This window comes from Thermobia domestica, chromosome 3, assembly GCF_964235325.1.
Source record: "Thermobia domestica chromosome 3, izTheDome1.hap1.1, whole genome shotgun sequence".
In the NCBI taxonomy this organism is placed as follows: domain Eukaryota; kingdom Metazoa; phylum Arthropoda; class Insecta; order Zygentoma; family Lepismatidae; genus Thermobia; species Thermobia domestica.
Window position 1 is genome coordinate 104,517,866 of NC_137456.1, and position 144,179 is coordinate 104,662,044.

The 144,179-nt window shown below is 36.3% G+C and overlaps 1 protein-coding gene across 1 annotated transcript; it reads left to right on the plus strand.

Annotated features, from left to right (window-relative positions):
- The first annotated feature begins 39,456 nt into the window (after window positions 1-39,456).
- On the plus strand, window positions 39,457-40,837 carry LOC145681476 (uncharacterized). The gene has a single exon (XM_081753122.1). The coding sequence runs from the start codon at window positions 39,559-39,561 to the stop codon at window positions 40,555-40,557; it is 999 nt and encodes a 332-aa protein (XP_081609248.1). The 5' UTR covers window positions 39,457-39,558; the 3' UTR covers window positions 40,558-40,837.
- Window positions 40,838-144,179: the final 103,342 nt, after the last annotated feature.

The following is a 144,179-nucleotide window of genomic DNA, read 5'->3' on the forward strand; positions in this document are numbered from 1 at the left end:
ATACAAGTATAGCGTATTTCGTACTTGATTGATGAAAGTCATTCGAATTTAACCAAAATCGGCATAGTGATAGTTCGTGACAAAAGTAATACTCATATGGAATATTATGATGTGTGGCCTTTGTTTTCCGAATTATTGGCCACCAAAATTGAGATGGTTCAGTGAATAGATATTTTATATATATATATATATATATATATATATATATATATATATATATATATATATATCTGAAACTCATTCGATTTTCCCCACACTTGGCACACTGGTCGACGTTGACGAGTTTAACACGCAAATTACATATTACGGTGTGCAGATACGATGGTCATTTAATAAATAATGCTTGCTATGACAACACTGCAGAGTGGATGGTGAAATCAAGGTAAACATTTCGTTAGTTGAAGCTGAGGTCTTGATGCAGCAGGAAGTGTGCTTGTGTACTCTCTAGTGAACACAGTGTGGCGGCAAGTGTCTCGGGTAACATGTCTATTGAAGATCAGAGATCGTACATAAAGATTGAAACAAAAATTAGCAGAAATTTACAATGCCTTACGTGAAGTTTGTAGTGAGACAATAGTGGTCCGTAGTACGTTTCTCGTTGGAGTATTCGTTTCCGTAGTGGTAGTATGAGAATAAAGACTAATGTAAGATCAGAAAGGCCGAAATCATCAGCCGATGAAAGAATTGTGCAGCTTGTGGCAGATTCACTTGAACAAGATCGCCGTGTGACATGTGAGGATCTTTCTGACATCACAGGCATTCCACTGTATACCAAATTCTAACAAGTGATTTACAGAAGAGAAAAAATTTCTGCCCCATGGGACCCCCACTTCTTGAGTGCTGAACAGAAGCAGACACGTCTGGACAATGCAACGGTACTGAAACAAAGATTCAACGTTGAAGGTGAGGATTTTCTGAGTCCCATTATTGCTATTGATGAAACATGGATCAGAGACTTTGATCCAGAGTTGAAATCACAATCCAAAGAGTTGAGAACTCCATCTTCTCCAAGACCAAAAAAGTGTCGCCTATCTCAATCAAAGATTGGGCAAATGATGATTTTTGTTTACGATCTCTAAGGAATTGCCATAACGGAAGAGAGATCCATGTGGAAAAATATCACAGCAGCGTATTATTGTGAATTTCTGCTGAAACTGCGCAGAAAACTGCACAAAACCCGACCACAGTTGCTCAGGGCCGGTCCACTGATTCTTCACAAAAACGCGCACCCGCACACTTTTAATGTTGTGTGTAAAAAGGTTCACAAATACAGTTTGAAAATGTTTTCTCATCCTCCTACACGATTCCATTAGACGTTGTTTCAACTGTTCCCAAAGTTGAAACAACGTATGCGTGAACGTCGGTTTCCATGTCTAGCCCTTAAGGGATCCGGGTTTTTGGGGTATTTTTTTTAGACTTTCAGTCAAGCAGCTACTGCATCGTCACTATTTATCCTAGGATCATGGTTCATACCTTCTCTTCAGAGTGGAGCTGGCTTTCAAGTGGTACCACTTGCATGCTCATACCATATACCAGGAGAGGGAAAAGTGATGTCAAAGGAAAAAATTCGGGGGGAGGTTCTTTACACAATTTGGGCCCCTCTGGAACAGCCCTGTGTGAACGTAGAGATCTCAAAAAATCTGATAAATAGTACTTGGTATACGGAATGTGTGTGCTAAATTTCAAGTTTCTATCTTGAATACTAAGGGCTGGAGAAATTTTAACAAGAATTCCCACAATGCCCCAAATTACTGCAAAACAGCATGATCTCAGGTTAAAAATTTCCTGAGACATCTCTATTTACCCTAGGACTATAATCCGCTAATCATTCTCTTCAGAATAGAACTGCCTTTCAAGCAGTACCATTCACATGTCTCCATCATGTATCTAAGGCAGGAAAATCCCGAAGAAAGGGATTTTTTGTCTAAATATCCCTTTTTTCAACTTTTAGCCCCTCTGGACCCCCCTGTTTTAACGCAGAAATCTGAAAAAATATGTTAAATACTACTCGGTGGACTGAATGTTTGTGCACAATTTCAATCTTCTAGATGCAAAAGTAAGCCCGCCAAAAAAAAGTATATACTGACAATGTTCCATATTCCCGTATATAGAAGGATATTTTGTAAAAATTCCCTGACACATCCCTAATTACCCTAGGATCATGGTTTGCACATCATTCTCTTCAGAGTAGAACTGCCTTTCAGACGGTATGACTCACATGTCTACATCATGTATTTAAGGAGGGGAAAATTCCGAAGAAAGGGAATTTTTTGGTATAAATATCCCTTTTTTCAACTTTTTGCCCCTCTGGATCCCCCCTGTTTTAGCGCAGAAATCTGAAAAAATCTGGTAAATATTACTCGGTGGACTGAATGTTTGTGCAAAATTTCAATCTTCTACGTGCAAAAATAAGCCCGCCAAAAATAATGAACATAGGCTTAATAAAAGAAAATATATATTTTAGAATTATGACGTCATCACCTCCTATGTCTCGACGCAGGAAGGTGTGAAACCATATGTAGGGTCTTCTACAATGCCTCTGGACTTGAAAAACAAAGAAAAAAACCCGGACGAAAAAGCTCAAATAGGAGAGTTATAACGCAATGTACCATGAAACACCCGTATGGTAAAATTGTACCATCGGATCCCCAAAGGGCTAGAGGAGCTTTCTGCAGCTGTTACCGAACCATTCGATAGCTTCACAAAGATGACGTTCTTGATGAAATATAGAAGCTACCCGAACGTTGGAATTCCTTCAGTGTCAAGCAGTGAAATTACATTGAAGGCCTGTAAAGAAATCTTCACTAAACAATAAACGTTTAAGCCGCAAAAAAATAGTGTGCATTATTTATGAAATGGCCCTGGTATTTTGGACCTTGAGTTAATGATCATGGACTTACAAGTTAGTGAAATAAAGAAATGTCAATAAAGCACAAGCGATTTAAGTCATCCGATTTTTGACCAAACTCGATGTAATAGATATCGAAATGCTTTGTATGTAAACGATGTATTTCGTAGAATGTGAAAACATTTAGTTTCGGAGTTATTGACCATCAAATTTGGAGTTTTGAGTTAGCGAAATAAAGGAATTTCACGAAAACGCGATTGCCGATTCTCATCCGATATTAGCCAAACTCATAAAGTTGTATAGTTTGTCCTGTTTAATAAGAACGTAAAATCCATTAAATGAATCAGGTTATGGAACACACACAATACACAGGGCCGATCAAAACGATGGAAATACATTTTGTATTGGAGTAAAACCAATTGATTGTAAATATTGTCCATCAAAATGCATCTCACATGTAGGAAATATGGAATAAAAGAATCTTATACTATGAAAATTTCTACATTGATCAATCTTATTGCATTGCATATGCTCAAATATTGCTTAAAATTTTCTTCTAACAATGGATGATTTTTTCTGGCTTGAGTTAAAGCAATTTATTACAAGAGCAACTCTCAAAGCAGCACAGACCAGTATGAATTTGGTAGGAGATAAAACTTTTAAGTTAGCGACAAAAAGTTATCTTTCCGATTGACGATTATTTAAATCATTTTTGGATCAAAAGATCCAATATATTTCAATCAAAAATTTTCTTATAGGCCTTACACCTGGAGAACTATGTATAGTGTAGCCAAAAGTAACAGTTAACAAACCCAAACTATTAGTTAACTCAGTATGATATGCTTATTCCATAGAAAATACGAAAACGTTCAAAAATTTTGTGACCCCTGATCCAAAAACTAATTATTAGCCAAGATCTTATTTTTTTTTAAATCTTTTTTTTTTTTGATCATTCCTAAAATTGACTGTTTATTGACTTAAATACAATTCAACCGATTTTTTGCCTAAGAACAAATTGTCCTTCTGTAATCAAGTATTATTAGTTCGAATCAGTTTTAACGATTTATTCCTTCTTTTCTTTATTTTAATCAGTGCAGGCAACAACCAGTTGCCCCCCTACAGCGTGACGGCACCAATGTATTTTACAATAGCTTAGGATGTATTTTACACCAACATATTTTACAATGATAAGCTGTAGGAGCGTAAAGTGAAATGGATGTCATGTTTTTCCTTTGTAGACTCTTATATTTTTTAAATATCTTAAATAATAATAAAATTTGACGAATGCATTCACTTAGAATTACAAATCTGTATTATAGTTTCGGCAATATGTAGCGTATCCATATAAATACTATCATTCTTTAAAGCGGTATTACGGCGCTTTGGATAACCGTATTTAAGTAAAATTAGTCATAGCTGAAAGAAAAACTTCCAAATAAAATTAGCCACATTTGAAAGAAAAACTCCTATATTTTTTGTTTGCCAACAATGGACAATAATGCCAATAATGGACGGGGGGTTCATTGTTGGATATTTAGCAGGTAGTTGAACGTTTCTAAATCTACCGTATCTAAGATCCTGCGGGTACGTTACTGAAGTTTCATTCGTACAAACTGCAATTAGTGCATAAGTTGAAACTTGACAACACTGTACAACGATTAGATTTCTGTGAACATTTTATGGTACTAAGGAGGATAATGAAGAACTCTCAGGAAAAATAATAATTTTCAGTGATGAGGCAACATTCCGCGTTAGTGGTAAAGTGAATAGGCATAATGTTAGGATTTGGGGGAGCAAGAATCCACATGCCATTTTGGAAATTGGAAATTACTTCCCTCAAGTGAATGACTTTCGTGCTCAAGTCTATGGCCTATTTTTCTTCCGAGAGGCCACTGCCACAAGTCCCATTGCCATCTTGATATGCTCATTAATTGGTTATTTCCACAATTGGAAGATAAAGAAGGCAATGACTATTTTTTAACAAGATGGAGCACCTCGTCACTGACATTTACATGTTCGGGAACATCTGAATGAGCAGTTTCAAGCAAGATGGATTGGACGTGCCGGAAATGGTGATAATGTCTTCTACAAGTGGCCTCCGAGGACGCCTGAGTTCCCGTATGTGACTTCTTTTTATGGGGTTACGTAAAGTTTTGTGTCTATGCACCTCCATTCCTTCAAAACATGCAAGAAGTGCAAGTTCGTATCAGTGTTGCCATGCAGTTGATTTTATCAGATATGCTGGAGCCTGTGTGGCGTGAATAAGAATAAATAATGATCTTGATGTCTGCATCGCTACTCGTGGGGCCCACATTCAATGTCTGAGGTATAGCAAAAAAAAAAAAAAAAAAAAAAAAAAAAAAAAAAATCTTTCAAATGTGACCGATTTCATTTAAATACGATTATCGAATGCGACGTAATATCACAATAAAGTATGATACTATTTTTATATACACGCTATATTATTGCCTTCATCAGACAGGTTATCTGATACATGAAAAATTGCTGATATTGCCACAAAGACTAGTAAAGAAATAAATGTTTCCTTCGGTCAGATTTTATTTTTATCGTAGTTCTAAAAGACAGAATGAGCAGTGTATGTAAAAGTCGTATAATGAAAGTATATTATAATGTTAAAGTGATCGCAAGGATTTATGAAGCTTGATCCAGATCTACCGATTTCACCACCTAATAGAACTCTTGGGTATTGTCTGGTCGTCAAATTCATGAAATTTCACCAATCTCGTCTCTCATGCATTACAAAGAACATCTCCAGAAAATACTGTATTGTCAGATCGCCGCTAAGTTTCGTTTTGATTATTTTTGTTGCTATTGTTGTTGCCGTTGTTTCATATTTTTGTTATCATTATTGTAACCCTTTAATACGAATAATTGTTTTATACCCAATCAAGGAGTCGCGGTCGGAAAGAGGAAATGCCGTCGTCGACGGTGGAAAGCCGCCGGAGGCAGCCGGCACCAGTCTGCGGCGGCACGACGATCTACTTGTTCAAAATTGCCGACCTTTTGCCGAGGCAGCAGACGATCGAAAATCGTAAAATAAAATGCCCTTTGCCGACCGTCAAAACAGTTGGAAAGGCATCTTTCCGACCCTCAGCCGACTCCTTATGCCGGCCTCTTTTCGACAGCTGCGCCAATGTATTTAATGCTCATTTCCGGCTGTTTGCCGACTGCTCGTCGCGGTCGAAAATCGCTCGGAAAGACGGTGTCCAGCGCCAGCAATCCGACTGCGGCATCTGGTCGGCATGGACAAATTGTCCGACTGTAGGCGGTAGGATCCTGATGGGTAGTTCAAGTTTTGGTTTCTCTCGCTTGTTGACCATGTCTTTAGTTTGGTAACATTATTGATGGGCTTCTGATGTATGACTTTTTTTCTCAAGCGTTCGCTCGAAAGGCACAAGCACGAATCGTACTGAAATCTTCCGAAGCAATATCACACATGAAGCGAAACAGTTTAGTACAATTAGCGTAAAGCTCAGCCTTCATGAGTCATTGCAGTTACATATTAATTTTGTCGGAAGTAGCTATTATGGCTCCAATTATGTTTTTTAAATCAACTTTCTACCCTAAATTGGAGTCATTTCATCTCGTCTAGCGACTTTTTGTGTAACGTTAACCTTTTGGCAACGTTGGCAGAACATCAGCAAAGAAAGCTTAAAATTGTAACCATCTCAGTCAAACTTGTTTTCTTATTACGATCAAACTGATAGGCTTTACGTGATCGTAATATTAGTAAGACTTACTTTGCACGATAACTCTTCAACGAAACGAGAAGTTTTAAATTCTGTTTTCTTTGCAAAGCATAGGTTGAGCGATTATCTCAGGCGAATCCGTTAATGAAGTCAATCAATTAACATTTTAACGGGTAACGGTGACTTTAACGTCCGTCCGTTACTCCACTAGATTACTCTTGAACAAAATAAAATGTTTGAATTATGTTCAATAGATAGCTAGAGCGAATATATCGGCCGAGTTCGTTAATGGATTCAATTTGTTAATATCTTTACCGATGGCTATTTATTTCCATTATTTCACACATATACGTTCGCTTTATCCTCTTTACTGTCTCTAGCAGTGTTTATTATGTATTTTTAAGACGTTATCGAAACATTCTCGGCCATGGTATCATGTCATATACAGATAATAAAGAAACATTTCTGTCCTACGTATAAAGTAGGTTACAGTTGTAAATCCAGTAGTTTTGGACTTAACGTACGAGTATATGTAATATCCTGCAACAAACGTATAACTAAAAACGTATGTTTTACAATACTTTCCGTATAAGTGTTCCATCTAGAAGTACTTTCCGTATGATTGTATATAGAAGGTAAGGATCTCAAATACAGATGGACGTATATAACATATAGTTGACGTATGTAACATAACGGCTACGCATGTAACATATGGAAGATTGTTAGATGTCAGACATCCTGCAGCGACATGAAGTTACATCTAAGCGGAAAAAGGCAGTATGAATGTAGCATATGGATAAAATGTGCTTTGTACAGATTTTCGTAGTAAAGATACGGATGCCATATATTTGAACAATATACGGCTGCACTCATAACAGATTTTTCTCAGTGTACTATAGAAAGAAATCAACATTTTTGACTCACAACAGTTTTAATAGTAAGAAATTTCGTAGTTGCTACTTTTGTCCATGCTGGGAATTTTTGTTTCCCGATTTGCTTATACACTCACATACACATACACACTGGGAAAGATAAGAGTAATTATCAAGTGAGTGTAAATTCTTTTTTTCAGGCTTTCCATTCTTTTCAAGCTCTCCCTTCTCCAACACACACACTTTTTGCCGTTTTTATAGTGCAAGAAGATTCTGTTGCAGCTCAACTTTTACGACAGCAATTAAAGAGATTGGTGCTTAAAGTTAAAATTACCCTAATCCCTCCTTCATGTCGTCTATCTCAACCCTCTTTCCTTAGCAAGGAAATGCACGAGAAGATCCAGAGATGGCAATGGAAAGACTCCCTCTTTTTTATATATGTACATGAAAGGATTATGCGTTTCACAGAATAAAAAAAATAAACCTAGTCATGTAAGTAAGAAAATTGTGCTGTGAAACTATTCTAGAGGCAAAGGCATTGTAAAGTGCTGTTTTTTGAGTGCATGTTTCTTTGGAAATGCAGTCTCAGTAAGATATATTTTTTAAAAAGTCACTTACAGCACGTGACATTTTCCTCAAAATATATGTAAACAAGTTAGAAAAATTTTCTTAGTATAATTTTCATAATAGTATAATAATAATGAACGATTGTTTGCGTGTTTACAGGAGCGGAGGGTTTTGAAAATCAGTGTGTGTGGGTGCGGTAATTCACAATCCACTGTCGGGGTTTTTGGGATATGTGATTCTTAAAGGCTTAACGGGAGGTGCGGGATCTGGCTCTGACAAGTTTGAATACTGGTTTTCCTGAAATGCATGTTTAAATATTTTTGAATGAAAATGAAGCACTTTTTTACACCGGAAATTATATTTGAATGAGAGTATGGTGGCGTAACCACATACCATATCTTTGGTTTAAAAAGTAATGTCTTACACCTCTCCTGCTCCTCTCCGCTCTATGAAAAAATCATACTTTACTATTACACTAGCCAACAAATTTCCCTTTTTTTCTGTAACTGAAGCAGCTAATCTTTATGTTTTCGGGTATGCTGATAACGAAAATGTTAATGAAAATGCAAGATTAGTTCTCGTTTTGAAGTTACGATAACTTTACGTTATTGCCTATATAAAATTATGGATGTATTTTCCTTATTATTATTACTCGGAGAAAGGTCACTGAAGGCGCAACCGCTTTGCCTGGCGTTTGTAGTTTTCTGCTTGGGATTCCCTGATTAGTGTCCAACAATAATCGGCTAACATTGAAGTACTCCACGTTCTCTGGTATCTCTTTCTATGTCCGAAATTTGCTGGCGGAAGCATTTCTCGTGCTCGTCGCTTATGGCACCATAGTTGTCAGGAAAGAAGTCCTTTTGGGAATCTAAGAAATGTAACTTTAAGAACATGTTGTATCTCAGTATATCGTAGTAGTGCAGAAGAGTTGCCACGAGATCCTTACAGTTTCCTGTCCTCTTATTTCCTAGAAAGTTTGTTGACACTTGGATAAAGGCAGGTGGGACATGAACAGGCAGTCCGTCTGCGTGAGGCACTGCTCGCATGGCCGACGGTATATTAGGATATGTCAAGAAAGATTTTTGTTCTTGGAAATACCATACGTTAATGGAGTTGTTGTACAAAAGTAACAATCATTCACATGGTTTGGTGATTCTCGTCATATCATGGGAATAGCAAAGCCCATTGAAGATCCTTTACGATACAACCACGAATAAAGACTCGAAACACAAAATTGCAACATACGTGAAAAGCCCAGCGATTGTCGTGGTCCCTGATTTCACAGCCGAAGTACGGTCTGTACGTTTCTAATATATGGCGTTATTAGGATCCTTTGCGATCTCAATGTAGCCTGTCAGCTCTGTAGCAAAAATTGTCAGCACTGTTTACATATTTGCGAGGCATAATGGATCACAGCAATTAGTAACCACTACACTTCAGTAACACCTTTTTCCAGAACACGAACAGAACACAATTTGTAACAGACTGAAACTACACTTAAAGGAAACATGCTCTGCTCCTCCCTTCTTCTTCCCCTTCCCTCCCCTAGTTGCTATGTGCCCGGGCTAAAAATAGCAACAAAATACACATAGCATAGCTATGGTTCTCTTGTAGGAAACTTAATCAGTCTGTCTACCATCAACGAGTTTTCGAAGCTTAATGGAAAGGGATTGACAATGAATACTAATAAAATATAATACTTATAATTAAATGCACCCTCCCTTTAACTTGGAAATGAGAGCTAACTTGAGATTTTCATTCTCGTTTTCGTCATCAGCGTGGTCGATATAGTTAACAAACATCTATTTCATTCCAGTTACATTTTCACTGTTGGCTAGTGTTATTTAAGAAATACTGCTAAAGGTTAGAATTTTCCTCCTTTTCTTTCTTTCTTTGTTTGTCTAGTCTCTTTTGCCATTTTCCTACTCTTTTGTGTGGACGCTGAGCACCCTGAAAAAACTTTTTAGTGGTATTTTCGAGCACTAGAGCACTTATGGAGTCGGTGGCCCTGTTTATTTGTCCATTATATAAATTCAAACCGTTGGCTTGTCATACTTCTAGGTAATTCTAGAGAAGAAGCTGTACTCTATAAGAGATCGTAAGTTATTTTAAATTTTTAAGCGTATCTTAAGGAGCTAGAAGGGGGTGTTAAGAGGGGAGAAGGTGATTTAAAATTTATTTTTACCAAAAGTAATGGTAAAAAATGAAACCACATATTTCTGGCACCACAACAATAAAAAAAGTTTATATGACCTATAGTTCGGAAGTGGACAGGGGCGGAGCTAGACATCTTCGAATGTGGGGAGAAAGGAACTTCGCACTTAGAGAAAGGAACTTGCCGACTTACAAAACCGTATTGAAGATGACTGTAAACAGTTACGAAACACACTGGGAGTGATGGAATCCATTCGAAACTCACGATTAGCACATTGCATAGACGTGGGAGTACAGCACTTTGAACATCTTCTGTATGTACGTTTATTGTTAGCACGTATGAGCTAGTAGTTTGTAATGCTACTCTGTGTAAGATACTGCGTTAGAAATGCAGTACGTCGTTGTGGATTTTGCCTGTTATTTCATTACAATACACGACTAGTTGCACTTGTTATTTCTACCCTCTATCTGCAAGTTTCTCTCTGGTATAACACTTTACATTGCCCTCTGACATTATGCAACCATGTTAAATGGTCTTTGTTTTGACTTCCATTGTACACTCATGTCCAAAATGATTGTCGCATATCTATAACTGTTTTCTTGTAAGAATATAATTTGATAATGATTTTGCAGGGTACTTTTAATACTGATGTTATGTGTATAATTGGGAAGTGTATATTTGTGGTAAATTTCATTATAAATACGAAAATTAGAATGAGTAAAACAAAATGTTGCTAAATGGACAAGAAAATTTTATTTTCGTTTTATTATTCTTATTTACTGCACTTTTGACATGAAATTTGCCACATACATGGCTTTGCCGATTATACACATACTAATATTATAAGAAATACCGGATGAATTCGTTATCAAATTATGTTCCTACAAAAACATATTTATAGACATGAGAAAAATAATTTTGGACATGAATGTACATTTGCGTGCAATCGTGCCATGGATAACAACTTTTTTATGTATGGTTGCCATCTTTATTACACCGTTTCAATATCCCTGCCGTACGGACATTCGGTGAATCCCTAAATGACGTACGGATAATCTGTTATGTAACATGCGTTTAATATGTCAAGTGAAGATGACTTTTATATATTTTTGAGCCACCTTCCTAGCTCTTATCAGTATTCCGCTGGCGGGTGTGAAGTTTATTTCCCCCCACTTTCGAAGCTGTCTAGTTCCGCTCCTGTCCACTTCCGGACTATAGGTCATATAAACTTTTTTTTTTTTTTTTTTTTTGGTGCCAGGAATCTGTGGTTTCATTTTTTACCATTACTTTTAGGACATCCTGTATATCATTGCCGTAACTAGAATGTTTTGCCTGGGGGGAGACATGGTCCCTTACTTTTGAGAATTCGAAGGATCTTTGAATGACCACAGACGGTATTCTAGGAAGGAAAGTGTTCCAGAGGAGCTTACATCCTTTAGTTATTATGGAATTATTAAAATAACATCAACGTTATTTGTCTCGTCATAATTGAAAAATGACGAAGCAGAAAAAGAGGCGAAACAAAATTTCATACTCAAATACAAGTACGACGAAGCATTACAAGATCTAAAGCACAGAAAAGATGCAGGTGTAGATGAGATATCAGCAAAAATCATAGAAAGTGCAGGATAGGAACTTCAAAATGAATTAATAACATTTATGAAGAAGAGTAAGTATTTGCAGACTTCCAGATGACCAAGATAACAGAAATAACAAGCAGTAGATACTGATAAATGTGAGAGTCAGAGAGCGATAAGGTTGACAAAATAATCTATAGACGGTTGGAATCCAAGATAGAAGAATTATAGCTGGTGACCAGTTTGGATTTAGATAGAAAATCGGAAAGAAAATCGAGAAGCAATACTTGCGTTAAGAAGGTTGTTAAAAGAAATAATTTTTGTGGGAAGAGCAACTTACACAGCATTTGTGAATCTGGATAAAACAATTGAAAATGTTAAATGGAACAAAAGTTCAAGATTCTGAGTGAAATAGAAACAAACTATAAGAAGATATTATCATTATAGTTTGTTTCTATTTCATTCATATATAAGGAAATATAATTTGTACAAAGGACTAAAGGCTATAATTGAGCTAGAAGGAGAGAGAGAGAAGGAGCAGAAATTCACAATAGGGTTAGACAAGGATTTTCATTATCACCATTTTTGTTTAATGTCTACATTTAAGAAGTAAAAAGAGAAATCAAGGAAATTCACAACCTATGAATAACCGTTCATGGGCAGAAAATACACTTGCGTAGATTTTCGGACAATATCGTAATGTTGGCAGATAGTAAGAAAAATTAGAGATAAGTTTAAACGGCATACAACAAGTACTTAGCAACAAATTCAGCATGAAGATGAACAAAAGCAAAACACATGTTATGAGATATGCTAGAAAACGAACAACAAGAAAGTGAAGATCAAAATAGGAGATCTCCTGGTGGAAGGAGGGCAGAAATTTTGTTACTTTGTATTGATTACTCTTAAAAGAGAAAAAGGGAGAATTGTTTAAACTGAGACCAAATCTGAGAAAGCTTGTAAATTTATTAACTTCGTTTCGTCAGTATAGAGTTTAGGCTTAGAGCGTTCATACAACTTCAAAACATAAATATATTGACACTTAAGTCCTTTATTGTGCGATTTTTCTATATTTCAGATTGTTTCAATTATCACAAAAGATCCAACCAAGACACTTGATTAAAAATTCTACCGACAAAAGAACATTTACGAGAGTCCAGATAATAATCTACGATATATCTTGTTTGCGCATAATCAATCCAGACAAGTAGAACCTTCTGTAACACTATAAGCCCAGTACAATTATTCTGTAGAACTTTACGGTTGTTCCTGTTTCCAACATATAGGGAGTAAAATAATGAGCTATAATTGGTGCAAACAAGATGTAAGATCCAGAATAGATCAGGCGAAGAAGTCATTTGAAGAAAGAAAAAAAAACAGAGGACTCTTATCGGAAGCATCTGTATAAAACTGAACTAATGGCTGAGGACAACATATGTTATGAGTATGTCATTGTGTGGACATGATACATGGATGAATAGGAAAAGAGGAAAAACGAAGAGTGGAAGTCTTAGAAATGTGATGCTGCAGAAGAATGTTGAAAATTGGATGGGGAGTCAAGATATAAAATGAGAGAGTATTGGAAATAGTAAAAGAAAAAAATAAGTATACTGAAGAATATTGGGAAAAGACGAGATAGATTATGAGACATAGATACATTCGAAAGATTATAAGACATTGATGAATCGCGCTTGTATCTATGGAGGGAATTGCAGAGGGAAAATTCCAAGAGAAGAGCCTCGATTGAAATATACGAACCAAATAATACAAGATGCTACAAAGAAATGAAAAGTGTGGCTCAGGACTGAGAAGGGTGTAAAATTGAGTCAAACCAATCGAGAGATTGCTGACCAGAGTGAAAGAGAGAGGGAGAGAGAATCAAAGGACTATTTTTTCCCGCAATAGGGAATATTACTAACTTTAATTGTATTTTTTTATAGGCAATTCTTCCTTTCTTTTGTTCGTGGTATTTTTTTTATTAGTAACCAACTTTCATTCAGTCTAGCTGTGTCTTCGAGATTTTCTGTGCTGCCTCCATATACGAGAAAGACATCAACATTCCAACCTTCCTTCCCGTGTGCGTTTCATACATGCAATATCCAATTTCACATATGAAAGCACCAAGAACATTGGAAGACTGAAAAACTAGAAAGAACCGGAAATGAATGACAATGGACGAGACATTCAACAATATTTAAATTAAAAAAGAGTGAAGTGGACCAAGTAATCAGTACCAGGATCGAAAAAAAAAGTTGTATGGAAGAAGATGCAACCATTTCTATATCCCTTTCACAAAGACAAACAATATTGTGTCCTCTACTCCATGTCTCTCCCACTCCTGAGAAGTTGGATCAATACAAAACTGCCCAACCCTTTAATTGCACTGTCAGTGCATAACATAGCATTCGAGAAACTTTGAATCCCCTTCACGTATCACAGATCACAAATGGAGCATTTTCCGGATGACAGAACGTGAAAATGGAAAAGCGATCCCCGGTCACTGTGAGATGCAAGTCGACACTTCCCAACCAAGAGCCTACAAGATTTTTCACCAATGTTTTATAGAATCTCATCTCACTCATCCTTTCCCCCTCCATTTCTCATGTCTAATACTATATCATGTGATTATTTGTTGATTTGAATTCCAGTTTGGAGTATGAAGTAGTTAAAGTTTGGTGGGGCATATACGTAACTTCTAAAAGCGTGATTCCGGAGTGACATCTTTGTTAACAATAAGACGTTTATAGGTCAGTATGTTCTTATACATAATAGTACGTCTAGTAACACGTAATGTAAATCCTACAGAAGAAATTAGAAGTAGAATGCGAATAGGAAAAACAACTTTTGAACATAAACTTTTGGAATACTTACAGCAATTATACGTATGAAAATAATAATTAAATTTGCGAAGTGTTTCTTTTGGAGTGTAGTTTTGCATGGTTATGAGTCGTGGATAATCAAAAATAAAAAGAAAAAATATCAAAAAATTAAAATTTGGTTATGGAAAAAGATCCTCAAAGTGCAATGGACTGAGAAAAAAAAAGTTGACATATTGAGGAAAGTAGAAGAAGGCAAATAAATAATAGGTGCAATATAAGAGAATGTCGATTTGGTTGGGACACATACTACGTACGAATTGTCTTTAGAAAATAATAATAGAAGGGAAAAGAGGAAGAGGAAGAAAGAAGATCGAAGTGCTCGATGTGGTAAGAAACGGAAGAACATTCAGGTAGATAAGTGAAGGAAGAGGTACGGGACAGAAAGAAACGGAGATCACCCAATTGCAATCTGTCGGAAGAGACAGATCCAAAAAACGAGATCTTCTTATGTTTCCTAGTATTACAGCAGTTGAAACCATAGGCTGGAAGAGTACAATCAAGACGCTGTGGGCGCTCGTGGTGTAAAAATTTGCCACGAGTGCACAAAATTCATTGCTGTGATGTCATATTGTGTCAGTTTTTGATAGTAGTGGAATTTTCTTTTTAGAAGCTCTATCAACTACTCCTAAGACAAAATATTTATTGCATTATTCCATCCACTCAGTCTCTCTCATACATTTTCAAATGCAACAAATAATGCACATCGAAGATGAAAATTCACTTTGTAAGAGATGAAATCTAAAGAAACCAAAACGTTTCCGCGAAGGGTGTTCCATGCATGGTGCTTACTGTGCAAAACCTGTTCATTTATACTCGAAAAGATACCATAACTTGGAGATAAGTAACATATTATATTTTAAGTCTTTGCCTTCTTACTATTAGGGGACACTTTAAAAATAAAATAAAATACACGCTCTAATGATACTCAATTTTCGTATTAAGTACTAGAGATAAATATTCATATATCTAGGTAAGGATCAATTTCTCCACCTTTCTTCGGTTATCCATAGTTTCTCCAAATGCAATGCTACGATCCAATAAAGAACACTGAGTTCCTCTGTAGCATCTTGTGCCGTTTCTGCGCATTTGTATCGGTGATCACTTAACTTCAAGTCGTCGTCACTAACAGCAGAACGACGTCCGTCATCTTATCTTCCAAAGATACGTCACCATAATAGAATATTCGGAGCTCTCTTTGCTTTGTATCTTCACACTTCATTACGGTTTCGAGGTGCTTCTTACGTAAAACTCGTGTTCTGGCATCCAATTCTTTCAAATTGGAAACAGACGAAAGTATATAGACATTCTGTAACCTGTATTCAGGAAGTGCAGAACATAAGTTTAAGAATAATATGTAACACAATAGTGTACAGACAGTATATTTTATGGACACAAGCATGCGTCTAAGTGAAAGTATCCGAAATCTTGCATAAATTTTTCAACAACATAATATACAGCAATACCCTATTAATTACGCAAACCTACAGAAAATCATAGGAAACCTCTTAAAAAATGGTTAATTATTGTGAGCTAAACGAGACATGTTGTACTTAACCACGAGCCACCATTGAAAGACACTAATAACAGATTGTTTTATACAAATAAGTTCGATGCGACTCTATAATGTAAGTAGATGCCACCTGCTTTTCCTACACCGTGTACAATCTATAAATTTGGTTTAATGACATATACTATAGACTTGATATCGATACAAAGCTGTCTATTGGCTATTTGGTTAGCATATGACCGCGTTCGTTTCCCAATGTTAGTTCATATGGCTCGAATTTCATGTTAAGCTGTAAGTCCAAATCTCACATAGGTGCTGAGAAGAACGTTAAACTCCAAACCAAGCAACTAATCGCTCTCAATACTTGAGTATTCTATGTAAATGAAATTTCAGGCTTATATAATAGTATACTGTATACCAGTGGCGAACAAGAAATTTTATTGAGTTTAAATGCCGAAAATAATACCAATAATATTTTAATAATATGTAATAATAATATAAATGCATTTAATAAAAATAGATCGTAACATGTATTAATTATTATGCCTATTATCATACATAATTTACCTCACGTCTCTATTTTTACTTAATCTTTAATATCAGGTTGTCTAATAAGTATCGAGCCATTTACACACGAGATGGCGTTAGTGTCTCAAATTTCAGAGTATATGAGTCACAGTGGGTGAGACTTAACGTCACTTGTCAGCTGACAGTTGAAGCTAATAGATGTGCAAAAATAATGAAATTTTTAATATCAAACGTAAGTTATTGCACTGTGAAGATGTGGGAATTTTTTCAGAGAAAGGAGCCATCGATTGCAACCAAATTTGGTACATCGATAGATCTTCACCAGATCTAATCGTATACAAACCCGTTTCTTTCGTTTTCTGGTTCAGGGGGCCCGGGAGGTCAAAAGTTGTGCACGTTTCTTTTCTGATTATTTCTAAGAACGCTTTGCGTGTATGCAACCAGCAATATTTCTTTGTTGTAAGGGGTTACATAAAAGCAGAGGATAAATACTAGAAAATAGAATGATTCTGGAAATATTCTTCGCGTTCTTCTTTTTTACCCAGGTTCTTAGTTCAGACTCGGCAACAGGTGCTTACAGCTACTAACAAATAAAGTTTGTTTTCATGTTATTTGAGACGAGACGAGGAAAACTAATCTTTTGAAGAAAGAATTTATCCAGACAGTTCATCGGAGAAAGCTATTGATTGTTTTCTACGACTTCTTAAAGCCATTCGATATTAGTACAGCGTTAACAATTAAATTTTAGACATATGCATTATCTGTGTTATAATAGACGACAGTTTTGCTCTTTGATATTTGTCATTTATCCAATGGACAATTACTTATCATTATTTGTAAAATATCAAAATGTGGCAACGCTGCATCGGATGTTGTGCGCTTGTGATATATTTTATATACCATTAGCGCATACTTTCACATCCTTGCGCGCCAGTGGATTGCACCAATCATTGTACCAATAAAGATTGGGGGAATTATTTCCGAGTCTATAGACAATTACAGTATTTCCCGGGTAATAAAACACTCCTTTGTCTAACTCGCGTTTTGTTCATTCTTTTTCTCTTCATCGTTATTGTTGTCCTTATGCAATAATAATAATAATAATAATAATAATAATAATAATAATAATAATAATAATAATAATAATAATAATAATAATAATAACTCATTCAGGGCAATACTGATACCACTCTAAAGAAATAGATTTCATGGCAGTTTGTTGATTCACTTTCGACCAAAATTCTTAGGTCAATATACACCCGTGTAACCACAGATTGAAAAGAAAGACTGCAAGATCTTGAAAACAAGAGGCGCAACAATATACATTCTTACTATATAAGTCGCGTCCTATTTTTAAGCGCTACTTTGAGGGCAAAAAGAGTGCATCATATACGTTGTAAAACATAGTAACAAATGCAAATGTGCTTCAATGTCCATTCCAACATCCAGAATGCATATCGAGAACTCAGATACACTTCTTAAATGAGCTATATGCAATAATAATAATAATAATAATAATAATAATAATAATAATAATAATAATAATAATAATAATAATAATAATAAACGAGAAATCAAGTAAAACTGAATTTTTCAGCTCTTGCAAGGTAAGCTATCCAACTCCTCGACGAGTATCGCATTGAAACTTGCACAAGTGGAAGGACATATTGAAAGATGGAAATATGGTTATTCTTACGATTCGCGACATTGTCGAACCCGAAGTAGAATGATCGTTCCCCCCATAACCCCTGAAAGTTATGTACTCTTGTCATACATGTCTTGGATGGGATATGAATCTGATACACTGTCGTTCCCCCATAGCTCCTGAAAGTTATGTACTCTGGTCATACATGCCTTGGATGGGATATGAATCTGATACACCGTCGTTCCCCCATAGCCCCTGAAAGTTATGTACTCTGGTCATACATGCTTTGGATGGGATATGAATCTGATACACTGAACCTGTTTTCTCACGAAAACAAATATTCCAAACTCAAGATGATAACAGTCGGTGGCTATTGGGATCTGTAGTACGTCATTGATGCGAATCGATGTCAAATGGAACACGATACACGATCGTAAATTCCAAACAAACACGTTTACACGATGGAGAAAAGGGACACGCTGAAACCACGTGGTGGAAATGAAAAAAATAAGGAAGGATGAAACAAGATGAAATGAGAAAAAGAAGGATTGGCGTTAAAAATAAACTATAGGAAGCTTTTGGTTACTCTTTCTTTGAGGAGATTTGTATTACTTGCAATACATGGTGACGAGGTGAGCGAGATATCCTGGTAGAATCAGGGAATTTGACATTTCTAGAAAAGTTACAGAATTCTCAGAATTTCTGCTACTAGTGAGGGAAATTTCAAGCTTCCGAAAGCATAGTGCCGTTGTGTAACAGCGTGGACATTTTTTATCATAATTTTTCGTCAACACATTCTTGCAGTATCAAACATGTTATTCCAAAAACAATTTTCTACTGCTTCTTTAACCTGTCATTTGGAACACACAGTAGTTGACGGAATAATAAAAACAAAAATTTATGATGAAAGAAAGTTCTGTTAACATTTAATTCAACAGTGAAAGAAAGGCACATATTATAAAATATTTTCCAAGACATTATTGAGTATGTACTTTTTATAATAGTGATTATGTACCTTTTAAAATTCTTGAGGTCATAATGAAAGGAAAATTGTTATATTTGAATGAACAAAGAAAGGAATGTAAGTATTTTAAAATCTTTTTCAATACTTTTAAAATTCTTTTATTACTCGAGATTTCTCCATAGTTTGTTATTAAAATACTTACGAAAATTTTCTCATTTTATTGTCCTATCAAACCAATATATGTTGATAGTAAAGTAGTTTAGATTGATCGAAGTCCTGGGCCTTCAGAATTTCATGTCACGAACCACCCCCGCCCTTTAAGAAATCCTGGCTAAACGAACCAATTTATGTTCCAGTAAAATAGTTTAGAATGATCGAGCCCCTTAGTCTAGGCGCATTTGTAAGTCCGTGGGATTTTGAATGAAGGGATGTTGCAGGTAGGTGGAATATCTTTATTAGGAGGTACCTAATCATGTGGTACCAGGTGGCAAGCCGAAAACCGTGGCAGGGGACCGGGAGGGGGAGAAACAAAATGGCCGCCAGTGACAGTGATCTCTCTGACTTTAAAGTGCTATAATTTCTACAACTTTTATATTAAAACCTTGAAAGTTGTGCAAATATGTAAATAACACATCAAACATTCCATTTTAGAACAATTTGGTGCAATAGCGACGCCATATTTTAAAAATGGCGCCCTTAAATCCCAAAATTCGGTATTATTTATTTCTTTTCTTTATATTCAAACGAAAATAACTCGCAAACTGCCACAGGTAGACGAAATCACCTTGAAACAAATGTTATGGGTCCGTGTAAGGGCTTTCCAACGAGGTATATACCATTACTGTATCTTTAAAACTAACGGAGCTAGACTAGTTTATGTTACAGTATGTGTATATCTTATAGCTTTTAATATAGGGCTAGTAAAATTAGGCGAAACCTGCATTTGTAAGTTCGTGAGTTTTGTGTGAAGGTTCTTTACGGGTTGAGGGAATGCCTTCACTAGAAGGTACCTAATCATGTGGTACCAGGTGGGAAGCTGAAAACCGAAGCAGGGAACCGGGAGGGGGCAACAATATGGCCGCCGGTGAAATTCGTCTCTCTGGTTTTAGAGTTCTATAACGTCTACAAATTATATATTAAAATTTTCGTGATTGGTCAAAAATGTAAATAAATTTTAAATTTTATTTTAGAACAATTTGGTGCCACAGCGACTCCATATTTTAAATATGACGTGCTCCAGTATCAAAATTAGATTATTATTATTTATCCATTTCTTTATATTCAAAGGTAAACATCTTGTAAACCGTCGCAGGTAGCGGGAATCGGCATGAAATAAACTTGTAGGCCAGATCGGTGGCTTTGAAATGAGAGATTGATGTCGTATCTTTAAAACTAACACAAAATAACTAGTTAATGTAATGGTAGGTGTCAGAATTTGTGGGTTTTAATAGCGAAAGCACAACACAAATATAAACTGTAAAGAAATGCAACATAATTAACCTTGGCTTTACGTACTTATATCTAATATCTTTAATATGATGCTCTCTGATACAATTAGTTTAGAAATATATCCTTGAATTACACAGTTTTGGATGTAAAAGAGTTACACCTACAGAAAATATTTATTCTTGTGAGATTTTTTTGTAACTAATAAGTATATACTATTGTTTATAATATAGATTGATTTGCTTCATTTAAATTAACCTTGGGGTTTGATTTACTTCATTTATCTATTATTTAGAGAACCCACTTTCTATCTGACCCAATCGGTACTATAAAAAAACACTCAGTTCGTTAGTGGGTTTTTACTACTTGGTTTCTCACCTTAGCATTCCTTGCACTGTATTTCTAAGGTTTCACCTCTAAGATGTCACACCTATGATTTCTCACCTGAGCATTCCTAACACAATATTTTAAATATTTCTACCCTATGATGTAATACTGATGTTTTTACACCTGAGCATTCCTTACATCATATTGTTAAGGTTTCTTCCCTAAGATGTCACACCTATGATTTCTCACTTGAGCATTCCTTGCACAATATTTTAAATATTTCTACCCTATGATGTAACACTGATATTTTTACACCTGAGCATTTCTTACATGATATTTTTAAGGTTTCTCCCCTAAGATGTCACACTTATGGTTTCTCACCTGAGCATTCCTTACACTATACTTTTAAGGTTTCTCTCGTATGATGTCACACCGATAGTTTTTCACCTGAGCATTCCTTATATACTATTTCTAATGTTTCTCCCTCACGATGTAACTCGTATGGTTTCTCACTAGTCATCGAGAGTCTCATCACTATCATCTTCTGAATCTTCCCATCGTAAGTCACGGTTTACACACTGATCTTCATCTCCTCCACAAAGACACAGTTCAGTACATCGCATGGTCCGAGATCGACATTTGCATGCCAAAGAACATTTACTTACTGTGCAACCGCAGCGAATCAACTGCAATACAGTCTCTGGAGCGCAAGGTAGTGTGCACATCACAGGAACAATATTATTTTCGTCACTGGTTACTTCTTCCCATCCTCAATCTAGTGTGCTTGGCAGATTTGGATGTGATTTTCCGGCACTTTTCCACAATAGTTCTTGGAAGTTCACCCTTTTAATGAAAGGTGTAAGAACCGCTCTGGTTGGAGGAAGACCTGAGCCTTGAATGTCCCTTTTCGTCAATAGCCACTATCGTAGTTTCCCAATATCTTGAATTTTAGTGTTCGGCACATAAACATTACAAATGAACTTCTCAATTAGCCTTTCATCATCGTCATTGAACTTACTAGAACCGAGGTTTCCAAGAGATGCAAGCATGTCAACTCCAGCGTTGTAAAATGCTTTCCAAAACATCTTCTTTGACTTCCTTGAAAATGCCCCAGTAATATCCCACCCTGAAATAGCATGGAATCCAAGTAAGGCTTCTACTCTAGAAGATCCAAGAGAGGTACGGATAGTATGAATATCTATCATTCTCTTATTAACTCTAACTCCAGTGACAAACTTCGTATTGGCAGGTAAGTGTCTAGACCACCACACACAAAGAACAAGTATATCAGTATCTTGGGACATTATGTGGATGGTCTGTGCCCCTTGAGACGCTGCATAAAGACTATGAAGTATTATTTTTGTATCTGCTTCTTCATGAATACCTTTAACTCATTGATGTCCTTCCATTCTGAAGATTTTGCTTCTGTCCTCCAGCTGGCAACTAAGCGTTTTCCCAACTTACTCGCATGAAGGAGAATTTTTTCTGAAAGATAAGCAGTAAATGCATCTTTGGTTTTTGGATGAGATAAAAGATTTTTCATAGTGAAATTTTTTATATTGGCAGAGTCAGATATCTTGTATTCGATTGTTGGGCTGTCTCTTGCTCTTTTCTTCCACATTGACATCTTTAATGACTTATTTCCATACGTATCAAAAACAAGGTGAGTTTCATCGTATTTCAACATTGTTGACTCTATTCTTTTGCAGAATTCTGTAGACAAATCGAGACATGTGTTAACATGCTCTGGCTTTTTCAACGCTTGGAGTTCCGCCATGCCATCAAGAACAGCAACAGAGTAAGACGTACTTGATTTATATGTGATTGACGCTTCAGTGCAAGTAATTACGGGTGGTGTTGTATCTCTTTCTTCCAGTTCTACTCTTTCGTCATCTTCACTGCTGACTTTTTCTCTCTCTCCAACTTTCTGAACTAATATTCCCATCTTCCTGAAGCAGCAAATCTTCTACAGGTTTCCCATTCCCTTCTGTAGCTTTACCTACATTCTCTAGAATTTTCATAAGAACACTCTTATTTTGGGGCAGAATCATGGATCCATCCAGGTGAAATAGTGAAAGTGGAACTGGTGAAAATTCGTACGTACTAAGAGCAGCCTCTAGATCAATGTCTGTTCGGGATCTTGAAGTAATAGCCATTCTTGTAATCAAGAAACGATCAGCTTTAAGCTGTAAGATAGTATCACACAACCTTGTCTCCACTGTTTTCCCTGCAGACTTACAAAGTTTTAAATTCGCTTTTCTTACGCTTTCCCAAAGATTTGTTCGTTGATGCTGGATGCGATCTCTTTGAAATTAATGAATAATTCAAGTCCTTTTTCAGTCATTGCACAACAATCATTTTCAATAGTTTTATTGAAAACTGCCTTTGTATGAACATTTATGAGTTCATTGCCATCGTACATCACTGGATTAGTGGAATTACACACTGCTATATAGACTTGTCTCAGATCATTCTGTTGTCTTTTCGATCTGGAAACTGAAAGCTGATGATGGTCTTTTTTATGGTCACTTTTCATCCCCAACATAGTTTTAGCTTCATCAGATACTCTAGCAAGTTCAGGGGCAATCAAGAAAAAACTTGTTAGTGCGTTTTTCTTCTGAGTTATATTTTTGATGCCTCCCAAAACTTTCATACTCCTGTTTTCATGTTCAAGTGCTTCGTCGGATCCCAAACCACAAAATGGTATGGCTGATTTACAAACTACCCAATTTCCTTTTAGGAACTCAGCCCATACATCTGGATGCATCAGTTTTACCTGCTTCATTTCAGCCAAGTACCAAGATACCATGTTTGAATAGTTGGTCAGGTCAAGAGCGAAGAAATACTTCACAAATTTTTCTAGTACCTTAAGATGAAGCAGCCAATGACCAGTTCTTACAGATCGTATGAAGAGAATCATAAGATTCACCATTTCTATGTACTGCCACATAACCTTGAATGTCGGACTTTCATGCGACTTAGCAACTGCAAACTCTCTTATTTTGGAAAGAATATGAAGATGAACCAATGCTTGTGCCGTATTTTCGTGACTTTTCCTCTAATTCGTTATTCGAAAGCTGCAAACCTATTATGATATTATTAATTTCCTGTTCAATCTCTGCTTTACTTTCTACATGCATTTCGAAAAACATATCAGAGAAGAATTTGAAAAGAATCGTTCTCAATGTTATGTGAGCATCCACAGCCCTCCTCACATATTTGCCAGCAATAATTTTAGAAAGTACGTTCTCATCGTAAAGTTCATTCAAAAATGTCTCAAGTCCAGTTCCATCCACAAAAGAACCGATACTTCGTAGCATAGCCATTAGTATATGAAGCTCGCCGGGTCGTAAGATCCATTTCTTCGATTCTTCTTTCTTCGCCATCGATAGTTTCAAAGTAGGTCTGTACAAACCAACATCAAGTGTAACAATTGTCTTTGAATTTGGACCCATAACTGACGTTGAAACATCTTCAAGTCTTTTCATAAACGTAAGCTGAGTTGAAGCATTGGTAGGACTGCTATCAATCAAAGGTAGTCGATAAACTCTCGCTTTGGGTATGGTCTTGTTAAGAATCGAATTGTAAGCCGACCATGTCGGCACCACAGGAGATTCAGAGTTTGTTGTAGTTCTTCCAGAAGATTTCTTATACTGTTCTTCTGAATCTTCAAAATCATCATCAGCGTGCGATCGGAGAAATTGCAAACTTGCCATCATCCAGACTGTCATCTCGTTCGTATCTTTAAATTAACTCAGAACTTTCTTCTGGAGACTTTGCTGAACTTACCAGAGAGGGATTTGACGGTCTTAATGATCCTGAGATGACGCAAGGTAGCATTTTAGACATTGATTCGGTTATCTTCTCGAGTGATCTAGTTGTAGGTTTTCCTGACAAAGTGATTTGAGAAGATACATCTTCCTCCTGTATCTCTTGATAAATAACCATAATAGTACCATGTAGAGTCCCTTTACCATATGGCAAGTATTCTTGGAAGTCAATATTATATGCCACGCAATACACAAACCTTCCTGGAACAAGTTCTGATGGTATATAATATCCACCTGAGGAATCCATACTCTTGATAATTTCATTTGCTATTTGACTCTCGATACGAAGAATTTTGTTATATTCGATAGACATACCCGCGTGACGGAAAAACTGTACAATAAATTTACTCCGTGTTGCTGAGTGCATAGTAAGCCCAACTGCCACTTGTAATGGTAGATCATGAGTGTGGCGTACAGAGAGAGAGAGAGAGCGAGAGAGCGGCGGCCATATTGTTTCCCCCTCCCGGTCCCCTGCCACGGTTTTCGGCTTGCCACCTGGTACCACATGATTAGGTACCTTCTAGTGAAGGCATTCCCTCAACCCGTAAAGAACCTTCACACAAAACTCACGAACTTACAAATGCAGGTTTCGCCTAATTTTACTAGCCCTATATTAAAAGCTATAAGGTATACACATACTGTAACATAAACTAGTCTATCTCTGTTAATTTTAAAGGTACAGAAATGGCATATACCTCGTTGGAAAGCCCTTACACGGACCCACAACATTTGTTTCAAGGTGATTTCGTCTATCTGTGGCAGTTTACGAGTTATTTCCGTTTGAATATAAAGAAAAGAAATAAATAATACCGAATTTTGGGATTTAAGGGCGCCATATTTAAAATATGGCGTTGCTATTGCACCAAATTGTGCTAAAATGGAATGTTTGATGTGTTATTTACATATTTGCACAACTTTCAAGGTTTTAATATAAAAGTTGTAGAAATTATAGCACTTTAAAGCCAGAGAGACCACTGTCACTGGCGGCCATTTTGTTTCTCCCCCTCCCGGTCCCCTGCCACGGTTTTCGGCTTGCCACCTGGTACCACATGATTAGGTACCTCCTAATAAAGATATTCCACCTACCCGCAACATCCCTTCATTCAAAATCCCACGGACTAGGAAATATTGACATATGCTCCTGGACTACCTGGTGTGATGACCACAATATTTCATATCATGGACCCCCCCCCCTTCACGAGATCCTGGCTACCTGCCTGGTTCCATTTGACATCGATTGGCATCAATGACGTATTACAGATCCAAATCAGCACCGACTGATATCGTCTTGATTTGCAATACTTGTCTTCGTGAGAAAACAGGTTCCAGTGTATCACATCCCGGCGTGTACGACCAGAGTACATAACTTTCAGGGGCTGTATTTCGGGTTCGACGACGTTGCGAATGGTAAGAGTAAGCATATTTCCATCTTTCAATATGTCCTTCCACTTGTGCAAGTTCAAATGCGATATTCGTCGAGGAGTTGGATAGCTTTCCTTGTTAGTAAATGAATATCGAGAGGAATTTTTGTTTCAATAGAGTCTGAATCACAGATGAATTGAGATAGAACCAAATATCTTTCTACAAGAGGAGACAAATTCCTTACTTTAAATTTTATTGTGTCTTCCTTCCCTACTAGGTGAAAAGGTCTGACTCATCCACTTATGAGAATTAGTTTTCTAAGTTTAATACAAAAGTAATCTCTAATTGTGGGTTTAACGAACATATTCGAACTATATTCACCAAATATCACACAGATTTGACACTTACATTTATTTTTTAAAATCTGAAAGTAACCGACGTGTAAACAAGTACAATGAGCATTGAAGCAGCTTGTAATTTTCCTAAAAGCATTTGACGGCATTTGAAACTCATAGTACTGTAGCTTTTTCTCCTATTGACTCTGTTTTCTGTTACCATCTGTGTACAAATAAACAAAATGTCCACGTAGGTCTCTTGGTACCATCCATGAAACAAGGTATTTTGGAGGTTACAGTATCGTTTTAAGTGCCATCACTCATCAGGTTGTAACGTCTTTGTGCTTTCAGTTCATGGATTACAGAAATTTGTTTCTTTGTTTCTTGAATAAAAATTGTTTATTAGTTTAACAATATTCAATGAAAATATATGCTGTTTTATATATTGACAAGAGAAGTGCTTTTTATGATTAAATTTTTTTTAAGGGTTAATGAATAAAAAACCCGGAATTTTGGAAATTGTAGAAATTATTCCTCCCGTTTCTGCTTTTACTCCTTTAGAAGAAAACGTTTTTAAAACTCTGCTACACGATAATTTTTATAGAAGAGTTCATACACTGAATTTTACATCTCCCGTTTAAGTGAATCCTCATATTCAGTCTTTTCTGAATAAAAACAGGACTTTTCAGTGTTTATTATAGAATGTATTCCCTTTAGCCCGTTCAGGAGTTGAATTATCGAAACCGTTGCAACGCGTATTTCCTTATTTATAATTAAGTGTTTGAATACTGAATATCACATCTCTAACTTAAAGCAAGCATCGGGGTTTCTACAGATAAAGAAACTAAATGTAAACATTATAAAAATTGCACTGTTTTCGCCGTCCAATAAGGAAATCTTTGAAAGCGATGAGACACGTGTTCAATTGTTTATTAAGATATGTTTATATGCAGTTTTATTTCCCGATATTCTATTCTAAAATGCAAAGCTCTCTTAGGATACATACTCGTATTTTTAGAAGTCATTTCTTATCCGTTGCTTTTGCGACAAAACAATTTTTTGTTCAAATTCTGTGTTTTCAGACCTAGTACTATAGTCTGTGCGTTAATAAGTGAGTCATTTTAAATCATAGGTTGTTCCGCACCATAGGCCGTTCCCCACCACGTTATTTCGCTTCCAAGAGAGATGGGTTAAAGAACAACGTCACACAACGTCATTTCACAAGTTGTTTCGGGCACTTCTTGTCTTGATAAATGCTGCAAGGTCAAACTATCCACTCTATAAACTGATTTGGACCCGAGGATATTATCTCGTAATCCATAAGCTAAAATTATCACAGAAAGGTATAGGATTTTCAAGATTTTCAGACACCCAAGCTACTGTTGCTCCCGTTTTGTATAGGATATTTAAGGACATGACACATTTGAAGATTTAAGGGTGAAATATATCAAAAGTACCTTGTGTCAATAAAGGAATATTTTGAATGTCAGAGAATAGCTTTCTTCATATTAGTGCTGATAGCTTCCACTATTGTTTTAACAATCTACCAAATTTTATTCTCGTATCTTGGAAGTAAAGTTTTTAGAAAAGTAGTAAATTTCACAAATTGTAAAAACATATATTCAACATTTTATATGTTGTGTTTCATTAAAAAAAAACTTCTTCCCAAGGTGAGATTGTAGAATTTCACTGATTCCCGACTATTTCCCTCCCCAGTCCTACCGCTTCCACTTCTGAAAAAAAAAGCCTGAACGAACGACTAATAATTTTTAAAATAGCATAAATATCCATGTCGGTAGCTTTTAATTCTACTGTTATGTCTCGGATGTGTAATGTTGACAGCAAGTAAAACTAAACCACAAACATACGTACATATAATAACTACTCTTTTTTAGGTTTGCTATTTTTTTCTAAAAAAATGTGACAAGTTATTACCTTCTCGTATGTTATGTGTTACAAACTTGACGCCTACCCCCTTGTCTCACAACCATGCCCTATTTTGGGGGGTTAGTAGTTCTCTCCAACCAAAACTCATCCTCTTTTTTTAATATATATGTATATATAACTCTCTTCTCACTCTGCTCCTCCCCCACCCCTTCTCACAGGTCAGGTACTCTGTCAACAACAATAAACAAGAACAAGAAAAAACATTGCAACTCTGACGCATTAGATATTCTCTCTCACTTTCTCTTGCCCTCCGCATGTGTGTGTGTGAGAGTGTGCGTGTTGTAACTTGTTCAGTTATATGAGTGGAACCAGTATCGTTAACCCTAACCGCTGTTTGTTGTTGTACGCTGTCTGAAAAGGTTTTTCGATCATATTATGACCAATATTCGTACATCACCATGTTCTACTTTCTGGTCCCTCCTTCTCCCTCCCAAACCACCCTTCGCACTTTCATATACATACATACATACTAACATATCATCATAGATACAAAAACATACATATATACATATATACTCAACTCTCACTCCTCTTTCCTGAATCTTTTTTTTTTTTTTTGTTACAGGACGGGGGTGTGGTAAAAAGGGGCCTCTCTTGTCATACGTGGTTTAATGCAGTTATTTATTAAGCAGGAATGAATGCAGTGTTTTATAATCCACTACATCATATCTCCATTATCCTACCTATTTGGGAGTATGTGATATTCGTGATGTTGTTTGTTAACTAGTGGCATACCCTAATGGAACGACATTGGTTTCGTTCACCGCGCGAAATATGACAAATGTGTGGACTCCTGAATCTTCTAGCTCTCATGTGAAACATCATATAATAATAATGTGTGTGTGTGTGTAAGTGAGAGAGAAAATGCATTTTTTCCCGTTAAAATATATGTATATATATCTTCTGGCACCTCAAACTCAATTCATTTACTCATATATTTTGCATGTATTTTATTGTAAAATAATCATACACATGGTGAGTGCTGAAAGGGGATTAAAAAGAATGATTTAAGTTATATGACTTTCTAACGAGGTTTGATAGTATTGCATTTAAATAAGGGATATATATAGAGAGACATACTCTACAAGATTAATTTGTCCCGAGGGAATAAATGGAAGTTTTATTCTTGCCAAGAAATTATTTTTTTTTAGAAGTATTAAACAAGATATCTCTATGAGCACGTTAAATGAAAAAAAAAATCGGAGTATAATTATTTCATTATTTACTCAGATTTTACTAAAGCGTTTGATATTCCTTTTTTTTACATCGTTTGGTAGTAGCAATTAATTACTACACTCGAAGGTTTGTTTGGGAAGCGGATTTGCATTAAACATTCAATATATTCAATATGGACAATATATTTTCTCTGCTTATGGAACGATATACGCTAGATTACATTTTTGTTTCTGTACAATTGATTGCTTATTCAATCCATTCTGCAAATTGCTGATGTATTTGTATTTAAGTTATAAAAAAACACATATTTAAGTTATAAAATAACACATTAAAGAGAACATTAGGAAGTTGAGAACAAATATTCAGAAAGGAATGACGATTATTAAGAAATATTGCATATAAGCAGCCCAATATAGGGATTTGCTCCATGGTTAGAAGTTTAGTACATTTACTGAAAATGAAATGAAATGAAATCTTTGAGTTTTACTTGCCATGGAGATGCCGGCTAGGCTAAAGGAGACGGTGATGATGAGAAATGAATGAAATGGTGGAACGAAGAAAGTGGGAGGAACTGAGATCGAACCAGGAACCCCAACCACCAGAGATGAACGCTCTACCACTGATAGTACCTTAACTGTATTTGGTTAAGTTTTACTCTTTCGTTCTTTCTAGGTTAGTATATAAGTTCTTAAAGTTTGTAATGCACCGCTGTTAGTAGCATTACATGTTTTATAGTTATTTCTTAATTTTTAGGTTCAAATGTTAATTTTATTCTTGGTCTGCATAAACCTGATCTGTGCCAGTTTAATATGATTTTTCACATTACGTAATATGTTTGTTTTTGTTAAATGCTTCCTGTTTAATCTAATTTCCCGTACTCTTGACAATTTAGTTTGGTACAATCTTTCAATTTGCTGTTGGCAAAATTTGCTCGAAGAGAAATGAGATAATATAACGAATCTAAAAAGGAAGAAGACGAATTTAAAATTTTGCATACTAAAATTAACTCTATGGTCTATGGAACCCAGAGGTTCAATGCCGTGTTCGCAAAAGCTCTCCATTGACTTCTGTCCTCATCTAACTCGATCAAGTTTCTAATTTGTAGAAGCACATAGAATTACACTGTTGTGTTATTTTGTTTATTTTCTATCTTATTTTTGAAAATGTACATTCAGTTTTTCTTTTAAATTTTTTGGAGGCCCCAAGAAAATTGGGCCCTAAGCTATAGCTTGTTTAGCTATACGTAAATCCAGCATTGCCTGCACTAGTTCGTATTACGAAACTAAGGTAAGCAGCATGCTATTTTGATTAGTCTTTATTAAATATTAAGTTATAGATATGTCATCCTTACCGAACTTTCCTTTGACTTATTATTTAGGTAAAAGTATTCACAGAACAATCTAAAACTTCATGCGAATTTATATATATATATATATATATATATATATATATATATATATATATATATATATATATATATATATATATATATATATATATATGTGTGTGTGTGTGTGTGTGTGTGTGTCACATAATTTGTGAGGTGATACTACATGTGAAAATAAACCGAAAAAGTCCTATGAACATGAGTCCGACTTCCGATCCGAACTGGAGCGGTTAAAGACTACACACATCCATAAATGATTATGAAGACAAATTTGAATATTACTTACCGATATGCTGTGCAGACGCTAATGGTGGTACAGATGACTAATCCATCCATCCTACAAGATGTGTTCAAAATGTCCCCCACCCATCTCCATGGACTTGTAAACGCGTTGGAGGGTGTGTTTTGTTGCAAATCGAACATCACCTCGACGGACTTTAACGTGGGCAACAGCATCGGTGATGCGAGTGACAAGTTCTTCACGTGTATCCATCTTCGTAGCTTACACATCTCCCTTTAACCAGCCCCATAAATAGAAGTCGAATGGGATTAGGTCGGGTGATCTAGAAGGGTCCGCCACAGCCAATCCACCATAGAGGAAATATATTATTCAGATGCTGGGATACTTGTTTTGTACAGTGAATCGGTGCTCAAATGAACAACACTCATTCACGACACACAAACGGCCTCACGACTGCTCACTGATCCAACCCATGATTACACACTGTATAGGCTTGCAGATGTTGCCTCGGTGCGAGGTCACAATGTTGTCATCTGTTGGAAAATACCCACACCTCTTGTAGGATGGATCAGTCATCTGTCCCACTACCATTATTCTGTTCACCACAGCGCCTACACAGCATTTCGGTAAGTAATATTCACACTTGTTTTCATAATAATTTACGGATGTATGTATTTCAATCCACTCCAGTTCCGTAACGATCGAAAATCGGACACATGTTCATAGAACTTTTTCGGTTTATTTTCACCTCACAAATTAAGTGACATTCCTCCTGAATCATCCTATATATGTAACTGATGTCTTATAAGGCTATTGTGCTACTGTTTTTCTATATCCAGACCTATTATGACTGCCAAGATATACATTTATTTCCACAGAAAATTACTATTACAAGACAAATGTAATGGTTATAAATAGAGTAGATACAGATGGTGATCAGAAAAATGGAAACACCTGTAGTTGGCAACACGTCAGATGTATGGGTTGGCAGTGGTGTCGTGGCGCCCGTAGCGCCGGACCACTGGTGGTGGTGTGTTAGGTCGGTCTCCATACTACGTCAGGCGCAGTGGAACAGCAGTGTCCAGTGGCTGCAGCAGACGGAGGTAGTGTAAAATGGGAGACCTCTCAGATTTTCAGAGGGCAAATTGTTGGTGCGCGGTTATGTGGAGTGAGTGTGACGGTAGTGGCTACTGTGTTAGGTGTGTCGCGTGGGACAGTGTCGAAGGTGATGACGGCCTACACAACACACGGGAAAACCACATCGGGGAAGCGGAACAGTGGGCGGAAGAAAATCATGAGTGACAGATCACGCCGGGTATTAAAGCGCATTGTCACGCAGAACCGTCGTGCCACTGCGGAGCAAGTGACGGAGGAACTCAATCAGAACCTCCCCCACCCTGTTTCCCCCAAACGCCCAAAGAAGCTTATCATCTGCAGTGTCTCTGCCCAACTGTGAAACATGGCGGCTGTGAGCTGTGATGCTGTGAGCCGCCATATCATGGTTTTCATTGGGTCCTGTGGGCACACTTAGCAGACGAATCACTGCCAACGATTATGTCGCAATTTTAGGAGACCACTTGCATCCTATGGTCCGGATGTTGTTCCCGGACAATGACGCCATCTTCCAGAATGATAATGCACCCATTCACACTGCTGGCGTTGTTGCAGCGTGGTTTGAGGAACATCGGGATGAAGTTCTACACCTTCCCTGGCCCGCCCAATCCCCAGATCTCAACATAATTGAACATCTGTGGTCCGTCTTGGAAACACGACTCCGGCGACGATTTCCATCTCCATCCTCTCTCACAGAACTGGCCGATGCCCTGCACGAGGAATTGTGTAAAATTCCACTTGCTACCATTCACGACCTCTATGCCTCCATCCCACGTCGCATCAAGGCTGTTCTGAAGGCGAAAGGTGGCCCAACACCATATTAATCTGGTAAGTTGCAATTTCGTTGAGGTGTTTCCATTTTTCTGATCACCATCTGTATATGTCTGGTCCGAAGAATCTATGAATGCTGTTAGCCTCACGCCAAAACTCCAAGCTGGATGACCACTTATTGTTGTCTGTCTGCGACTGCTTATTCAACATATTCGCAGATAATCTCTATATCTCTCTCGTCAATTTACAACGTAACTAAAGAAAGGCAATAAACTACAGAGACGTCTCTCTTTTGTTAACATCCTAGAAAATCCTTTCAAATATCTTGTTAGCAAGATTGGCCCCTTACAGAGATGAAGTTATTGGAGATTATCAGCAAGGATTTAAGAGAAATCGATCAGACATCTACCATTTGTCAAATACTCAAAAATAAATGGGAACACAATATGCTGGTATCAATTATTTATTCATTTCAAAAAGGTCTACAACTCGGTTAGGAGGGAAATGTACAATATTTTTTTACCAAATTTAGTATATTATTAGAAGATTAGAATCCCAAAGTAAAGTCCGCGTAGGAAAATAAGTCTACAAGCTTTGAGGTTGAAAATGACCTCAAACAAAGAGATTGTATTGTTCCCAATATTATTTAATTTTGTTATACAATACACTTTAAGGAAAATCAAAGATAGCAACGGTTATTTTCTGTTTGGCAATATTCTGTTTTGCAGAATGTCTATCAGTGTGCAACGTTGCCAAGTTTACCCATTCCTGTTTGGCGAGGGAAACAAAACACCAACATAAATCTAAAGAGATTCAGCTCACAATAGAGCCTTATCGCACAAGTGCAATCGCGATGTACTGGAACAACATCAAATTGCAAACACAGATACATAAATAACAAAAATCATTTACATGGAACAATAATGGTATGAGCCTTAATAAATTTATTATATAGATGCGACTCTTAACATCACCTTGTCTTCATTGGATTGTAATTAAACTATTAAAATGAATGCAATGAGACACTGTATTGAAGTACGGAATAAGACAAGCTTCACCACAACTAAACCCAGAGAGAGAGAGTAGATGGATAGGTGGATAGATAGATATATTTCTATTAGGAAACAACCATACAAAGTAGAGAAACGCGAAATTTTACTGTATACTCCAAGTAGTCAGTAGCGACCTTCACAGTATCTTAACACAAGGTGGTGTGACAAAATTACGTAGTACTGCAAATATCTTGGAAACGAGTTGTCCAAGATAGATGGCTGTCAAAAAGGATTGGAAAGACTTTAATCCAGCAACGGATCGACAATTGTTGATAATGGTGTTTCAAATATAAATAATGGTGTTTCACATAGGGTTATTTATATTTAACCTTTACCCTCACCATTTCACTCATATGATCTCAGTTCTCACTCTTGATATCTGAGTATCATTCTTAATATATCATGCGTGTATGTGTGTGAGTGTGTGTGTCTTGGTATAGCAAACGGTTCTGCGAACTCAAAATATTTTAACAACCGGTTCTAGGGAACCAGTGCGAAACGGATGAGTATCACCACTGACTAAACCTATTCTTAAGAACCCGAGTACCACGGTCTAAACGTCTCCATAATCTTCCCGCAAAGTTAAATTGCCTGCTTCCAGCAGCCCCATTCTCGGACTGTTCTTGCTTCCAAAGTAGGCCTAGAATGAATCTGTATATATAGAGATGATTTATGTCTACTTTCTTTTAAACTTAAAACGCTAAACCTCGGCATTGTTCGTGTTTTTTTTTTCTGTAATCAAATTTGTTTCTTATTGCCCTGAAACATTAATAAAAATGTAATTATTACAACGTAAGGATTCAAATAACAATCCATTAAGAAAGTAAACGTTCAAATATTGTCGTCTTTACGGATGGAAGGAGGCTTTTAGTTCGCCTACATATGTGTCCGCCTAACTAGTCTAGGAAAGCCTGTGCCTCCTTGGTCGGGTGTATCCTTTTTTATATATGGAAATGCATCAAGAATGTCTTCAAGAGGAACGTGTGGAAGTACATCTGATCTCATAACCTATTTCCTCACATCATCATCAGCCTTGTAAATTTAAGCCATCCCCGATATCTTGTACCTTTCTCCATATAGATTGGCTAAAATGAAATAAACAAATGCGTAATGTCATTCTCTGGAATGTTTCTCTTGTAGCGTTAATGTCAGTTTGTTCAAAGTCAGTCATAGATTCTTGCACACAAAACTGGAAACAATCATCTTCAGCTTTTCTCTTGATTTGCTGAAGCATGGGTGTGTACAATGACTGATTTTAGCTTTGCAATAAGCAGAAGAGGAATGGGAAAAGTGCCCAAAATACTTACCACAATGTATATAAGTACGAAAATAAACATGAACAAATTTTAGACGTTCCATCCATCACATACCACAGGAATTCCCTTTCACTTTACAGTGTGCTGATATACCAGCCATTTTTGACTTTCTCAATAATTTATGAAATAATTGGTTTGTTACTTACAATTTGTATATGTGATTACAATATTACGATGGAATCAATTTCTCAATATGTGATACAAATATCGGCGTATTTCTGGTGCAGTACAGGCTATCCACAACCTTATGTAAAATATAAAATTTCTCACTCTGTGAAACAGGAACACATGTATTGGATTATTTTCCAGTTCTTCGAAACATAGCAACGCTGAGCGTGGAAAATCAGTTTGAACTCCTTTCTGCAAAACAGAATTCTGCGAAACAGGAACATACAGATAGCAACCAGTGCCTAGAGCTGAATAACGCTTTCCAGGTTTATGACGATGGCTTAAATCTAATAAGGAATGATGTGAGGACAATAGAAAGAAATGTAGAGGTTTTATTAAACGCGTACAAGGACTTAGGTTTAAAAGTAAATGGTAGCAGAAAACAACTAAATAAATGGAAACTCGTTGTTACTGTAATACTGCAAATTAAGGATACACCAAAATATCTTAATAATACTTTTTGAGAAACTAGATGTCTAGGATCAACATTTACAAACCAAAACTATAACTACAAAGAAATTAAATGCCTACTGAAAGCAGAAAACCTGTGTTATTATTTGGTATAAATACTTGTCTTCATTTAACTCTCAAAGAATTCGAAGTTTAAAATGTATAGAACGATAATTATGCCTGTTACACTATGTGGATGCGGAACTTGGTCGCTTACTTTGAGGGAAGAATGCAGACTGAAAGTGAGAACAAAACCTTGGCGCAATATATTTGGACCCAAGAAGAACTGAGATGGGGAAGAGCAGAAACTTTATAACGAAGAATTGCATAATTTATACGTTTTACCTAAGATTTTTAAGATCGTTAAGTCTAGGAGAATCAGACGAATAGATTACCTTTATGAAGCTAGAATGAAAAAAAGGAACCCTTTCAAAATTTTAACTGGAAACTTAATTTAAAATAGAAACATCAGAAAGATCTAGGAGCAGATGGGAGAACAATATTAAAATGGATCTCGAAGAAATAGGAATACGATATAGAAAGTGGATTCAATTGGCTTGGAACAGAAATCAATAGAAAACTTTTGCGAATGATGTTTTGAACTTCCGGGTTCCATAAGCCATAGAGTTAGTTAGTTAGTGAATATGTGTAGAACAATTACTGTAGAAGACAGAAAATAAATAAGCGATCAGCAACAATAAGTTGTTCATTTTTCCTTCAAGTCTACTAGTTAATTTCAAACTAGTTGCTTAAATCCATTCCGGACACTTTGAGGCCCAATAGTTTTCTGTGTATGTAATCTCTAGTTTGATCGCTGGTAGGGACAAAAAAAAAAAAAAAAAAAAAAAAAAAAAAAAAAAAAAAAAAAAACTAACGAATCCATCAATCGAGAAGACCTCACTTTCTGGTTGTCAAAGTTGTACCCATAGACATTAATAAAATAGCATATGTTTAAATAATTCCTTCAAGTTAAGTAATATAGGCCTATTCAAGCGACAACTTGCTATCTCCAATCTCTATAATGATATATGAACTAAAAGTTCATCTTCTGTTTTAACTCATGGGGTAAGCTTTAAAGAAAAAATGAAGTACGCAACTACTTTTCTTTTCGTCAGAATTTAGTACGGGTCATTGGTGTTTTAGTTTCATGTTTTCTATTGTTTTCTTCAACCAGTCATAAGCTATTACTCCTTTTAAATTATGGCTTTTTTTGAGGTATTTTGTAGGCTTTCACTCAATCATCTATTGCGTCAAGACTATTTATCGTAGCATCATGGTTCATACCCTGTTTCGCTTCTAGTAAAGCAGTGTTTCTAACTGCGTCCGTAAAATTTCCCTAAAGTGTACCAAATGCGGAAAATTTCTGCTCAAATTAAGAAAAAGGGATTTTCTTTTTAAAAAATCAATTTTTATCGCAAATATCTCCCCTTTGGTATAAGATACGATCATGCGAATGCTACTAAAAGAAACTTTGCTTTATGGCGAAGAGAATGAGATACAAAGAGTGGCCCTGGGATGAATAGTTTTGGTGCTACAGCCGATTTACATATTTTCCCTTGATAATATCTTTTTAGTGAATTTCTACACTATCATCAAGACTGTTCATTGTGGGAAAATGAATTGTACCTCGTTTTCTTTGCCATGAACCAGTCTTTCAAACGGTACCACTCGCATGTCTCTAGCGTGTATCATAGTGGAGAAAATTTGCAAAAAAAGAGAGATTTTTGTCAAAAAATCCCTTTTCCCCGATTTTGGGCCCCTCTGGCCGGCCTCTGTATCAACCCACAGAGCCCCAAAAATCTCAAACATACTAAATACTATGTGTAATAACTGTACGAAGCTTCAATGTTATATCTACAAAAATAAGACAGTAAAAATATTGCCCCATTTGCAAACAGTATCAGCTTTCCCCTGTGTGAGCAATGGATAACCCATTTTTATATAAAAATTTCCTGACTCATCCCTAATTATCGTAGAGACATGATTGATACACCGGTTTGTTTGGACAAAACCAGTCTTTCAAACGGTACCCCTAGCATGTCTCTAGCGTGTACCATATTGGAGAAAATTTGCGAAAAACGAAAATTTTTGTCAAAAAAATCCGTTTTTCCCCGATTTCCTTTTTTGCAAATTTTCTACACTATGGTACATGCTAGAGACATGCGAGTGGTTCCGTTTGAAAGACTGGTTCATGCCAAAGAAAACAAATTACATATCATGGCTTTAGAATAAATATTGATAATACTGTAGATTATTTACTAAAGTAATTGACTAAAAATGTGTAAAAAATGAAAAAAATACAGAAATCGAGATCTTTTTTTTTGACACACGTTTGTTGACTCTAGCAACATAAGTCATACCTCATTTTCTTCAGCGTAAGGTAGCCTTTCAAATGGTACCACTCAAACTTCGCTATCGTGTACCTGTAAAGAGAAAAATGGGGAAAAGGAATTTTTTTCTTTAAAAAATTTCCTTTCTTCCATTTTGGACAAGATTTTCCCGCTTCTGGCACACGATAGGGAAATTTGAGTGGTACATTTCGAAAGCCTGTCTCATAACGAAACCAACGAGGTACCAAACCATGATTCTAGGGTAAATAGTAATGTCAGGAATTTTTTGAAAAAACTTCTCAAATATACCATTTTTTAAAACCCATCGTCCATGTTTGTGACGTTACAGCTCCCAGACAGGTCGCGCGAGGCTGCAAAATGCCCATAAAATATGTTCTATGATGCTTTCATATTTGAATGAATGCAAAAGACCTGGTCTAAAAGGCTTTACTAGAGACTTATAAAGCAAATTCCGAAGGCCGACGCCACGGCCATCATAATTTAAAAGGGTTAACTGTAAAGACACCTTATCTCGTTTATGAACTAGACAAAGAAAGTGGCCTAAACTCTGAACGCGACAGCTTGCTGTAGCCTCCCATTCCTACTGTTATAAAAGCAAATACCTTCTTCCATCCTCATACTTTAACAAACAAAAGAACAAGTACCCAATTGGTTTTCTTTCTGACTGATATTTAGTACAGTTCATTGTCTTTGGTGTTTTGATCTCGTATTTTCCACTGTTTTCTTCAGCCAGTGATAAGCTCTCATTCACGAACTATATCAACAAAATGAACTAAACTTTTCAACAATTCTGAACTGAATTGCATTTATAATGATATGAACTAATCTAGCAAATAAACGAAATTTCCTATTTCTACTTTTATTAATTGCTACAGTCGAAGTTAGCTAATTCATTGTTACTAAAAAAATGTTATGGTTACTAAATACAGGAACAAAGCATTGTTAGTAATAAATATTGATAGATAAAAATATCGTGAAATTTTTGACAGTACATGAGACCCAAGATCAAGTGAATATTTAACTAAATCATCGTCATGAGTGCTGAAGCCTCTCAAGTCAGCAATGAATCTGCTAAATCACCAAGTCCTAAGAAGTCTCCAGAATTCTATGACGCGCAAAGGTCTCTTGATACAGAATTTATGTACTATAGTGCAGCGTTGCGTAACATTGTTCGAACGATAAGTGACAGCACTAGTCGTAAGTTATGCGTTCATTGGCTGAAAAAATTAATGGGTCCAGAATATCATGCATCACAGTTTAAAGAGAAACGAAACAAGTATCTCGCTAATTTGACAATCTCTTTTATGACCGGTGAAGCTTGTGGAATATTTTCTCAGATGCCACCAGAAATTGGGAAACTTGCTGAAGTAGAGCCGAGAAATATCCAGTTACAAGAGCTCCCGCCACCTCTGTGGGAGCAATTAGACACGTGGGACCATTGGTTGAAGGGATTGGCTCAACCTTCAATTCCTTTAACATGCTGCGTAAAGCACGAGGATGGTGAATGTAAATTTCCAACTGACAACGTATCAAACGCTCTTGATGAACTGTTTAAATATCTTCTGTATCATATTGAGCCATATGCTGCTCTCCTGAACAACCAGTTGGATGAACAGAATCTCTGTGTTCAATGGTTACAGCTATTGTGCCGAGTTCTACCAACGTCTTGTGTTGATATGAAGATCCGACGCAATGAGTATGCAACAGCTCTGTTTGGCTATATAAGCGACCTAAGGTTGGACGGTCCATTTAGGGAGCCACCTCCTGCTGGAGATATATTACCAAAAATTGAAGACATGGCGAATTTTTCCAAATTTAAAAATCCTTTCACAGACTACACATCTAGAGATATTAAAGAGTTTATGCAGTCGCAGGTACTCCCTGATAATGGCGCCTTTTGTTACGTTGCTGTCTCTGGAGATCTGATTGGTAGTAATCTTCTACCAACGCCACCGCCACCTGTTGGCAGAGTTCCAAGCTACCACAGTAAGACGGTTTTCGAACCAGAATTTAAATCTCTAGAAGCTGAATAAACATTTTTTTTTGTAACTACCAGTTTCCGAAAGATTTCTGTCAAAAGTATCTACAGGATTATTCTACGAACCACAGTTAAAATTTCTTACTATTATATAATTTCTAAAATGATTAGTTTAATTATTGGTTACATTGTAAAATACATTAGGAGACTTACATTTCTTAATAGTAAATGAAGATAGTGAGTGTGTAATATAACCTTTAATAAGGATCTTTTCGAAACAAATATCTCTTCAATGTACAAGTAGTTAGTTACATACTTATTACATACTTCTCTAAATCGTATATCTTGTTTATGTTGTTAACATGTTAGAACTTTGCTGCTCATCACGTTGTTACTTGTTTTCAAATGAGTATCACGTTTAGCAATAATTGAAGAGCTCAATTCCAAAAGAGCCTAACTCAAAAGGTAAGTTTTTTTTCAGGAGACGAATATTTTGCCTGTGTTTCCATCGTTCTATTTCTGTAAAAGAAAAGTAATCTACATAAAACAAACTTATAATTGCCTGCTTTTCGTAAAATAACTGTGAAATAAGGTGTGATTCAGGTTTATTGTCCCAAACTTTGTGTTAGCACCACTGCGAACAGGAGCAAGTAATGAAGGCGCCTTGCACCCAAATTGTGCAGTGGCCTATGAGTGTTTGATAGTGACAGTACGGTTCATATGGGCAGTATGCCTAAATCAAAAGAGATGGAAAAGCAAAACATTGCGAATGCCGGGTTTTTCCAGGAGCAGAATTGTGATCGTCAGGTGACAGTGTCTTACTTCAAAGAACAAGGTGTGTGTGTGTGAAGGATCAACAGAGTTGTTAAACGATTTCTTTACACTGGTGAAGTTCGATACAACACAAATTCAGAGACTCAGCGCACAGCAAGTAACCAGAAGATGGTGGAAAAAACAAAGAAGGTGTTCGTGAAATAACCAAAGCTGTCAACGAGACAAGCTGCTCTAAAACTAAATATTTCGCAATCATCAGTGATGAGAAATCGGAAAACAGCCGGAATTCTCTCACGAAAAAGACAGACAGTGGCAAAAGTACGAAAAGATGAATTGAAGAAAGCAAAGAAAAAATGTGCAAAATTGTATAAGAAAGCCATACCTTCGGGTGGTAACTTTTTCTTCATCATCGATGATGAAACAAATGTCGAATGGGACGCTTCAGAGATGAATGCTAATGAATATGTACCAGTATGCCAACCCCCTCTGGAAACCATAATAAAACCGAAATCCAAATTTCCAAAGAAAATAATGGTGTGGCAGACACTGACACAGGGTGGAAGGCTTTCTCCAGCGTTTGTGACCGACAAAACATTAAACAGTGAAATGTATGTATCCAATTGTCTACGAAACATTTTGTTGCCATGGATACATAGTCTGAACATTACCCAGCCCATTTTATTTTGGCCGGACAAAGCATAATCACATTATGCTTAGATCACCGTGCAGTTTTTGGAGAACAATCACATCTCATATGTGTCACGAGTTGACAACCCAATGTCTGTGCCACAGTGTAGACCAATTGAGCGGTTCTGGGCTATGGTGAAGAGAGAAATGGTTGCTAAAAAGCTTCTTTGCGAGAACATAACGCAATTTAAGCGAAGTTGGATCCGTATTTCGAAGCAGGTGGCTGTAAACCACGGAAAACGCCTTTTTGCCAACTTCAAGAAGAAGCTGCGTTTGGCAGGAAAAGAAGGCCCATATGCTGTTTGCTTGAACAAATTTTAATTTATGTATGTATCCTGTAGTCTATGAAATAGAGAGTTTTGGTTTGGGAATCATGCTTCATTTTTTTCTTATTTTTCGTTTTGGGATAACAAACAAGTGTTTTTAGGCATGAGTCAGAAAATAACTTCAGAGAATACCGCTGACTAAGGACATTTTGGAAAACAACTTTGTTTTCGTTTGCCTACAATTAATTTGACTTATGGAGTTTTGGCATGAAACCCTGTTCAATATACGGAGATGCTGAAATAGAACTTAATAGAACCAATATATCAAAATTGACAAAAATTGACTTAGGCTCTTTTGGAATCCACTCCTTCAATTTTAGTGAACAACTTGAGAAATACGAAGTTTAATCCTAGCCTATGTAATATTTTTCTCAGCTTAACCTACGCAAGATTTTCCTTAGAGACAATTTGGAAAATTCATCACCTATTTACATCAATTGATATTACAATGAAATGACAGGTAAATTACAACGTAGAACATACTTTAACATATTTATCTATGATTTGAACCGGAAACACATTGTTGTATATCAGAGCTTACCTGTCTCATTGTGTAGACTAGTCATTAAAATGAAACTTTCAAACCATTGTTCATAATAACACTTCAAATATTTCGTAATTTTGTTGAGTCATTAGGAATTTAGGAAATTTTTTTGCCCAGAACTACTTAAGAGCTCAAAATATTATTAGAATACAGAGTTATCTAAAAAGAATGGTGCATAACTAAAACGTATTTATTATATGCTGAAACAGCATACAAAAACAAAATTGGTCGGAAAGGTGAATGAATGGTTATAAATTTTTGTCTTCATTATAAGTGTTGGATACAAGCACCCCGCGTAACATGATAAAGTCTAATCGAAAATCCAGTTCTTGGCAGATGCGTCCCAACGTATCCTCGGTTATCTGCTCCACTGCACTAGAGATGCGTTGCCTCAAATCTGTAGTTCCTACGCGGTGCTTGTTTCTTGAATTTTGTACGTAAATGTTTCTGCACTGTTAGGACAGACCATGTTAGTGCAAATTCCATCACACTATACATACATTCTACCTTTGTGGTCGCGATTTGCACTGTTAACTTTTGGCACAACAACTACCGCCTCTAGTGATTTTCAGGTAGAACCCAGGCCCGAAATAACATGAGTCCCACAAAGGAGCTAAGGCACTAGTCCGAGCTACCGTGGGCATCAATGAAGTTGGTGATCACAAATGCGAGCCTCGAAAAGGATAGCAACCCGATCTTGGAAGAAGTCCAAGCCTTAGTATCATGAAACTAATTGCAATTAGTGAGAATGATTTTATTGGGTATAGCGAGCCTGAGCACGCGCGAACTCGAGTAAACTACGGTTGCTGAACGGCCATCTTTGAAGAGCCTCGGACGTTAAACCAATTATTCTTGGGTATTCTTTCATCTTGAACTCTGCCTATAAACGAAAATAACTGCTAAAATAGTAAAAGAATTATGCGAAACGTACATTTACGAATAAATAGGTTTTTACATTTATAAGAAGAGTATCTGTATATTTTCGCCTAGATGTTTATGCAACTCGGAACTTTTTAAATACTTTGAGATTTGCACATTGGTTATGTAAATTGTTCATTTATAAATGAAAGGGATTTGGGAAACCACCGTTTAAGTAATTGTCATTCGTGAAAATGTTGCCGAATTAACCGTATTAACGAACTCCCGATCAAGACAATCGTTCTAGCTATATATTGCAAGAAAAAACAGAATTCAAAAGTTCCCTTTCATAAAAGAGTTATCGTATGAAGAACGACGGACTGACTAAGATTACATCTTGCAAGTCTCACTAGCATGATCCTAATAAAGATGCATATACACAATAATACCAATTATTTGCAAGTGAATAATTTCCATTAGGCTATGTATTTGCATCTGTTGACTGTTAATAATGAATGCTAGTATATACACCACATAGAGTAATTCCGCAGTTGCAACACGAGGAATCCTTTTAGAAGAAGTCTCACTGTTTGTTTCTCTAATTAGTGATTGATGTACTAATATTGGCGAGAAAAGCATTCCTGGCTTTGAACTCAGATACCGCGGACGGAGCCCGGTATGCAATTGTTGTCACATGGTGCGGAAAATCAAACCTTGTTGTGGTTTCCAGTTAGGAATTGCAATTGAATTTTCATTACAAGCACTGTTTAATTGTTTTTTTTTATTTGTGTGTGTGTGTGTATGTGTGTGTCCGTAGAAACATATATATACTTACTTTTGTTTGGGACATTCATTCTACTGCACTGACGAACTTAATTCTTATTACAAGTTAAATCAATAGAAAATTCTAAAAAATTCTAAAAAAAAAATCAAACTATTTACGATTTGGATTCGAATTTATTTGAGGGGAATAGGAAGTTTATGTAGTGAATAATCGCAAGAGACGAACATCTACCTAAATATACTTGATACAATATAATCTCACCGATTTGGACTAATTGAAGAAAAAAAATAAATAATTGACTACACGGTTACGAAACACCAATATCAACGTTTCAGAATACAAATGCTTGTAATTTCTTGCTATCTTGTTTCACTTGTTTCGTTATCAAGAAAAGTAAATAGCGCCCTCTACACTAGTTTAGTGGCTAGCGCGCGAGCTTTCACTGCGCATGATAGTAACTTTCCCCCTGTAGTGCCTAGGCTCCAGTTTTTTGAGTGAAAAAAAAATTAAACTATTATTTATATATCTTTGAAAGTTTATAGTAAACTCATGATATATATGTATCATAGTCTGATTACGATTTGTTTCTTTTATGCTTGCAAATCCTATAAGGGAGGACATTACATTCCAAGCAGTGACTATATTTTATAATGTAATATTCACTAAATTTTGTCTCCTAATGTAGAATATTCAAATACGTGTTAATGAAGTCAATAAAATCTGACTAAATCAAGGAAAGTATGATTTTTTTAAATACCGTATATGCACCATCTATTGTATTATTTATAAAGACACCTACAGTAACATGACATAATTAGACCGTTTAGTCTAAGGGAAATGGAAACCCGGTGGAAGGCAATGGTAACCGCCACTTCTGGTGAAATTAAGTAATTGGATGGAATGGTTTGGGATTGGACCACAGAACAGTGTGTAGGTAGTTTTATTTCTGAATGTACTTGCAAATAGCAGGAAAGCTTGTTTAGTACGTACCATTGCATTGAATTACATGGAAATGTTGTACTTTGTTTTCCAGTTTATTGGAAATTAAGGAAAAAATGACTTATTATTATCTTCTCCAGAGCCGCTTAATTAAGGCAGTGCATATAGAAGCACTAAAGGAATTTTAAAGGAAACGCAACAACAGCACTAAAACTCACGAGTAAAAATTTTATTTATCACAAGCTTACCTGTCCTAGTCGAATCAGGAAACTTTCGCAACAAGGATGAGAGTAGTTTTACTGAAGCAATATGTAGGGAAAATATTAAAATTTTGGGTTTGTAGTATGTAGATTGAAAAATATAGCTCGGTTGGTTAATCACATTTACAACGCCACATGTATTCAATGTGGATCTCCAGTTTACACCTTCCAACCGATGACAGCAGGAATCAAACTCGGGGCCATTGCTCAAAACATATGTACGCTTAGTGTTGTAAAAAAACGTTTTTTTTTCTGTGAAGTTTTTTTTCAATAAAAAACATCGTTCTTTTTCATGTTTTTTTTCAAATGTCTGTTTTTTTTTTTTGGCAACTATTATTTATTGATTTATGTTGTAGATTATTGAAATAATCAACAGAACTTAAGTCGAAGCCCTCGTAACTTACAAATCGTTTGTTTCTTTGCACCTATACCAGCAAAATTGTGTGATTATTCCTTTCGGCCCCAGGTCATTTTTGGCGTTTTCCTACATTTCCAGTTAGTGACTTATTGCTCAAAAACTATTCATTCGATTGATATGGCTAAGGCCTTGCTTTTTAGAAAATAGAAGTGGCTATTTTTTGGTATAAGTTGCATTGCATTGTTGCCAACGGGTGGGAAATTATAGAGGGAAATGTAGGGGTGAAAATTTGCAAAAAATTCCCTAACCGAATTTCAAAATTTTTTGTATCTAGCACCACTGCTGCTATATGGGTTCAAGTCACCTAAACAAATCTTTGGTGTGTTGACAAGGTACAGTGAAATCCTGAAGTCGCTGGCTTCCATTCAAAGAGGGAAAGAAAAAATTCTGTCATACACAGGAAATTTTGACACTTTTTACGCCTCAGAAGCAAAAATCAAATATGCCGGGGCTATGGCTTCTCTAATTATCCCATTGAAACTTTTTATGGTGCGTTCTCTAGGTAAAAGAAAAAGCTTTCAGGTAGAGGTACGTTTGTTTCAATGTAGCCTGCAAGAGGGAAGTAATAGAGGGGAAAAGGGAAATTTCCCGAATTTTTCACCTAATAGCGGGAATTAATTGTTTTGGCTGGAAACGCTGCCATCAGACAGACGAAAACTATCTGAAAATAAACCGTAGTACTCCAAGAATATATCCTACAAGTATCATAGCGATATCTAACAAAGTAAGCATGAAATTAAAAAAAAATATTCTACCTCAGAAATTCACAATTTTTTTTTACCATTTCCAGAAAATGTTTTATTATAAACCTCAACTGTACTTCCCCTAATTATTCTAGTGAAACTTTTTGTGGTGCGCTGTGTAGGCTAACGATAAGGCTGTTAGATACTGGTACGTTTCTTCGAATGTAGCCAACAAGAAGGAAATAATAGAAATAAAAAAGGGATTTTTTCCAAAATTTGCCCCTAAAAGCTGGAATTAAAATTTTCTGTAGCTAGCAACACTAATACCAGACACACACAAACTATCTTAAAATAAGCTTTGGTATCTCTCTAATATATAATACAAGTATTTTGACGATATCTTATAAAGTAAACATGTCAATAAAAAATATCTCATTCTACCTTTGAAAAAACCACAGTTATTTTTCCAATTAGAGAACAAGGTCTACTGTAAACCTCAACTGTACTTCCCCTAATTACACTATTGAAACTTTATATAGTGCGTTGTGTAGAGCAAAGACGAGACTTCCAGATACTGGTACGTTTGTTTGATATAGCCAACAAGAGGGAAATAATAGAGACAAAGCATATAATTTTTCCAAAATTTCCCCCTAAAATCTGGAATTAAAATATTCTGTAGCTGGCAACACTGCTACCAGACAGACGCAAATTATCTTAAATTGGTACACCTCTAATATATCCTACAAGTATGATGGCGGTATTTAAGGAATAAAGTTTCTAATTACCAAAAATATATTACGGTAAACAGAAATGTAGGGAAAAACTAGAAAAATCAAGGGTTAGAACCTAAATACGAATTTTACGTGCGCCCCCTAATTACACCATTGTAACGATCTGTACTTGCGTTTGTTAAGTAAGGACAAATGTTCGATTGGCGTAAGTTGACTTGCACTCGGACGTATAGGTACGGATTTATAAACAAAAATTTCTAATTTTTGCCCAAATATAGGAGAATTTTAATTTCCCTAATTGGCAACACTGCGCGTAGGCCTGTCCAATTGATGTCAACAATTATGTATCCATCCGAGGTATCTACCTGGCAAGTCTTAAGGATGTCTTTCTACAATGAAGGAAGCTACAAGGAAAAAAGAAGTAAAGGAAATTCGAAATTAGAAAATTCTCGAATTTTTGACTGGGGTGAAATTTGAGAAGGAAATTCGACACCAGAAGAAAAAGAAATTAATATGATAAACTATAGTCCAGCCATATTTTGCAAGAATAATATCCCGATATCTTAATTAGTGTCCACACAGGAGCGGATTAAACAAGTGACACACCCGTGTGTGCCACTTTGGCCACCGGGCCAACGAGTATACATTTTTTTTTCTTTTTTTACTACTAACTCGTGTTGTTGTTGTAGTTTTAGTCTCGACTAATAATATTATCGTTGCAAACAATAACTTTATAAGGAAAATTTTCTCTCCTTTCTACATCTTAGTTCCAACATTGTTACTGAGAAATGCAGGGTGTTTCGAAATAAATTTTGGGGTTTTATGTCTTCGTAGTACTTATTACATTTTACGTACAATTATAAGCAATGCATCAAGTAAAAGAGCACCTCAAACAGTCTTTGCTACAAGTGTTCAATGTGAGATTCATTCGTCACACGGCAAACATCTAGTCGATAGGCGAGAAAGGACCATAAACTTTCCGCCATATGGCACAAAACACATTCAATTTAGGGGAGTCTCGTTTCAATTGTACCATCTCCTGAGGATTTGCTGATGGCCAGATGCAAACATTATGAGTGTTCACATTAGCTCTTAGGTGAAAGGTCGATTTATCACTGAAGACGACACTATCCAGAAAATCTTCATTGTTATGCAGGAATATTTCACTTGCGAAATTGGCACGTAAACCGTAGTCTGTAGGCTTTAGACCTGTAGCAACTGCAAACGATAAAGAATATTAATTGTAATAGATACTACAAAGTTTCAAAACCCTAATGTTATTTTTGAAACACCCTGCATTACTTCAAATTGAGACATCCTATATTCATGTCTTTTATATACATATCATCAGGAACGGTCCTAGTCAATTTGTCGTGCAATGGCATAATTTGCCCCCCCCCCATTTCTCCAGAAAGAACAAATCTTAAAAGTCATAAGTAAAAGTATGCTACTCCAGCATGAACAACAAAGGTTAGGGTAAGTGCAGTTGCACTCAGAAAGGCTTAAATACTTACTAAAAATGCAATTCCGTTGTGTCTGTTTTTTTTTCTTTAAATATTAATCTATTATGTTAGTGAAAGATAAAGCAAACACACCTGCAGAGGAAAGATGGTAATCCTTTTTATAGAATTCACTATCGAGCTTCAATCTCAATGTATCAGTTTGCAATTTCAGTGCAACTAGCTCTTTTATCTTTATTTTTTTGATTTTTCTCCTACATCATCTAACATTAAAAAAAATGCTTCTATCTTCAATGATACGGAACTTGTTTCTGACAAAAACAAGACTAGTTTCATATCAAAACTGTGATAACTTACTAAATGGAACAGATATTAGGTACTATTCGAGAATTGAATTCTTGCATTTGACAACAATCAAGCAATTTGTGCTCGGATTTATTCGACCATTTGCTTTAGCATTGTCCATGTGGCCTTTAACTAATGCAACCTAAACATAATTTATGAATGTAGTATTCAAATAGAGGGTCAGCTTAGTAAATGTAACTACCATCATCATGAAGTCTGTTTCCAACAAGAAATATTTAATTTAAATAATATACTTATGACAGATTTTGCCAGACCATCCAAGCTTGCCGCTCCACGCAAATGCACGTGTTGCATATATGGTAGAGCCGGCTCTGCATATCATATATATCTAGTCGACAAATTATTTATATATGACATTTAGAAAAATACTATTAGGCAAATTAGTATTAGTTTTTACCATTAGACAATTTATTGGATACTGTTCGTGACATTATTTTTGTACTTATTAAAGGCCTGCTTTCACGAAAAAACAAAATTTCATTCCTACTTTTATTTCTTAGTTCATATTGATGAAAACTGCTGGAACCCCAATTGTTAATAGGTATGGTATTCATGTAAATTGTAAAATATTTGTAGCGTATCAGTATCTAGCGTATAATTTATGTTGCATTTTACGGTAATTACACCTACATAAAAATATTTCATACTTAAATAGACGTAAGATGTATTACAAATGACTATTTGAAAAAAACGAAATTTAGGAAAAAACGAGAGGCAATTTTTTTTCTAAAAAAAACGTAAATTTCTGAAAAAATACGAACCGTTTTTTTTCTATTTACAACACTATGTACGCTAACAACAAATGCAAGTACTCTAAAGCAAGTAGCTGTAGTGAGAACTTTAAAAAAAGTAAGAAAGGAAAATAAAAAAGAAAAGAAAGAAAGGAAAAGGACAAAGAAAAAGAAAGAGAGAAAGCACTGATATTTTTCTCCTGAAAGCAGACAGAGTTCGTTAAAATCATAATGTTATGTTTTCTATTTCGTACCACTTTTCAAATTTAATATACAGCACATTAACATACAGTCATTAGAAATGCACGTATGTTACGTTCTCACAGCAAATAAAGGTATACACCATAAACACATAATAAATTGGAAAATGATATGAGAACCTTAGTCAACGTTAATTAGTTTAGTCTGGGATATAATGTTTCAAAATGAAAGGTTATATGATAATATGACACTCTTTTAAAATAAAAAATAATGTATCTTTTATTTTTAACTCATTAACAAAATTAAAATAAAACAATATTGCCATATAAGTAAAAAAAATAATTCTCGTAAGCAATAATGAAATGAAATGAAATCTTTCAGTAGGCTAAGGGAGACGAGGGTGATCAGAAATGAATGAAATGGCGGAATGAAGAAAATGGTAGGAAGCGGGAGAATCCCGACAAACCCCACGTACACGGTGTTTGTAAACCACAAAACCCACTTGGCACGAGCTGGGATAGCGCCACGTGCATGATGACACGAGAGGGAAGAGGAGGATATATATATATAAGATGATTAAAAATGACCGATATTAGAGAGCGCTTTAGTAATAGTGAAAAAGTTAACGGAACATATTATTAATTTTTATTTTAACGCAGCGAACAAGGTAATTGGCACTAGTCACTTTTATAAATTTATAGTTTTTGTACTATAAATCATGTTACACTTAAATAATATTTGAGATTTAAGAGTTGGCTGAACTAGTGTTGCACAAAAGATTCATGAAAGTTCTCGTCTAGTCTTGAATTTAAAAATGTACTTCTCGTCTCGTTATCAAGACAAGAGAAAAACTTCTCGTCTCGTTATCAAGACAAGATAGAAACTTCTCGTCTCGTTATCAAGACAAGAGAAAAACTTCTCGTCTCGTTATCAAGACAAGAGAAAAACTTCTCGTCTCGTTATCAAGACAAGAGAGAAACTTCTCGTCTCGTTATCAAGACAAGATAGAAACTTCTCGTCTCGTTATCAAGACAAGAGAGAAACTTCTTGTCTCGTTATCAAGACAAGATAGAAACTTCTCGTCTCGTGGTTAACACTGCTTAATATTTTGCTGATGACTATAAATCCCTACTACATTTGTGGAATTGTGTAAACGTGACATAATTAAGTTTTACTGATGTCGACTCACGTTAAAAATCAGAATAAAGAGAAAGTCTCCAAATATAGTTAATATCTCTCTTCAGTTTTAAATTTCCCGCTCATGCAATTCACCGTTGTCTGAGTAAGTGCTGCACCCTTCGTTCGTGTGTGTATATATGTATATATATAGAGAGAATGCGAGAAGTAAGCCGTCGGTCGTTGAGAGAGAGAGAAACTAAAAAGCTCTTTAAATATTCGGCCGGTATTTTCCAAGTGGAATGCAATTAAGGCTTCAACGTAAAGTTTTCGCGTATAAAGGTTCTTGACAGTGTTATTAATAGTGGGAAGGCCTTCCTTCGCTTCCAACAGAGAACAATATTGTGTCATTTCTGAAGAGCAAAAGTGAGTGAGAGAGAGAAACGAAGATAATGACAAAAGCGTTAAAGAAGAATAAGATGAGGGTGTAAGAGAAATTGCAAATTGGGACGCCTAAGGGGAGAGAAGGAGGAGGAAGGAAGATGTAGCGGTTCCCATTGTGGTCTTCTTGATTTCTCTTTTAAGAAAAAGGAAAATAAAGAAAGGCGAAGGGAATAGAGAAAATGAATAAATCTAAGATGAAATGGGGAAAAGAGAGATAGAGAGAGACAAAAAAGAAATTGATTGTTTGTAATGCGAATTCTACAAGAAAAGATCATTTTTGCTTTTCAAAATACGTATATATATTAGCGCAAAGATAAAATAAGGAAATAAACGTGAAAAATAATCATTTCATTATTTAAGTCGTTTTTGTACAAAAGAAAAATTTTTTCATTGCAATAATTTGCACGTTTAAAAGGGGAAAGAATTCAACTTACCCGCCGTAAAATGGTGCAGTTTTTCTTTTAAGTATACAAAATGTGAGTAGGAATTCGGCACCGTTTTATTTGGTTGAATAATTTTGATGGTTTAATGAGGCAATCAACTGGGAAGCTATTTGTTCTTGGTGTAGCCTACTGACCAGAGAAACGTCACAATAAAAGACTCAAAACTTACAATGAACTATTAAAAAGTAAAATCACATAGTACTTAAGAAGGCAAAAAATAAACATTGAGAAAAAGCGGAATATACCTACGTATAAATGCATAGATATATCATATAAGAGTAAAACATTACAAAGTAAAATTTGATAAAAAGGAATTTAGAAATGCTAAAATGGTAAAAGTAAAATTGAACTTTGTAAAAGTATTCAAAATTGACTGAAATTCAGGTCTTTGGAGAAACTTACAAATAAAGGCTACTTATTTTGAAATATATAAGTTACGCACACACACTGGTGTGATCATTAAGAAAACCGAGTAAGCAGGCCCGCCTTAATGAGTAGACCAACCACTAGCATATGGGTCCCATGCTAAGCATATATGTTACGTGACTTGCCATAAATAAATACTACTGTATAGTAGTTTAAAGTACATTAAAGTAAAAGAAAAATATTTGCTGGAATGTTTTTGTTACAAATTGACATTGTGATTTGTCTCTGACACTTGACATCTCTGGGTAAGTATTGCAATCATCTCTGCCTAATGTCATCTTACATGAATTTAGGTCCATTAACAATTAATGCATGTGAGCTGATTGTCATTAGGTTTCGGTAGCGTCAAACAGTACACGGGTCTTTATTGTTCTCACTTTGCTTTATTACAAAACTATAAATGTTTTTACAAACTATAATAGTGTTTCACTAAAGAGTGAAATGTAGACTTCCTAATGTTCCTCAATAAGGTGTTTGTGGTCTCTCCTGCTCATAGCAGGATTTCTCCTATCCACAGCAACTAGAAAACAGTACGCTATGTAGGACGTCCTTGTTCACAGCAGCATGGAAAACAACTCGCAGTGTTGCTACTAAGAAGGTAGAAATCTCTCCTACCCACAGTAGCTTGAGATAGGTAGAGAGTTTTCTCCTGTCCAGCAGCTAAAGAGAGGTAAAGAGTTTTCTACTGATCCGCTGGATTCAGTAGAACTTTTACGGATTTACACACAAACGTTATCGTTTCCAAGTCAGAAACGGCTTCGTAGCTGTGCCCTCTATTCGTCTCACCACTGCAGTCCGAGATCCGTAACTTTACCGACGATCAGTAAGTGTCAACCTGAGCTAACCGTGAAAGAAAAATATGATTATAGAGTCCTGTCTTAACATTCGCTTTTTTAAATCTTTGAGCCCTTGCATGACAGAATAAGGAGCGATTAGCCTACATTCATGTACAAAGGGTCAAAAAATTACTTCTGAAAGATTTATGGTTATTCGTCAATTCTCTTACTGTTTCCAGACTATTATATCTTCCAATATATCTTTATTAGACAGGAAACATCTTATAACATTTATCGTATTAGTTCAGCTTGTAAAAGCAATATCTGAAGAAACTCATTTCATTTCATAAATTTTATTTATTCTTTTCTTATTACTAACTGTATTATTTTAAACTGAAATAAATCGAAAACGTAATAATTTTCTTGAAACAAATTACAAGATGAAAAAAAAAAGAGATTTAAAAAGAGACAAAATTGGATAGCTTCCATATATAATAAAAGATGAACAAAAAAAGTACCTTCATCATATTTATAAAAACAAAGTTTAGTAGAGAAGACATTATCTAGAAAACTTCATTTTCTCATCGTTACATTCCTGTCCTTACTACTACCACTAATGTTTCTTGAACGTTTTCAAAACAAACAGAATAAAAGGAAAAAGAAATATTAGAGAGAGGGGAAATTATTATTGAATCTAGCAATAAAACAATAAAATTGTTGGGGAACACTGAGAAAAATAATTCCTTTCTTGTTTAACTTGGTTCATCCTATGACTTCTCTGCTTTCCCTCATTCTCCCACTTTTACAATTTTTAGTCGCCCTCTGAGAGGAAGAGAGGAACTAAACGGGGGGAGAAAGTATATATATAATAATATGAGAAAGGGAAAACAAAACAGTTGTCTGGAAATGATATTGCAGTAATAATAATAAGAACAGAGTTATAGTAATAATAGTAATAATAATACACCAAAAAAAAGCTTAGCAGAGAACCTCTTTTTATTGTTTTATATTAGGAGCACATTTTCTGCATGATAGTCTTCGCAGTAATTTCTACCGATAGATGGCAGAAGTTTCTGTTCTCCTCATAGTAATGGCGTCGTTAATAAAAGTAAAGCTAGATTAAACAAGCGAGTTTCATTTCACAGTGTGAAACTCCAGCAGACTTCCAAACTAATTATGCGAATTCAATACTCAAGAGGCGGGCACCCAGAAATTTTTGTTGAAGGGCCCAATACTAACTATAAGCCATTACGTCTATGTAATATTGAATGGATATTATTCTGGCCCCGGAAAGAAGATAAGTAATTGTAAAATACTTCCAAATATATTTTCAGAAAAAAATGATAGAACCAAACATATTTTTATAAAAGAAAGATTACGGATGAAGTGTAAGATCAAATTTTCATACTACATCAATCATTTTTCTATTAAGCAATTATAGTTTGATTGAGAAAAAAAATGTACAAATGTATGTTGACTTTCGGTGGACCTATGGGGGTGTGCCTCTGATACCCGAACTTAGAGTTACATATCTACAACTACTACTTCCAATAAAGAAATAAAAATCAAAGATAGAATCGGCTCTTCGGGTGCTGAATCCCATATGAAAAAGTCATTTTACGCTGTCTTTTACTGTTTTTTTTTCATGGAGATTAACGTTAAAACCGAAAGTGGTAATTTTCATTACTTCCGGTTGTTTTAAAGATATAGAATCAGAGATGAAACTTATTCCTGGCATTGAATCTATGTCAGAAAACTACTTGTTGCTACTGTATTCAGTTTTATCCATTATCCAGTGTGTGTTTTTCATCACTTTTGGTTTCAACAAATACGTATGTAAAAGTCGAGACAAAACTTACTCATGGGGCGCCGAGTTTGTGTCGGAAGCCGAAGTTAAAAAGAAAACATAAAGCGCAGAAATGGCCATACTGCTTAATAGGTGATCCTCGTCTGCAGATGGGACATACAATGGATAAGAAAGAAAAGAGGATTTCTGAGAAGAAAAATAAAATATTTAACGTTTCACGCATGGTTAAAGGGAAAGAATATTTAATGAATGTGTATGATTATGAAACAAATGGCGGGATGAGGATGTGGGAGGTAATGGAAGAAGCATGAGAAAAAATGAACACTATATGGTTCGTCACAAACTCATTGGGATCGAATATGGGATCCTCGGAGCAAAAATAAGTGGTCTACCATGGAATCTCAAAAGTGAGAAAGGAGATTAATGGTATGTTGATGAAACAAGTTATCCTCGTTCCTATACGTAGATTTTCCTTTTTTATAGTTTATTCGAATTCCATATCTTTGTAAAGTGACTGCCAAGGAATCTGCCTTAATTTTGTAAAGGGATTCTAAATTTCAACGAAACAAACAAAGTAGCAAATATCTCTTATTGTGTGTCACACAAAGTTGATAGGATAAAAAAAAGTCCTTATGTATCGTAACGTTTTTATATTTCGATGTAACAGTTCACATCAATAAATTATTTAGATACAAGAACATGATTTTGTCATATTTTACAATGTAGTTTATGTTGAAAATCTGTTAATACTAACAAGTTTTAAAACGATTGTTGGGAATCTAAACTAATACTTGTATATAAAATAATGCATGTGTGTCTGACATCAGAAGGATTGCAGGGTCAATATTTATGGAAAAATTATATAGTGAAGGTAGGCATGAAGGTAGGCAGCTCAACCGTTTTCCTGTAGTGCAAGTTATACCTCTAAGATATTTAAATTCATATGTATTGACTCTATTATTCCCGTGCGGAGAACGGGCATGTTAGTTTGGTCGAGTAACGATAGGGCAGATACCGGAGGTATTTATCGTAGTTATACACTGACCAGCCATAGCATTATGATCACTCGCTAATTTTTAAACGAAGTCATTAGGCTGATGTAATAGTCACTGGCCAGACAAGAATCTATCTCCGATGGGTCTCATTCGTTTAACCTGCGTCGTTCTTATGCGTAGAATGAAGAAGGCCGGCAATATATAAGAATTTGATAGGGGCCAGATTTTATGGCCTGAGAGCTGGGTACGAACATCTTGGAAATAGTCAGACTTGTTGGGTGTTCGTGAGCTGCCGTAATAGTGTCTTCCAAAGGCGGGAAAAAGACTGTGAAACCATACCAAACGACAAGATTTGAGTTGGCAACACTTAATTAAATATAACAGACATATAGAGTGTCAAGTTTGGTAAAAAAGAATAGAGCGCAAACTGTACCACATTAACAACAAACTTGAACAGTAGACAAAGTTTGAGTGTGCTTGACAACATAATTCACCATACAACATTAGATATGGGCAACGCACACGTCTACCAATGTTAACAGTACGTCATCGACAATTACGACTGAAATGGGTATATGCTCGTCATCAGTAGATCGCCGAACAATCGTGGTACAACGTAGCATGGTTCTATTAATCATGATACTGCCTTCATCACATCGATGTTTGGGTCGAAATCTGCCGTATTCCTGGGAATAACTGTTTGAGACGTGCACAGTGAGATGACGTCAGACCAGTGGCGGCTCCATTATAGTTTGGAGGGAACCTTCTCATGGTGATTCATGGGCCAGGTAGTGGGTATGGGTAGTGGGTAGGAGGGCTAATCATGTACTCTCAATCATGAAGGCCATATTTCCATCTGAAAATGATATCCTTGTCACAATACCAATTGTGTAGTGCAGAGGTCAGAGAAGCACAGTGGTGGAGATCAATTGCTGCAATAGCTTCCAAACTCACCCTATCGTTACCAAATTGAAAACCTTTGGAATGTCATTGAAGGTCCGCTCATCGCGAAATTTATTGAAATTAGGTGACATGTGTAAAGATGTGGCGTGCCATGTCTCCAGTCAACTATCAAGGCATCATTTAAGTTTATACCAAACAGCATTGCTGCTGTCCTGTGAAACAAAGGTAGGCATAGCAAATACTAGGTGGTTTTGGTGTCAGTGTATACTTCACGCATTTCATTACTTTGAAAGATTTTGCTAAACCTTATTCTTCCCATGCGAAGAACGATAGCTTCTAGTATCTAATAAATGAAACTAACATTGTAAATTTGGAGAGTGTTTGATACTAGCAAATGCCCCACGTCTAACTGTGGGTAATATTTTTCGATCCTCCTTTTGTGTCTTTCATATAGACTGAATCTGAATTCGCAGTCAGGCACAGGGGCGTCCCCACAAGAAGGGTCCACCAGGTCCGGACCATGAACCTGAAATTTCCTAATTCAACGTACAATTGTACACATTGTCAATAAATCTATGCTTGTTTAACAGGGAAATGATTGATGTAGCATACAAGTTTGATCTTATACTTCATCTGTACTCTTCCTATTATTAAAAAAAAGTCTAGTTCTATTATTATTTTTTTTCTGAAAGTGTAGGTGGAAGTATTTTAGAATTACTTATCGGCTTTTCGGGTAGAGAAAAATATCCCTTCAATACTACATAATCGTAATTTCTTGTAGTATTTGATCCCCTGAAGCTTGGACCCCTCCCAATAAAAATTTGTGAGTGGGTGTTTGGTTTGGCACGAAACTGGAAAATCTCGTATGGGCATTTTTATTGAACCATCCCGAACTCTTCTGGTCCCTTGTATGTCAAGTATTATAAGATGGTGAAACATATGTTTAATTTTTATTTTTTGTTTTTTAAAAGAAGAGTCTACGTATCAAATTTCATTTTCTATACCTAATGATCTTCGTGAGCCTCCTTTTCCTTTCGTTCCACATTAAATACTTAATAAAGCGCTGAAACACTCGAGCTATGACTGCTCTATGTGCTCAATGAGCCTGAATTAGTGAGGTCGATAGTTAGACTAACTCCAGATCGCTTGGCAGGCACGCTCATTTCCTTTCCTCTTTGTGAGCGCATGATTAACGGGACGTTAAAAACGACAAAAACTTTTCTGTTCACCTCGTACTTTAAATGGAAGGTGCAAACACTGTACCAAATGTCATGTCTTTAACCTTAGGGGATTCCAAAATAAGGACATCTTGTTATAATAATTGGTACCCGCATTTGCCACACTCCACATCGAATTTCCAAAAATTCTTTCTTACTGGTACCTAACGTCACAAAAGGTATGCACCATCCGAGTTTTAACTTTCTGAGGCGTTTGGAGTAGGCGTTCTGCAGTGTTTCTTCCAGAAATGTTTTCAGGGGAGCACTACCTACCCGTAGCTCTGAGAGTGCCCACCTCCGGAGACCAAAATAAAAGGCCTATAATATAATAATAAATAGAATAGTACCAGCAGTGACCCCCGGAATACGAAGTGTGCCCCCCGGAACATAGTTTCTGAAAGAAACACTGGCGTTGAGTAGTTAGTCCGGACTTCTTTCATAGAGATATTGCAATAAACATCACAAAACATAAATCGTAATAGTCTTATATGGTTGTTTACTTGTTTGAATTTATAGTGCATTTTAAAAACAATAAATAAATGATAAATCTCCAGTTTAAGGTGGAATCTAAACTACTTCTACTCTCATGAGGAATCGAACTCGGTACTCCAACAAGAAAGACAAGAGTGTCAACTTTTCAACCACGAGGAAACTAACTCACGGATTGACGAAGTTGTTAACCAAAGCCGTTCTTCTTAAGAACAAAATGATCACTTTAATTGTTAAGTTTCTCACATTTTGCGCATTCTTTGGTTCAGTACCTCTATAAATACAAAAAATAGCACTTCTAATGGTGTCAATAAGATATCAATCACTGTTACGATAAGCTCATTTTTTTTTCTTGTCGAGGAAATCATACGTTTTTCAGGGGTAAAAGTTAATGGGAAAACTCACAAACGATCGCCATGATGGACGAACAAATCTAGAAAGCATTGTTCCTTCTTGATTTCTTTTTCTTTCTTCAACGAGATGTCACAAACATTTTCGCTTCTTCCATTGGCCCCAATTTTAGTGACGTACACTATTCTTCTCCACCCTCTTAACCCCCATACCCCCATTCGAAAAAGCTCTCCAGATCCATTCTTTAGGAACGTTCAGCGTAACTCTCTCTTTCTGTCTCTCTTTACCTTGGGGCCCTCTGTCGGTTCTCTTACTGATAAAGTCCCGCTTATAATTGAGTCGCATTGATTGAAAGCCATAAATGGTCCCCTCGGCGACGCGTATCTCTGTTACAGATCACACGCCGTCGTTGGTCCTCAGCAAGCGAGCAGGGAAGACAAGCAGTAACAGTAGCGCCACCAGCACACACACATACATATATATATAGAGAGAGAAACCTTCAGCCGAATAAACTTTTTCCTCACCCCCAACTCTAGCATCAACCAACTAGTCTCGACGAGAATAAATCACCCAAGAACTAGGGGTCTGTGTAATTAGCCCCTGGCAGGCAGACAGACCAGCCAAGCACCCAACGCTCTCGGTTTGCCTGCCTTCACATCAATCTGTGGCTCCCGGAAGGCTGGAATTTTGGCTCCTGCACAACACACACACATACACGTATATATATGTATAAAGTCCATAGAACTGCCCAGGTAGTATAGGATCCCCTGCGTACGGATAGTCATTTCCAACCCATTAGAGCTAGGGTAATACGAGGTAATTGCGGATTTCTTTCAGTAGTCCTTTTCTGAGCTTACCTCTGCGTTGTCTAACTCTCCTCTTTCTCCTTTCACTATTCCCCTCTATGTGCCCACACCTCTTCCAAGCTCTAAAATGTGATGGAAAGAGGCTGAAATCTGTTTTAGAAGCTAATTTTTACATAGCCAATTCCATGGGAGATATTTCGGGAAGATATTAGGTTAATAGGGATGTCTTATTAAATAATAAATGTAGTACAATTATACTTTAGAAGAAGTCTTTAAAAATCATTCATATTAATGTATCATGTTTAGTCATATAAAGAAGTCTGGTGAACTACCTAACCGTACCAATTTTATTTCTTATTGATATATTAAATCAACCTGTATCTGTTCTGATTTTTAATTTTTTACACCCCTTAAAGTGACAACACTTGCGTAAGAACGAAAATAGAGAAGAGGTCCATTTACTATCCTGAAAATGTTCTTGTTTCCTTACTTGCCATTGTGTGAAAGCAGTGTTTTTCATAAAATGTTTCTCTTCCCAAGTGGTGCGTAAGAGACCAGCAGAGATCGAACTGTACTGAAACGCTGAAGCGTAAAGCTAAAGGAGATTACAAGAATATTACACAGCAAACAAAAAAAATAGTTAAAAAAGCACAAAATGACCACCACTTTAGCGTGTTACTTGTGTGTCAATTCAACACCAAGATTTTTTTTTTTTTTTTTTTTTTTTTGAGGGAGGCAGGTTTGGGGAATATCTTTATTGTTTCAAAAGCAGAGGATGAGATTAATCTGCCACTAGAGGGTTTCGCCCTCTCTCTTGGCATGGGGTGTGTTTGCATCAATTGTGCCTTTATTTTACTTATAGTTGGGCATTTAGCTGTAAAGAAATATACAGGTGATTAATAATTAATAAATATCAAAGACACTAATACATTACAGCAACATATATATTGATAAGTTAAGAGAAAACATAAATATAAAGGAAAATTAACATAGGAAAGATAAATATAACTAACTAATATATAAGAAATATATAATGAAGTCAAGAAAAATATAACTAACTAATATATATGAAATATATAATGAAGTGAAGTGATAAAGAACAGTGAAGGTACTAAGAATGCGACGAAATGAATGTACAAATATATAAAGCAATAATGGTATTCAAATAGCGTCGAATTGGAAGAACGATAGTCGATGATGATGATGATGAATGCAGTGCACTTGACATCACAACACAAAACGATTAAAGTTGTAAGTATGACGAATGCCGGTTAGTCTTCTGTCTTGGGGCGGCTCAAGACTAATGAGAAAACACTGGGAAGCCCTTGTTAGTGGTGTGATAAATAAACAGTGCTATAATGGAAAAAGATGAGGAATATCATGATGAATGAGTTGTCGTTGGAAAAATCTGACATGATGGTGATCATCCGGTAGAGTGCGAGCATAAATGGAAAGTAAGATGCTTAGTGGCGTATAAAAGTATCTGAACTGCGATTCTTGCTCCAAATCTATAAATATCGTGTCTAGAAAAATATCCTTGTAGTTGTGAAGGCATTTAGCTATATATTTTCTACGTAAGTGTGCAATGTGTTGTACAAGCGGCGGAAAGTTTATCTTGTCGTAAAGATCTTGATTATGGTAAGGTAGTTTGATACGAAATGCTAGCCGAAAGGCATGACGCTCGAGTATCTCTAATCTGTTATAAAACTTTTGAGGGGCTGAACACCAGGCGACATGACCAAAAGTGAGAATACTCCGCATAAATGCTTTATAAGTGTTCAGTAGCAATGTTGAATTTAAACCCCAGGTTTGACCTACAAGGCGACGAAGAAGTTGAAGTCTATTTTTGCCTTTTGTAACAAGTTTCTGTAGTTGCGCTGACCATCTCAATTTATCATCGAAAATGACACCTAAATAAGTAACAGTTTTAGTTGGTCGGAGAAGATGATCGCCAACACGTATCTCAAGCAAATTTGGATTACGATGGACTTTACTACGGCAATCGGGCGGTAAAATAACTAAAGTTTGTGTTTTTTCTTCGTTCACAGTAAGTCTCCACTTATTGCACCAGCGAAGAAAGTCCGTAATTGTAGCCTGCAAATTAACGTTAATCTGCTGAATTGTTCTACCGAGTGTAAGAAAAGCAGTGTCATCCGCATATTGGAAGAGATATGTATGAGGTGCCGGAGATGGTAAATCAGAGGCATATAGGATATACAGAAGAGGTGATAAACTTGACCCTTGTGGCACTCCCGTATAGGGGAAAATCGGATGTGATAGAGAGCCGTTGATATTAACATAGGCAATACGGTTTAATATAAAAGAGTAGATAACTCGAAGATAATTTAGAGGAACACCGAGCTTCAGCAACTTATAGAATAACCCATAATGCCATATACGATCAAATGCTTTCTCAAGGTCCATGAGTATGAGGCAGGACGGTAGTGCTTTGTTATAATGATTTGTGATAATAGTGGTAAGACGGAGTAATTGATCATTGAGACTGTAACATGGACGAAATCCTGTCTGATGAGAAGGTAAAAGGTGATGATCATTGAGATATGGATGGAGACGATGCACCAGTATTTTCTCAAATAATTTTCCCAAAGTAGATGTCAGTTGTATGGGCCGATATGACTTCACGGAGTGAGGTGGTTTGTTTGGTTTTAAGAACATGCAAACTTTAGACATCTTCCAGTCGTGTGGATAATATCCAGTTCTTAAAATAAACGTATAAATCGTTGCCAAGAAGAGAAAAAACTGTAGTGAGCACTCTTTGAGAATTCGATAAGATATATGATCAAAGCCAGGTGCTGTATTACGTTTACGCTTTAAAGCATCTCTTATGTCATCTGAGGTAATTTCGTGATTTAAAGGATGTGTTGTATCCAACTCATGAGTGATTGATGGTTGGAGCAGTTGGTTGATTGCTGGTTCAGATATGCGGGGACTTAAACGATGTGTAGATAGAGGCGGCGTAAAGACTGTTTGTAAGTGAGATGCGAAAGCATCCGCTTTCGCCTGATCAGTGTGCAAAGGCTGATCGTCCTGGACAAGAGGGTATGAAGTAGTGACTTTCTGCCCAGTTAACAGGTGAAACTGTTTCCAGTATCTTGTGGGGTGTGTTTCGGTGTTCAACTTGTTGCACGTTTTAGTCCACGTAAGTCTTTTATGGGCAACTATATAATTGTGAACTGTGCGTTGCCATCGACGTGCTTGGGCTAAATATTCTGGGTTTCTTGTCTTCTCATATTCACGAAAATACTGCCTGGATTTTCGTACAAGTGTAAGATATTGCGGTGGTAATATTGGCTGATATGTTTTCCCATGGTATGTAGGGATATTCTTTGCAGCACTGTCGTTAAGAGCAGTTGTAATGCTATGAACGACATTGTTCAGATCAGCTTCAGAGGTTGGCGGTTGTAACTGATCTATTGCGGTATTGATATCAGTCCGATATTGTTCCCAGTTAGCCTTATCATATAAGAAAATAGTTCTTGTTAATTGTGGAGACGATGGTGGTCGTGCATGGTTAATTATCGCTTTTACTGGTAGATGATCGCTGCCGATACAGTCAAGAACCGTGATAGAAGTTTTAGCAACTATTGAAGCTGTACTAATGATAACGTCAGGAGTAGTCTGACTACTCGGTCTGGTATGTTTGGGTAGTTGATATATATGGCCATGCAGACCTAGGGAAATATAATCAGAAAACTGAGTTTTCTCCCTGGTGGATCGACTGTGAATATTGATATCCGCTAGTATTAATAATTGACGATACTGCGAGAATAGGTACTGGAAGAAATCGAGCGGAATATCATGCCCTGGACGGACATAGATTGTAGCTACGGTTAGAGCCATATTTGGTAGATATATGGTTGTCACCAAATGTTCAGGCAAGGGGACAAGTGATGGAATAGAATGAGCTCTGTAAGTTAGTTTATGGTAGATTCCAATAGCAGCGCCGCCTTGTGCTCGAGCGTTAGTATCTGCGTAATCATGTCTTAGTAACTGATACCTAGGAAGGCGTATAGATGTTGTGGGCTTAAGGGCTGTCTCATTCAAAGCAAATATATCCACATGTTGTTCTAAGAGTAGCTGCTCAAATAGTATTCGGTGTTGAGATAACGACCGAATATTCATAAAAAGAATAGTAAGAGCCATACTGAGACAGAAAGCTTTGGGTTTAAACTGCGGTATCACGTGGTACAATATGGAAATGAACATACGGACCAGAATAGGTAGCATAGAGATTAACTTGAAATATAACTGAGGCCGCCGCAATAACATGGTCAAGAATTAGCTGTCGTTGAAATGGAAAGATATTTTGCAAGATAAGAGTAATAAAGCGCAGGAAATTCTCAACGGTGAGAGGAGAAGCAATAGATTGCGAAAAAGGAACAGAAGCGTCTGTTGTACGGAGCGGAACAGTCATTTCCGGGTGATCTGGTTTGGCTGCTGGCTTAGATTTGCATTTATAACTGTAAGTAGGATGTGCATTACTTGAACATGTTGAACAATGTGGTGGCTTCCCTGTATTTGAGCAGTCCTTTGTTTCATGTTGTCCTGCACAGTACCCACATTTGGGGACATTCGGACACTTGGAAGTAACATGGTCATTGTAGATTTGACATTTCTCACATCTAAGTGGAAGAGGAGAACTGGTACGAGATGGCTCAACACGATGTCGTTTTTTAAAGATGTAAGCACCATCTTGCAACAAAGTATCGATTGATATTTGAGACATGGTCAAAACCCGAACCATATAAGTTGGACCATTGTTATTTTTGATTCGAAGACATTTTGCTACCTCTATGCCCTCGGCTTTAAGCTCCTCTAAGACTTCTTCGTCAGTTATCTCTGGCAGAACGCCTCGAATGACAACAGACATCATCGGTGAACGAGAGGGCGGTGGTTTTTGTTTGATCTTAGTACTGAGATTGGTAAGCTTAGCATTTTTTCCAAATATTTCGTAGCTGGCTTTGTTACGAAGCGTGATACCGAAGTTTTCATCATCAGATTTAATAATAATGCCATTCCTGGTAAACACAATCTCTTTTACACTAGCGCGAGGAAGGTATTTCATTATTTGATTAAATATATGACGGCTATTGCTGTACTTGCTGTCGTAATCGGTAAGCAAAAAGGAATGTATCTTTGGCCGTGTGAGAGATGCAATAAAGTTTGGCTGCATTCCAGAAGTAGATGTCGATGGCGGCGACAAATCTGTAGTGCATTGCATTGGTTCTGTTTGTACAGGTGGTTTCTGTATGTAAGTAGGTGAACGAGATCGCGAGCGTTTGTCTACAGATTCAGCACTACTTTCTGATAATGGTCGACCGCGCCGATTCCTGCGAGGATCCCTTCCTGTTTCTTCCGAGGGGTTACTGGTGGGAGGTACAACTATCCCCGGTAACCGATGCATGATCCAAACGGATCAAGGCAATGGAAACAAGAAATACACAACAATAGGTAGTATAAAGGCGAAAAGCACCCCGTACGAGTAACTACAAAATACAGGAGAGTTGGTCAGAGTATGACTGTAAACAATGACCTTCAAAAAATTTAGAAAAAGCCCTCCAGAAGATGAGGATCTTCTGTCAGACTCCTAAGTAGCGTATCTGTACCGTTCTCACAAGTACGTCTACAATACTTGATCACTGCTTAGTACAGTAACTAACTACAAGAGGAGTTAGGTTCGAAGTGTGAAAACACCAAGAACATCGCCTTCAGAGCATATCAGAAATACCTCGTTACTGGCTGTGAGTATTTGCATTGTTTTTTATTGTTTGGTATAAGCAAAGCTTTGCGAAATATATTTCGCATTTATGGCAAATAACTAATAATATTCTATGTTTTCTGTAATGGGTCACAATAATATTGTTGTAAACTTGTGAATCATCTGACAACAGTTACACAGCAATGCTTCCATCTATTTTCTTTATCTGTTATTCTTGTGCCTTAGCAAGTATGAACAGAAGATGGCAGAACTGTTGCCTATGTAACTGTTGTTAGACAATTCGCAGGTTAACAAGAATATTATTGTGACCGATTACAGGAAACATAGAACATTATTTGTTACTTGGCGCAAGTGACAAATATATTTAGCAAAGCTTTGCTCATATTAAACGATAAATAATAATTCAAATTCTCTCAGGTAGTACCGAATCATTTCTGATGTGCTCGGAAGGCGATGTGCTTGGTGCTGAGAAAAGAAATTTAAAAAATAGAAACAATCTATAAATTAAATGTGCATTTTTATTTTACATATACAGAAATAAGTAAACAATCTATTTCAGCAGAAGGAAAATTTACTATTGGCAACTAGCGGCCTTATGAGCTTTTTTTTTTTTTAAATAGTAAAGGGTTATGGAGTTCATTGTTTATCATTTAATTTAAAGACTATTTCTAACCCTGGCCATTAGAGGGTTACGCCCTCTCTTTGGCACAGATTTTAGTACACTATTGTTTAAAAAATTTCATGATGGTCTATGTGCAATTTTCAAAACGAAGATTTAAAAAATATCTAAACAAAATATTAGTGCAAAATTTAAATAAGAGTGCAGAAAAGAACACACACAAAGGTGGTGCAATTAGGAAATCTTTTTTTTTTTTTTTTTTTTTAATGTTTAAGAAAGTGTATATAGAGATTGAGGTGCTTTATGAAATAAATATGATGACGGTGAAAGATGAGATGCAGTGCGTGCACGCCACAATCACAAACACATTGTTAAGAAGACAAATGCAGATTAGTTTTTCTGTCTCGGGGCGGCTAGTGACTGATGGCGACATGGGGAAAGCCCCCATAATGCAGAGATGGAAACAAATGAGGGAGATGATCAGCTATATGATAAATATGGAAGATATCGCACTCGTCGGTTGTAGGGTGTTCAGTATTAAGATACATCGTAATAAGTATATTTAATGGGGATACGGACAAAATCTCGCGGCCGAAACATCGCCGCCCAAAATCTCGCCGGCCAAAACCTCGCCGCCCAAAACCTCGCGGGAGAAAATCTCACCGGGCCAAAACCTCAAGTGGCTAAAACCTCGCCGCCCAAAACGTCGCGTGACCAAAACCTCGCGGGACAAAATCTCGCTGGTCCAAAACCTCGCCACCCAAAACATCGCGTGGCCAAAACCTCGCCGCGAATGAAACTTTTCTTTAAAATTTACCCAATGAGTTTCTTAATATGCAATTCCACATTACAAATAATAAGAATAAGAATAAGAATAAGAATAAGAATAAGAATAAGAATAAGAATAAGAATAAGAATAAGAATAATAAGAAGATACAAAACATCGTGTGCTTGGGCTTTCTCGGGTTATTCCCATTTCCCCCCACTTTCTTTATTCGATCATTTCCTTCATCCTGGTCATCTACGTCTCCTTTAACCTACAGGACATAATCAAGGGACGTCGTAAAAACTCATAAACTATTTCATACTTTCATAAATATTATTAGATTTTTGTTAAAATTTTAAGTTTTTGGATGTTCCAAAGTTCACGAAACTAACCCCGTTAGTTGTCATTACTTTCCTTATGCAGACTTTCTCTCCCTATAACCAGTTTAAAAATATCCTGTCGCCCTACCTTCATATTGAAATTCTCTAATTTCAGAAATAGAATTTTCATATGGTATTGCTGGACTTGGTCAAATACCCGTGATACTTCTTCTGAAACAGCGTGTTTTATACCGTCATCCTTATCATCTGTTGGAACATTTACATTTTGGTCATGCGAGATTTTGGGTATGGCGATATTTTGGGGCGCGAGGTTTTAACAAGGTGAGGTTTTGGCCCGGCGAGATTTTGGCCCGCGAGATTTTGGGTGGCGAGGTTTTGGCCAGGTGAGGTTTTGGCCCCGCGAGATTTTGGCCCGCGACGTTTTTGGCGGCGAGGTTTTGGCCAGGCGAGATTTTGTTTCCGGGAAACGTATTCTTATTTCAATATGCCGATGACACGGCCTTTCTAGCTCTTGGCAAGACCATGCATCAGATCAGCACGGCATTACAATCCACTCTCAATGGATTTATGCAATGGTGCAAAACTTGGAAACTTACTGTCAATAATGACAAAACTCAAGCGCTGGTCTTTTTACCCTCGAAACGCCCAAGGATCATCGCAATCCGCGAAACCTTAAAGTCACACTTAACGATCATTCTCTACAACCAACTACTACGGCCACATATCTCGGGGTTGTATTCGACTCCAAACTTAACTGTAAGGCTCATCTTGAGAAAATCTCTCAAAAGGCTAATATCCGGCTCATTCATCTTCACCGTCTAACTAGCACTAATTGGGGCCTTGGGTACAAAGCCTCGCTGCCAGAACCTCGCGGCGACAACCTAGTGGACCAAAACCTTGCCTCCCAAAACCTCGCGGCCCAAAATCTCGCCGGGCCGAAACCTCGCCTGGCCAAAACCTCTGGAGGAATGGTGTAGCGGTGCAGAGTAAACAGTAATGAAAGTGGAGGAGTGAGAGCAGCAGAGGGGGAGAAACTAAGAGCGTATTCTTCGAAAGCTTGCTGTAGGAGTGGATGATTGGACTGCAGACGGCGGGTAATATATTTTGTGCGAAGTGTTTCCAGATGATACAGAATGTACGGGAATGTGAGGCGAGCATAGAGGTCCCGGGTTGGACTGGGCAACTTAAAGCGAAAAGCGATGCGGAAGGCATAGCGTTCAAGAATTCGTAGTGTTTCATAGTATGCTGGTGGTGCAGATAACCAGGCTGTGAAACCGTCGACAAGTATAGGTCGCAGAAAAACTTTCAGAATAGTAGGTGCAGAGAGCCCTCAGAATGTTCCAGCAAGGCTTATCAGTAAATTTAAACGACTATATGCCTTTTTTGAAATATCTTGAAGATGTGCCAACCAGGTAAGGCGATGATCGAAAATAAGGCCAAGATATTTGACAGTACGAGAAGGTTTGAGCGGTACCTCTTGAACAGTGAGATTCAAGAGACTGGGGTTACGGTGTATACGAGAACGGCATGTTGGAGATTGGAATACAATAGCTTGAGTTTTCGTCGAATTTATTTTCAAGCGCCAGCGAGAGCACCAATCGACAAAGGTATTGATTGCGTCTTGTAAAGCCAAATTGAGTTGGTGGATAGTTTTACCAGTGGCGAATAATGCAGTGTCGTCTGCATATTGAAATAGTTGTACTGTGGCTGAACAGCAGGAAAGTCGGCAACATATAGAATGTACAGTAATTGTGACAAAGCCGATACTTGTGGAACCCCAGAGTGAAGGAAAATTGGAACAGAGTAACTGGAATTTATGTAAACGTCGGCTAGGCGACAGGTGGGAAAATTAAAAAAGAAGCGAAGATATGCAATGTGTAATCGGAGTTGCTTCAGTTTGAAAATAAGAGCTGGATGCCAAACCGTATCGAATGCCTTTTTAAAGTCAAACAGGACCAAGCAAGATGGATTTCCTGTGTTATAATGGTTGTAGATGAAATTGGTAAGGCGAAGAAGTTGGTCGTTGATGCTGAAAGAGGGTCTAAAACCGGCGTGTGCGAGGGGAAGCCTGTTGTGAAGTGCCAGAGAGCAGTGAAGTCGTTTAACGAGGATACGTTCCAGAATTTTGCAAAATGTTGATGTTAATTCAATGAACAAACTCCATGGCTCTGGATAAGTAGAGTAACAAATAAAACACAGTTCTGACCAGAGCAGAATGAAATATATTAAAAACTATACTTACAATGTGTTACAGTTTCAAGGACCTAACGTCCTCTTCATCAGAATCCTGTGATACTTCCGAAACAATTTTTATAGACGGAGTATGGCTACGGGTATATAATTTGAAGTACTCACGAACTACCTCTATAAAAATTGTTGTTGAAATATCACAGGATTCTGGAACATGGATATTTGGATAGGGCACATACTAGTTCCTAAATGAAGTCTTGACCCGACTATGGTAAGTCCCATAGTTTTGGAGCTATGGACCTTTAAATTTCATTTTTTTCATGTTTTCGGTAGCCTATAACTCCGAAAGGAAGCATTTGTGCACGCAGGTTTGTCTATACTTTTTGTCTTATATTGGTGTTAGAAATCATCTCCTAAACTTTGTCGGTGTTGTTTTGAAACACCCTGTATATAGAAGAATATTTAGAGAACACGAAAAGCAAAATTTCAAGAAGAATGTTTTTCTAAAAGTTTCCTTTCTCAACGAAAATGCCTGAAATTGCAGCATCAACAAATATTTTCGTATCTCAGTCAATCGCACTAGACACATAAACATATACATAGGACATATATGTATATAGATTGTGCCTGATACTCTCTCTTCTAACTCTCTTGTTCTTAGTCGTATATTCTGTGGCAAGTGTTTATCGAACGACTACTTCTTCGCCTTTTGACAGCTTTAGTAGTGTTTTCTTATATCCGGTCGTCTGCAACACTTATTGTTATGACACGTTTCTTCTCAGCCACACATAACCAATATCCGGGACCTTTGGCAAATAAAAAAATAAAATCTCGCTCCCTCTTACCCTGTCTCTTTTCATCTTTATCTCTGACTTTTTTTTCTTCTGTGCAGGGGAGTAAACATCTTTTCTTCTTGTGTGTGTGTGGATTTGTAGTGACTGAATGTTTCCCGGCACTTTCTTTTGCCAGTTACTTTTGTAGAGATCTTCTCTGCATTTCCCTCCTGAATAGCTAATAATATTCCCTTTTTCGTGTTGAATTTCCCTCAAAGAAACGTTCCGAGTTTTCACAACTACATTTTTTTTCTTCACTCAGTTTAGGACAAATGTGTGGCATAATGCTACCATAGCATTGCTTTGAAATTACGTGCTGGCGTAAAGTTAGAAACACGGATGATATTAAAATCAAAATGACAAACTAGTTTAAGATCCTGCATTATAGTACCATACTCATCATCATAGATACTCTGCTATTATTGGTCACTTGCCGTAACTGAGAAAGTGACAGTCTTCAGCTAACTTCGTCTTCAATCGTCCATTAGCTGTAGCGTCCTTCGCCCTCTCTTTTCCCAACCAGTTTATCTTCCTCTTTTGAAATTGTTCGTTTCTCCACCTCTATTTCGAATACCTTCTCAGCCATTTTCCGGGCGACTCAGCTATTTCCTATCTCCTCCACACTCACATTTCGAAAACTTCCACTTTTCTTTCATTGCATTTGCGTAATGCCCATGTTTTGGTCCCATACTGTACATACTCTATACAAAATATTTTCTAATAGTCTTTCTCTCAACATTTTATTCAAGCACCAACAAAATAGACTCTTACTCATAAATGCCTTCTTCGCCATTCTTATCCTATCCTCGTTCACAATTCATTATCATCACTGGTAATATTAGGACACTAATACACTGATTAAGAGTAATATTCGATAAAAAAAAACATTACATTTTTGCTTATAGTTTTGATTTTATAAATTTTGAGTGTACCGTTAACATAAGCAAGGAGAAATAATGCTTATCTGAAATAATAATAATAACCAAATAACAGAATTAAATAGATTTGCATGTTTGATGATCTCTTATCCATTATTTTGGGTGTCTCTTCGTTTGTCTTGTTTGTTTAAATTTGTGAACAGTCTTGTTCACAAAAACCTAACCTCCACCTCTTTTTGAAAAGCCCTTGATTGATGTCTATACTCAGACTCATATTTTGAATTGGATTAAAGGAATGTTACATTTCTTAGGACAGATTGATATATGTTTTTATAATAAAAAATCTATTTGATCTTCCTACGTACGATTGTCAAAACATAATATTTTAAACCGTGGCAAGAGGCCAAGGGTTTTGAACGACTTTTACATACGTCTTGAGGCCATCCCATTCAACGTATCCTGATCAAATTTTAAGTAAAATTTTAAATTAAATTCTATAGGATTGGGAATTTTTATCTATTCACAAAGATAACGATAATTTGCTGAAGGTTGATTTTTTAAAATTTGATTTTCTGTTAAACAGCTCTAAGACATGACATCGTTCAAACCAACCTCAATATAGTTTAAGATCAGACCATTAATACTCGTACGGTATCAGATGAAAGAAAAAAATTGAATTCTAATTGAACGAACATTACTTCCTCATAGGGGTCGTGGTGGCTCAGTTTTACAGCGCTCGCTTCTAGTGCGTGAAATCCCTGGTTCGATTCCAGCTTAGGCCAAGTAGATTTTGTGGTTTACAAATACCATGTGCGTAGGGTTACTCGGGATTCTACCGTTTCCTTCCACCAATTTCATTCATCATCATCTTTATATTCACCCTTAGTCTCGGTGCATAATCGGAGCCGCGGTAGCTCAGTGGTAGAGCGTTCACCTGTGATGTATGGGTTTCAGCTCGCGCCAAGTGGACTTTGTGATGGACAGACACTTTGAGCGTGAGTTTTCTCGAGGTTCTCCCGTTTCCTCCCACTTTCTTCATTCCACCATTTCCTTCATTTCTCATCACCACCGTCTCCTTTAGCCTAGCCGGCATAATCCTGGGACGTAAAACTTAAAGATCTCATTTCGGTGCGTAATCGTGGTACGATAAACTAAACAAAAAATAAATTGGCCCTCACATGTGGTATATGGTTGACGCTTTTCTTTTTTGGATTATTCAAAGTAGCCATTTTTCCTAATTTTTACCCTATTTTACTATGCTATTTGTAAATCTTACAGAGCAACGAAGTCAATTCATTTGTTTGCCAACACGTATCAAAGTGAAAACTGTAAGAGATATTGAGAAAAAAGATTTAAAACTTGATTTAGCATCCCAAGAATAGATTTTATCCACCCCTCATTCCTCTATTGAGACATTTCTTTTACCATTACTGCAAATGAACACATGTCAAATTTTGGCTGAAGTGAATAATGTAGATAAATCTAATTAAGAGATGGTATCCGGATATAAAGCTTTTCCCTAGAAGATGTCTCAAAATAAAGTAAATTGAGAAAAGGATACGAAGGATATGATTTGATTTTAGTTGAGGGTTTCGTTCAGCAGCGACGCTATATGAAACGTGAACCTACAACTTAACGTGGAATGCAAACCACATGTGCTTCCGTCAGGAACCGAATCCGGGTCTTCCGCGCCAAAGCCACGTACACTATCCAAATAGCCACGAAGGACCTTAGCAGGAAAAGAAGAACATACTGTGCTGTATGGTGTAAGCTCATTATCTTAAGTGTGTTGAAAGAAATTTTGTACAGGAAAGAAAAATTGAAATTTCCTTATAAAAATTGATTCGCCATAATTTCCCCTCGAAAGACATGCATTTCCTCCTAAATTTAGTGTAAAGCCTCCAGGTTGGAAACATTGTCAAGAGTCTACAGACATTTGTTCCATTTGTTACGTGATTCAGAAACTTGGAGGGCAAAATTTCACAGTCACTTTCTTTAGTCTCTAATGCTTTAGTTGGAATCTAGGCACTTTAGCAGATTTGAACCAACAGATTAAAACCATCCAAGTTGAAAAAATTAGGGTAAATAGAGCTCTGTAGTGGCAATACAGTCAGTGTATGTACTTTAGTCGCAGGAGACTCGGATTCGATTCCCCGTGCTTGGGAGCCCATGTTAACCTGTAAGTCCACGTTCCATTTAGCATCGATTCTGGAAAGGACGCTGAACTTATAGAATCCAACCAAGTGAGGATAAATAGACATAAAACACAATGTGGTATGTAGCAACAACTGTGGTATAACGGAAATGAATATAACTGAATCAATATTATCGTTTTGTTTTCTGGCTGTGTGTGTGATCAGGCCGTAACCACTGGGAGTCTAGGGTAGGACCTCCCTCCTAAATTTTTGTTGCTCCCCTAAAATTTCCACGGTAGTAGGGATGCAAATGAATTATAATATGGTGATGAACCATAATATGGTTGGATCGGTTCTCCCGTAACTTCTACAGGCCTAACCTACGTTTTTGGGCTGGCTACAGCCCTGTGTGAGTGTGATAGTGGAAAAAATAATAATTAATCAATGTGGTGATGTTTCGCGTCTGTGTGATGAACAGTATTTCTATCAGCAAGTCACGAAGAACAATTTTTCGCAATATAAAAGTAAAATAACGAGTAAAGGTTTTTAGAAATATCTATTCCTACCATTAGCTTTCACTACTACTGGAACCCAATCTAATTCTTTAGTAATACACATTCTCTGTAAACTTTCAAGACAAAAATCCGGCGTTTCTATCAAAAATATAAGAACTTTATTATCCCGTTTGATATTACGCTAACTGTCTGTAGCAATTGGGGACAGTCGTTCTTTCAGAAAAAGGTGTTCCTGGGGGCACTCTTAATATTCTGGGGATGCACTGCTGGTACTATTCTTATAGACGTACTATTTTGGTGTTCTCGGGGGGCACTCTCAGAGCTCCGGGGGGCAGTACCGACCAAAAAAACATATCTGGAGGAAATACTGATTGGGGGATGTAATGATTAATTAGAACTAATACATGCGCTTGCGGTTTCCCAATTATATAAAGAATTAAATAACAATAAATGTTATTTAACAATGTAAAACCGATAATTAAACTCTGACAAACGAGACATATAAAAAGCTATTTAAATGCTTCATCTCACGGGAGAAATAGGTTTATAGCAAATATTTGAAAAATGTGTATGGAAACCCTTTCAAAGCTTGTATGATGTATATTTCAATCAAAATGGAGTGGTGAGAACCCAGCTCCACCCAAGTCCTAAATACGTTCACTCGCTTTCCTTAAAGTCCAGTAAAATAAGACTTCGTAAAATATTCCGAACAAACAGGATTATTGTGGAAACCTTTATTTTGATATCCTTATCATGTTGGTTGTCATATAGGGTTGCCAACCGTTTGGTATAACCTTACAGTTCGGTTTTTGACCTCCTTAATGTCCGCTATCCGGCACATTAAATGTCCAGTATTTTTTCCTTTTACTAATCATATTCTCTGTTCTATTCAGATTATTTTGGAGTGATTTAAGGATTTTTTTGGTCAATAAACAGTTTTAAAGCAGAGGCTATAATTCGCTTTGATATCTATCTGTCGTGCGAGGAATTTGCTGAAGAGTTGAAGGCAGGAAAATTAACCGAACATATCAGAACTGCTAAAGGTCAATAAAAGTATATTTTTAAAGAGTACAGTTTGCACTGCTTCATCCTCAGCTACAATATATCTTCCAATTAAATAATGCATCCAGAACCAGTAAAAGTATGTAGGCATTGTAATGTATTACCAGACCCAGCGAAGCTGGTAAAAATTGTCTTTCAAATATATTTTGTGCATGCCATAATTATATTGTCAATGTATATATGTTTCTCTGTTTTAAATATGATGTATTACTGATGGTAGACTACACAAATTACATGTGCCGACTCAATCAAAACTGGAATAATTAAGTTTATCAAAAATTTCAAAAGTAACTAAAAAAGATTAAATTCGAACTCCGAATCGCTCAATTTTCAGTGAAGTAACCATTTTCAGGTCGTTTACATTTTTGGTGAGCTATGATGTTACAATCTTAAGAGTACACGTACTCCAGGAGGGTGTCCTGTATTTCAATTTTCAAAAGTGGATAATCTTTAAAATAACAATTAATGAATCCATTGTTGAGGTTTGAAATATAATTTCTGATATAAATTTTAAACTCTTTCCATTCCCTCACTATACACGTTTTAATAAAAGGGACTTGATAGAAACCCAGCTTGAGATAGGTAATCTTATATTTAAGAACGAATGTTAATCGGTTCAGTCATGCAGAAACAAGTGTCGAAATATTGTTTCTTGACGCCAATTTTATTGAGCACTTATTTAGATTACTATAACTTCGTATACTTTAGATTTAAAATTTACATTGCTCACTCTTCCCAGACTCAATAATACCTCATTTTGCCTTTGCTGAAGACTGTACGTTTTTAACCGAAATTAAGAAGGAACTTATACGAGGGTCGTTTAAGTCAAACCAGGAGTTTTTTAGAAAACAAATAGAAGAACAAATTTCAGTGTGGGAATGGATTTATTTTTCCACATAACCTCCAGCTACAGTTATACACTTATCCTAGCGTTCATCCAGGATCAGCTGCTCCACGCGCTGAATGTTCCTAGGAATGATTACCGTCGGCGTGATCCACCACGACCAAGATCGTCAGTAATAGAGATACGGCTATCTTTGAAGCGTTTACACCATTCAAATGTCTTACTCACACGGGAGGAACCTACAAGTTGTCGCTAAAAACTGATTGCCACATAGCACATCTGATAGAGCATCATGAGAAATGAACATGAGCAAAATTTAAGGTGCTATGGACCAGAAGGATAGGAGCTAGGAGGAATCAAAATTTGAACATCCGAAGAATTATATCATGGAATTTTGTTTAGCTCCAATAGTGTGTCACATTGTAACACTACACTTCGCTGTTATGTTTAGTGATTATAGTGCATTTTAAATCTGTGCACACTTGTATATGGTGTTATTTATAATAAAATATTTTTGTAACCAACCGAAGTTCAAGTCGCTGTTCGGGCGCCATTTATTTGTAACCAGCTGGAGTTCAAGTCGCTGTTCGGGCGGCTATTTATTTATAACCGCTTGTAGTTCTGTCCGCTGTCCTTGGCTCGTGGCATTACCAATAAGTATACTCCTGATACTTTAACTTACCTGGACAGGATGATGAAGACCTCTCCAAGAAAGGTTACAAACTGTTTCCCAAAAAGCTCGTCGGTCTCAATAATGAGATGAGCATTAGGCGCCGAGAGGTTCGGGTGTCTCGTCTCGAAAACCTCACGGACGATCAGACGGTCATCCAGACCATAACGCACACAAACACCATTCATACAAACAACGAAAACACACTGGATTAATTGACACTATACTTATTTATTAGAACACTATTTTGAAAAAAAATAACGAAGAGAAATGAATACAACACTGGACACTAATAAATTTCGCCGCTGAAATTACGTTTTGCCCTTTTCGGGAAACATAGCCCTTTATATATATATGATTATAATTCAGATATCACTATAAATACTTTGCTCACACCATTAACACACTTGGGGGATTCGCACTGGGGAAAAGTTGTCTGGATCGTCCCACGATGAATCCAGTTGTTACGCTGAACAGTCCTGCAGCGTAAAAGTGAATCTTCAGCAAACACACAAAAGAAGATCTCCACAATGGAATACAGATATTGGAGGGCGCGTATGTAACATTTTAAACGCACAAGGTCTGAGGACCTGGGATTTCACTGATTGGGGCTAGCCGTAAGAAATCGTCCTTCACCGGCTAAATAGCTTGTGCCCCTTAACACAACTTATGTTTGAAGTTCAACGCGAGATGCGTGGTTGCATCTTCCAGACCTGGAGTCAAACTCCTCGAGCGTCCAAGCTCAAGCTACGGGTTGCAATGGTCAACGGAATAGTGTTGGCAGTTCATTTCAAAAATTACTCAGTTACTCACCTGTATGCACATACAAACAGAATACGGAAAACAATTTATGTTAATTTTAGTCAACTGCCCATAATGCACTAGACACGGCGATAACACTGGCGTGAGAAAGTACAGATAACGGGCTGGAATACAACGCAGTTGGTGCCACTTCGGCTACTGGGACATCTGGTCAGCCCGTATTTCTCTAATCTATTGTAATGTTTCCATAAGCGATTAAAGAAAGCACTTAATTCAGTTCCAAACAACTGCAGAATATATACTGTGCATATAATAAGTCAGGGAGAAACACTGAAATGGTTAGTCACTAACTGAAATGTTCTCAGCAAAAGCAATGTTTTAAGTATATATATGAAAAAACGATGAAAGACTTATTTGTCCAATTGTGTGGGAAAGAAGCAATTCCCACCAAAGAAAGAACTTATGTGCGTTGCAGAATAAAGTATAAATCGAAAATAATAATCACTGGCTTCACGAAATATACAGAGTGTCCACAAAAAATCCTTCTATAACCTGGTAGCGGTTATATTTTTATGCTGAGGTGGCAACACTGCTTCACCTATGGCAACACTGTTTTTGGTTTTCGATAGGGCATTTTGCTCTCATTATATTGTGCCACTTTTGTTTTTATTGCTTTAACGGTTTTCAAGATATATACTTTAAACGTACATAATTCCGTGATATAACTCTTTGGATATTCAAATTTTGAACCCCCTAGCTCCTGTCCTTCTGGTCCGTAGCACCTTAAATTTTGCTCATGTTCATTTCTCATGATGCTCTATCAGATGTGCTATGTGGCAATCAGATTTTAGCGACAACTTGTGGGACCCTTCCGTGTGAGACTAAGTGTCTCATCATCGTACTGAGTATGAAGTCTTCTGTAAATTTCGGCAGGTTTTATGCACTCGTTCACTAAAAACTTCATCACAACACGCTGTTCCACGTAGATGTTCACACTGTTGTCCGCCATCTTGAGTAACGATCTATCCAGAAGTGCGGGAAATGAGCGCCGTCTTCAGAAACAGAACACAGGTGCCAGTCTCTACTGAATACAAAACCTCCAGTCTAGGCGTCCATTTAAACCTGGAAAGAAAAAAGTCCCGGATTGAGTTGAACGACCCTCGTTTTAGGGATGATAATGAGATAATGCCCCTTTTTATTTATTTCCTAAGTGTTGGAATTGCAACTACAAACGAATAGTTACGTTAATAGTTGGACTAGTGTAGCCAGCTAACTTGATTATATTATTTGTTATTTCTTGTTTGGTGGACAGTTACCTCGTAGCTATACGATTAGTATACAGTCTAAGTTCGGAAGAACTAAATTCAATTCTAGATTAGCTCATTTGGTTCGGATCTTATGTTAAGCAATAGGTTTGGGACATACGGTGTAGGTGCTGAAACGAGAGATAAACTTCAAATTAACTAACAAATTATAATTGCGTTCTGGACTAAAATCTGTTCCCTCTTCATTCAAATATTTCCTTCTTAATTCAAATAATTCCTATTACTTTAAAAATGTTCCTCTTGATACAAATAGTTTCCTCAATTCAAATAGTCTCTTATTAATACAAGTAGCTTCTTTTTAATTCATGAACATTCTTCCACATCCAAATAGTTCCATTTCATTTCAAATTTTCCTCCTAATTCAAATTTTTTTTTTTTCGTAATACAAATATTTTCCTCTGAATTCAGAGAGTTGTCTGTTAATTCAAATATTTTCCTCTGAATTCAGAGAGTTGTCTGTTAATTCAAATATTTTCCTCTGAATTCAGAAAGTTGTCTGTTAATTCAAATATTTTCCTCTTATTTCAAACACTTTCCTCTGCCATTAATTCAAACAGTTTAATCTTAATTCAAATTGTCAACTATTAATTCAAATGTATTTTAAATCAAATAGTTCCCTCTTAATATAAATAATTTCCCAATTGCTATCGCGATCATCTGGAACTGTTATTTACAATACTCTGCCACATCACAGGTAAAATTATGAAAACACTTTCATTAAAGTCAAGAGCGCTACCAGTAACTATTGGACTACAAGGAAGCACATTACAAATTAGTCCGATCGCAATGCACAAAACACTCTAGTATAACAATTTCAGTGAAGAAACTCAGTAAGAAAATAAGTTTGTAGGGAATTTCATTCCCTGAAACGTTGATCAAAAAAATTTCCCTTTCTTCCTATAGAGAAGTTTCTCTACCAACTGCCACCAAGGGTTCTTTCTTTCTTGTCACTTTTTTTGTGGGTAGTTCATTTTTATGACGGACGAATGAAAGCGACAGAACAAATGGCACACGATTGCTCTGTACTACGAGATGAGGAACAAAGAGAAAAAGAGTACAACGACCACAAACATTTTTTTTTCTGCTGTAACTCCAACCAACTACATTCAGGGAATGGTATGAGACATGTAGAAAAACAACCTCGACAAAAACGTTGCCACTTCTATTGGCAAGAAGGAGTACGGCTATATAAGAAAGTCATGGACTTCAGGAGTAGCAAAATAATAGAGAAGCAGATATCTACAAAATATCACGTAAAAGAAAGAAGGAAAGAGAAGAAAAAAAAGAAAAAGAAATCGTGGTCTCTGCGCATGACAGTGTTAATGGTTTTTGTGAATCATTTTTAGCTTCGAGTTTTCTTACTTGCAAGAGGATATTCTATTATCAAAATGTTTCCAGCAAAGAACAACAAGAGATTTTACTCAGAAACTCCTGTAGATATAAAACTTGTTAACACTGTTTAAGCTAGATTTTTCTTTTGTACTGTCCTCCTCAACGCTTCTAAACATTTATAAATGATGGTTACTCTCTGTGACAAGTATTTGAACAATTTACGCAAGCTTGCATCAATCCATACTATAAAAACCTATTAACAAAAGTTGTACGTATTTAACTTTCGGGAATAATTAGATTCATGAAAAGATACTAAGTCTATTGCTATTTTTTTATAATTGTTAGGTCCATTTAAACAAACTAGAACATTAACATTTCTAAGGTTATTGCATTCATATAAATAACCTAAAACTTTAAGATACCCAGATTTTTTAGGTGCATAATAAACAAACAAAAAGCATAAAAGTTTCCAGACTTGCTACGTGTATTAAAAAATAAATATATTTCCAGAATCATTACGTCCGGAAAAAGAAACTAATACATTTAGATTCCCAGTATTGTTAAATTCAAACTAAAAAGAAACTAAAAACATTAATTTCCCGAATTGTTAAGTTTTAAAAAGAAAACTAAGCATTTAAATTTCCAGAATTGTTAGCGACTTAAAAAAACTAAACTATTTAGATTCACAGAATTATTAGATTCATAAAATTAATCTAAAACATTGATATTTTCAAAATTGTTTGATTCATAATAAGAAACTGAGACATTAATATTTTGAGAATTGTAGGGTTCTTGAAAAAAAAACTAAAATTAAAATAAAGATTATGGTACCAATGTCTGAAGAGTTCAAATCGATTAACTTGCAACTTTAAGTTGAGAGATATTAATTGTTATTTTCACCCTTTGTTAACAGCGATGCTATATAGAACCAAACCTACAGTTTAAATTGGAGTGTGAACAAGTATAGATGCTTTCCCACTGAAAAGTGAAACTGATATCCCGTTCTCAAATTCATTAAACCAAGGAATGTAAGGTTGGCGCCGTCGCTCATGTTGTTCGTTTTTAAAAACAGATTTAATCTCCCTCTTTCTTGCAGTAACTCCCATCATTCTTAAGAACCTGGATGAACTCCATACTTAGAAGACTGCATATTGTTTAACTTTACTAATCTCACAAATGTCGTTGGGGTTGCCCACAGGCACTGACGTCAATCACTTTCAAAAGCCATTCGATTCCCAGCGGGAGCTCATGTGGTTCGGATTCCATGTTTATCAGTAGGTCCACGTCTCATATTACTTCGCTGCTGAAAGGGGCGTTAAACTCCAAATCAACTCAACTTTCAAAGTTACTTTCACTGATTAAACCAACGAAAACTTCTCTTCGACTGCAGCTACCATTTCTTGCATTGCTCAGCTAACAATAGGCTTCCATGATGCGAAGCGAAATACTTGACCTCTCGTTGGACTTTCCGGAACATCAGGGACGTTCTTCTTTGCCAAGAAATTATCGAGATGCAAGAAAATCTTCCTAACACAAGACAATATATGGGTTTGAGTTTAACGTCCCTTTCAGCAGCGAGGCTATATGAGACTGGGCCTACTGATTAACGTAGAATCCGAACCTCAGAAGAGAATACATAGGTAAAGGAGGGTTTTGTAATACAACTCATAGAAGGTATGCGCAGAAAATTGAGGAACATATGGGCATACATTGTCATGCAATACGAGGACACAATGTTTGTTATTTATTGCCAGATGGTTACGGATAAGCATGCGATGAATTTCATGGAGTTAAACAATGTAACGACTAGCAGGATAATTTTGTCTCTACGGAGAAAGACAGATAGATCACCCTCGAACCACAAGCAACTTCATCATCTGTGAGTATATGAGTAGATTGGGAAATCGCGTTGGACATCATGAACCAATAACTACCTTGACCATTTATAATTGATACAACAGATCTGTTTTTCATCAGAAGTAACAATCTGATATGGGATACCTTCCCGGTTATTCCGTACACTCAAAGAACTGAACACACCCAGACGGCAACCCTCGTTGCCTAGTGTCAACAGCTCAGGTGGCACACAAGAGAGTTCAACTTTTTCACTTTATTCATTGCGCAGAGATACCAAACGATAGTGGTATGGTTTATTTCTCACACGTCTACACATGCACAACCACTCTGATGTTGCTTCCACATTGATGCGAACGTGACAAGAAAAGGGTTTATCAAGGAAGTATTGAATTCAGTTGTGGTTCCTTTACTGCAGCTCCTGCGTGGGACTACTTTCTAATATGATTTCTCACGTGGCATACAACTTACTACAGTACCCAGATAGACAGAATATTCCAATGTTTTCTTGGTCAGCCCGTTCAACTAATCTCTTGCCACTAAAGCACGTTTGGTTCATAGTTGTTCTTACTCTGGTATACCAGATATCTTATCCTTCTTTAGCTAATCAACTTCGGCAACGCATTGTAGACGCTTGACTTCCAATACCCGAATGACATTTATGTTTTGTTGCTCTCTTTACATATCACGCAGAGTAATAAGTTTATCATTTAACACTATACTTTACGCTATTTGTTTGTCATATTTATACGTATACTTTATCTCCTTTTTGGATTGTATTTTGCGGTTTTAATGTTGAGCAATGTAGTTAGTTTAATATCAATCGTTGTTATTTTAACGTAATTACGTTCAGTTTAAGCTCTTACGATTGGAGACAATAATGAAGGGAAGTGAATGACGATGGAACAATTGGTGGAATGAGAATGATGGAGGGAGTAGCCGGAGAATCTATTGAACGATGTTGTTCACCACAAACTTACTTATCCGGGGATCGAACCATGGATCCCACACACCAGAGGTAAACGCTTTACCACTTAGCCACTATACTTCTTACTATCATTACTGTTATTGATTATAATTGATCGTTATTTTGATTTCGATGCTGTTGATGTTGATTCTAATTATAGTCCTTTTAGTACCTATCACTATTAATAGTAATATTAAAAATGTTCTTCGTGTTATTCAAATAAGTTTGTGGTGGACAACACCGTGTCCGATCTATACCCTCGTTTTCCCCAACATTCTCATCCCACCAGGGGCGAATCCAGGACCGGCTTCTGGGGGGGGATTGTCATACTGCTACTTTTAAGGGCTCCAAACTTTGGGATGGGTTTTATTTATATACTAGCAGCGTTCACCCCGCTTCGCTGGGGTCACCCCGGAACGCAATAAACTTTGTTACTTAGATAATTTTTACTTTTTCGCTTTCAAGTGATATGATAAAAACCATAGTAGATTGCAGTAAATGTTAACATTATATCGCCTGTCATTTATGTTAACCCGCCGAGTGACACGGTCATGCGGGTTGCATATAAATACGTTTATTTTTACCTATGATGAACTAACAAAGGATTTGTACGTTATGGACACTTGAATGGTCAATTATCTCAAGACACTGGTAATTGAAAATTAAAGTGATATGATAAAAACCATCTAGGGTCCAAATCCTAATAACCCCCCAAAAATGAAAGAAATTGGTTCAGCCGTATTAGCGTGATGAGGGAACAAAGGATTTGTGCGTTCTCTTTTATATATAAGATATATATATATATATACACAATAAGAAAGCTTCCTCTTCTGGGGAGCGATCACCCCGATTATCCCCCTGGATCCGCCCCTGCATCCCACGAATTCTTCCATCGTCATTGACTTGCCTTTATCATCTTCTCTCTTAGCATAGAGGGCAAGATCATCGAACGTTAATCTGAAAGATTTCAGATTACATTCTTCACATTATGATGAACTAAAATTTAACAACGACATCCTGACAATTTAATTGACGTGCTTCATTATAATTGGATAAACGTTGCAGAAGTTCAGAAAAAAATAACATAATGTTATGCGAAAACACTCTTCCATTGCTGAAAACCTCACAATAATTCTGAAATATTTCCCTATAACATCATACAGATCTCTAAATTTGGTAAATGAGTAATATTGCTGAGAAATAAATAACAATGCTAAGGTATCAGGTGTAGTTGAAACAAAACTGGAGTATTAATTTTCCCATTCAGCAGATGTATTTGGCTTTTTCCTCTCCCTCAATCAAAACAAATAAACACATTTTATCCCAAATTAGTCAGGTATACATTCAGATTGTTTCCACATATCCTAAAATTGAAAATAAATGCAAAGAGGATTAAAGAAAATCATTATACATATGAGGAACTCTATACGGTATTGCGATGAAGCTTAAAATCTATTATAGATACGATTTCTCTCTCTCTCTCTCTCGTCTACTCGCTTGTGCTGCCATCTCATGGAAAGGACACCAAATTGAACCTGCATTTAAGTTGTCTAATTAATGTTCCAAGTTAGCAATTTAATTGAAATTTCGGATGGAATCTGGAGAACATCTGCAGGGCCCCCCCGAAGATTGACAGATCAATTTGCACTGATCACTGGGGTGTTATATGTTAGGCCAATCAGTAGAGGGATTACGTTGGATGGCTTTCGAGGCTGTGATTGTGCGATTACACAAAACCTCCCAATTCAAACCCCCCACCACACCTCTCCACTTTCATATGAGTCTCTCTCTCTCTCTCTCGCTCGCTTTGCACACAGACACAGATTTCCTCCCATTTTTTTTAAAAAAAATCCTTTTTTTCGTGCTGAGTGTATGATTGTTTGTATATATATCTGTATGTATTGGATAGATAAACGAAGAGATCTGATCTATATACGAACGAATATTAGTGTTTTTGAATTTTAAGATTTCAATTAAAAAAGAATTATTTATCATTTTTGTGTTTCCTCTGTTATATTTGATGTTCAATCATACTACAATTAATGAACACTTACTACATTGTTTTCAAAAGCGTTACCCATAAACTCCAACAAATGAATGCACCTTAAAAGGTAAAATAAAACAGTACAGATAAAACTTACAGTATTCACAATATTATTGCTTCGAAGTATGTCGAATAGAACACGAAAGTAATTGTACTAAGAATTTGTAGAGGTACTATAGGGTCAAAATACTTAATCTATCCCAATCTAACCAAAATAAATTTCATTTATTTTGTACACCTTATATTAAAGTTTTTGTAACTTGCCTACATTTATGTTTTAGATGTTAAATATGAGTTTATAATCAAAACAAGTAGCAAATGTCAAGAGCACACCATGGGAAGGAGTTTGGTTTTGTCACTCTTACTGAGCAACCCTACCCAGTAGAAAGACGATTTTTTGCTAGGCTACATATAATCAGACCTTTGCACAATTTATATCAATTAGGGGGCATTGCTGGATTGTTGACGATCAAAATTGTCAAAATTTTGAACAATTTTCAGATTAAAAAATGCACTTTTTATTAATTCTCTATGCACAAACGATTTAATCATTGGACCAAACTAAAAGAAATGTGTGTCTGGATACATACACGCACATCAACTATCTATTTATAAACTTGTATAAGAGAAATACGGGGATAAATGTATTTATTAGGGTGGAGCAAAAAAAATCAAATTTCGAGTATCGAATTCTAATAGGGCTCCAAAGTTGCGTATTTGCATATTAATCAATGGAAAAGTAACGAAAAAATCACACTTTGGATCTTCAGTTCGTGCAAACGGCCTAAAGTTTGAAAAAAAAAATGATAAAACCCACCAAAATTTACCTTTACGCTAATTTACATATTACTTTGTTTTTATTTCTATAGCGCCTAAGTACTCTATTTTAGTTCTGTGAGGTGATGTTTATTAATAATTCGTTGAAAAAATTATAAAAGCACTAAAAGTTATCTTTACGCAAGAAATACACAGATTACTTTCTTTTTTTATTTCTATAACGTCTCAGTACTTTATTTTAGTTGTGTGAGGTCATGTTTGTTAACAATTTGTTAATGTGAGTAATTTTATACATTTTATTTTCATAATGATTTTGCAGCTATTCTCTCTCAACTTTCTTTTAATGAAATGTTCCAGAACTCGTCACAAGAAGGTGGCTGCAATTCGAATTCCACGCACACCCTATCCAACTATCTCACCAATTAGAGTGTGCTAAATTATGTTGATTTAGTCAAGAAATTAGCTAAGGCATATGCTCCTGTCTGATTCGACATAAAGATATATTTAGTCAGTGAAAGATGGAACTAAACATGTTTTGAAGGTAGTTCAAACAACGAGACATTTGCCAAACAACATTAAAAGAATCATCAATCCTGTGATTGCTGGTAAGAACATATTGTTGGCTATGACAGTGGATGAGAGACAACACATACGAGAGTTGGGCTACAGGAGAGTGCTACAGGCAAAAAATCAAGATCCGAAGGGAAAATCTGTTAGAACTTATGGCAACTTCAATAAATGTTGATGCCATTTCCTGCAGCGAGCTGATAGATTGGAGAAAATGTAAACTGCTTCCCCCTCCAGTGCTCAAAAGCTTGACAACAAAAATTATCTTATCACTTATGTATGACAAATCTGGTCATGAGATTGACTTCTGAAATTTTTCATGCCATACTCAGGAAGTTGAAAGGCGTGTCAAACTTTTCATAGAGTATTCAGGAAAAGTGGGCGGATAAGAAAACAGAGATGGCTAAAATAGAGCAACTTTGCTCTAAGAATCACAATGCCAAAACTTTACCAAAAAAATCTGAATTTACGGCTAAATTCTTGACTAAATCAACATAATTTAGCACACCCAAATTAGAAGGATTGTTTGGTAGGGTGTGGGTGGAATTCGAATTGCAGCCATCTTCTCGTGGTGAGTCCTGGGACATTTCATTTAAAAGAAGGTTGAGAAATGGGCGAAGAGCTGCAAAATCATTACGAAAATAAAATGTATAAAGATCTCTGACATTAACGAATTATTAACAAACATGACTTCATACAACTAAAATAAAGTACTTAGACGCTATAGAAATGAAAAAAGTAATCTGCATATTTCTTGCGTAAAGGTAAATTTTGTTTTTTAAAATATTTTTTCAAACTTTAAGCCGTTTACGCGAACTAAAGTGTGATCTTTTTTTTTTTTTTTTTTTTTTTTTTAATTTTTCCATTGATCAGCACATGAATACGCAACTTTTGAGCTCTATTAGAATTAGATATTCGAAAATTTGATTTTTTCGCTCCACCCTAGTGTCTATGTTATTCTACATTATACATTTTTCTCTTGTTTAGAGTGACTAAAGATGACGAATTTCACAATACAAATCATTTATGTAATTACAATCTATATTATAAAATTGAAAGTGACTTTGTTTGTGACTCTTAATCTATTGAACCACTCGACTGATCTCGACCAAATTTTCAACATAGCTGAGATTCGGCTCTCTGATGGTTTTCATCACATCACTTTGACGGTAGAACTTAGGGAGAAGCTGTAGGAGAGAAGATATATATAATAGTTAATAACTCTTGACAGCCCGTCCGATCTCGATAAAATTTTCAACATAGGTTGAGGTTGAGCTTGGAATGATTTTTATCATTTCACTTTAACGATGTCACGTAGGGGAAGGGGAGGAGGAATATATATTAATAAAAATGAAAATAAAAATGGTTGTCTTTGCGACATAATTAATCTTGAACCACCGAATCTCTAATTTGATTTCGATCAAATTTTCAACATGGATGAGGTTCGGACCTGGAATGGTTTTCATCATATCACTTTGGCGGTGCAACTTAGGGGAGGGGAGGGGGGAAAGGTATTTAAAAATGATCGAAAATGACCGATATTAATGTCGAATCCATAATTTTTGGGGTCGCTAAGGTGAACAGTGACACTTTTGATCCAGTTTACATCCAAATTCAGCCCCGCAACTTGGAGAAAGGGGATACACACACACACACACACACACACACACAAACACACACACACACACACACACATATATATATATATATATATATATATATATATATATATATATATATATATATATATATATATATGATCGAAAATGACGGTTATTAATGTCGAATCCATATTTTCCAGGATCGCTGAGATGAACAGTGACACTTTCGATGCCATTTAAATCCATGCCACTAAAAACAAAAACAGCATATTTTGCGAATACATGAGATAAGGAGTTATGCATAAGAAGTTATTTTTATTTTAATCCAGCGAAGCGGGTAATCAATGCTAATGATACATAAATGGGTATGTTCACACATAACTTCTATATAAGTGCATCGATTTCGATGATTCGTCTTTTGTTTGAAACACGATATTTTTCATGTAGTCCCATTTAAATATTATTAGGATGTAATTAGAGTATTCGGTACTAGACTATGAGATATATAAATGATGTAGTATGAGAATCGCAAATAACCAACTTTAATATGTGTAGGTTTACGCGTACCTTCGACATAGATACTCTAATTTAGATGCTTCTTCCCTGTTTTAAAAATTGTTTTAAAAATACACTAGTCTTTGCCTAGCTGGGGGATCCGCTCCCAGACCCCCGAGTCTGTTTGGCCTACGGCCTCGCATTTCTTATCTATCGGCCTTTGCATCAACAGTGAATTTCGTGAACTTGATCTTCATATTTCCTGAATGTGCCCATCCGGGGTTCTCGCCCCCACACACTGTCTTTGCTCGGCCTACGGCCTCGCACCTCTTGAACCAACAATTCTATCGTTCCTTTTCCTATTTCAACTATCTAAAAGATAAGATTTTGTATCCCAAGAAAATGCCCCTTTAAATAGCATTGGAATTTCTTCATCCCCCTTTAGACCCCTAAAAATAAAAAAATATTCACTTTTGGCAAATTTTACTGTCGGTTAGTCCTGGAAAGCTATAATCATGCCAAGTTTCATCATTCTAATAGTGCCGGAAGTGCCTAAACATTTTTGGGTGTAGAAGATGACCCATATAAATAACAAGTGAAAGATTTTTCAGTTCCCCATAAAATCACTCTACGGTCTACTTCTGATGATTCATTTAGGTGACTAACGAAAACGTACCAGTATACCGAATTTCAAGTTTATATTCCAATTCTAAGTACCTAAAACATGAGGCTATAGGTCCAAAAAAGGGCCTATTTAAATAACATGGAGAAATTATTCATCGCCTCTTTAGATTCCCTAAAAATTAAAACTATTCACATTTGGCAATTTTCCAGTGCGTTTGTCCCGAGAAGCTACAATCATGTCAAATTCAATCAGTGTAGTCCTTAAGAAAGTGCTCAATAATTTGGGGTTGTAAAAGGTATTTCATATAAATAACAATGGAAAGATTTTTTTAGTTTTCTATAAAACCACTCTAAAGTTAGATTTCTTTTAAATTTTTACTAATTTACTTAGGTAGTGATAACGAAAACGTACAGGCATACCGAGTTTCAAGTTTTTATTCCAATTCTAAGTATCTAAAACATGAGATTATAGGTTTAAAAAAGGACCCATTTAAATAACAGGGAAATTCTCCATCCCCTCTTTTGACCCCCTAAAAATTTAAAATATTCACCGTTGGCAATTTTCCTGTGGGTTGGTCCCGGAAAGCTACAATCATGCTAAATTTAATCATTGTAGCCCTACAGGAAGTGCTCAATAATTTATGTCAGCTTATGTAGTTATATATATATATATATATATATATATATATATATATATATATATATATATATATATATACGAGGGCTGGTCAACGAAAATTGAGACTGATTATTGTAACGCAGTTTCTTTTGTTGCCGTATGATGGAACATCTGATAATTGCAAAAGTTATGTTTCATGTATACTCTCACTAGGTGGCAGCATTGTCGTGTCAGTAGGTTGGGAGTAATCCGTTGTGTTTTAGACACTGCTTCCATTTCGCCCACAATGTGCTGTGTATATGGAAACAATGGAGGTTACATGAGAACAGTATTGAGCAATAAAATTTTGTTTTCGCTTGAGCCATACAGCCTCTGAAACATACGAAAAGTTCAAGCAAATTTGTTCCGGAGTTAACAGTCATGAAACCCAACGGACACAAACACGGGACATATGGAGCTGATCGTGAATTATTGAAAAAAAAAACACTACCATATGAAATTCCCAACACTTCACTTAGTTTACGTAAGGTTAACCTTCGATCCTCGCGGACAATCACAACAGCAGTATTAATGTTTCTTTCTGTCACACCAGAGGCGAAACACCAGATCCACCTTGCTTAACGCATGAAACTCGTACTTCTTCTAATTCTTTGAACCACCGAAACACTGTTGTTCGAGATAATGCGCTTTCACCGTAAGCTTGCTTGAGCTTTTCGTATGTTTCAAAAGCTGCATGGTTCAAACAAAAACAAAGCTTTGTTGCTCCATACTGTTCTTCACGTGTAACCAATGTATGCATATACACAGCACGTTGTGAGGCGAAATGAAAGCAGTGTCTAAAACACAAGCGGATTACTTCCAACGACAATGCTGCCACCTAGTGAAAGTATATATGAAACACCATTCTTTCAATTATCAAACGTGCCGGTGTCACAGGGATTTTTTACCCCTGGAAACTTTTACCCCCTGGAAAGTTTTACCCCCTGGAAATCTTTACCCCCTTGTCGCTTTCTGGTAACTTCAAAGGAAAAGTCAAAAGTCGCATTAAAAATTCATATAATAGAATGTGATCTCTCAGTGTATGCACTCACTTTGGTCAAGATGGCTTTATATCCAAAGATTTGGTAGGGGGGTAAAAATTTCCTAGGAAATTATTACCTCCCTGTCGGTTATTGTTTACTTCAAAGACAAACTCAAATGTTATATTATAAATTGATACCACTCTGTAGTATCTCTTAACAGACAGTGACTTTGGCCAAGATGGCTTTAAATCCGAAGATTTGGTAGGGGGGTAAAAATTTCCTAGGAAATTATTACCTCCCTGTCGGTTATTGGTTACTTCAAAGACAAACTCAAATGTTATATTATAAATTGAAAGCACTCTGTAGTATCTCTTAACAGACAGTCACTTTGGCCAAGATGGCTTTAAATCCGAAGATTTGGTAGGGGGTAAAAATTTCCTAGGAAATTATTACCTCCCTGTCAGCTATTGGTTACTTCAAAGACAAACTCAAATGTTATATTATAATTTGAAAGCAATTTTTAGTATCTCTTAACAGACACAGTCACTTTGGCCAAGATGGCTTTAAATCCGAAGATTTGGTAGGGGGGTAAAAATTTCCTAGGAAATTATTACCTCCTTGTCGGCTATTGGTTACTTCAAAGACAAAGTCAAATGTTATATTATAATTTGAAAGCACTTTTTAGTATCTCTTAACAGACACAGTCACTTTGGCCAAGATGGCTTTCAATCCGAAGATTTGGTAGGGGGGTAAAAATTTCCTAGGAAATTATTACCTCCCTGTCAGCTATTGGTTACTTCAAAGACAAACTAAAATGTTATATTATAATTTGAAAGCACTCTGTAGTATCTCTTAACAGACACAGTCACTTTGGCCAAGATGGCTTTAAATCCGAAGATTTGGTAGGGGGTAAAAATTTCCTAGGAAATTATTACCTCCCTGTCAGCTATTGGTTACTTCAAAGACAAACTCAAATGTTATATTATAATTTGAAAGCACTTTTTAGTATCTCTTAACAGACACAGTCACTTTGGCCAAGATGGCTTTAAATCCGAAGATTTGGTAGGGGGTAAAAATTTCCTAGGAAATTATTACCTCCCTGTCAGCTATTGGTTACTTCAAAGACAAACTCAAATGTTATATTATAATTTGAAAGCACTTTTTAGTATCTCTTAACAGACACAGTCACTTTGGCCAAGATGGCTTTAAATCCGAAGATTTGGTAGGGGGGTAAAAATTTCCTAGGAAATTATTACCTCCCTGTCGGTTATTGGTTACTTCAAAGACAAGCTCAAATGTTATATTATATATTGAAAGCACTCTGTAGTATATCTTAACATACACAGTCACTTTGGCCAAGATGGCTTTAAATCCGAAGATTTGCTAGGGGTGTAAACATTTTGTAGAAAATTATTACCTCCCTGTCGGCTATTGGTTACTTCAAAGACAAACTCAAATGTTATATTACAAATTGATACCACTCTGTAGTATCTCTTAACAGACACAGTCACTTTGGCCAAGATGGCTTTAAATCCGAAGATTTGGTAGGGGGTAAAAATTTCCTAGGAAATTATTACCTCCCTGTCAGCTATTGGTTACTTCAAAGACAAACTCAAATGTTATATTATAATTTGAAAGCACTTTTTAGTATCTCTTAACAGACACAGTCACTTTGGCCAAGATGGCTTTAAATCCGAAGATTTGGTAGGGGGGTAAAAATTTCCTAGGAAATTATTACCTCCCTGTCGGTTATTGGTTACTTCAAAGACAAGCTCAAATGTTATATTATATATTGAAAGCACTCTGTAGTATATCTTAACATACACAGTCACTTTGGCCAAGATTGCTTTAAATCCGAAGATTTGCTAGGGGTGTAAACATTTTGTAGAAAATTATTACCTCCCTGTCGGCTATTGGTTACTTCAAAGACAAGCTCAAATGTTATATTATATATTGAAAGCACTCTGTAGTATATCTTAACATACACAGTCACTTTGGCCAAGATGGCTTTAAATCCGAAGATTTGCTAGGGGTGTAAACATTTTGTAGAAAATTATTACCTCCCTGTCGGCTATTGGTTACTTCAAAGACAAGCTCAAATGTTATATTATATATTGAAAGCACTCTGTAGTATATCTTAACATACACAGTCACTTTGGCCAAGATGGCTTTAAATCCGAAGATTTGCTAGGGGTGTAAACATTTTGTAGAAAATTATTACCTCCCTGTCGGCTATTGGTTACTTCAAAGACAAACTCAAATGTTATATTACAAATTGATACCACTCTGTAGTATCTCTTAACAGACACAGTCACTTTGGCCAAGATGGCTTTAAATCCGAAGATTTGGTAGGGGGTAAAAATTTCCTAGGAAATTATTACCTCCCTGTCGGTTATTGGTTACTTCAAAGACAAACTCAAATGTTACATTATAAATTGATACCACTCTGTAGTATCTCTTAACAGACACAGTCACTTTGGCCAAGATGGCTTTAAATCCGAAGATTTGGTAGGGGGTAAAAATTTCCTAGGAAATTATTACCTCCCTGTCGGTTATTGGTTACTTCAAAGACAAACTCAAATGTTACATTATAAATTGATACCACTCTGTAGTATCTCTTAACAGACACAGTCACTTTGGCCAAGATGGCTTTAAATCCGAAGATTTGGTAGGGGGGTAAAAATTTCCTAGGAAATTATTACCTCCCTGTCGGCTGTTGGTTACTTCAAAGACAAACTCATTGAAAGCACTTTTTAGTATCTCTTAACAGACACAGTGACTTTGGCCAAGATGGCTTTAAATCCGGAGATTTGGTAGGGGGGTAAAAATTTCCTAGGAAATTATTACTTCCCTGTCGGCTATTGGTTACTTCAAAGACAAACTCAAATGTTACATTATAAATTGATACCACTCTGTAATATCTCTTAACAGACACAGTCACTTTGGCCGAGATTGCTTTAAATCAGAAGATTTGGTAGGGGGGTAGAAATTTCCTAGGAAATTATACCATCATATCGAGTTTTGGTTACTTCAAGGATATCAATGTTACATTATAAATTATTATTATTCTGTGTTGTTTGTTAGCGGAGGCACTCACTTTGTTCAATATGACTTTATGTCTGAAAATTTGACAGTGGGTAATATTTTCCTAAGATATTTATACCGCCTGTCGGTTCCTGGTTACTTCAAAGACAATATCAATTGTTATATTGTGAATTGATGCTACTCCGTGTTATTTCTTAACAGACGCAATCACTCTGGGGAAGATTGCTTTATGTCCGAAAATTTGGCTTCATAACCCAAGATTTGATAGTTGGTAATGTTTTCCTAGGAAATAATTGCTTTTCCAGTTTTGCACGTGATTTGCTGTCTGACGATGGTGTCTTAATAAAAAAATGGAATTAAATCTTTTAGTTTTACATCCCACGATTATGCCAGTTAGGGTAAATTAGACGGTGAATGTGAGAAATGAATGAAATGGTGGAATGAAGTGGGAGGAAACGAGAGAATCCCGAGAAAACCCACGAGCACGGTGTTTGTCCACCAGAAATTCCACACGACGCGAGTTGGAATCGAACCAGTGGCCCCAAGCACCTGAGGTGAACGCTCTACCATTGAGCCACCGCGTCTCCCAGGTGTCTTAAGATGGTTGCAGTGTCAAAGTGTTATTTTCTATTAATTATTTTCTTATTATATCAATGAAGTTTGTATAAGCTGCTCTTCAAGAGGAATAATTCAAATCTTACATCTTAGCGGCCTAGTATAAAAGGAGGAAGAAACTTTCCTCCGAAACACTCCACTGTTAAAAAATATTTCATAATTTCGTTCCTGGAAGCAGCTCTTGACTTATTTCACTAGTAGTCGAGATTTGAGGATTTAGTAGCGTCGAAAGGAATGTATTGATTTTGAAACTCTATTTGACTCTTTTGACAGTGTGGAGCACGTGGGAAGAAAAATATATTGAGAATAAACAATCTTTTGAAACAAAAGTAAGTAAATCTAATTTTAAAGTATGTTATTTGCAACCGAGAGAGCAGATTTTGATTCCAAATTATTACGTAGTTTGTAGTGTAAAATATTAGATATTAGTTGCCTTATAATCTTGATAACTGTTATTGCACAGTTTAAAACATAAATGATTGAAAACGTAAAACACATCTTTCAATTAAAAACGTTATTGCAATTTATTCCTCTCTCTCTCTCCATATATACACATGGTAGACAAATTATCATGATCATCCGCTATAACGGGTTTAGACAAAAATTCACAACAGTGTTGCCAACCAAATATAAGTTTATATTTTTTTAATGGCACTACGTCAGTTTATTACACATTTCAAACCAACATGGCAATCGTAAACTTAAAATGCCACTTTTATTAATCAGTGTTGCAAGCTAAAGATATTATGGTATCACAAACATCCGAAGTTTGGAAGCCTCTTACGCAGACAGCACAACAGAGGTGCACAGAATAATGTACAGGGTGTCCGAGAAGTCCTTCCCTGATTACAGAAATTGATAACTCAGGCTAGAAATAAGATAGAAATATGAAACTGGTGTTGGATTGTTTACAAACTATAAAAGTTTTTGTCTGTGCTAGGTTTGTTCTGTTTTACCAAGTCTCAATTGTTTTTTTTTTAGGTTTGTAGTACGTAAGTAAGAAGCCCAAGAAGCCATGCCAACCAACCAGGAGAAGGCACAGTGTGTCCTGTGGTACCATGAGACACGATCACCAACCACGGTGCAGAGACAGTTCCAGACAACATTTGGGAGGACTCCACCTGATGTCAAGAGCATTAAAGCCTGGTATGAGAAGTTCAAGAACACAGGGTCGGTTGCTGACCTTCCGAGGTCTGGTCGACCAAGAACCTCAGCAGACACGGTGGAGGCTGTGCGGCAGTCTTTTCTGAGAAGTCCTAAGAAATCAATGCGCAGGGCCTCACGTGAATTACAGATGCCAAAAAGCTCTATCCATGACATTTTACACAAACGTTTATTGTTTCGTGCTTACAAAGTGCAACTCGTTCAGGCCTTGTTGCCCGACGACGGTACACGTCGATATGACTTTGCGGTCGAAATGCTATCACGTATTGAGGACGATAATGGTTATCTCAGACGAATTGCCTTTTCCGACGAAGCGACATTCTTTGTCAGTGGAGTAGTGAATCGCCGTAATGTACGCATTTGGGGTTCAGAACCCCCCAGGGAGGTCAGGGAGTTCACCAGAGGCAGTCCAAAAGTGAATGTTTGATGCGCGTTATTGCACGATCGAATTATCGGGCCATTCTTCTTCGCTGAGGATACCATCACATCTGCAGTGTACCTGGATATGTTGCAGCTGTATGCTGTTCCTCAGCTGCTTCAGTATCGCCCCGATGGCGTTTTACAGCAAGACGGTGCACCACCTCATTGGGGATTGGACGTCCGTGCCTATCTTGATAGGACATTTCCTGGGCGATGGATTGGTCGTGATGGACCAACAGTTTGGCCTCCACGCTCTCCTGACATAACCCCATTAGACTTCTTTTTATGGGGTTATGTCAAGGATGAGGTCTACCGAACACGTGTACCAGATCTTGAAACCCTACAGCAACGAATAACCACAGTCGTTGCATCAATCCCTCCAGTGATGTTGGATAATGTGTGGATGGAAATTGAATATCGCCTAGATGTGCTATGTGCTACCAAGGGTGCTCATGTGGAAGTGTACTGATGTGATCAAAACTTTTATGGTTTGTAAACAATTCAACACCAGTTTCATATTTCTATCTTATTTCTAGCCTGAGTTATCAATTTCTGTAATCAGGAAGGACTTCTCGGACACCCTGTACATCGAAAGAACTTTAGCGCTGAATACCATGGTCATGGTATGACGTTTTTTGAATGAATAGAAACGAAGTTACAGGGGTTGAAAATTTTGAACTTTTTGAAAGACTTTATTTTTTTAAAAAAATCTTAGGTAAATATTATATCTAGTTACATGTATGGTTTGCAATGAACGTACAATTTATTTTATCGTTTACAGCACTTCGATACCTAAAACCTACCGGATATATAATCATTGATAAAGTTGTTAACACTGTTAAAAATGGCTAAGCTAGCTAGCGCGAGCTATCCACCAGAACAACGTACAAGGCTTGTAAAAAGAAGATTCTCAAGTCTTACCAGTTGGAAACTTATGCTTAGTCAGTACGTAGAATCTGAGACGTAAGATACCAAAAAGAAACGATTTTTGGAATTTCAAAGTGGAAGCGAAGGATACGGGTGAAAATTGTCTTATAAAAACGTGTACATTTTCGGGCTCTATTTAACTCCAGTCATCTACAGTGAGTCCATAAAGTATTCGTACACCTCGTAATTGTGTAAAAATCGCGCCATGTAAGCGCTATTTCATATGAAATACCTGCAGAAAATAACACTGTTGCTGCAGTATGGCCCAGACAATTTATTCCATACAAAAAATCCACAACAAAAGTATAACATTTGCTAGAAAGAAATATAAAACAACAATAAACAATTTTAAGGTCCCAAACAAGTATTCGTACACCCAGCATTTCCTTCGAAGTTTGCTTGTTTTTGGACGAATCTCGGTTCGCTGGCTACGCGGGTAAGGAAAGGGTAGGTGTGAGTGACGATAGATGTCTCGTCACTTCGGCCACAACGGTCTTGGTGCACTCACTGAACTGCTGAGCGAATAGTACAGTCAACCCTGTCAACATGGGCCGCAAAGGAAAGGAAACGTCACTGGAGGAGCGGAGGCCCATTCTACGCCTCCACAACAAGTGCAAATCGCTGCGGGAGATATCGGAGCTAGTCGATAGGCCACGGTCAACGGTACAAAGTGTGATAGACAGTTTCTGTGTGACAAAATCACTGCGCAATAGGAGGAGGACTGGACGACCCCCATCTCTCAGCGAGCAAGACAAGCGTGTCATAGTCCGCACAATCAAGAAAAACCCCCGAACTAGTGCCCCTAAAGTTGCTGCAGAGCTAGAGCGACTCGGAACCAAGGTGTGCAACGAAACAGTCCGCAAACAGCTACGGACCGCGGGGTACAATGGACGGACTCCCCGTAGGAAGTTTTGGGTGAACGAGAAGAACCAGAAGAAACGCCTCGCTTTCGCGAAGGAACACTTGGCAGACACTCCAGAGCAGTGGGAGCGCGTTATCTTCTCGGATGAAAGTAAATTTAACATTTTTGGATCAGACGGTAGCCAGAAAGTGTGGCGGCAAAAAAATGCAGAACTTGAACCTCGCAATCTGTTGCCAACAATGAAGTATGGTGGTAGTAGTGTGCTTGTGTGGGGGTGCATGAGTGCCGCTGGGGTTGGAAACCTACACTTCATTGATGGAATCATGGACCACAAAATGTATATAGACATATTGAAACAAAATTTGGATGCTAGTGCTGCAAAACTAGGACTAAACAAAAATTATGTATTTCAACAGGACAATGACCCCAAGCACACAGCTCAAACTACTAAGCTGTGGCTTCTGTACAGTTGCCCTAAACAACTACATACACCTCCCCAATCTCCTGACATGAACCCAATTGAACATTTGTGGAGTTATCTTGAGAAGCAGATTAGAAAAAGAGTGATTTCTAATGTGTGAGACCTGAAAAATGCTTTGGCAGAGGAGTGGGATAAAATTCCATCCTCAGTGACTGCTAAGTGTGTTTAAAACGTTCCCAAGAGGCTGCAAGCAGTTATCAGGGCCAACGGTTATCCCACCAAATATTAGAATAGTGAAAACGGCTGTGATAATGATAATATGTGGGAAAAAAACTGACTGTACGAATACTTGTTTGTAGTCTTAAAAATGATTTATTTTTGTTTTGTTATTTTTTCTACCAGAAATTTTATTTTTGTTGTTAATTTTTTGTATGGAATAAATTGTCTGGGCCATACTGCAGCAACAGTGTTATTTTCTGTAGGCATTTCATATGAAATAGCGCTTCACTGGCGCAATTTTTACAAAATTACGAGGTGTACGAATACTTTATGGACTCACTGTAATTTGGTATTTCAACATCTCATTAAAAATAAAAATAAGTTTAGCTTTCTTTATATATCATCTTCCTATGAACTTTCCGAAAATAAAATCATCCTTTATCGTCCACAAAGTGAGTGCGTATGTTAAGACATAAAACGATTTAACATCAATTTATAATGTAGAAATTTGACCTTATTCTTGAAAAAGCACAGAACCAATGCAAGAGTATAAATTTCCTAGGGGAAAAAGCACCCCCTATAAAATTTCTAATATAAAAACATCTTACCGACAATCAGTGCGTCTGTTAAGAGACACCACGGTATAATACCAATTTATAAAGTAACATTACATTTTCTCTTAGAAATAATTAAGAACGGATAAGGGGGGATAAATTCCCTATGAAAATATTATCCCCTCTCAAATTTTCGGATACAAAGCAATCTTGGCCAAAGTGAGTGCGTCTGTTAAGACATAACACGAAATAATATAAATTTATAATGCAACATTTCAATTGGTCTTGAAGTAATCAAAAACGAAAAGAGCGTATAAATTTCCCAGGAAATTATTACCCTCCTATCAAATCTTAAGATATTAAGTCATCTTGACCAAAGTGAGTCGCTTCGTTAACAGATAACATGGAATGATAACAATTTATAATCTAACATTTCAGCTTGCCTTTGAAGTAACCAATAACCGAAAGAGGGTAATAATTTCCTAGGAAATTTTTACCCCCTACCAAATCTTCGGATTTAAAGCCATCTTGGCCAAAGTCACTGTGTCTGTTAAGAGATACTACAGAGTGGTATCAATTTATAATGTAACATTTCAGTTTGTCTTTGAAGTAACCAATAGCCGACAGGGAGGTAATAATTTCCAAGGAAAATTTTACCCCCCTACCAAATTTTCGGATTTAAAGCCATCTTGGCCAAAGTCACTGTGTTTGTTAAGAGATACTAAAAAGTGCTTCAATAAATAATATAACATTTGAGTTTGTCTTTGAAGTAACCAATAACCGACAGGGAGGTAATAATTTTCTAGAAAAATTTTTCCCCCTACCAAATCTTTGGATTTAAAGCCATCTTAGCCAAAGTCACTGTGTATGTTAAGAGATACTACAGAGTGCTTTCAAATTATAACAGATAACATGGAATCATAACAATTTATAATATAACATTTGAGTTTGTCTTTGAAGTAACCAATAGCTGACAGGGAGGTAATAATTTCCTAGAAAATTTTTACCCCCTACCAAATCTTCGGATTTAAAGCCATCTTGTTCAAAGTGACTGTGTCTGTTAAGAGATACTAAAAAGTGGTATCAATTTATTATATAACATTTGAGTTTGTCTTTGAAGTAACCAATAACCGACAGGGAGGTAATAATTTCCTAGGAAGTTTTTACCCCCTACCAAATCTTCGGATTTAAAGCCATCTTGGCCAAAGTGACTGTGTCTGTTAAGAGATACTACAGAGTGGTATCAATTTATAATATAACATTTGAGTTTGTCTTTGAAGTAACCAATAACTGACAGGGAGGTAATAATTTCCTAGAAAATTTTTACCCCCCTACCAAATCTTCGGATTTAAAGCCATCTTGGCTAAAGTGACTGTTTCTGTTAAGAGATACTACAGAGTGGTATCAATTTATAATATAACATTTGTGTTTGTCTTTGAAGTAATCAATAGCCGACAGGGAGGTAATAATTTCCTAGGAAATTTTTACCCCCCTACCAAATCTTCGGATTTAAAGCCATCTTGGCCAAAGTGACTGTGTCTGTTAAGAGATGCTACAGAGTGGTATCATTTTATGATATGACATTTGAGTCTGTCTTTGAAGTAACCAATAGCCGACAGGGAGGTAATAATTTCTTAGGAAATTTTAACCCCCCTACCAAATCTTTGGATTTAAAGCCATCTTGGCCAAAGCGACTGTGTCTGTTAAGAGATACTACAGAGTGGTATCAATTTGTAATATAACATTTGAGTTTGTCTTTGAAGAAACCAATAGCCGACAGGGAGGTAATAATTTCCTAGGAAATTTTTAGCCCCCTACCAAATCTTCGGATTTAAAGCCATCTTGGCCAAAGTGACTGTGTCTGTTAAGAGATACTACAGAGTGGTATCAATTTATAATGTAACATTTGAGTTTGTCTTTGAAGTAACCAATAACCGACAGGGAGGTAATAATTTCCTAGGAAATTTTTACCCCCTACCAAATCTTCGGATTTAAAGCCATCTTGGCCAAAGTGACTGTGTCTGTTAAGAGATACTACAGAGTGGTATTAATTTGTAATATAACATTTGAGTTTGTCTTTGAAGAAACCAATAGCCGACAGGGAGGTAATAATTTCCTAGGAAATTTTTACCCCCCTACCAAATCTTCGGATTTAAAGCCATCTTGACCAAAGTGAGTGCATACACTGTGAGATCACATTCAATTATATGAATTTTTAATGTGACTTTTGACTTTTCCTTTGAAGTTACCAGAAACCGACAAGGGGGTAAAGATTTCCAGGGGGTAAAATTTTCCAGGGGGTAAAAGTTTCCAGGGGTAAAAAATCCCTGTGACACCGGCATTCGGGAACAAAGAAAACTGCGGTACAATAATCAGTCTCAGTCTTTGTTGGTCAGCCGTCGTATATATATATTTGGAGCTAGTCTGTGTAAAACTTCAACGGTTGCAGTGTGAAAACTTATTAACCGACTTTAATATGTTTATCTTTACACACAACTTCGACACGAGAGTACCGACTTTGATTATTCCTTTTTGTTTAAAACAGTATATTTTTCCAATGTAAATAAATATCATCGCATGCAGGCTCATATCCACGGGGGATCTAGGGGGCCGGGCCACGCTAAATTTTGGCTGCGCCCTAAAATTTTCACGGTAGGCTTTCAAATGAACTATAATATGGTGATGAATTATAATATGGTTGGATCGGGTCCCCTTAACTTCTACAGGCCCCACATACAGTTTTGGCCTGGCTACCGGCCTGTCAGCATGTAACGAGATTTTTTGGAGCTAAATCATAAAACACCTCAGCTGGAGCAGTGCGAAAACTTCAATACATGTTTGTTCATATAAAACTTCAATACATGTTCAACTTCAATACATAACTTCGACATTCGCGCATTGATTTTAGTTAATTCCTAATGTAAATAAATATATTCCTAATGATCCTATAAAAATATCATCAGGTGGGAGCTCATGTGGTTCTGATTTCACGTTAATCAGTAGGTCCATGTCTCATATAGCCTCGCTGCTGAACGGGACGTTAACTCAAAATCAAATCAAAAATATCATCAGGAAATAATGATAGTCGTCGAACCTACAGCATGAGGCCCCTCAACGAGTACAGTATGGAAACCGTAATTAACTAACATGAATATGTCTATGTTCACATATAACTTCAACACAACTGCACTTATTTTGATTATTCTTCCCTTTTGTTTTAAAAATCGAGCATTCACAATGGCCCCACATATATATCAACAAGATCTAATGACAGTCTTTGGAGCTAGATCATAAAACACTTCAAGGGATGCAGGTAAAAGTTGTAAATATTAGACTGTCAATCTGTGCATGTTCGCAAATGATTTCGATATAGGTGACAATGTTGCCAAATGTTGACACAAAAAATCACTAAATGGGAAGTAAAATGACTCCAATCTGAGCGAAGAGTCGTTAAAAAATTATTCATGATATCGAGTCTCTCTCTGCATATAGTCCTATATCATGTCTTAACGGAATATCATGAATACTTTTTAAACGACTATTAGCCCAGATTGGAGTCATTTTACTTACCATTTACTGATTTTTGTGCCAACTATTTGGCAACACTGGCTAACAGTCGCACATAAGCACTATTACTAATAAACCAGTTATTCCTGTTTTCCATTCTTTGTCTTATAAATTGATTGAATCTATTAAGAACAGAAGTTTGCTGGAAGATTCAAATTACAATCTTTTACTTTACGATCAATATCACTTCAAAGAAAACAAAAATGTTAGAAGAAACACATGAAACTTAAAAGTTCACAAAGAAAAAAAAAATAACTTACATCCACTGTACCGTTTACTTGAGCTTTTAGAGTTAATCGGTAATGATGTATTATTTATGCATCTCAACGGAAGCTATGCAAACTAAATAACGTTGAAGGTTAAAATAGTTCTTTGTTAGAGGGTAAGACGTAGACCATCAAGAAAAGAAAGAGTTTGGAGATTTCACATGCGATTTAGGCTGTATATAATATTTGTCGAACTCATTGACACTTGGCCTAATTCAAATAAGTAAAAGGAAAACGAGCATATAAAAAATGCTTCCAAATAATAGTGCTTGATTTCAGGGAGTAATCTACACCCCCCCAACACCCCCCTAACACCCCTCCAAATTTCTTTACACACACCCCTGGATGGAAAAGGAATACTCCCCCAAATCCAATTGTATCAATCAGTATCATATAGGTTATTTATTACATCAAGTTAAAAAAGGTTAAGCGTTTAGGAAAGAAGATAATATTCTTATTTATTTATTTCACTTCAAAATACGAAGCGACCTCGTTCTCATGTACGGCTTCGAGAACCCGACGACCTCATTGTTTCGGGCGGTGTTTCGATCGAAACAATTGACAAAACAGACCGCTGATACCTACCTTCCTGGGCTCCGCGGTCGTTTCCGAGAAAAGAGATTGATGGACAAATGCAGATGACTGAAATTGGCAACGTCTTGAGCGGTCATTCACCTACCTCCTCCTCATTATTATTATTATTATTAGTATTATTATTAGTGGTGGTGGTGGTGGTAGTAGTAGTAGTAGTAGTAGTAGTAGTAGTTGTAGTAGTAGTAGTAATAGTAGTATTGCAATAGTTGCGTAACAAAATATACCGTTTTCTTGTTTGAGTTTGTTTAAAAATTATATCACTATTCTGAGAGCACACCCCCCCTTTTATTTTGAACACCCCCCAAGTAAAAATTTCTGGCGTACTTACTGCTTGATTTGTTCATAGTACAAAAGTCGCTAGATTTGTAAAACAAAAATCGCCAAATCTTTATTTAAAAATCACCATAAATGTCGCTAATCTAAAATATTATTTTATGTCGGTATTCTGGAAGTCGAATCCCCTACATTTAGCGACTTTTGCCTCAAATTGGAACCCCTGATAAGAGATCCAATTTTAATTACAGTTGTTTGAAAGAATATACTTTTTAGGTTGTTTCATGTAATTTTTGGCGATCTAACTCTACTGTAGACTTAGGAGATTGACTGCTTAACACTTTAACAGGTGACAGTGTTAACATAATCGTAATTAACCGATTTCGTCGTGTATATATTCACACAGGTGTACTGATTTTGATTATTGTTTTCTAGTATTAAAAAGTATACTTTCTCCAAAGATTCATAAAAATTTTTATCAGGATATTATAAGACTCCTTACAGCTAGGTCATAAAATTCCTCAACACCTGATCGTGTTAATACTGTATGTATATCCACGTATAATTTAGTAACGTGTAGACCCCCGTCATAGAATGACCTTCAAAATTTTCCAAATTTCAGTTTTTCAGTTTAGCGAATATTTTAAATTTTGGAAAGGTTTTAGTACCAGTAGTTTGGGTATAAAACTTAAATGTCTTCCTACTTTGTATGCTTGCTCAGTTAGGTCTATAGAAATTTTAGTTTATTACTCACCGTTTAGATATACTTAGGCTAGATAGATGAAACTGTGACGTCATACTGAAAATTGTCCAAGGATGTCTAGGTAGCATCATTTAAAAACTGAAATAGGATATTTCATTTTTCAGCCAATCACGTCGTTGGTTCATAAATCCGTATCTTATTTCAGTATGGGCGGTATCCATTTTTGGAACTTTTTATTTCTTTTACCAGTCGGCCTATCAATGTTTCTATCTGTTACGGTGCTAGGCCTCATAGTTTCAGAATTGTTGAAGTTGTATAAAGGCGGGCGTCTACTAAAAAGTTCATACTTTTCTTTCATTTTTTTGCTTCTTCTGTAAAACTAGTTTTTGTGACAAGCTTCGTTAGTGAAGTAAGGTGTGTAAATGTTTTGTATGGCTTTCTGACAGGAATTGACATGTTGAAAAAAATGCTATGGATGTATTAAATTTGATCTTATGGAATAGCAATTACTTGTACTTTTACCAGAGTTGGACTAAGAATCGAAGAAAATAAAATGTTTCAGTCTTTCATTTGTTTAACAATTGCCATTGTAATGCTGCTATATGTTTTGGAATATAAAATGTTCTCTGCATATAAGGAAATTATAGTTTAACCCTCAACTGGTGTAGTGAATTTTTTAGTGCATTGTTAGTGACGTGAGGTTCCTGGGACACATTAATTATTAAATATAAAAAGAAGCACAATTACTTTTGAAAGACAAGCTTGTTTTAATTATATATTGTAGCTATAGGACATAACGCACTATAGATATAATAAATATAGCAATATGCATGGATATAACATGCTCAAACCAATCTGGCAAGGGCACCGATCCTGGGATAGCCATGGGAGCCCGGGCCCACCAAAGCTCATGTGGGCCCCCTGTATTTTTATGAATATGTATTTTCATATATACTTTTTATTGTTATATGTATTGTTATACGTATTTTTTATGAACGGGCCCCCCAAAGTTACAGAGAAATCGGCGCCCTTGCAGTCTGGTATAAGTTTTCTAATGTAAATAAAGATAGCTTTATACGGTATATGGCGACACTGACACTGATATGGAAATTATAATAAACGAACTTCTTAAAACTATTGTCAATGGAAGGCAAGACATTTACAAATTTCTGATTTTTTAAAGTATATATTACTTTCTCCAATTTTGCAAAGGTTTGTTCTACCTTACTTCTCACTACATCACTGTTACTTTCTGACATGAAACATGTAACATGAAATTAACTTTTTTCTGTAAATTCAGAATTATACACATTCACACTAGATGGGCCAGGTTTGTCAAACATATTGTATGAGAAAAAGTGAATATGAACACTGCCGAGCTCCTTCGTGGCTAAGCGGTTAGCGTACGCGTCTACGCGTCTTTGGCGTGGGAACACTGGGTTCGATTCCCGGCAGGAGCTCATATGGTTCGGATTACACGTTGATCAGTAGGTCCGTCTCATATAGCCTCGCTGCTCAAAGGGACGTTAAAACTCAAAATAAACTCAACTCATGAACACTGCCCTCGAACAAATTGGTAACATAATTAGTGACGTGTGGTCCCTGGGACTCCACTAACTGCAAGGAAACGTAACAGTGACGCTCAGACATCCGAACCCTACAGCTACTTATAACCAATTGCGAGAGAGAAAGGTACTAGGAGTGGCACGTATTCAAAGTCAATAGTCTGCTAGAGGGAGAATAAAAAAAAGGTGTTCGGTGTCCGTGGGACCTCACATCAGCAATTAAGGGTTAAAAATGCACGACCTCTCAGTAAATTGAGTGTGATTATGTTGACGACAATGTAAGGAATCTCCACCTCTTTTCGTGACGTCATGTGAAACATGTGAAACACCACGAAAATGTAGCTATCACTTCGCTTCTGGTTCGCTCTTGAGAATGAAATACTAGAAGGAATTTGTTAAAAATAATATAATTGCTTTGATTGAGTATGCGAGGACGAGTTATAGTAAAGTAAGCACAAGATATTGCGTTTCCCGTGCAACAGCGTGGAGATACTGCAGGAATATGAGGAAACAGGGACTGCAAGACGTCAAAGAGGAACCGGGCGACAAAAAGTTTCTTCTATCAAAGACAACCAGATGTTAATTTTTGGATGCTGTTAGCAACCTTTTATATCTGCCCAAACGTTTATATCTGTCTCCCATCATTTCTAACATCCTCTCTTTCGTTTTCAGCTCTACGCAATTAATTCTCACCATTCTTCTTCACACCCATATTTCGAAAGCTTCCAGTCGTTTTTCATCATTTTTGAGTAATGTCCATATTTCTGCCACATACAGTACAATACCCCACACGAAGCATTTTATGAGCATTTTTTTCAGCTCTTTATTCAGTGTTCCAGAAAAACACATCTTTCTTCCTCCTAAACGCTTCTTTTGTCGTTTCTATCCTTGCTTTTGTTACGGATAAATATCCTGTGTGTGGATTTTCTGGAGGTTCTCACCTTTCTTCTCACTTTGTAATTGTACTGTTCTTCCATGTATGTAGCTCCTGTCTTTCTAATTATTTCATATCGGGCAACGGAAAACTTCTGTTTGACAGGACTCGTAAGAACACGCATTAATAAATTATTTCACTCCTGATTCGTTGACATCGAGTGTGATACGTCGGATTGGGACTTAAGGGGATCTTCTACCATCTCCGTTTAGGTTTCTAACTCTCCATTTGATAACATGTAACATTTAATATGGTAATTTCTAACAAAGTATTGCAGGTAATAACTTGAAATTTTTAATACAAATACACAAGACCCATATAAATCCAACCACGGTCTCCAATTTACGTTACATGCGTTAGATTAATTGCAATATATTCTTCAGTAAGTTTGGCAACAGAGAATAAAAAGTATGCTGCAGAGGGGAGAGGGCTGACCATCTGTTTGCTTGTTAGCTGCTTTTAAAAGGACGCTCTTACCAGAAAAATCACGTTGTGATTCTCACTTCTCAGTGGTTAGAATGGTCTGGACTGGAAGAGCCCAAAACCTCTTCTTTCTTCCTTTCACGGTTTGTTTGTTTCTTCCACCCCCTGCTATCACAAGAAGACAACTTGTTTCGGAAAGCACTTTGAATTAGTAGCGAAAAGCCAAACTGAATGACACCACGGACGGATTAAAGGGAGGGGCGGTCACTCCCTCCGAGAACATTTGAATACTTTGAATAATCGGAGTAAGAAACTAGAAATTGCGAAATCTAATAAGAAAAGTTTGTTGAAGTATACAAATCAAGACGCATTTTAAGTGTCACAGCATTGTACTCTCATCCCCTCCCCTCCCAATTCCCTTCTGAAGAAGTTCTCTTTTGTTTCTCTGTTCCATATTTGCCTTTACACTTACACTTTCATTATCCAGTATTGATTTTTACCATACCATCTGCACAGAAGGCGAATAAGGTTTACGAGTCCTTCCTGCCCCCTTTTTTAAAAATTGCTAATTATAATAAAATTTATCGAAAACAATTCATCTCAACGATAAAGACTTATACACATTCATTATTGCAATTTTAAAATAAACTCGCCGCCTGTCGCGTATGCTAGCGATCTAATATATACGAATAGATGAAAAGTTAGTTTGAAGCGTATTGTTTTTCTGTAATTAAGTCCGAATTTATATTTGTTTCTATTGTTGCATCGACAAAAGTGAGTGCTAAATCGATTTAGGCTCGTTGGTCTTTGCGAGGTCCCTCAAGATGCAAGGCTGTGGGCAGTCGCCCACCACTTGAAACGCCTCTGCACTAGAGGTCTGCACGTGCTCGGGCCTACAAAGAATGTATCACTTCGGGCCCGGGAGGGGTTCGGGCAGTAGCGTCATTTCAGATTTGGCTTGGGGGGCCAAGACCCCTTGATATATGTAAAATTTCGCGTTTTTCACTGATTTACTACTATGCTATTGATAAAATTATATAAATCTCAAACTCGGGAGGGGGTCAAATGCCTCTCCCTGTCCTCCTAAATGACGCCCCTGGGTTCGGGCTGTGAATTTTTAAATACACAACCATATTTCTCGGACTTTTTCGGGCCTAACTTTGTAAATATAGTGTAAAACGATACAAATTGCACCGTTCTTTCTGGAGGACTTTTCAAACACAACTGCAAAATCAAACCTCGAATTGCTGTAAATAAAAATACAATTTTGCATTAATAATTAAGTTTCTGCAATTCGGGCTTATTTCGGGCTCATTTGATTATCACAGAGCTCAGTCCGGGCTAGGGCCTAAATGCTAAGACATATTTTGGACTCGGGTCGGGCCTCACATTGTAAATTCACAGGCCGGGCCCGGGCTGAAAATTCCGGCCCGTGCAGACCTCTGCTCTGCACCCGCACACATTCCTTCCTAGTCCAGAAAATCTCCTACCCTCCGCATCGTCAATAATGGTAAATTTGTTCCTCGTATATTTGCTTATTATTGTAAGAGAAGTTCAAACCAGAACTCTAAAATTTGTTCGTTCTCTGGGGTAATGTGAGTAATGCAAATTAAGAAAGATATGCGTAATATACAAATGTCAGAAAAAATTGATATCAATTTGAATAACCTTTTACGTAATGTTTATTTTAGAAATAATAAACTTATGCAAGTATATCGAGGCATCTGAAATTTAATGTTAAATAGTGGCGAGTGAGCCAGAAGGGGCGTGCACTATTCAGTTAGTCAAAGAACTCATATATGTAGCTTGAAAACTAATACTATTTAAACCAATATTGAATTAGACAAATTTGATCACTCTGGCCACAGAAAAGGCGTCACCTTCTATGGCCCACCCATCGCATGATGGGAATGAAAGACAGAGGAAAAAAGACAAATTTGTAAAAAGTAGGATAACCATAATTGGAAATAGTGTGTGTATTTTTTAAGGAAGAAACCCAGAAGTACATTCTCGATATAATAATAATAATAATAATAATAATAATAATAATAATAATAATAATAATAATAATAATAATAATAATAATAATAATAATAATAATAATAATAATCTTTCTCAGTTCAATCATAGGTTGATGCGCAAGAAGGAAATTTTAAAACTTTTCTCTCCCCTGGGAGAGCTGTTTTATAATTTGATAAGGTCTCTTCTTCGTAACTGCATCTATCCCTGATCGGGCCGCGGTGGGTCAGTGGTAGAGCGTTCACCTCTAATGCATGGCGTCCTTAGTTCGATCTCAGCTCGCACCAAGTGAACTTTGTGGAGGACAAACACCATGTGTGGGAATTTTCTCGGGGTTCTCCCGTTTCCTTCCTCTTTCTGCATTCCAGCATTTCCTTCTTTTCACAACATCACTAGCTCCTTTAACCTACCAGGCATAACTGTGGGACGTAAAACTTATAGATTTTTCTATCCTTGATCTTCCACTTCCTGGTTTTTCTTCTGCCTTTTCCCCTATCAACACGGTGATCCAATCGGAGTGCCGAATAAGATGTCCAAGCATGCTGTTTCTTTTTTTTTCTTATTATCTTCATGATCTGTCGTCCTTCATTAGCTTCCTTTAGTACGTCTTCATTCCTTTTCCTTATACAGTATTATTATTATTACACAACCACACACAATAAATAAAAGTTCTGTGCACTGGACCCCAGGGTATTGATTCGATGTATTTTGGTACCCAGAACCCAAATTTCGAAACTCCAGGACGATTTGACCGTGTCAACTTTGTTTTATGGGCGAAGAACGTAAGTGCTGTTTTACGTTTGCTTATGTTTATCGCCCATTTAAAAAAATATCACGGTCAATCGTCCTGGGGTTTCGAAATTTGGATTCTGGGTACCAAAATATTTTGAATCCATACCCTGGGGTCTGGTGCACAGAACTTTTATTCTTTTTGTGTACCTGTGTTATTATTATTATTATTATTATTATTATTATTATTATTATTATTATTATTATTATTATTATTATTATTATTATTATTATTATTATTATTATTATTATTATTTTCCATGCGTACATTTTCTCGAAAATATCCTCCCCCTAAGAGATGATCAACAATTCATTCCTGAATAGTACTCAGCTTCTTTTCCTACTAATGACTATTTAGGAGTTTTTCCTTAGCTGAATCTCGTTATATTGTGTCTCCATTGTACTTAGAATAGGATTCGATTGCCAGTGTAAGCTCACAACCTCCGAAGTTGAGTCAACATCGTGAAAAAAATGGAGAACTATCCGAATAAAGTGGTAGCGATCTCTGGCCAAGAAAGACAAAAGGATTGTTTGATGTCATTGCACTGATCACGATCTTCTAGGTTGTGAATGTTTACCAGCTGGCATGTCCAGGCCCCTATGGGCTGTATTGCTGAGTTTAGATTTTAGACTAATAAACAGCTATCTTTAGAAAATAACCTTGTAACACAAATATGATAGTCATGAGTTCCGAACCATAGTGTCAAGTGGTATAAATCTCACTTGGGTGGTAAAATTTGTTATTAGACATTCGTGGAAATCAACTGCCCTGTTAAAATATTTCAGTTTTCTAACATTGTTATGCCTAATTATTATTAAGCATTAATAATTACTTATTATTAAGAAGAAGCTGAAAATCGAGAAACATGGAAGAAATATTTCAAGGTCCAAACTGAAAATTAAGAAGAAACGAAAAAAATCTCATCAGTCCCAGGACCGGCCAAAAGGCAGAATACTTAATAATAATAATAAGAAGAAGAATTTTAAAATTTTGTTCTTGATTATAAGAATACATTATACATTATAAAAGTCGTATACAAAGAAATGTATACATCCTAGAAATAGTATATACATATCAACGAAATACCTTACTACTGTCAAACAACATTTGTACTGTGTATACATTTATATTAATTCTATAGACTGTCACGTCTTTTAATCACGTGGCTCCCCAGCTTGCCTCACAACGATGAGCAAACGCCAATGATTTGAGTATTCTAGTAGGGAATCGAACCTAGAATCGCGCGAACAGGAGTCAAAAGTTCTAACCACAAGACTATGGAACCCCTTAGTATGACGTTATGCTTGAAATTCAAATGATTCTACCAAAAACAATTATCAACGAAATAGTTTATTACATCTCTAACACATTACATTTATACTGTGCATACATCTATATTAATTACATTATGAAAAGGAGTAGAATGACTATATGCCTGAAATTAAAATGATCCTACAAAAAGCATATTTTTCAACGAAATACCTTCCTATTGTCATGTATACGGGTAATTTTATTCGTGGGTGGAAGGAGGAGTCGCCCGAAGTAAGGAAGAAATACAATACTCTCCTATCTGATAATTGAAATCATGAATAAATTTTATTATTATTATTCTTTCTGTATATGTTCATTTTCGAGTTAATCATTCCATATCGGACTCCCGAAGAAAAAAAAAACTATCGAAACAACTTATTGTCCGTGCTGATAGCGACTACTCCCCGTCACGACACCGTTTTTCAGTTTTGTTAGTGTTAGGAAAAAGAAGAGTGAGAAAGAAGAGTAGCAGAGGGAGGCAGAGAAGAAAAGAAAAAGAGAAAGAATGAAGAAAGATAAAGGATTGGAGGAGAAAGGATTACTGGATAATTCAGGAAATATAGTAATGAACTTGAATGGTTATTAACGAAGGATCAATTCCGAAGTGATCCGGAAATAGACACATGTCCATAAATACGAGCCTGATCTGGGTCCAGGCGACTGCACAAGAGGGAGTTGCCCAAACCCAGCCCAAGCTAGGTGAAAATGGAATTTAATTGGTTGTAAGGTAATCCTGAATGGTAAATATTAACTATCCAGTCTCTGAACTCCATACTTTGAGATCGACCACACATATGAATTAGCTTGGCGAGACTTCTTTTTTGGAAGGAGAGAGTACCAAATTCTTTTCCTCTTTGATTCCTTCATTTTGTCACACTTCTTGCAACACAGATATTATAGCACAACGACAGTAGAATTTCCAGTAAGTGCACTTTGCAGTTCGTTTCAAGACTATTCTAAAACTCAAGGGTCACAAAATCACCCTCCCCTCTTTCCCTTTTCGAAGGGATCTTTCGGGGGGAAAGGTGAAAAATGTGGAAACAATTGGATACAATTACTAAGAACATTTTCCTTCTTCCTTCACAAATCTCTTGTTTATGGTCATTTCGTCTTGTGTGATAAGGCGGACTTCAGAACACAAAATTGCAACGCTCCAGATTCCCTACCCAAATTGTCACGCGGTTCGTATGTCAGTCTTCGAGTTTCTTCAAAGAATGTTACATTATCTGCTATGAGATCTGCAAACGATCTCCATTGTATAACTGCTATCTCGATAGAGGCAGTGGACAAAACTGAGGACAAAGCTGCCCAAAACAAGTTTTTGACAAAAAAAAAGGAAGAAACAGAGACAACATTTGTTTTTAGCCAGAAGCGCTCATAAATCACTACCACGTGACGCGAAGACTATTAGGGCTAGAGGTTCAGCAGAGAGCTCTCAATTCCTGGAGAAATTCTATCCTCTACGTTGCCAAGTGTAAACGGAAGTATACATTATAATTAATCTAAATTGATCTGGGGTATTAAATCAAAAACAGAAACCATGAACATATAGGTATTGCTGTTGGAAAATATCATGGAAAATTTTGAGACGGTAAGTGCAATATCTTGTTAAATATTCACATAGAAATATCTACGTGTTATCTTATAGGGATCCTGAAACACTTGCAAGCGGGTAGACATCCCCTTAAGACGACCTACTGGAGCCATCGTCCAGAGGTCAGAATGATACGTTATTGACAAAATATTAACAAAAATTTTAATGGACAATAACCAAAATTTTAGAATAGTATTAACATTATATTATCACCAAACTAATATTAATACAAGTAACAGATACAAAGGAAAAACAAATGAAAATAATCAAGGATTTCTGATGTAATTCTTGACTATAAACATCTTCGGTAGGTATCTTCAATGGCAAGTCTCATTTTGTATAAAATTTCCAAAATTGTTATTTAATTTATGAATACTAGTAGTAAAGAAGAGAGGTGAGGTGGTTTTAGTTTAGCGTCCTGTTCAGCAGCGAGGTTATATGAGACGTGGACCTACTGATTAACGTGGAATCCGAACCACATGAGCTCCAACCGGGAATTGAACCCGGGTCTCCCACGCCAAAGGTGCGTACGCTAACCGCAAAACCACGAGGGAGCTTATAGTAGGAAAGAAGTAAAAAGTAGATTATGTGAGGTAAGTTTTCCTAAAATAATACGTAATAAAAGCAGTAGGATGGTAGCTATTATTAGTAACAGAAAAGTGATGATGGGTGATGCTAAGTTTATCTTTAGCGATCCAAGGTTACGTTAGGATTTAGATCTGGACTGTCAACATCTAAGGCCATTTAGCCCTTCACGTTCGAGGGATGACGTCCCTCGGCGAGCACACAATCCGGGGAAAGGGAAGGAAGAAAGGATGGGGGAAGGAAGGAAGCTGTCTGGGACCTGTAAGTTAGGTACACTTATGTCCAAAATGATTGTTACATATCTATAATTGTCTTCTTGTAAGAATATAATTTGATAAGGATTTTGCATGGTACTTTTAATACTGATACTATGTGTATACTCGGGAAATGTATATTTGTGGTAAATTTCATAGGAAAATACTTATAAATACGAAAATTAGAATGAGTAAAATAAAATGTTGCTAAATGAACAAGAAAGTTTTATTTTCGTTTTGTTGCCCTTATTTACTGCTCTTTCGACATGAAATTTTCCACATGCATGTCTTTGCCGATTATACAGATACTAACATTATAAAAAATAACTGGCGAATTCATTATCAAATTATATTCCTAGAACATATTTATAGACATGCGACAATAATTTTGGACATGAGTGTACCACCCCGGCATTTGCCTGATATGAATGAGGAAAACCCAGGAAAACCTCATTCAGGGTGGCTGGCCTGAAAAAGCGTTTTACACTTATTCGGCCGAGTGCTCCCACCGGGAATCGAACCATTAGCAATCCAAGTAGGCTGTTAAAGTCGATAGCGAAAAGTACGATGCTAGAAACAATAACATACAGATTGTAAGTTAAGCAGATCGTATTCTCCCCAAGTTGAAAAACATGATTTTCCACGAAACACAAAATACAATAAATATCTACTATTCATATATGCCTCTGCGGTCATATCCAAGTAATTCATTCTTACTTCATATTATTAAGTTTTACTATATATATAGGTATCTGGAGAATATCTACCTGTACGTAATTCCTTTCAGTATGTACATATACTCGCTTGATTCTTCGTAGTTTTTGTTTTAACGTATACCTCACCACAGCACATCCATTTATTTCCTGACCTGACCTACACTGTAAGAGATCTATGTCAAGGATAGACGTATTCAGTGATAATCAGAAAGGTACCATCAATTCAAAATGCATACTACAGCACTTATTGGAATACAGAAGTTTATCACCTCTTATTGTATATTTAATACTGATAATTTTGATAAAATTATGCGAATGGAGATTAAGATATGGGCTTGTGTATAGCCCGCTCCCCCTAGTTCTTTGTCACCGGAACTGGAAGAGTCACTACAACTACTAGTGCTACTACTACTACTACTACTACTACTACTACTACTACTACTACTACTCTTGCTACTAACTACCACTACTACTACTACTGGTAATAGTTAAGAACAGCTACTTCTCATTTCCTGTGCACAAGGATACATCTTACTGTTGCACTACCTAAACACCCTAAGTACAAGGGCAAGAACTCAGTCTATTACCTACTTTTTAACATCCTAGATAGTCATTGAATAATTCCTGAAAGTATGGCGTTTCTCGTCCTTCCCTAAATGGGAAGTACGGCTCCTTAACTATAACCCTACTACTATTGCTACTAACTACCACTACTACTACTACTATTGCTACTAACTACTACTACTACTACTGCTACTACTACTACTACCGCTACTACTACTACTACTACTACTACTACTACTACTACTACTACTACTACTACTACTACTACTACTACTACTACTTATACTAAAGCTTCCTTACCACAAGATTTACATCTTAAATCTTCATAACATGCGATTCCGATTCATTATGAACAAGTATGAATTGTTACAATCTCTATGATTCGTTAAAAATCACTGGGGGAAGCGGGCTATACTCAATCCAAGGTATGTTTGAAGGCTTCGGTGGTGTTGAGGGAATGGGATCCTCAAGCCTAAAAAGGTAAGCTATCATTGTGTTTGGCATATTTTTCTATTACAAAAACATTCAATTCTTATTCAGACAATGTTATCTGTTTCACTCCATACTGAAGATAGAATTTCCTCAAGAATTTATTTTGTTGTGATCCTTTATCTGCAGAAATTCTATAAATTTCGTTGAAGTTTGATAATTCCAGAATATAATACGTATTTAATTCAATAACAGAATAATATGTTTTCTCTCTCTTTTTTTTTCTTCCGAGTATAAGTTTCTTAAAGAGTGTTCATGGTCTATTTATAATGATGTTATCAGATGAACTTAGGTACAGATAGATAATTCGGGTACTACTAATAAAATCAATTAAACGTAATAGAAATTTCTCAACTTTTTACAACAAACTTTCATAACATTAAAATGAACTGCGGATTGTACATGAAGTCATAGAATTAACTGCTGTAACACACGTAGTGGGGCATTACAACTTTGTTCATTCCACCATTTCATTCATTTCTCATTATAACCATCTCCTGTAGCCTGGCTGGCATAACCATAGGAGGTAAAACTTAAAAATTTCATTTCATTTTTCTACCCTTGCTTTTATTTTATGTTAACGCTTCATACCATCACTAATAACACTACCCAGGTATCGACAACTAGTCACCTGTTCTATTTTCTCTCCTCCTATTTTTGTAATTGTCACCGACTGCTTCGCTCCAATCATCATGGTTTTTGTCTTGCTAACATTTATTTTCATCCCATATTATTTACAGCCCTTACTCAAGGTTTCTAACATGTTATTGATTTTCTTTTTGGATTGTATATAAAAGCCAAAAGTGTCATATCATCTGCAACTCATATACATCTAATCATTCTACCTTCTACCGTAATGTCGTCTTGATTATGCAGACTCTTTTCCACTATCTTTTCTAGACAGATATTAAATAGTATTGGCGAGAGACAGCATCCCTGTCGAACTCCCCTTTCTATTACACTCTTCTCTGTCATTTTCTCCCCTATTCTAACATTTACTTGTTGGTTCATATGTAAGTTTTTCTTATGAGTCTTCTATCTTTCTATTCCAACGTAACCTTCTTTAGAACTCGTAACAACAGTTCCCAATTCAAAGGGACGTTTAATAAAACTTTTGCATCTCTTTCTGTTTTCCTCTTATCATCCTCTATCATATTTACGTCGTCAGCTTAAGCCATAACTTGGTGAATGCCATTCAGCTCTAGCCCCTGTTTGTTTGTTTTTTTTTTATTTTACTTACATCGTTTTCTAGAACAAAATCGAATAATAATGGAGATAATGGATATCCTTGTTAAGGTCGTTCTTGACGTGAAACCTCATGGACAAATATTTTCCTACTTCGAAATTTATTTCAACATATCTCAATTAATCTAACTAGCATTTTTGTTATTCCAAATTCAGTAGGAATGTTATACAATTTTTCCCCTCCAAACCGAGTTGTAGGCCTTTCTGAAGTCAATAAATAAATGAAGTCAGAGTGTTGTATTCACATTTCTTTTCGAGTATTTGACAAATGGAAAATATTAGTCAATAGTTGATTAATTCGCCTAAATCCACACTGATAATCTCCGGTAATTTAATCGGCATATGATATCAGTCTTGCAAACAGTATGTATGAAAGGATTTTATAGAAAATTGACAAAAGTGAAATGCCTCGATAATTATTAAAATCAGTTTTAGTGCCTTTCTTGTAAATTGGAACAATGACTGACTCTTCTTACTCTTGTCGCAATTTCTCCTTATTCCAAATTAGATTTGTGTATCTTGTTGCACAACCTTTCCTCTCCAGATAAAATTAACTTAACAGGAGTTCATCTGCATTCGAGATTTGTGTTTCTTTAATTTATTTAAAACAATTTCTATTTCGTTTGGTTAGGGTCTGAAATATACGGTTGTGCTATATGTTCACTTTCTCCTCCCTCTCTCCCTTTCTCAAGATATTAGCACCATGTGCATACTTGAGAAGTTGATATCTTTTCTTAAATTCGTTGGTGCTTTTTTACATGTCCCGATTGTTTTTGTTTTACCATTATCTTCATTAATTTTAGCTTTCTAAAAATCGCATTACTTTGTTCCTTAAAAGTTTTTGTATTTTTCTGCCTGATATCAACGACATCTTGTGTCGTTCTACCGTTCGAAGTTTGCAACCAATGCAGTTTTGCCTGTTTTCTTTTCTCTTCTAGTTTAGTGCATTCCTAATCGAACCATCTCTTCTTTCTACGTATGTTTACTCGCCCTAATTTTTCATTTTCTGAAAGTTTTGTATATACCTATTTTTAACATAAATATCTTCAACACTAGTCCATTCTGCACTTTTTAAAACTAAGAATCTATTCGACATTTCAATCTGTTATTACCTTCTCGCCTGACCCTCATCTAATTTCATTAAATTAAATTTCTCCGTTTTCAGAAGCTGAATAATCTCTATCTTATAATCACTGCTATGAAGCAGAGGTCAGATTCACAATCAGCTGCTATGGTAATCACCGAACATCAATTATACTAGACTGTATTCTTCTATTTGCTATCAATTTGATTATATGCGTTTCCAACTGGTAAGGTCAGAGTTAATTTATTAATGCCACAGTGTGGGAATTTTGTATTTTTCCAATATAGTTTCTACACGTGCAAAGTTCACGAACATAATACCTTATCATTAATTTCCTTAAGTAGTCTTTTGTTCCTTATAATCTACTTGGAAATGTCCTCTCATTCTACCTTCGCATTGAAATTGTCAAATATAATTTTATATGGTATAGATTGTTCAAGTACACGTTCTATTTCTTCGTAAAAATTGTCCTTCGTTACGTTCTCCTTACCCTCTGTGGGAGTATGTATATTTAGAACAACAATATCTTATCACCGACTCTGAAGAGTGATAAATACAAGTCTATCATTAACAAATTTAACTCATTGATTGCTTATTTTATGCGTTTGTGAATGAAAAACTCCGTTTCTAGTGGGTGATGTTTATGTTTTTCTTCATAAAGAAACGTAAAAGTTCCGACATGTATCGTTCTCTTGGCTTTCCATCTAACTGCTTTAACTCTTAACAGGATCATTCTATATTTCTCCAAATCACTTGCTGTGGATTTTAATAAATATATCCTTTAAAATGTATATTCTATAGAAACTTTTTTTATGTTCCATGCTCCAAATATTTTCCCCATTTTACTTTGCTGAGGTCGTGCCAAGTTATATGTAATGGTCTGAGGTGTTTGCCAATTTTTCGAACTAGTATCTTATTTTTCAGGGTGAGGTTGTTAACCTCACACCAAATCCCCAAGCTAGAGGACCATTTCTTGCCGTCTGTCCGCGTTGGAACTAATCTCTATATCTAGAGTCTTTCTCCTTGATTCGCAACCTGAGAACGCGCCATGTCGTGATGATAGGAATCCACATTATACGATTAGGTATCATAATAAGCACAAATAATAATGAGTGATTATCTGAAAAGCTAACAGCAAAGATACCAATCGTTCTTTGCTGAACACAACTACTACTATTCGTGTATTACTTTAGAGCGAGGTCTTCACGGTATGAAAATAGATACCATTATAATATGTAAAAGCAGTTCTAGTGAGATGATATATTTTTTATATTAATATGTGAAGTCATACACACAAAAACTTGTTTAAAATGTTATTTTAATTTGTAATTTGATGTTTTTGCTCCAGAGTCATATGCAAAGCAATTGTTTATTTTGATGTTCTGATTCAACTTTGAAGGAAGAAAGAAAATTCAGAATCGTAGTCTTAATTATTGAATACAAAAATGTTTAAATAGTTTAATTTACTCGTGAAACGGAACACAAAATAGTATATAGCTGAAGCCTTTCAACACATGAGGCAGATGATCATTTCCTCCGGAACTCCACGAGCAGAATTATATGTATTACGTGTAAAATTTTGACGTAGGGACCTCAGCGCACTGATTTTCCCACGTTCCCTAATGCTATTGAAACTGCACTGGCCATTTACTACGTCAATGTCTTGGTTCAAAAATTTCGCCCTACGTGTTATGCAACCAAACTTGATCTTCTGTTGTCAGGAAAAGAATAACATTCAAGGAAAAGATGTTTCAATTCTTGTATGCGTTCACAAGATGGGATTAAACAAGAAAAGCAGGGAGAAAAACTGGTTCAATATGTTGATAAACATACGTACATATAATTTCGAAGAAATATAAAACTGCGGGTAAGAGTCCCAATTCTTTTCCTATATGTTGTCTTTCTGTAACATTTCTAAATGTATGCATATTGCATGTAGACTGGTAGGTCTAGATCATAGAAAATGAAAAGGCCTCAATATCTCGTAGAAATTTGCAAGTACTAGCAATGAACTGTAATTTTAATGATTTTATTTTATTGATAACTTCTTCAAACTTATTTAATTGTTCCTTACTACGTTAAAATTAAATTTTATGTATATATAACACATTATAACACGTGTTTTTATAATCAAATTTAAGTAATATTAAGTGTAAGTATATAATACAAGTATTTTGAAAAGAAAAACAACTTATCTATAATTAGACTTGCAGAAGAAATAAGTAATATAAAATAACTAATGTTCCAGTTCGTTTCAAAGATACAGAAAATTAATTATCATAATTGGGCCGAACAATAATAATGGGATCGGAGGTACTCAACTCATTAAGCAACTTCATAATGTTAAATTTGCTTGCACACGGTAATGTGGAAATAATAGCTTATCATTTTTCTGCATTCAATATATCAGGTTGTCTAAAAAGTATAGTACCTTTGGGAGTCAAAATTAAGAATACATTTTGTTTATTTGAGAAATAACACTATGAGATCACATATGTACCACTGTGTTTCATGGCTTTCTGTCATTTTTCTGTAATATTATAATCTCGTCACTATAGAACTTCAGTGGTTTCTAATTAAAAAAAAAATGTGACATGTCGTTTTCACAGGTCTTCTTCGAAACTTAACTTGATACATTAAGGTAGTTCTCCAGAGATTGAGATGAATGATAGTCTGACTATGTCAAGTCCGTGTTATACGGTGGATGCATTAAAGCTTCCTAGCCAAGTTCTCACAATTTCTGACTGGTAATTAAAGATGTATGCGATCTCGCGTTGTCAGCGTGTTATACGATATCTTTCTGTTTATCAGTTCTAGCCATTTCTTTTGAATTGTTAGGTACAATGGTGCTAATCGTTGAGTACAAGTCTGAGTCTATTGCTCTTCCTCGTGACGCCCTTTCAATCCCATCAAGCTCATATCATAACTTTCCTGGGCTTTGCCACACACTGTGGAGTTCGTCTTCGCTTCAATCACGATCTTTTCTCGCATTGTTGCCACAGGTTATCCACTTTTCATCTCTCGAGATCAACAGCTCCACAAATGGCTCAAGTTCGTTACGTTTCAGTAGAGATTGACAGATAGAAATACGATAGAGTTTTTTTTTTTTTTTAAGTCAGATCATGGGCACTAAAATGTTGAGTTTTCTTTTGAAGCAAGCTTTCTTTAAATGGTTTAAGACTGTTTGGTGATTGATGTTTAGGTCATTGTCAATGTCATGGCTGCTTATGTGCAGGATTTGCACTGTTTTTCTCAGAATAGGAGGTGTGCTGGGAAATCTTTACCTAATATTTTCCCATTGTTCGATTTTTAAAGAAGTTTGCTTGATAGTTACGTATTTCTATGTGTTTCTCACACAAAATCAAAATTATAGGGTTAACCGAGTTATTTTTGTTGCACATGAGAAGTGAAGATTGGGGATCAGCAAGTAGAATACAATAATACTCAAACTACAGCAGTCATTAAGTTAATCTTTCTCCAGGGTAAGTGTGCAAAGACCATCCATAATGAGATATACACACAACGAAAGTTCATTCCATGTGCTATGTCACTGCTAAGAAGTGGGTTATTAAATATAGGAGAGAACATTTTGGCACTGAAAATGAACTCCACCCAGGGAGATTCTCAGTAGTGATTTTGTCCGAAACAATTAAAAAGCACATGAAATGATTCTCTCAGACCGACACATTTGTGTTAAGAAGACAGCAGAGAATCTACTATATGAACACGTTAGTGTCACCTTCACATGAGAAAAATTTCCGCCAAGTGACCGTATGTGGATGTCATGTTTTCATAAACAAATTACAAGAGCAATGGTGCAATGTACAATTTGGTTATCTTAGGTTTGAAACCTTGAATCACTCATTATATTCACCTGACCTATCATCAGCTGACTACCATCTATTGCCAAATTTAATAAGAAAAATTAAAGAGGCAAAAATTCAATAACATTTCTGACGTGATTGCAGTTGCAAATTCATAGTTTGAAACTTATCCGAAAACAAATGGAGGTAAGGAGACTATTTTGAATACCTCCACCATAAATCTTTGACTTTTTTTCTAAGGAAAGCTAAAGACTTCTCAGCACTTCTTTGTATAACCCACTTTGGTTGTGATTGGTCACTTACTGCGAGGTGCTCTTGAACATTGGAATATGCCATAACAAATGTGACTGAACTATCTTTCACTGTTGCTTCTCATAACGTATCTTGCTCATAAACAGCACAAATTTCTCCACAAGACTACACAGCATTTGTACTTTTATCGACACAAAATTGTCAAATGTAGTTCCATTTTGTGGAAAATTCACTCACCTTCACAGCCCAATACTTTACGTCTGATTATGATAATTCCAACACTTTGTACGCATCTATTAGTTTCAGTTGTCTGTTCCCAAATTGCATTAGGTCTGACTTGCTGCGATTCATATGCCCTGTGATTTGGGTCTCTAACTACCTCTTGTGTGCAAAGTGCTTACTGTTTTCTAGATTAGCTAATATATCAGTCAAAATGTTCAAAATGTTGGAAAGAGAGAGGTTTACACATTTTCTCTAATATAGTTTATGGCGGCTGCTCGTTCTAACATTTTGGGTTAAAACAAAATATTAATATAAATATATCGCTAAGAGCTTCGAAAAGGCGATATATGAATAATTTTAATTTGAAAGATAAGTAATTTTAGTGATTTTCTCCATATTGAATGAACTGGCAATCTTAAGTTAATATTCCGTGTTATTATCTAGGACTTTTATCAGTCATTCTAAAAAGTATTGAAAATTTGCACACGAGATTGTGTTAGTGTCCCAAATCTCAGTGTATATGAGTCACAATTTTATTTTGATAAAAGTGGAATTGTTGTGCATGCCTTGAAGAACTTTATGCTGCTTATGGCAAGATACGTTATCGAAAGCAACAAGTGAAAGATTACTCGGTCCCTTTCGTTCTGAAAATTCGGATGTTCAAAATGCTCATCGCAGTGGGTTACCAATCATAACAAAAGTTAATATTCTGGTAATAGTCTAGCAAGGCTTGCATCTAAGCAGTCATAACATATTCACGAGCCTAAACATCAAATTACTAAACAGTGTTACATTATTTGGGAGAAAGATGCTTACAAAAATAAGTTCCACGTGTTTGGGTGTCACATGACCTGTTTCGTATTCGATTGAATTTCTGTCTGTGAATCTCTACCGAAACGCAGTGAGCTCGAGCAACTTCTGAAACCAACTTCTGTTGGTCCCGAGTGATTTAAACTGAATAACCTACAATAAAATGCGTGAGAAAGATCGTGATAAAAGGAAGGAGAAGATCCAAAGTCTTTAGCAAAGCTCGCTTTGATGCCGAAGAAGGTTATGCTGTGCATTTGGTGGGATTGGAAAGATATCTTGTATTACGAGCTATTGCCGCCGAGAAGAACGTTAGATTCGGACCTGTACTCTCTTGATCATTATGTTTGTAAATATCTAAACACAAATCCATAAGTAACTAATACAAATATTAAAAACACCTCTGAAGGATACCGATAATTAATTTGTTGATTGATTGATTTGGAGTTTAGACTTTTTTGGAACCGAGGCTATATGAGATGTGGACGTACAGATTAGGTCAAATCCTAACCACATAAGCTTACCAGGAATCATATTCGTGTCATCTACGCCGTAGATAGTTGGATATTGATGATATAACGAATCTTGCATATTTGTAAATAGAGAGAGAACTTTCTCTCAAAGAATGCTTTTCTATAGTGTAGTATAGGGCTATTGGTTGAATAAGTAAGAGCCTCCTTACGTTTTACTATTGTGAGTGATTTAGCGCTATCGTGGAGAAGCATAACACCCTTCGTTAGGAAACAAACCCTTTAGTCTCCTTCTTCTACAGCAGGGGTCTCGAAACAACGGCCCGCGAGCACTTTCAATCCGGCTTCAGAGATAATTTTGATTAAATTGTCAAAGGACCCCGCACTTTTCTTATGGAAAGTGGCTTTCGGCTAATGTTGTTGAAACTTCGCTGGTTGATAGTTCTTAACATGTGGATCAAAAGTCTGAATGGGCACAAAGACCGAAATCCACTCCTTCCCCCCAAAAAACCGCCTCCAAGTAGCTGGGGGGATTGAACTGATTTCAGCATGTAAAACAATTTGTTGTTTTAATCAACTCAACAAGGACCCCAAACAACCACATGTTAGACTATCAAACTACCCCACTTGACACCGCCCTTTTCCCCCCACATATCCCCCCCCCGCGAATTACCTTACGGATGTTCCATATTACTGTAGTTTATAGTTGCGCGTATGTGTTGAAATACCTACAGTTTTGGTCTCACCGACGATATAATGGGTTTCACGTATCGCTGATTACGAATCTGAGATGAGAGTTCTAGAATTCAAGATGGAGGATCAATATGGCGGATCAAAAACACGAAACTCCTGAATGTAGCCACAAATAGCTGTTTACTAGGGTATTTTGGGTCGTTGGTTACGAATCTGAGGTCAAAATTCTTGAATTCAAGATTGCAGATCCAATATGGTGGATAAAAACTTCGAAGGCACAAATCGTAGTAGACTAGAGTGTTTTTAGATCGCTGTTTAAGTACGCAACATTCCTTGATACTTCAGCCACCATGTAGAATTATTCTGCACCCTTGCCCTTTACCAAACCCACCACAGATATCTTAATGCTGAACAGTGTTAAAATAATTCATCAATTATCTGTTCATTATTTTCATCATTTCGGTTTGCAGCATCTAATGTGGTACTTAGCAATGAGTCATCCTGATATCTAATATTCTGTAAATGTCGTGCATGGCCTAAATACCACAAGACACTTGCGACGTGCGCACATGTATCTAATGTACGAGCACCGCTTTGACATATACAGTAGTAACCTTGAATAACATTTTGATCATAATCCTGGTCATCTTCATCATTTTCTACATATGCTATGAAAACTTGATGCTTAGTTGCATTGCGAAACCTTGAGTAGAGACGTATGCGCAGGAATCCCGGTTCAGTTACGTTTTCGTCAAGCTGGAATTGCTCATCCTTATCTCGTATTAGTTTATCTTGGACGTAAGAGGATGAGAGATCTACTTGATATGTGCCTACAGTCAAATCTCGTAAGTAGTTTAAGTTAAGTACAGAGAAATCAATTAGGCTTTGATCATTCAGCGGTACCCATTGACCGTTACTTCTAATAAGATTATCTACCTCCATTCTTGCTTTAACAACGTTCAGCATGATTGACCTATTTACCATTTCTCTAGTTAATTCAATGGTTGCATCTTGCATGAAAATAACGGGATGGTATCTGTTCAAAATAGCTCCAGCTATGCGATAGAAACTATTCAGTTTCTTTGCATGTTGCAGATTCAATCTTTGTGCTCGAAACTTATAAACAGATCTTAGATGCCCGTTTCTTGCCTCGACTATCCATCGACTTTTAGTAACTAGTCGAGAAGTATTCGCATCTTCTGTTGATAGTTGTCTTTCACGTGGTAGTAGGAGTGCGGGCATTCCATGATCAATTCCTAAATATTCCAGTAAAGGAATTGCATCGCGGTATCCTCTGTCTACTAACACAATGACCAGGATTATGATCAAAATGTTATTCAAGGTTACTCCTGTACATGTCAAAGCGGTGCTCGTACATTAGGTACATGTGCACACGTCGCAAGTGTCTTGTGGTATTTAGGCCATGCACGACATTTACAGAATATTAGATATCAGGATGACTCATTGCTAAGTACCACATTAGATGCTGCAAACCGAAATGATGAAAATAATGAACAGATAATTGATGAATTATTTTAACACTGTTCAGCATTAAGATATCTGTGGTGGGTTTGGTAAAGGGCAAGGGTGCAGAATAATTCTACATGGTGGCTGAAGTATCAAGGAATGTTGCGTACTTAAACAGCGATCTAAAAACACTCTAGTCTACTACGATTTGTGGCTTCGACGTTTTTATCCACCATATTGGATCTGCAATCTTGAATTCAAGAATTTTGACCTCAGATTCGTAACCAACGACCCAAAATACCCTAGTAAACAGCTATTTGTGGCTACATTCAGGAGTTTCGTGTTTTTGATCCGCCATATTGATCCTCCATCTTGAATTCTACAACTCACATCTCAGATTCGTAATCAGCGATACGTGAAACCCATTATATCGTCGGTGAGACCAAAACTGTAGGTATTTCAACACATACGCGCAACTATAAACTACAGTAATATGGAACATCCGTAAGGTAATTCGCGGGGGGGATATGTGGGGGAAAAAGGGCGGTGTCAAGTGGGGTAGTTTGATAGTCTAACATGTGGTTGTTTGGGGTCCTTGTTGAGTTGATTAAAACAACAAATTGTTTTACATGCTGAAATCAGTTCAATCCCCCCAGCTACTTGGAGGCGGTTTTTTGGGGAGAAGGAGTGGATTTCGGTCTTTGTGCCCATTGAGACTTTTGATCCACATGTTAAGAACTATCAACCAGCGAAGTTTCAACAACATTAGCCGAAAGCCACTTTCCATAAGAAAAGTGCGGGGTCCTTTACTAAATATAACAAATTGTCAAATTATACATAACAATGGTCAGATGTTTTATACGACCATTTAAGAAACACAAAAACTGACATACATAATAAATAAAATCCAGCATTTTAACTGTAATTAAAGATATCCTTAAAAAATACAGTAAGTGACTTACATAGGTAATTCACATAATCAAATTAAACATTATAATTATGATTAATAAGATTTATGTAGCTGTAGCTTTTCACTGACAACTGTTTGCAGTTGTGGATCAATTTACTAGTGGAAATTATCAGCAGTGATTTCAAGTGATTTTAAAGGGGTTATAGTTAAGGAGCCGTACTTCCCATTTAGGGAAGGACGAGAAACGCCATACTTTCAGGAATTATTCATTGACTATCTAGGATGTTAAAAAGTAGGTAATAGACTGAGTTCTTGCCCTTGTACTTAGGGTGTTTAGGTAGTGCAACAGTAAGATGTATCCTCGTGAACAGGAGATGAGAAGTAGCTGTTCTTAACTATTACCTTTAAATGTTCTCAGTTAAGTCATTTTTCCAATCTCTTCAATCAACTCGGGCAATTTAGGATGGTTGACCGTATGATCTGATATAATTAACAGCTGACATGACTAGCTTTATAACTTCTCTGACATATTCAAAATTTTCTCGCACAATGACTCTTGATGAGTGATGCAATCTGTGATTAACATTTCGAACCACTGCCATTTTCTACGGCCTTTAATACGAGAGCAAGGACACCTTTATTTTTTCTACACATGTTTCTGCTACCATCAGTAGTGACACACTTTATTTTTTTTTCCATTGAGGATGTTTTCTTTCTGAACAGCATTTTCAACTCCTTTAAAAATATCCTTTCCAGTGGTCATGTCGTGAATGGTACGAGTATCAAGAATTTCTTCATACACTTCATCCCTCGGATAAGAAAGTAAAGTTGAACAGATTTGAAACTACTGTTGATTCATCCAGGGCCAAAAAGTACCACTCTAAGTGTCTTTTTTTAACAGACAATTGAGTTAATATATTTTCTGCAATATCATCTACTCTTCGAGCCACAGTATTTGCTAACAAGCTGATGTTTTTAAATGAGTTATCTTCTTCTGGTCACATATCTGCAATCATGAAATTCTTGAATAATTCGCTAACTGTAAATGGTTTTCCATGTTTTGCTTTTGAATGAGCTACGCGAAAATTAGCACGAGTTATTGCTTCTTTCTCGCTATTTACTTTCTTCAACAACAATTGCTCAGATTTCAATCTGCTTTTTTCAAAAATTCACATTTTTCTAACCGTAGGCTTACTCTAAATTTGGAATAATTCTGAGAGTGTTTAGTCTCATAATGACGTTTTATATTGTATTCTGCAAGGACTGATATTGTTTTGTTGCAAATTACACACATTACTTTATCCTTGTTATTCGATTCAATCACGAAATATTGATATCTCCATTGTGTTTTAAATGTTCTGCATTCACTACCTATTTCTTGTTTCTTATTCATGTTTATACAAACCCACGCAACAAAAAGGCACGTAACATCAAATTAAAACAAATAGCCACAAAACATTGTAGTTAAATTATGTTTCTCTTTTCAGACTTTTTCGCTCCGAACTCAAAATTTGGAAGTATTTAAATCTCAGTTGTCTTCTGTATTTATACTACGCGTTTTCGGTTCGTAGGACATATTCGAACATACTCGAAAGTACTCGAATATTCCAGACAAGTGATTACACAGACGTTTTCCAGAACATGCTGTAGTTCTGGTATATTCGCTACAAGATGGCGCTGTATACTTCGTCTAACCAAGCATAAATTGAGGTTTTGCGTAGTTTGTCCGATTCCTACAAGATGGCGATGGTGGTACAGTATGCTGGTATTATGAGCTAGCCGGATCTTCGTCCCTGGGACTTAGTTGAGACGTCAGTGTGGTCTTTATTTTAAGAAGTTTGCAGACCCTTGCGCTAAGGCATTGATGATAGTATTTCCCTCTAATAATACGTCAAATATATGTAAACAGTGCTCAAAGAATACCTTTATGCTAACGTCCTCTGGCAATTTTCGTTTTTCTACGCTCCTTAGATACGTTGTAAATATCTAGGATCTTTATAGCTTCCGAGAGAGGATAACCTCTATTCAGCTGTTCTCGAATCACACGCGATAATGAGAGTTTAAAGGAACATGAAAGGAAGTTGAAGAATTTTGAGGATAGCTGCATACATGTAGATCACATTTTACATGCAAGTTATATATTTTTCAAAATTTCTATTGATTGTAAACTTTTTAACTGCAATATAATTTATGGCACACTGAGTATAAGATTTTCACAAAATTTGAATAATAGGTAATTTTGTTTATTAAAACAAGTATTAGGTGAAAAACGAAAGAGATAAAGTTGCCAATCTTGACTGTCAAGAACCATATTATACCGAACAAGAACCAAAGTTCATAACGTCTATGAAGTACGGAACCCGTGTTGTTGTATGCTGATGCCAATTCTAACTTTGCTACACGAGATCCAGGCTTGAATCTCTGATCCCACACTAAATGGTAAGTACACATAGGCCTATTACACGAATCCGCAATCGTTAAAAACAATGGTCGACCAGTCGATGTTTATGAAATAATTTGTAATGAACCAAGAACAGAGTGAGAATTACATAAAACCCAGGAAACATAAACCCAGAGATAGCGGGTGTGTGTGTATTTGTGCGAGATACTGGTAGAAGCAAATATTGGATAATGAAACAAAATAATGCAAGCGGGAAGTGAATATAACAGGTACATTAACGGTCGTTTTAATTCTCGCTTGTTCCAGCGATTTGCGTAAGCACGTTTGCTGTCGTGACAATACACCATCCATAGTCAATTCGGAAAAGTGTCAATCAGTTGAGAGCGCGGAGTGGGTGGTAGTAATAGGAAAAACGAAGCTAATAAATCCAGGAGTCGTTCCTCTCTCTCTCTCTCTCTCTGTCCCGCTGCACCGTTCGTTTTTATTCTATTCATTCGGTCGTTCGATTTATCCAGGTTTACATGACACAATTTTCGAGGTATTCGAGCTGGATTAATCACAATCCGAGTTATCAGATATGGAGCTGTCGAAATTAACTGCATCGGGCCTGCAGGAGAACTTTGTGGTCGACTATAATTGTTAATCGTGGGGTGCGAGCCACAGCCCTGATGACTGGCCTCGTTCATTACTGGATAGGTTTGCGGTCTCGCCTATCAATCAGAGGGAAGTCCGGACTCAGTTACTGAGTGTGTGTGTGTGTGTGTGTGTTCGTTCATATGCGTATGTATGTGTGAAACTTCTGGTTTGGTTTCGAGGAAACTCTGGATAATGACCTATCTCCCGCTCTCTGTCACCTCCTAAATGTGGTGGTACTAATAGTAATATGTCGAGAGATTAGTGTTGTCAACATTGGTCAAACAGTCACGTACTATTTTGTTGTGTACGTACCCCTCCCCTTCCTCTCCATTTCTCTCTCTCTCTCTTTTGTTTGGTTTTATCGGTTAAAAGTAAGAAAAATATCAATCCCATTTATACAGTATACACGGGCGTACTTCTGTGTGTTTCCAATCTGTCACAGCTTATTCTTGTTTTCGTTTGTTCAAAGTTAAAACCGACCACCAAAAGACAAAACAAAACAAAATGATCGCCCCATACAACATCAAACTAATCTTGGGTGAAAAATTGAGAGTCGCACTAATACTGTTGAACTCATCAATTAGCCCAGAATGAATTCAAATGGTTTGAGTACAGGGCTTCCTACTTTTGTCACGCATAGTATCATTCATTTTTTTTCCCCACACGAGTTATGTATTTCACAACGAAATGTACATTGTATATAGGGTGAAGCTTCTGAATCCGACAAGGAGATATTTCTAAAATATTTAACCATGAATCAATTATCAAGCGAGTATATCGGAGAATGCCTTGATTTTCACTATCTAAAACTACATAAAAGGAACAGTATGTACAGACCTAGATTGCATCTTCTTAGAAGACATAGGTATTCCTTCTCGAGTTTTCTGTTGGGTTGGCTTATAAGTTCTCATATTTTTAAGTGAAAATTTTGCTTGAAAAATAAAATGTTTTGCGATACATTTTAAGGTACTCGATAGAGAATTATGTACCCTACAAAACAGTGTGTTTAGTATTTTATGCTGATATACGTTTTGTTCTGTTCAAACTTTAAATTGGAATGTCAAGTAGACAAAAAGTGTATTTTCGACACATTCTGCTTTATGCGTTTAATCAAGGTGCCAAAGTCATAGAATTTGCTTGAGACAGTTTGCTTACCTGTCGTTGGTCAACTCATGGGTACAAGCAACGATTCTTGTACTGAAATGTTATCGGCGTCAAAAAATGGTGCCTGTACGTCAATATGAAGCAGAATAAAGGATGGCTTAGCCCCGACAAACGGGCAACACCGCGAGGGAAAATAAGATCTTCACTCACGCAAAACGATTTTGTGCGTATGGTGGGACTGGAAAGGTATGATCCACTATGAATTGCTTGACCGAAACCAAACAGTGAATGCGGAAACCTAAACTTAAAAAAAAAAAAAAAACAGTACTTAATGGGCTTTCCCAGTATATTCTACTAGAAGACCTACTGAAAGTAAACATTAGGTAATTATCTTAAGGCCACTTTCATGAGACCAATATCAGATACCTTACGTAAATCTATCCATCAACTTTTGCTGAAGATAGTAAAGAGAATCATACGAGGACCCCATGAATAAGAGGCGAACGCTCTACCACTGAGCCATCGAGGCCCCTTCAAAAAGTGCTGAAGAACCCTAATTAAAACTTTAAATAAGATGTCTAAATAACAATTTTCTTTCTCTAACCTTAAGGGATTTCGAGATATGTAACAATCATAACATCCACTCTTTATCTTTCTTGCCTTTATCTTTCCTTGAATTGGAATTATATTATTATTATTATTATTATTATTATTATTATTATTATTATTATTATTATTATTATTATTATTATTATTATTATTATTATTATTATTATTATCAGAGAAGTGCTAGAGATTTCGGCTCCCGGGACGAAGTTGAATTCGCCGGCTCCTACCTTAGCAAGCTTTTTCTTCTTTTTTTAATATATAAGGGGAGAAGCTTTTGTTGTTATGCTACGCTGAATTTTTATCAAGCTGCTTGGACATAATATTGCAACAGTCAAAGCGATCATCATGTATTCTTTTATAAATAAGAGCTGATTTCAAGACGCTTATTTTGAACTTTTTGTTAAACTTGACAAAACTATCTTTAGTTGCATAGAAATGCACATGGAAAACAGTTATGAAAATTTACAACTATTTGCAACGTGTCATACTATCGATAAGAAATGAAATTTCAATACATTAGAAATTACGTGCTTCTACAATGTTTTAAATGGATGACAGCATTAATTTCCATTTTATTCTGTATGTGAATACACAAATATATATATATATATATATATTTTGTGTGTGTATATGTTTGGTATATATGGATATAGATAAAAAATGTTACAAAATAGATACATATGCACAAAAAATTCTGGTGATACAAGTAGTTGATGAAGAAATGATCACAATGGTATGATCAAATTGGAAGCATTTCATATCAATGGAATAAAAAAACCCACTGGTAACCCCTTAATCCCCTATTCTACAACTGCTTCAAGTTCGAAAATGTTGTGATTCCCGTTGTTCACCTTCATTTTTAATATTCCCGCGCAAACGACAGCTTGGGTGTGCCTCTTCGCTCCTATCATTTTAATACCTTCATTCTCATCGTCGTGATTAATCCGATTGGGTAGAAAAGAGTGATTAACTAAGGAAATTCTCACCTTCAAAACAATGAACACGTATTTCGGACTTTGACCGTTTCTGATTTTGAAAACGCTTCTGTATACACTACAGAGTAATCACAAAGTCACATTATCCCCTATCGTGTGTCCTCATATTCATAGATGATCGCATTATATTGATGTGAGATCATCTTAGAGGACAACCTTGAAGTAATATTGACTATTCTTTACTATTAATTCCAGAGCGTTTGCATTTATAGCATCGTTTTCATAACAGAGTATGATTCTCCTCCATGTACGATGTGAAATTCTTCTCAATATTGGAGCTCCTCCGTGGCTAAGCGGTTAGCGTACGCGCCTTTGGCGTGGGAGGCCCGGGTTCGATTCCCGGCGGGAGCTCATGTGGTTCGGATTCCACGTTAATCAGTAGGTCCACGTCTCATATACCCTCGCTGCTGAACGGGACGTTAAACTCAAAATCAACTCAACTCAACTCTTCTCAATATTGCTGGCGTGATGACAGTAAATGCACGTCGAACAGCAGCATATAATTTGCCAATTGTCTCGTAACATGTGGCAGCAATCTTTTTGTTTATTGAACCCCATTATAGATCAGGACTTCGGGCTGGCCACTCCAAAGATGCACGAAAATGGACAGACCCACGTTCAATCCATTTATCAGGAAATAGCTCACTGATGAGGAAACCAATTCAAGTGTGACACGAAATTGTGAATGAGTTTATGCACAATCGAAGTGTTTTTGTGAACAATGAATTCCATTAGAGGGAAAACCCTCGATCCTAACCGTTCCGGAGATATAAAGGGGTAAGAGGAAAGTTGATGCTCTGAAATTTTGTGGATTGTCGGCTATGTTGCGAGTTAATATGTTTGAAAATTGCATTGAAACGTTAAGAAAGATGCACCAGAGGGAATGAAAGTGGTGTTGATTGTTGATGTGAGTGGCGTAGCTTTTACCTGGGGCCGAAAGACGAAGGGCCTATGAGGAATAACATACGCCATTGACACGAAGAAAAAAATGTATGACATTACTTGCTAATATATCGTGTCTTCAGTTCGTAGAAAATCAGGAAAAGTGATATGAAAATGTATTAATTGTATTGCCAAAGGAATAGAGACGTTCTTATGTGAACAAAAATAGAAGGTCATATTCAGTGCAAAAGCGCTATAGGAAAACAAATCAAATAATTATGAAACATAAACACATATTGTTTCGAACGTCCACCACTTTTTATATTTTTCGTCCTATTTGACCTGATGATTTTATTCGATTCAGCGTGCCAAGAAAGCTATACACAGACAGCTTACACGCCTATTTCAGGTAGCAATTGAACGCCGTTATTTTCGCATTCCCTCTCCAGAACTTTCTTCCCCTTGATTTTTATGCATTCTTCGGTTCTGCAACCCTCATGTCTAAGGTGACGTATTACTAATGTTTCATGAATGAAGAAATTCTTCATTTTTAAAAGTATATTTTACTTGTACTATTGCTACATATTCAAGACTTCGCAAAATATCGAACCACCAGAATGCCCCTTATTTCTCTATATCTCCGGAACGGTTGAGATCAAGGGGTTTTCCCTCTGATGGGTTTAATTGTACACAAAAACACTTCGTTTGCACATAAACTCGTCCACAATTTCGTGTCACACTTGAATCGGTTTTCTCGTGAGATATGCTCTATTGGCAATAACATAATGGGCTGATGCTCTATCCTGCTGGAGTCATATATAATCAAGTAATCCCAGAAACCAATCACGTAATATGGTGATATACGCAATGTGATTCACAGCAAGGGCAAAGAAACATGGCAACCTACCAAGCGTGCTGCAGACATTGCAGCCAAGATCATGACATGTGGTGGGTTGTGTTCAAGGTTCTTCATAAAAATATGGGTCTTCTTTACTCCAGAAATCAACGTTTCTGGTATTTGTACCGCAATGTATTGCACACTCGTCCGAGAGAAACACTTTCTCCCTTGAAGGAAGAGTTGTAAAGGCATCCAGCATTCGCCCACAAGTCTGCTGACGTTTTTGCATGTTGCTATCACTCAACTGTAAATCCTTCTTCATATGTTTTTGTAATGTCGAGTATGGATGGAACACTCAATTCCTGTGACCGCTTACAATGGACTTTTTTTTGGAGAACGTTCGGCAGACGCTGTAGCCTCCACACACGTTTCCAGTAGTGTTAGTGGTAGTCCGGAGTGGGCTTATAGTTTATGCAACCAATTGCAAAGAGTTCTTTTTCTGCCACCGTAAAATTATTGCTTTTGGAGGGGAAGGTTTCTGAAAGGCTGCAGTGAAATCATGCTGAATATATCTCATTGATTTTCGTATATGGGGTTGTTCATGAGCCCACGTGCACATTACGATACATTTCTCCGTATTGCAAGTGGACTCATCAGCCATAATTAAGATGTAATCTAGGCACCTGCAACAATAAGAAACAACAATTCATTAACAGCTATGCAATACATAGAGGTAACGCGACCTCATGATCGCTCTGTGTTCATCATTACTCGGCACCTTGTATATCATACCGTCATTAATAAATCATATATAATAACTTTGTTTAATTAATAACCAAAAACGTGTAGTGAGTCTTACTGAAACGTATGTGTTGCGAGCGTAGCGATCGAGAAAATTTTTACCAAATCTATTCTTTGCAAACCCATATTAACATTGATTTAATAGGACGCCAATACTTTTTCGAGCCGGCGAGGTCATTTCCAGAACTTTCCTTTTTTTCGGGGACACCGCCCCTAGCTACGGCTCTAATTATTATTATTATTATTATTATTATTATTATTATTATTATTATTATTATTATTATTATTATTATTATTATTATTATTATTTGAAATGTCTCTTCTTCGTACGGGTATAAATACGAGAATTTGAAAAATTTGGAAAATGTATTATAACCTCTTTTCCCTTACCTTTCGTGTTCAAATCAAAATAAGTGCTGACTAATAGTAAGTTCAACATTTCATTTTAAACCGTCCAGGGAGAAATATCTAGCTTCAGGTAAGTATATCGAGGTAAGTATTTTAGAAAATACTGCACTTTATTTATTTTTTAAAAAATTATTAACATTATATATATATTCCCCTCCCCTCCCACAATTTTTGCGGGGCTGAATTTGAATTTAAACGGCATCAGCAGTGTTACTGTGCATCTTAACGACCCCCAAAACTATGGATTCGACACTAATATCGGTGATTTTCGATCACTTTTCAACATCTCTCCCCTCCCTCTTTATTAGTCACACCGTCAAAGTGATATGAAAAAAAAACATCTCAAGTTTAAACTTCATCTAGGTTGTAAATTTGATCGAGACCGGTCTGATGCTTGAAGAGTAATGAAGTCATAAAAACACTCACTTTCATTTTAATTTTTTAACATATATCTCCCTCTCCCCCTCCCCTACGTTGCACCGTCAAAGTTAAATTACAAAAAATATCCCAGGCCCAGACGCAATCTATGTTAAAATTTTTATCAAAATGGTTAGGTGGTTCAAGATTTAAGTTTTATTTATTTTTATATATAAATCTGTCCTCCCCTCCCCTAGATTCTACAGTTACAGTATATATATGCATAAAAACTCTCCAGGCCTGAACCTCATCTATGTTGAAAATTTGGTTAAGATCGGTCGGGTGGTTTAAGCTTGATGAAGTCACAAAGACAGTCACTTTTATTTTTATTTCTTTAACATTTATATATATATATCTCCCCTTCCCTTCCCCTATATTGCATCGTAAAAATGCAATGACGAAAACATCACAGGTTCGAACCTTACCAATGTTGAAAGTTTGATCGAAATCGGTCGGGTGGTTCAAGAGTTATTAAGATTTATTCATTTTCATATATTCCCCCTCCTCTCCTTCCCCTCCCCTAAGATCTACCGTCAAACTGAAATGATGAAAAAGACTTCCCAGGTTCGAACCTAATCTATGTTGAGAATTTGATTGAGATCGATCGCGTGGTTCAAGTGTTATTAACTCAGGACATAGCCACTTTTATTTTATAATATATATATATATATATATATATATATATATATATATATATATATATATATATATATATATATATATATATTAGTATATCTCCCCCTTCTCTTCCTCCTCTACACTGCTCCGTCAAAGTGAAATGATAAAAAAACATCCCAGGCCCAAACCTTATCTCTGTTGAAAGTTTTATTAAGATCAGTCGTGTGGTTCAAAAGATATTAATTTTCATTTATTTTTTATAATTCCCCTCCTCCCCCTGTCCTGAGTTTGAAACGTACCTCTCCTCCTTACAGATAGGAGAAAGAAAACGATTTATTTATTATGATTAATCACGATATCAGAAGGAATAAAGAAACCACTTTATAACGCTTACTTTCCATGCATGAAAAAAAATTTAAAAAAATCCATATTGATAACTATTTAACCCAGAACGCAATTTCTTTATAAAATAATTATAGGTTCTTTCTAGAATTGTACACCAGCAGTAAGATCTGTAAAGAAATTATTTATCTTATGTTTATAGTTTTGGATTTGCAAATATATATTAGTTATGTATAAAGAGGAAAAATATGTATATATGCATTAATGCAAAAACACGCTCACTTGATAAATAAGGTTAATTCGAACAAATTATTTTTATTGTTCCAGACAATATCAATGATACAAACCAAAAATACAACGAGGACTGATAATAGCTTCAGCAGAAATTAACTATGATCGTATCACCGACTTCAGTCTATACAAGATCATATTTTCATGATAATTCTGAGAATGTTCACATTTTGAATGTATCCCTCAGTTATATTCCAAAGACTTAATAAATTTAGAAACACTGCAATATTTTACTTTCATTTCTTTAGCTAGATCACACATATTTGAGTTTTGTTGGTTATAATATGATAAGTAGCCATCTACGGAACATTACTAAGACTGACTGAACACATTACATATACATGTACATCATCAAATTGATATGGGCTGATCCAATTCAATACCTTTATAATCATTATAATATGCGTCTCAAAACAATGAGTGAATCCCACCAAACCTAACCACTAGCCAGGTATGCATAAAGTGTATTAGCGGTACGCGTTGCTACAAACTGCTTGCCATCTTTATCAATTCATTTCAAAGCAGGAGCAGGAGCATATACTAATCCAGCCATACACTAAAATACACTACAACTACTTCGTGATGATGAGTTATGAGCTATCTACAAATGACATGAAACTACAAAAAAAATCCAATAAATGAAATATCTGACATCGAGAGAACGCATTTGCAAATGTTTATCGCAACTTGCTTTTCACAGTAACAATTATTTGTATTCAGATCAGCACCATTAATCAACCTAATCTAAATAATGAGTCAGTCTCAATACATGAAGAGCAGCAACCCAAAGCTGAACTCCCCTTTAAATAAACACATAAGGCCACTATTGACCGAGATTTTTACGTGATGAAGAAGGTTTCCGAGATGTAACGGTAATATTATTCGCAGTGATCATAGCTAATGATAATACGGACACCGAAACAAATTTTGACTGAAGTTGACAGACTACTATTATAATCAAGTATTCTTAAATTTCATTCTAGTGGAGAGATATATAGGAAATGCGTAAGATGCGTGACGCAACACTGATTTAACTATACATTGTAATGTAAAACACTTGCATATTTAATTGAACTGGTTTTTATCATAACAGTTAATGTTCATACTAGTGTGTCGCTATGGCGATGTTATGATTGCAGCCCACGAGGCGCCATCTTAAGTTGGCAGCTTCAATCTTGGACGAATAAAGCTATTAAAGTATGTTACCTGAATGGCAGCAAATTCTCTTAAAAACAGTGACTAGGTTTCAGGTACCAAGGGCTTCCACCTCCGAAAGTTCACAAGCTCGGCTGTCGATTCCCTTTATAACTGGATTTCAGCCGCTATATTATTCCTGTTCCACAAAATGGCGGATTACACCAAATCTTTATCGGGTGGCATCCTAAAATGCATTTTACTAAATTTTTATTGATCCTCCTGTTCCACACTAAATCCTATAATATCAAGGTTTGATCTGAAAACTTTTTCGATAAGGTTAAAGTCCAAAAGTGAAAATTTTCTACGTTGACTTTCAAATTACAGGAGGATCCGCCACCGGTAATCTGTTGTTTATATCTTTTTACTTCTTCTTCTTCTACAAAGTACGTCACTAATCTCAAGGACGATAGTACCAACTCACTTCTTCTCGGAACGAATTCATTTTAATTTCAAAATATTGTTTTGAATGTATACTGTTTTTCCCGATTAATAATTTACGTTATTCTAATATTTAACTTTAATATAATTGGCTAATGTTCCGTAGTTTCAAGGTAATAATGTTATATGGGAAGTTACAAAAATGACAAAATTAGCTTGTTTAGTTTCACCCAAACAAAAATAATCTATCAGTTGCATATAAAACAAACATAGTTGAAGGGAAAATTAATGAAGAATCAACCTAACAAAATATCATTATTATAACATTAACTATATCAAAAGTAACAGATTAACTATATGGGTGCCACCAAAACAATAGCATCAACAACAAATTAATACATGTACTATATCAACACTGCACAGATTAACTATACGAGTGCAACCAATGTTATAGAACAAACAAAAGAGTGAGTTTAACTATACGGTGGCCACCAGACAATAGAATAGGCAACAAACTAATCAATGTATCGTTACCGGGAAACCGGTACGTTACATTTTTCCCCGATGGCAAAAAAAATAATAATAAGAATTATTATTATTTTTTATTTGAAATCTTTAAGCAATTCTTCTCGTTTCTCTATTGAACAATCAAAAAGTTTTATGTTACATAAATTTTGTGCTGGTACTTCTCTCCCCTTTAGATCCTTTAACCAAACACAGTTATTGTGTAATTTTGTTACCACATAAGGCCCAGTGTAAACAGGCATATACTTATGTGTAATCTTCTTAAAAGCATCAGAAAGAAAATGTGTTCGGACCATTATCAAATTTCCTTCTTTAATCTCTTCCAAACGATTAGAACTCTTTTGCAAATTTCTTTTTCTTTTTGAGAATAGTCGAGGTTCCACTTGTATATAACGCCTCGAATTCTCCACACACTGCAATTCTTGGGGCCAAGGAAATTGTTCGCGAAGCTATCAACTGCTGAGAAAGAAATAAATAATTCCGCAGGCGTACATTTAATAGTGCTATTGTACGAGTAATTACGTAAGTCTTGAGCAAGTTTTTTTTAACTCTTAAATTCTTGTTGCATGGCCTGAGGAATGGGATAAATTTTTTTTTTCACCACAGGTTTCTGATCAATGAGCTCAATTCTATAAGGAACACAAAGGATAGGTTTCGAGTATTCACAAAATAGATGTTTGTATTTGATTAGTAACGTCTGTAATTGTAATTTAGTATCAATATCTAAATCTTCCCGTTTATTAATATATTCTATAATTTCTAATTCCGAAATTTCACCATAATCTACACTCTGTTCATCAGAAGAGGAAAAAACATCATATCGATCGCCCATCAATTGAGGACTATCTACCTGAACTAATAATATTTTTGGATACGAGATATCTAGAGTCACCTTTTCTTGATTATTGTTTTTCAAAATTAATTTTCTATTAGAGCTATCTAAAACTACGTGAAATATTGCGAAAAACGGTGATCCTAACAATAGCCCTGCTTTCATATCTTTTACAACGAACACAGGCACATTAAAAAGATTATCCTGAATATTCAGGGTCAACTCTAGTAATCCCTTTACTGGGAAACTATCCTCTCCAGCAAACGCGTTTAAGTGAACACTGGGCACAGGTTTAAGCTTGGCATTACGGAAAGAATGTTGTAATTGTAGCCAAATATTATAATTTAACAAATTTAGCTCAGCTCCTGTGTCCAAGATACACTTCATTTGTAGTTCCCCCACTCTACAGCTTACCGAAGGTGATGGAAATATTTCAAACTCTCGCTGAGTTACGTCCTCTTCCTCTTCCCTGAGAACAAAATAAGTTAGTAATTTTAAAGAAGGTGATTCAATAGCTTTCCGAACATCAAAGCTTTTATTTGTAAATTCGAATTCATAATTTCCACCGAAATTTTGTTTTGGGGAGAGAAGTTGGCTAGAGCAGTCATCGTCTCCCCTTAGGGACGACTGGTCAACAGGTTTTCCGAAGCCAGAGAAGAATTACCCGTAAACGCAGAAGTGCGGTTATTATTTGTTGACCCTACAGTGACTGAAGGATAGGGTGGATTCAATGTGGATGTAACTGAAGTTACAACGGGCATGTTAGGAGAGGAATGCGAACTAACTACTGGTACTGGAGGATATTGCCCAAATGGTTTCAGATTATACATCCCAGGCACCAGGTAAGGGATTGGTCCATTCCCATACATCATAGGGAAGTGTTGAGCTTCTATCATAGGTCTGATTCTATTACCTTCATTCACCCCCCAATTAGATCTCTGATTCTTACTTCTCCTCCAATTTCTACGTTGTCTTCCGTTAAAATTTCTAAAATTTTGGCTATTTAACATATTCTCCTTCCCAGAACTATCTTTGTTCATAGGGTCGGTTTGAACGGCATTATCAATCCGGGTTTGTTTAGATTGGTCTATAAAAGTTTTTCGTATTTGTGGTTTCCTATTCTGAAATTTCACGCCACTTAAATTTTCCTGATTACTATTAGGGTTGCATTCTAGCTCAGCTATTCTGAGTATTAGGTCCTGGACAGTGCTAACAGATCCTAATTTGAGGATTTTTTTTTGATTCTTCGCTAGGAAGACAATCTAAAACTAAATCTTTCAACTCTTGGTCAGATGGCGATGTAACTATGGAATTGTATGTTTCAACAATATACCGAACAAAATCTAATAAAGAGGCATATTTGTTTTTGTCATATCGTAACGAAGAGAGCCGGCGCTTTTGTGCCCTCTTCATGCGTTCCGATAGGTATTGCAGTTTGAACAAGTTCACAAAATCTTGGAAAGTTTTAATCCGACCTATCACACTTCTGTACCAAATCTTCGCTGACTTCTCTAAACAACGAGCAATTATATACATACGATCTTGGTCAGTTAATACATACATGTTCATGGTATGTATTAAATCATCAAGGAAAATCTGGGCAACACCTTGAGTCATTTGTCCATCGAATCGCGGGAAATGGTGTAATTCACGCAAATAAGATCCGGCGCACATTTTATGTAATGGACTGTTTTGCCAGTTCATATCTTCTTTACTTTGACCTGAGATTTCTATACCTACTCTATCATCTACTGTTCCAACCTTTCGACAATGATGGACACCTATTTCTCGACTCGAAGTTCTCTTTTTAACATTATTATGCTTATGTTTAATCTGAGGGGTGTTCTTTCCTTCATCCGTATCTGACGAAGAAAGGTTCAATTGCACATATTCTCTTTCACGGCTCGTTTGAGTTTCACCTAATTCAAATGCTTGATTCTCATTACTCTCGTTGAATATATTACATTCAATTCCGTTCGCTTCTGACACCATTCCTACAGGATTTTGAATATCGTTACCTGCCTGATTATTTCGTCTATTTCCAACCTGTTCGAACGGTTCGCGAGAAAAATTTTCGTAGTCAACCTTCTCCTCATCCATTTGCTTTATCAATAGTTGTTTTAAGTTTTCTGTATTCTGTTTGCATTGTTCCCTTCCATGTCTATACGCGTCAATCACGTCCCTTTCCAACACTTTTATTCTGTTTACCGTTTTTTCGTTCAACTCACGATATTTGCGGTTCTCTTCAGTTTGCTGCTCTTTTACACAAATTTTAATTTTTAGATTAGATAAGGCCACCAGAAAAGAAATTTATAAATTAGGTTACATCCTACCCTCTTTTCATCCCATATATAATCCTTTACATCCTACAATAAATATAGAACATCACAAAACGTAACTTAATAAACTATTAGAATTACAACAAGAGCAAAACAAGGAAAAAATCCGCCTCAACAATTTCACATTGGAGGAGCTAATACAGGCGGTGAGATTTTAGCCTGTCTAATCCTACAAAGTGCTTCTAGCCACTTCCAGCAGTGTTTGCCAATTAGCATATGCCTTTGACCCTGGCTAGAGCAGTTTCCTATCAACCACATAAACACTTTCAATCTCTTTAAGTTGAAATCCCTAATCGTTATTCGGTTAGGTTTCTCTATCCCTTTTCTCTGGTTTCTAAATTCAATCATTCTTCTCTTATTACAAATGCAGGAGAAAATCTCAATGTCATCATTTATTATACGAAATCTTACCGTATCTATTTTTCTAAAATTCGCTACCCTATCAGATGGATTTTTTTCATAATAGACACACATCAAAGAGCTATCGTTTGTCATTTGGGGTTCTTTTAACAAATATTTATCAACACCTATTAACTTACATCTACTACTACAAACTAAATCTATCACTACTTCTACATCATTGTAATAATCAGTCTCATCAGTTAAATTATTATCAACAACATTGATATGAGACCTAACCTCAGGCGCTTCTAACGCAGCCAGGTCATTTGTTTCATCTAATACACCACAGAAATTTTTGACTACTTGGGTATCTGTGTATCCAATACTACCAGTTAATTGTGACCCCATAGCTCTTATTTCTGTTCCGTTAGTAGCGAGCTCAGTTACAACTTCATTCCTTAGACTGACTTTCATAGAGGAAAACGATTCTTTTAAAAATATAATGTCATTGCTCATCCTAGACATATCAGATTTTAAATCACCTATGCTTATCGCCATGTTGTTACCAATCTCAGAGCTTAATGAAGACATTTTATTATCTATTTTTGTTTCTAGTCCTGTAATAAGAGATTTTATAGCTTCTAGAAGAAGTCCCCCATCTATCTCAATTCTCGGCACTGATTGTGCAGGCTTTGGATTGACACCAGTAGTGTTTTGATTCACACCGGCACTAACTACATCACCAGCACATTCATCATTACTTAAGTCCTTTTCTCGTTGGATCTGACATTCCGCACAATACCAATCCTTCTCAGTTTGTTTCATAATTTCTAACTCACTAGAAGTTAGTCCAATACCATTTACATGAAAACATTTTTGACATTGTTCACAGCTAATGAATAATCTGCCTTTTGAGTTATCTCTATCACCACAATACCCACATTTTTCTAGTTCATGTTGACTGATTTCCTCTTCACTCATCTTTACATATTACTTGAGTCACGCATCTCCAACATCTCCCATAAAAGTCTCCACTAGTTCTAACTACAAGATCTTACACCAGTAATACATATTCTAGTTATAAAAAAATCTTATTTATCCTGAAGCTGAAAGGTCGCCACTTTTGAAACGTACCTCTCCTCCTTACAGATAGGAGAAAGAAGACGATTTATTTATTATGATTAATCACGATATCAGAAGGAATAAAGAAACCACTTTATAACGCTTACTTTCCATGCATGAAAAAAAAATTTAAAAAATCCATATTGATAACTATTTAACCCAGAACGCAATTTCTTTATAAAATAATTATAGGTTCTTTCTAGAATTGTACACCAGCAGTAAGATCTGTAAAGAAATTATTTATCTTATGTTTATAGTTTTGGATTTGCAAATATATATTAGTTATGTATAAAGAGGAAAAATATGTATATATGCATTAATGCAAAAACACGCTCACTTGATAAATAAGGTTAATTCGAACAAATTATTTTTATTGTTCCAGACAATATCAATGATACAAACCAAAAATACAACGAGGACTGATAATAGCTTCAGCAGAAATTAACTATGATCGTATCACCGACTTCAGTCTATACAAGATCATATTTTCATGATAATTCTGAGAATGTTCACATTTTGAATGTATCCCTCAGTTATATTCCAAAGACTTAATAAATTTAGAAACACTGCAATATTTTACTTTCATTTCTTTAGCTAGATCACACATATTTGAGTTTTGTTGGTTATAATATGAT

Excerpts from the sequence above, each read along its gene's own strand:
- LOC145681476 (XM_081753122.1), top strand. The coding sequence starts at position 39,559 with ATGAGTGCTGAAGCCTCTCAAGTCAGCAATGAATCTGCTAAATCACCA.